The 140,890-nt window shown below is 51.0% G+C and overlaps 2 protein-coding genes and 1 non-coding gene across 7 annotated transcripts in view; 2 read left to right on the plus strand and 1 right to left on the minus strand.

Annotated features, from left to right (window-relative positions):
• The first annotated feature begins 19,880 nt into the window (after nt 1–19,880).
• On the plus strand, nt 19,881–110,554 carry Ube3c (ubiquitin protein ligase E3C). 2 transcript variants are annotated; one of them, XM_042671581.1, is made up of 23 exons: nt 19,882–19,998; nt 30,210–30,263; nt 32,408–32,482; nt 33,586–33,729; nt 40,545–40,660; nt 44,835–44,992; nt 50,383–50,536; nt 51,099–51,316; nt 52,350–52,501; nt 53,974–54,161; nt 60,769–60,855; nt 62,474–62,631; nt 62,735–62,967; nt 73,096–73,200; nt 74,558–74,645; nt 74,954–75,051; nt 76,612–76,744; nt 79,960–80,207; nt 93,782–93,994; nt 98,255–98,443; nt 98,543–98,609; nt 103,110–103,240; nt 109,130–110,554. In XM_042671581.1, the coding sequence occupies exons 1-23, from the start codon at nt 19,933–19,935 to the stop codon at nt 109,298–109,300; spliced, it is 3,246 nt and encodes a 1,081-aa protein (XP_042527515.1). In that variant the 5' UTR covers nt 19,882–19,932; the 3' UTR covers nt 109,301–110,554. The 2 variants fall into 2 exon arrangements, with proteins under 2 accessions (XP_042527516.1, XP_042527515.1); XM_042671582.1 differs by lacking the exon at nt 60,769–60,855 and having other exon boundaries at nt 19,881–19,998.
• On the minus strand, nt 45,400–45,469 carry Trnaa-ugc. The gene has a single exon. It is a non-coding gene; the product is annotated as a tRNA-Ala (tRNA).
• Nucleotides 110,555–132,836: 22,282 nt separating the features above from the next.
• Nucleotides 132,837–140,890, plus strand: part of Dnajb6 (DnaJ heat shock protein family (Hsp40) member B6) — a 58,426-nt gene continuing 50,372 nt past the window's right edge. For 2 of the 4 annotated variants that reach the window (XM_042671591.1, XM_042671593.1), the window contains exon 1: nt 132,837–132,971. The gene's annotated coding sequence lies outside the window, so the exon portion shown is untranslated. Of the gene's footprint in view, nt 132,972–134,287; nt 134,458–140,890 lie in introns of those variants that run through there. The other 2 variants (XM_042671594.1, XM_042671592.1) reach the window with 2 other exon arrangements.

Genomic DNA, 140,890 nt, shown 5'->3' on the forward strand with positions numbered 1-140,890 from the left:
GTGAGCTCTCACGCGTGTCACCGTGTGTGCTGTGCGCTCTCACGTGTGTCACCGTGTGTGCTGTGTGTGCTCTCACGCGTGTCACCGTGTGTGCTGTGTGTTCTCACGCGTGTCACCGTGTGTGCTGTGTGCACTCTCACGCGTGTCACCGTGTGTGTGCTGTGTGAGCTCTCACGCGTGTCACCGTGTGTGTGCTGTGTGTGCACTCACGCGTGTCACCATGTTTGTGCTGTGCGTGTTCTCACGCGTGTCACCGTGTGTGTGCTGTGTGCTGTCACGCGTGTCACCGTGTGTGCTGTGTGTTCTCACGCGTGTCACCGTGTGCTGTGTGCACTCTCATGCGTGTCACCGTGTGTGCTGTGTGAGCTCTCACGCGTGTCACCGTGTGTGCTGTGTGTTCTCACGCGTGTCACCGTGTGTGCTGTGTGTTCTCACGCGTGTCACCGTGTGTGTCCTGTGTGTGCTCTCACGCGTGTCACCGTGTGTGCTGTGTGTGCTCTCACGTGTGTCACCGTGTGTGCTGTGTGCTCTCACGCGTGTCACTGTGTGTGTGCTGTGTGAGCTCTCACGCGTGTCACTGTGTGTGTGCTGTGTGCTCTCACGCGTGTCACTGTGTGTGTGCTGTGTGTGCTCTCACGCGTGTCACCGTGTGTGCTGTGTGTTCTCACGCGTGTCACCGTGTGTGCTGTGTGTTCTCACGCGTGTCACCGTGTGCTATGTGCACTCTCATGCGTGTCACTGTGTGTGCTGTGTGTTCTCACGCGTGTCACCGTGTGTGCTGTGTGTGTTCTCACGCGTGTCACCGTGTGTGCTGTGTGTTCTCACGCGTGTCACCGTGTGTCTGCTGTGTGCACTCTCACGCGTGTCACCGTGTGTGCTGTGTGAGCTCTCACGCGTGTCACCGTGTGTGCTGTGCGCTCTCACGCGTGTCACCGTGTGTGCTGTGTGTGCTCTCACGCGTGTCACCGTGTGTGCTGTGTGTTCTCACGCGTGTCACCGTGTGTGTGCTGTGTGCTCTCACGCGTGTCACCGTGTGTGCTGTGTGTTCTCACGCGTGTCACCGTGTGTGCTGTGCGCTCTCACGCGTGTCACCGTGTGTGCTGTGTGTGCTCTCACGCGTGTCACCGTGTGTGCTGTGTGTTCTCACGCGTGTCACCGTGTGTGTGCTGTGTGCTCTCACGCGTGTCACCGTGTGTGCTGTGTGTTCTCACGCGTGTCACCGTGTGTGCTGTGTGAGCTCTCACGCGTGTCACCGTGTGTGCTGTGTGTGCTCTCACGCGTGTCACCGTGTGTGCTGTGTGTGCTCTCACGCGTGTCACCGTGTGTGCTGTGTGTTCTCACGCGTGTCACCGTGTGTGTGCTGTGTGCTCTCACGCGTGTCACCGTGTGTGCTGTGTGTTCTCACGCGTGTCACCGTGTGTGCTGTGCGCTCTCACGCGTGTCACCGTGTGTGCTGTGTGTGCTCTCACGCGTGTCACCGTGTGTGCTGTGTGTTCTCACGCGTGTCACCGTGTGTGTGCTGTGTGCTCTCACGCGTGTCACCGTGTGTGCTGTGTGTTCTCACGCGTGTCACCGTGTGTGCTGTGTGAGCTCTCACGCGTGTCACCGTGTGTGCTGTGTGTGCTCTCACGCGTGTCACCATGTTTGTGCTGTGCGTGTTCTCACGCGTGTCACCGTGTGTGTGCTGTGTGTTCTCACGCGTGTCACCGTGTGTGTGCTGTGTGCTCTCACGCGTGTCACCGTGTGTGCTGTGCGCTCTCACGCGTGTCACCGTGTGTGCTGTGTGTGCTCTCACGCGTGTCACCGTGTGTGCTGTGTGTTCTCACGCGTGTCACCGTGTGTGCTGTGCGTGTTCTCACGCGTGTCACCGTGTGTGCTGTGTGTTCTCACGCGTGTCACCGTGTGTGCTGTGTGCACTCTCACGCGTGTCACCGTGTGTGTGCTGTGTGTGCACTCACGCGTGTCACCGTGTTTGTGCTGTGCGTGTTCTCACGCGTGTCACCGTGTGTGTGCTGTGTGCTCTCACGCGTGTCACCGTGTGTGCTGTGTTCTCACGCGTGTCACCGTGTGTGTCCTGTGTGTGCTCTCACGCGTGTCACCGTGTGTGCTGTGTGTTCTCACGCGTGTCATCGTGTGTGCTGTGTGTTCTCACGCGTGTCATCGTGTGTGCTGTGTGTGCTCTCACGCGTGTCACCGTGTGTGCTGTGTGTTCTCACGCGTGTCACCGTGTGTGCTGTGTGTTCTCACGCGTGTCATCGTGTGTGCTGTGTGTGTTCTCACGCGTGTCACCGTGTGCTATGTGCACTCTCATGCGTGTCACTGTGTGTGCTGTGTGTTCTCACGCATGTCACTGTGTGTGTGCTGTGTGTTCTCACGCGTGTCACCGTGTGTGTGCTGTGTGAGCTCTCACGCGTGTCACCGTGTGTGCTGTGTGTTCTCACGCGTGTCACCGTGTGTGCTGTGTGCTCTCACGCGTGTCACCGTGTGTGTGCTGTGTGTTCTCACGCGTGTCACCGTGTGTGTGCTGTGTGAGCTCTCACGCGTGTCACCGTGTGTGCTGTGTGCTCTCACGCGTGTCACCGTGTGTGCTGTGTGTTCTCACGCGTGTCACCGTGTGTGCTGTGTGTGTTCTCACGCGTGTCACCGTGTGTGTCCTGTGTGTGCTCTCACGCGTGTCACCGTGTGTGCTGTGTGTTCTCACGCATGTCACCGTGTGTGCTGTGTGTTCTCACGCGTGTCACCGTGTGTGCTGTGTGTTCTCACGCGTGTCACCGTGTGTGCTGTGTGTTCTCACGCGTGTCACCGTGTGTGCTGTGTGTTCTCACGCGTGTCACCGTGTGTGCTGTGTGTTCTCACGCATGTCACCGTGTGTGCTGTGTGTTCTCACGCGTGTCACCGTGTGTGCTGTGTGCACTCTCACGCGTGTCACCGTGTGTGCTGTGTGTGTTCTCACGCGTGTCACCGTGTGTGCTGTGTGTTCTCACGCGTGTCACCGTGTGTGCTGTGTGTGTTCTCACGCGTGTCACCGTGTGTGCTGTGTGTTCTCACGCGTGTCACTGTGTGTGTGCTGTGTGTTCTCACGCGTGTCACCGTGTGTGCTGTGTGCTCTCACGCGTGTCACTGTGTGTGTGCTGTGTGTTCTCACGCGTGTCACCGTGTGTGCTGTGTGTGTTCTCACGCGTGTCACCGTGTGTGCTGTGTGTTCTCACGCGTGTCACCGTGTGTGTGCTGTGCGTGTTCTCACACGTGTCACCGTGTGTGCTGTGTTCTCACGCGTGTCACCGTGTGTGCTGTGTGTTCTCACGCGTGTCACCGTGTGTGCTGTGTGTTCTCACGCGTGTCACCGTGTGTGCTGTGTGTGCTCTCACGCGTGTCACCGTGTGTGCTGTGTGTTCTCACGCATGTCACCGTGTGTGCTGTGTGTTCTCACGCATGTCACCGTGTGTGCTGTGTGTTCTCACGCGTGTCACCGTGTGTGCTGTGTGTCTGTCCGCACTCCCTCTCCACGCAGATGCCGTCTCAGGCCCTCCTGTGTCCGTGTGACGCTTCCTGTGCTCTTTTGCTTCGCACAGCACCCATGGCACAGGCGTGCTGTCCTGGGGCCGTGCCCACGCGTGGGGTGTGCACGCCCCTGCACACGGTGTTCGCCCGCATGTCCTCCACCGTGGGCAGCCAGGTGCTCCCAGCGTGTGCGTGTGTGGCGGGTCCCCGTTGCTGCCCGGTGTCCCCCGTGTGCGGGCGTCGGCTCGGGCGCGCTCTGCTCCCGCTCTGTCTTCCGCGCCCTCCGCCCCTCCCCGCGCTCCCGGGGCAGGACGCAGCCGCCACGCACTCAGGAGGCACTGGGCGGCTGTGCAAAGTGCCAGCCCAGACTTCACATTGCGCCGTGCAGACGTGTTGGGAGACGGCCTGCAGGAGGCGCTCTCGGCCTCTGCCCTCTGCCGGCCTCCAGGGACGGTCCTCCCACACCTCCCTAGCTGGTTTCGCGCTCAGATGATGCCCACACCAGCCCCCGGCTCCCTCGTGCTCCCTACTCAGTGCAGTGGCCTCTCCAGCATTTGAAGTCAAACAGCCCTGCGGTGGGTGGCCCAGCGCGGCCGGGGACGCCCGCCTCCCGGTCCCCGGAACTTGTGACCCCGTGGCCTCGCCCAGCACAATGGGGCTCTGTAGGGCAGCGACACTGGCCCAGAGACATTGTCCTGACCATCCCCGGCCCGAGTGACCACAGGAGGAGGGAGGAGGGCGAATCCCAGGAGGACCAAGGACCCAGCAGAGGACAAGGGACACGGCTTCTGGGGACCGCTCGGCTGGGGAACATGGCTCTTCTAGAAGCTGCAAACACCAGATGACAGAGGGCCGAGCCTGGCAGCTGGGCTTCAGCTCAGTGAGCGCCCCCCCCCCCCCGCCCTCTGCTCCGTGCGCTGCAGTTTAAGAAGAAGGATCAGGCGCCGGTGGCACACGCCTGTAATCCTAGCTACTCAGGAGGCTGAGATCTGAGGATCAGGGTTCAAAGCCAGCCCGGGCAGGAAAGTCGATGAGACTCTTAACTCCAATAAACCACCAGAAAACTGGAAGTGGCGCTGTGCTCAAGTGGTAGAGCGCTCGCCTTGAGCTGAATTGCTCAAGAACAGTGCCCAGGCCCAGAATTCAAGCCCCACGACAGGAAGGCAATGGCCTTTGGGCTGTGACAAGATGAATCGGAGCAAAGTGAAGTGGGGATGAGGAGCCCATTTCCGCGTGGGCGTGGCGTGGCGAGCCTGCGGAGGGGTGGGGGGGGAAGCGGCCGGAGCTGCAGGGTGGAGGGGAGGTGCCTGGGGCTGCAGCCGGGCTGTCACTGGCCCGGGCTGGGGCTCAGCGGCAGGTCAGGCCTCCGGCTGCAGATTGAGTGCGTCCCCGCAGATTGGATTCCTCGCCCAGGCAGCGCACGTTTTATGGGTTTTCATGAAACCTGATTTATGCTTCGAGACGCTGGCAACTGCTTGTGGCTTTTAAAAATAATTCCTGAAAATGAATTTCTTCTTAGGGTCAGCGTGCCGATCTCCGAGCGTGGGCGGCGCAGGCCCGTCTACGCGCTTCGGGGCGTCCTCCTGTCCTCCAGCCGCTCCGCAGCAGCCGGCACCTCTCCCTGTCTTTTGCGCATTTGCACTGTTCACACTTACCCACGCGTGACCACTGTGAGAGGTTTGTGGACTGAACTGCTAGAGGAAGAGGGCTCCGGGTAGGGTAGACTGCAGGCCCCATGCCGGGGCTAGTTTGGTGTGAGGTGACGGCTAGTATGACAGTGTCAGGTGACAGCTGGTGTGACACCACGCCCTCCCTTGTGCTGGTCCCCGGAAAGCTGATTGGCTGAAAATGACACTGAAGCGGGCCACCGCTGTGCTGGAGGTGCCCCTCACCGCAGGCCACCGGGCCCCTGGAGGCCGTTGAGAACCAAGGCGCAGAGCTCTCTAGAAATCAGTTTCCTGAAACAAGTCTATTGTAGGACATGGTGCTGATAGTTAATGGCGATATAGTATCATCAAAAACATGCTGAGCCATGCTGGGCGCCGGTGGCTCAGGCCTGTAATCCTAGCTGCATGAGCCAGGCGCTGGGATCCGGGTCTGAAGCCAGCCCGAGCCTCCATCCTGACCAATGTCTGGATTGGCAGCCAGGCCCGAATTCCCAGCCGCAGGAGAAGCTCAGGGCGGGGCAAGGTGACAGCACAGGGCAGCACAGGAAAGCCCGGAGGGGGATGGCAGCCAGGCTGGCCCAGGAATGAAGCAGACATAACGAAGGCACACAGGGGCTGGAAGCTTGGCCTACAAGGTAGAATGCCTGACTAGCAAGAGCCAAGGTCCTGAGTTCAAATCCCATACTGCCAAAAAAAGGAGGGGCTGGGAAGGTGGCTCAAGTGGTAGTGCTAGCCTTGAGCCGAGGAGCTGAGGGACAGCGCCCAGGCCCGGAGTTCAGGCCCCACAACCAGACCCCCCCCCCCCCAAAAAAAGGAAAAAAGCTCTAAAATTCCAGTCATGTGATCCGGGCAGGTTCAAACCATGACTCTGTGCCTCAGATCTACAGACAGCACTGAAGACTGGGGAGAGAGACAAGACCAGAGGACAGGCCACGGCTGGTGTCTAACAGGAGCCAGGTCGGGGCAGGGTCCCACCAAGGCAGAGAGGCCAGGTCAGAGCCTGGGCCTGGGCGTGGCCGGCCTGGGGGTGGCCTGGGCGTGGCCTGCCTGGGCGTGGCCAGCCTGGGGGTGGCCTGGGCGTGGCCGGGCCTGGACATGGCCAGCCAGCCAAGGGCTCCCCCCACCTGAACGGTGATGTGGTGGACAGGCCCCTGGAAAGCAAGGAAATGGTTTGGGATCATAACCGGCTCGGCTGCGCTAACGAGAAGGTGGAGCTGGGACTCGCACTGCTTCGGTAATTTTCTTTGCCTTCTCTGAGTTCAGACGTTCTAATCTATAAAATGAAGGGGTTGGACAAGATCCACGTTATCAATCTTTGCTCTACATCACATGGATCTATTTCATATCTGCATGTCAGTCTTTGTGCCTCAAAAATACATAAAACTGTGTAAAGTAATCACATTTCATCAGGAAAAAATAGAATCACAAAGCTTACACACCAAATTTAATTGGAAAGAAGATTCACAGATGAATAAGGAGGCGTTTCTGCTGAGATGTCAGACAGCCCTGTGTGTATTTATGGTTCTGAACCAGGTTGATAATTGTTCTGTTTTCTGTGTAAAACCCCGATTCCAGGATGTGGCTCCGTGGTTGCTGTCTCTCACTGCTTTGGAGTTTGAGCTCAGAGCTTTGCCATTGCCAGCCTTGCCGCTTGACCTTTCCTGCTTTCGCTATTTTTCATTTTACCCACTAGCCTGAGCCACAATTCTGATTTCTTTCTCCCAAGGAACTAGGATTACAGGAGTATGCTACCAGTCTTGGCTTAACATTAAGTCTCTATGCATGTGAGTTCATTTCTATAATATGAATTTATACCAGTGTAGGACTTATGGTCTTAAACAGAAGGAAGGAAAGAAAACACCCATGCAGGGGAAGGAAGTCCGGGGGTTTGGATTTGGGCAGATCCGCACATGAAGGCTTGGTCCTCAGGGTAGTGCTGTTGGGAGCTGGTAGAATTTATGGGAGGTGGGAAGTGGGGCCTCCTGGGAAGAAGTCAGGTCATTGGGAGAGTGTCCTCAAAGAGAATAGTAGACCCCAGTTTGTCTCTGTGTGTGTGTGTGTGTGTGTGCACCAATCCCTTCCTTCCCCTAGCCAATTCTGGGCCCTGCACTCCCAACAAGAGCTAAGGAAGTCTTTTCTTCTCACTGTCGTTGCCTGGAGCTTCTGTGGTTCTGTGCAGCTGCTCTGGCAGAAGCTCACACTGGCCGCCTCAGGTTCCGCTGATGGCATCCTGTCTCAGGCGGGGAGCTGCACCTCAGCCTGAGCTTTCCCAGGGAGAGCGTGGAGGCTCCGAGTTCAAGCCCCAGGACTGGCACACACAGAAAGGAAGGACGGCAATTCAAAACAGACTACACATGGGTGACCCTTGAGCACATGGTGCAACGTGGAATATAGCAGACATGAGCAGATAGATTTGGCAGTCTGGTTCCTACCACAGGCAAGCTGCGGTGGACAGATTCATCGACACAGGGTTCCTGGCACAGGAAGGAGCCTGGGGAGTGAGTTTAGTGGCTCAAGTTTCAGTTTGGGAAGAGGGATGTTCTGGTATGTTCTGGCAGTAGTGATGGTCGCACACAGTGTGAGTATGTTTCACATCCCTGAACTGCACATTTACGTCTGGCTGAGATGCAGCCGGCTCTGGTGGTGTTCGCCACCGTGCCGGTTAGTCAGGAGGCTGAGCTCCGGGGTGTGGGACCGGCCGAGGCCACAGAGCTCAAACACACCAAGAAACAAACAGGCAGTGAGACGAAGCCAAGTGCTGGTGGTCTACACCAGTAATCCTTCCAACTCAGGATCTGGAAGACTGGGGTTCAAAACCAGCCCAGCTGAAAAGACTGCAAGACTCCATGTGCAGTGAGCTAGCATAAAGCTGGAGTTTGTGGAGTACCACAAACAAGCTGAGCAAGTGGGCTGCCTGAGTTCAAGCCCCAGACCGCCCCCCAAGCCGCATGTATGTTAAAATGGTCCTATTATGTTTTGCTACATTACATGGTTTTACCACGAGCAAAAAGGTTTCGCCATGTGAGAGGAACGTGGACCAGCAGGTGGTGATGGCTCCTGTCCAGGCTTTACAGCAGGAGCACAAGGGTCCCCAGCGAAGTCTCCATTTCTGTTCCTCGGGTTGGTGCTGGGCTTTGATTCTGTAGCTAGGCGTTCTGGTGCCTTCCATTAGCTTTATAAACTGTGTAGCAGTGTCTGGTGTTCAGAAGCCCAGAATCATTAAAATCCACTGTGTGGATCTTATCCTCTGACCCACCCTTACGAGAAGCGAGTCTTCTGTTTTGTGTGGTGTCACCGTGGCTTCACAGAGTAAGCTACCTAACCGCGGATTTTCCATCCTAAATGTCTCGCAGGAACACCCGAAGAGTGTGTGGCATGAGTTTTTTAACACGATGGCGCACAGCTCCAGTTCCGTATCCTGGCCCCCACCCCTGTCCCTGGGCTCTAAGCTCTGAGAAGCAGCAGGGTGTGGCTGTTGCTAGAATCAGAACGACTGGGTTTTGTCTCTGCACCAGCTGGGGTAGCTGAGGACGCTTCTCCAGGGCTCCAGGTTTGAGTTCCACCATCACAAGGACACCTGCAGGACACCTGGCCCCACTCTCAGGACTCACACGAGGTGTGGAAAGGCGTGATGCAGCGTGAGGGGGACCATGGCTGGCGCCCCAAAACCATCTGCAAAGCATTTGTCCACCTTTGGCCGGAAGTCAGCAAACAGCCTTCCCACCTCCCACTTGTGTGTTGAACTGTTACTCAAGGACTTTCCAGCTCTCTTGTTGTTCAAGGGCAGCGTTGTGGAGGAATTGGCACCCGAGCCACAGTGGGTCTTCCAGGAACGATTGCATGTAGCCATTTGAAAATTAAAGGGGAGGCTGAAACGAAGGCAAAGTGGTCATCAGAGGCGCTGAGCTGGGAGACAGCGCCCATCGCTGGGCACCGCCTTGCCGGGGCTGGGGCAGCTGGGCACCGCCTTGCCGGGGCTGGGGCAGCTGGGCACCGCCTTGCCGGGGCTGGGGCAGCTGGGCACCGCCTTGCCGGGGCTGGGGCAGCTGGGCACCGCCTTGCTGGGGCTGGGGCAGCTGGGCACCGCCTTGCCGGGGCTGGGGCAGCTGGGCACCGCCTTGCCGGGGCTGGGGCAGCTGGGCCTGGCACGTCAATATTGCTCGTTGGAATTCTGGTGGTCTGGTAGTCTGGTTTATTTTCAATTTGTAAGTTATGTTGCCTTTTACGGTGGCCCCATGGTTCACAGGTGTCTCGTGTTGGGTGACTGCAGGCTCAAGTCAATAGTCTTCATGGGGAGCACAGCTCCGCCGCTGTACTCCCGCCGACTGCCCCCTCTGTGCGGGGCCCAGCCAAAGAGGGGAAGGCAGGCGTCCCTCACCCCTCTAGGGTCTTACGATGGGCCAGGCCCTCGCCACTCACGGTGTGCCATCTCGCTCCCTGGCAGGATTTGTCTGCAGCAGTGCATGGTCCCGGGAAGGCGAGCTACCAGGAGCAGGGTGGCACTGCTACGCCAGCCACTGCTTGCTCCTCTGAAGGGCGTGGACCCTCATCTCATTCTGGATGTGAGTGTACTGCGGCAGCCGTGTGGCACACCCACCAGGGAGCGGCCAGGAGACGGGAGAGGGCACAGCCCGGTGCTGTGCTGGGTTCCCTCAGGGACCCCTGCCCTGCCCGGGCCTCGCCCGGCCAGCGGCAGGAGCTCCTGAGTCTCTTCTCAGCTTGTGACTTAAGGGCATACAGTAACAAGAGAGGTCTGCGGTTTGGATGCGCTGGCCTCTCTGTCAAGGCCTGGACTCCGGAGAGAGACCTTCCACCCCAGCAGGTGACCCCTGCAGGCAGCAGGGGCTCCTCACCACACAACGGAGCACCTGGGAGGATCCAGAGGCAGGAGAGAGCAAGCTCACGGGCAGGCGGATGCCATATGGTTCCCAATGGCCAGCCTGACCTTGGGATGTCCTTGGAAGTAACACCGGTCTTCCCGAGGCCTGTCCACAGAGGTAAGTCCAAGGCGCAGGGCACTGTAGGAGGGGGTGGGGCGGGTGACTTCCCATGGTGATTTTTAGGAGGAAATTGGTGCCTTGTATTTAGTGAGGAAAAGCCCCGTCACTAGCAAAGGACTTCCTAATTAACTCTATGAGCCGAGGGTGCATTTAATCAATAATGAATTCGTTTCCTGGCCTTAAAGAAAGGCTGGATGGGCGGACCGGAGGCATGTTAGGGATTAGAAGTCAACTTCATGAAGGAGGGACAGGGAAGAAAAACGTGATAACCCATAATATTTTGCATTTTCCTCACCGTGACTACTTCATAGATTCAATGAAGATGATTAAATAGGAAATTGCAGAGTAAAGAGAAAGACACAGATGACGGCATTTGGCATGCTACCGAGCTCTATGTAAATGCACCTGATTTTAAGATTCAAACCCCCGTATGTCCGAGCTACTTCAGGTTTTACTCTGCGGTGCTGGGAGCGGCTCCGGGGCTTAGGTGCGCTTTGTTGCTCAAGGCTGGCTCTCTACCACTTGAACAACACCTCCACTTCTGGCTTTTTGTTGCTTCATTGCAGATAAGAGTCTCTTTGTCTGCCTGGGTTGGTCCCCAGCCTAGGCCCTCAGGGTTTACCTCCTGAGTAGCTCAGGTTAGGGATGTAGCCGCAGCGCAGGGCTTCGGGTCCTTTGTGTGCATGTATGGAAATCGCGCAGTGAAAGGAGGGAGAGGCTGAGGAGAGGCTGGGCACGCTGGTGTTGAGGGAGCCTTGCAGTGGGTATGCAGACAGCCCCACTGGCCGGCGGGTCGCGAGCTCCATGCGGGGTGACTAGCAGAGCCCCCTTGTGGCTGCGGCGGGAAGGACGCCCTGTGGGCAGGGGACGCAATGGTCTGTTTTCAAAGTGGTTAGAGGGCACATCAGAACTTGGTCGTTTATCTTTTTAAATATTTGGTGTGTCCGAAGTAGTCCATCATGCATTTTTTAAAGGGGGGGGGCTGGGAAGGTGGCTTACAGTGCTTGCCTAGCACGCATGAGGCCCTGGGTTCGATTTCTCAGTATCACATACACAGAAAAAGCTGGAAGTGGTGCTGTGGCTCAAGTGGTCGAGTGTGAGCCTTGAGCAAAAGAAGCTCAGGGTCAGCGCCCAGGCCCTGAGTTCAAGCCCCCGGACTGGCTGGCGCATGTGTGCACACGCGCACAGGCACACACACACACACGCACAGGCACACAAACACACAGATTCCAGGTCTTGTTCTCTCCTTCACTCACGCACACTCTACGCTGTTGTTGCCCTCCGCGGGGCCCGCACGCTCACACACGCTCGCACACACGAAATGTTCTGAACAAGGCCTGGGAGCTTCTTGGATTTTCAGCTTGCTGCTGCCTCTGCCTTGGCTCTCCATGAACCCCGTGTATCAGAGGAGATTTACTACCTTAACTATTCTGTATCTCAGTTTAATGAAAATGTTAAGGATATTTGATGGTCTCTCGCCAGCGTAATTTTAAATAAAATGCCCTCATTCTTTGGCAGCATCTGTGGCCCCATGTTCAACTATCAGAAAGTACTTAAATGAAGTGCTCTTTGCAATACTGTCTTTACAACATCAGCGTGTTTTACAGCATTTTTTTCCTCAGAGTAAACAAAATGCGTTTGATGGGTGTCTTGGAGGACAAGCCACCTGGAAAAGTGAAGAGCGCGCCGCAGTCCTGGCCGCTCCACGTGCCAGCTGGGAAGCTCCTTGTGGGCCTGTCTTCCTCTCTCAGCTCTGGCCTCTGCACACCGTGGCCAATCATAACTCTCGGGGCTGCAGTGAGAGGTAGCCAAGGGAAGGTCTGCATTCAGTGCCTTCCTAGCAGGACACAGACTCACTGCTCAAGTGGCCGCTGCCGCTCTTCTTCCCCAGGGAGTGTTTATAAACTTCACCACTAATGACTTCTAGGTGACATTGAGCAGAAGCAGGCGTCTTCCCCAGGACACGGTGCCTTCCGGGGAGATGGCTCCGTCCGCTGGCTGAGCCCACGTGGAGCTTTGGAAATCCGGCTCCCTGCTTCCCTCAGGGGGAAAGGCTGCCAAACATGCTCTTCATTGCCTAACCTCTTAAAATAATTAAAATGATGGTGATGATGCATAAAATAGCAGCAGTGGTTGTTAATACATCTTATCAACATTTGGTCATTTTAATGCTGTTTATCATCACCCTTATGGCCCGTGTGAACTGAGCAAAATTCCCCTTGAGTGTAAACAGTTGGAGTTAATAAGCCCCGCCAGCCTCAACCAATCTGGCTAAGTCCATGTTCAAATCCAACCTGAGGCTCCTCAGAGCAGGCCTGGGTCAGGCCTGAGACCCTGCAGCTCAGGTTGCTGACTTACAGCAGGGCACCTGGGAGGAGGGGCAGAAAAAGCCTGGGACCTTTGGCCCCGCCTCCGGCTCATGTTTTAGTAGCAGAAAACACACATGCACGCACACACGCACACATGCACACACACACACACATGCAGGGCTCCTGGATGCTTCACAGCATGAATACAGTTTTGTGGAAGAATGAGGAGGCATTTACACAGCAAAACGATGAACTTCTATTTGCTTCTTTTGAGACAAAGTCTTACTCTCTAACCCAACTTGTCCTGGCACCAGCCATGAGTCCTGCTGGTCCTGAACTTGTGACTCCCCAGCCGCAGCCTCTCCCGTGCTCTGTTTCTAGGCGTGCAGCACAGCGGCTCTGGAAGGAGGGAGGGGTGGCGGGTGAGCCATTTTGTGTCAGACACAATTCAACTTTAGCAAAATACCTTACAGCCCCATGGCGAGCGGCGAGGAGGAGAGGAGGTGCGGCGGGCATGGGGGCAGTGGGCGCTGGGGAGGGAGGAGAGGAGGTGCAGCGGGCATGGGGGCAGTGGGCGCTGGGCAGGGAGAGGAGGTGCGGCGGGCATGGGGGCAGTGGGCGCTGGGGAGGAGAGGAGAGGAGGTGCGGCGGGCATGGAGGCAGTGGGCGGGAGGGAGAGGAGGTGCGGCGGGCATGGGGGCAGTGGGCGCTGGGCAGGGAGAGGAGGTGCGGCGGGCATGGGGGCAGTGGGCGCTGGGCAGGGAGAGGAGGTGCGGCGGGCATGGGGGCAGTGGGCGCTGGGGAGGAGAGGAGAGGAGGTGCAGCGGGCATGGAGGCAGTGGGCGGGAGGGAGAGGAGGTGCGGCGGGCATGGGGGCAGTGGGCGCTGGGCAGGGCAGTGCAGCGGGCATGGGGGCAGTGGGCGCTGTGCAGGGCAGTGCGGCGGGCATGGGGGCAGTGGGCGCTGGGCGGGGGGGGGGGAGAGGAGAGGAGGGGGGAGAGGAGAGGAGGTGCGGCGGGCATGGGGGCAGCGGGCGCTGGGCAGGGACCAGGCCCCAGGCCTCACGGGCCTGCCTCAGCCCTGGGCTTGCCTTCGTGGGGAGCTGGGGTGCATCCCTGGCCCCTCGCGGTGCCCATCCAGCATGTGCGGCCCCTCCCCCTCCAGCTCGCCACACTCAGATGACACACTCATTTCAGACACCAGAGCCGGAGCCAGGCTCACACTATAATCCTAGCAACTCAGGAGGCTGAAATCTGAGGATCATGGTTCCAAGCCAGCCCCAATAGGAAAGTCCATTTAAAATGACTCTTAGCTCCAGTTCATTATCAAAAAGCCAGAAATAGAGCCATGGCGTAAGTGGTAGTACACCAGTTGAGTAAAAAAGGTAAAAGACTGTCCCCAGGCCATGAGTTCAAACCCCAAAACCTGCATAAAGAAGAAAGAGGAGGAGGAGTGGGAGGAACGGGAGCTGGACACAGAGCTCTGGAGAGCAGTATTCATGCCGACAGAACAGGTGGCGCTCAGGCCTGGGCTGGTCAGGGCTTAGCGGCTTCTAGACGGCATGGGCCAGAGGCAGCCCTGTGTGCTTGATTATGATCATAAATGATGGCTTAGAAGCCAGGCGCCGGCGGCTCACACCTGTCATCCTAGCTAGTCAGGAGGCTGAGATCTGAGGATCATGGTTTGAAGCCAACTCAGGCAGGAAAGTCCATGAAACTCTTACCTCCAATAAACTACTCAGCAAAAGCTGGAAGTGGCGCTGTGGCTCAAGTGGTAGAGACCAGCCTTGAGCACAAAGAGGCTCAGGGACAGCGCAGAGTGTATATGTATATGTGCATATGTATATATATAAATATATCTATACATACTTTTTATGGCATAGATATGTGAAGGAACAGAGGCAGCCACTAAAATTTACACAGAAAATTCCCAAGTGCTGTAATAGAAGGGCATCTATGGGTATTTTGGTTTAAAAAAGGTTTATTACTTTTTGAAAAAGGGAGGGGTATGATTTCATTTTAAACAGGCAGTGTACCATGCAAACTAATGGCCCTACAAGGATGTCCACATCCGAATCCTTGGATTGAATTAAGGATCTTGGCAGGGAGGATTATCCTGCAGTATCCACAGGGGCCTAACTAATCACAGGTCCTCCCGAGAGGGAGGTAGGGCAGCCCAGGAGGAGGCCTGGACAGAGGCAGAGGTAGCCCTGCAGGGGGTGGGGTGATCCTGGAGGCTGAGAGCAGATTCTCAAGAGCCTCCAGAGTGGCAGCCAGACTCCTAGCCGGACTCCATGGGACCTTCAGCCTCCAGAAGTGTGGCGTGTCCTTTAAATATCTATGATTGTGGCACTTTGTTATGGAAGTGCTGGGAAACAGAGAGGGAAGGAGACAGAGGATGAATTATATGTAGATGATAGATAAATAGATGGTGCAGACACATTAAGAAGGCAGGGCAGAGGACGATTCACTTACCACTTATGTTGGTATTTGCAGATAATCGATGTATTACTACTACAAATAATACATCCTTAACATAAAAAGTGTAATCAGCCATGTCACATCTGTAATCCTAGCTATTCAGGAGGCTGAGAGCTGAGGATCATGGTTGAAAATCAGCCGGGGCAGGAAATCCCGAGAGGAAACTATCTCCAGTTAACCGACAAAAAACGTTGCACTATGGCTCACGTTTTCTCTCACATGCGAAAGTTAGATCTAAACTACACTACAACATGATAAGTTACACAGGACTCTGGCCATTCACACACAGCAAGACCAGAGGGGAGGAACGGAAAGGCGCAAGGCCTATGTGCCTCTGATCATATGAAATAATATTTATCAAAATGAACTCCAGGAAATGGAAACAAGAGGGTTTTTTTCCTTTGTTGCTATTTTTCTTTTCTTTTTGTCTTGTTGGTTTATCTGTCTTTGGGAGGGTAAGGGGACACAGACATGGAGAGACAAGGGGTGAACAAATGCAGCAGTGGTACTCACTAGACACTATGTGGAAAATGAACTACACACCTTTTGTGGGGAGATGGAAGGGGAACTAGAGAGAACCCAGGAAAGGGTGACATTGTTCCAAAGGGTATGTACTCATTACCTCACTTACGTAACTGGAGCCCCTCTGTGACATCACCTTTACTACAACAATACAAAGACAAGGAAAAAAAGACTAAAAAAATAGGGCTGCGGGTGTGGCTTATGTAAGGGTCCCGGCTGCAACAAGAAGCCAGTCAAGCTGGGAAATGGGACAGAGGGAAAGCATGAAAAACAAGGGCTCAAACCTTTCCTGACCAAGGTGCAAGAAAGAGACAGCAATCAACTTCCACAAACCAGGGAACAGCCATCAAAAGTAGCCTGTCCAAAAACATAGACCCCACTCCCAACCCTGTGCTGTGCAGCTGTGCCTCTTTGGGTGGCTACCTGCTCTCCATGTGTGTGTGTGTGTGTGTGTGTGTGTGTGTGAGTAGTGGGGGCTTGAACTCAGGGCCTGGACACTGTTCCTGAGCTCTTTCGCTCAAGGGTAATGCTCTACCACTTGGAGTCACACCTCTACTTCTGGGTTTCTGGTAGTTCATTGGAGATAAGAGTCTTATGGACTTTGCTGCCCGGGCTGGCTTTGAACCATGGTCCTCAGATCTCAACCTCCTGAGCAGCTAGGGTTACAGGCGTGAGCCATGCCAGCTCCAGTTATCTTTATATGCTCAGCATTTCAGTAAAGAATCTCACAGTGGGGCTGGGAAGGTGGCTCAGTGGTAGAGAGCTTGCCTCACATGCATGAGGCCCTGGGTTCGATTCCTCAGCACCACATAAGCAGAAAAAGAAAAAAGCCAGAAGTGGCGCTGTGGCTCAAGTGGTAGAGTGCTAGCCTTGAGCTGAAGAGCTGAGGGACAGTGTCCAGGCCCAGAGTTCAGGCCCCATGACTGACCCAAAAAAAAGTCTCATATTTTCTGCCCGGGCTGGCTTCGAACTGCAGTTCTCAGATCTCAGGCCCCTGAGCAGCTGGGGCTACAGCGGTGAGCCAGCGGCGCCTCTGCTCCAAATATACAAACAATCAAACAAAAACCTAACAACAGCCCAGACGGACAACACAACAACAGCCCAGACCGACAACACAACAACAGCCCAGACTGACCAGGCCACCACCGACAACACAACAACAGCCCAGACCGACCAGGCCACCACCGACAACACAACAACAGCCCAGACCGACCAGGCCACCACCGACAACACAACAACAGCCCAGACGGACCAGGCCACCAACAACAACACCACAACAGCCCAGACCGACAACACAACAACAGCCCAGACGGACCAGGCCACCACAACAACAGCCCAGACGGACCAGGCCACCACCGACAACACAACAACAGCCCAGACCGACCAGGTCACCACCGACAACACAACAACAGCCCAGACCGACCAGGTCACCACCGACAACACAACAACAGCCCAGACGGACCAGGCCACCACCGACAACACCACAACAGCCCAGACCGACAACACAACAACAGCCCAGACGGACCAGGCCACCACCGACAACACAACAACAGCCCAGACGGACCAGGCCACCACCGACAACACCACAACAGCCCAGACGGACCAGGCCACCACCGACAACACCACAACAGCCCAGACGGACCAGGCCACCACCGACAACACAACAACAGCCCAGACCCACCAGGCCACCACCGACAACACAACAACAGCCCAGACGGACCAGGTCACCACCGACAACACAACAACAGCCCAGACCGACCAGGCCAGAGCAGCTCACTGGTAAGGCCAGGACGGGGCGGCAGCACTGCGGGCCGGGGCGGGAGGTGCGGGGCGACTGGTGCGGGGCGGGGAGGGGCGGTGCGGTGCGGGGCGGTGCAGTGCGGTGCGGGGCGGTGCGGTGCAGGGCGGTGCGGGGCGGGGCGGGGCAGGCGGTGCGGGGCGATGCGGTGCAGTGCGGGGCGGTGCAGTGCGGGGCAGTGTCGGGCGGGGCGGTGCGGGGCGGGGCGGGGCAGTGCGGGGCGGTGCAGTGCGGGGCAGTGCCGGGCGGGGCGGGGCGGTGCGGGGCGGGGCGGGGCAGTGCCGGGCGGGGCGGTGCGGGGCGGTGCGGGGCGGGGCGGTGCAGGGCAGTGCCGGGCGGGGCGGTGCGGGGCGGGGCGGGGCAGTGCCGGGCGGGGCGGTGCGGGGCGGGGCGGTGCGGTGCGGGGCAGTGCCGGGCGGGGCGGTGCGGGGCGGTGCAGTGCGGGGCGGGGCGGGGCGGGGCGGGGCGGTGCGGGGCGGTGCAGTGCGGGGCGGTGCCGGGCGGGGCGGGGCGGGGCGGGGCGGGGCGGTGCAGTGCGGGGCGGTGCGGGGCGGTGCGGGGCGGGGCGGGGCAGTGCCGGGCGGGGCGGGGCGGGGCGGGACGGTGCAGGTGGGGCGGTGCAGTGCGGGGCGGTGCGGTGCAGTGCGGGGCAGTGCCGGGCGGGGCGGGGCGGGGCGGGGCGGTGCAGTGCGGGGCGGGGCGGTGCAGTGCGGGGCAGTGCCGGGCGGGGCGGGGCGGTGCAGTGCGGGGCGGGGCGGGGCAGTGCCGGGCGGGGCGGGGCGGGGCGGGGCGGGGCGGGGCGGGGCGGTGGCTAGTGCTCTACCACTTGAGCCACAGCGCCACTTCTGGCTCTTTCTGCTTATGTGGTGCTGAGGATTCGAACCCAGGGCCTCAGGCATGCGAGGCAAGCGCTCTCCCACGGAGCCACCCGCCCAGCCTGAGAACAAAGCCTTTGAAGGCTGTGAGCTTGGACGTCGGTCCCAGCGGGCTGGGGCCTCGCGCGTGGCCTGACGCCGCCGGGCGCGCGCGCTCTGCGGAGGGCCGTGTGCAGAGCCCCGTGTGCAGAGCCGTGGCGTGCGCGCGTCTCAGCCAGCCGGCCTCAGCTATTGCCCAGGGTGGGGACGGCGCGCTCCTTAGGCCTTCAGCGCTCGCCCAGCACGCACGGGGCCCTGGGTTCAATCCCTCAGCACCACACACGCAGAAAAGGCCGGAAGTGGCGCTGGGGCTCAGGGGCAGACGCTGGCCTTGGGCTGAAGCAGCTCAGGGACGGCGCCCAGGCCCCGAGTTCCAGCCCGGGACGGGCGGGGCTGGCGGGGAGACCGGAGGAGGCAGCGACGTGCTTCCGACCTCGCCCACCGGCTGCAAACGCGTGTAACAAAAGCGAGCCACAAACAAACGCGTTGGAGAGGCGCGGAGCGCGGTCACGCGCTGTCCGCGGGACACCCAGCGCATGCGCGGTGGGACTGACGGGCGCGCGCGCTGCGCTCGGGTACATGCTGCCTGCGCGTGCGCGCGGAGCGCCGCGGTTACGCGCTGACCGCGGGACACACAGCGCATGCGCGGTGGGACTGACGGGCGCGCGCTGCACACGGGTACATGCTGCCTGCGCGTGCGCGCGGAGCGCCGCGTTCACGCTGTCCGCGGGACACAGCGCACACGCGCTTTTGGAACTAACGTGTGCGCGCTGCACTCGGGTACATGCTGCCTGCGCGTGCGCGCGGAGCGCCGCGTTCACGCTGTCCGCGGGACACAGCGCACACGCGCGTTTGGAACTGATGTGTGCGCGCTGCACTCGGGTACATGCTGCCTGCGCGTGCGCGCGGTGGGGACGCCGCACCGGTGCACATGCCTGGGGCGTGGCCCGTTTGTGAGCGGCATGTTCAGAATCTACGTGTGGAGTCAGCTGTGTCGCGCGCGCGGGCTCGGTGCGCTGAGCGCGTTATCTCCACGCAGCCCGGGTCTGAGGTGGGGGCACGTCTGCGTGTGCCGCACACTCGGCCACGCAACCCGGCACGAGCTCGAACCTGCGCACACGGCGCCCGGCACTTGTGCGTGTGTCTGCGCGCGGGGCGCAGTCGGCTCCCGCGCCGCCTGGTCTCTTTCCCGAGCCGGCGGTGCGCACGCGCGCGGGGACGCGCACGCAGGCGGGCGCAGGGGGCGCCGTCCGAGCGCCCAGCCGCCCGCCGAGGCGCGCCGGGCTGCGTGCGCGGGGACCGCCGGGAAGAGCCCCGCGCCGTCGATAGCGGGGCCGCGCACGCAGGCGAGCGCCGTGAGGAGCGCCGCGCCTTCGATGGCGGGGGCGCGCGCGTTCTCGGGGCCGCGCACGGCGACACGACCGGCCGCCATCTTCCTTCCGCGGCGGCTGCGGTGCGGGCGCGGGGTCGGCGGCGCCCCTCGCTAGGTGGTGGCGGGGCGTGGAGCAGGCGGGCGCGGACCGGCCGCCCGCCAGCGTCGCCGCGCTCGCGCCCACCGGCCGGCCCCGGCGTGCCGGGCCCCCGGGCCGGCGGCGCAGCCCCTGCCCGCGCCCCGCGGGGCTCGAGCCCGGAGCGCCCTCCCGGCGCCGCCGCGCCCCGCGGCCCCGGAACCCCCGCGGCCCCGCCCCCGGGGCGCCCGCCCGCCCGCGCCCCGGCCGCGCCGATGGGATAGGCGGCGAAGATGTTCAGCTTCGAAGGCGAGTTCAAGACCAGGCCCAAGGTGTCCCTGGGCGGCGCCAGCCGGAAGGTGAGGGCGCGGCCGGCGGGCGCGGGGCGCGGGCCGAACCGCCCGCCCCGCCATCCCGGGGCGTTGGGGCCGCCGCTCGGCGTCGGCTTCGCGGCGCTGTCGGCCGCGGGCCCCGGCGGGCGGGCGCGGGGGAATCCCGGCGGGGGGGCTCCCGGCGGGGTCGGCGTCCGGGGACCGGGCTGCGGCCGTCGGAGGCGGTGGCAGCAGAAGGTGCTAGAGGTAGTTGGGGGATCCGTGCCGCCAGGTTCGAGGCCCCGCGCGGGGGCGCCGGGCCCGCCTCACCCCGCGGCGCGGCCTCAGGGCACGGAATCCCCGGCCCGCGCCGCCGACCTCCGGGCGCCCGCCCGGCCCAGCGCACGTTCCAGGCCCGCCTGGCCGCGGCCCCTGCTGGGGGCTGGGGCCGCGTTCCTCCCGGCGGGGCCTGCGGCCTGAGTGTCTTCGGTGGGCTCCGTCCTCCGAGAGCCTGGGGAGCACGCTTGGGCCTCTGACCGCGGGCTGAGGGAGGAGGCCAGGAGGAGGCTGCCGGCCGCTCCTGCGGCCCGGGCGGCCGGGGCTGGGGCCGGGGCCGGGGCCGGGGCCGGGGCCGGGGCCGAGGCCGGGGCCGAGGCTGGGGCCGGGGCCGAGTCTGGGGCCGGGGCCGAGTCTGGGGCCGGGGTCGGGGCCGGCGCAGGCGGACGGCTGGGCCACCGAGGGAGGACTTTAGGACGCTGTTTCCTGTCCCGCGTCCATCCTTCCCAGGAGTGGTCGTTAGCTCGGGCATCCCTGGCACCTGGTCCTTTGTGACTGTCTTCTCGGGCTCAGTTTGGATCTGACCAGGGTCCACCCACCTCTGTCACACTCCACTCTAGGGTCTTGGCGGGCCTGGTCCTGTGCCGGGCTACGAGGTTCCAAGTGCTCTGCTCTGGCCCGCCCCTGGCCCCTGGCCCTGTCCTTTTAACGCAGCAGTTCTGGTGGGATGTGGTTTCCTTGTGGTTTTGCTTTTGTTTACTGGTGCTAACGATGAGTTCATTTTCCTGTGATTCTACATAGGCCTTATTGAAAAACAAAAACAGGAAGAAATTATCTTTTTGTGTGTACCTTTTTTTTTTTTTCTGCTAGTCCTTGGGTTTGAACTCAGGGCCCGGGCACTGTCCCTGAGCTTCTTCTTGGTCAAGGCTAGTGGTCTACACAGTACCACTTCCAGCCTTTTTTTTTTTTCTGTGTATGTGGTACTGACTAATCAAACTCAGGGCTTCATGCATGCTGGGCAAGCACTGTACCCACTAAACCACATTCCCAGCCTTTGTGTGTGCCTTTTGTTAAAAAGCATTGACTCTTCTCATTTGGACCCATAAGTTAACTAAAAGAAGACGTAAAATGGGGCTGGGAAGGTGGCTCAGTGGTAGAGTGCATGCCTCCCATGCATGAGGCCCTGGGTTCAACTCCTCAGCACCACATATATAGAAAAAGCCTGCAGTGATGCAGTGCTCAAGTGGTAGAGCACTCGCCTTGAGCTGAAGAGCTGAGGAACAGCGTCCAGGCTCAGAGTTCACAGGCCCCATGACCTACCAAAAAAAAGAAGACTTAGAACTCAGCACACCGGTTCTGATTTATATCTCTCTTTTTGCTCTTAGCTATCCTCTCCTATAGTCATCTGGATTCCAGAAACTGATGGATGCTTATCTTGTCACAAGTTTTCCCGGCAGTCACTATACTGGGGATTGAACCCAGGACCTTGCTGGTGTAGACTAGCAAGTGTCTGCTATTGAACACTTTTTTTTTTTTTTTTAAGACAGGATCTCCCTGTATAACCAGTGCTGGGCCTGGTGACTGGCCTCCAACGCAGGATCTTCCTGCACAAGCCTCACAAGTGCTGGCATTGGTGGGCAAACCTAGCTAGCAAGACTTCCTTACCATGACAGAGCTCTTCATGCCAGTCCTGAGGTAATGATCAACCAGATCACCTCGCTAACCAAGGATTCTTAAGAGTATCTGCCTCTTGCCCCAGTGCATTTTTCTCTGTTTACACGTAATGTCAGTACTTAAAGGCAGATATACAGCCACTCAGGCCCTTGTTCTTTCTGTGGGGCCCTATTAAACAGATGCTTCTTGTCTGCCTTGTCGTTAGTCATCATTGCATTGAGCATACTGGGACCATGTTTCCAGTCCAGGGCTTTTTCTCTAGAATTCCAGTAACACATGTCTATTTTTTTGTTTTTCAAATTCAGTGAATATTTTTAGTGTTTATTTGTAAAAGCTCTATAGGAAAAGTCAAGGCTTGTTTATAATTTTGTCAGAGTATTAAGACTTCCACTGTGAGCAGTTAAGTATCCATAAACTAATGGCTAGCTCCTGATTCCCTTGGGGCTGGGTTGGCCCGTGTTCTGAAGGATGGGTCAGCCAGGCTGACGGGAGGCTGGGCACTGGGGAGTAAGGAGCTGCTGGACTCAGTTGGTTCAGATGTGCTGGGTTTTCTCAGCATTTCTGATGTTAGGGTGCATATGCATGGCAGTGTGTAGTTCAATTGGCAGCAATTACCCAGAGGAAAATCTTCCAGGGTTGACAAAAGTTCACGAAGCTAGCTAAAACAGGCACAAAACAAACAAAACCCCCATGTTTATGAGAGAAAGGATGTTATCTTCGAGAACGCAAAGGTCTGAATCCAGACACCAGGTTGTCTGTCAGTAGGAAAGTGTCTTGAGACAAGTCTCCTCTCGACTGTCCTGTGTGTTCCCTTCCCAGGGGGTGGTGGCTGCAGTTGACTTCTTTTGACCTTGGTTTGGGTGTTGGAGAGTCACTCTGCAGAGGGGGCTGTGGAGCCCCATCTGTGCTTTTGAATCTGAGGAGGATTGGATTCTGGTCTGTGAGGTGGAGAGGACTTGAGGGAGTGGGGCTGTGGGATGAGCGCTTGGCTGGTGGAGTGCAGATGTTGGGCTGTCAGTAGACTTTGTTCCTTGAGGAGAGCACATGCCGCTTGGGACAGGGAGGGATCCCACAGACTCAAACCCAGACCAGGGCAAAGTGGTGTCAGGGAGCTAGTCTGGGAGAGAGGCCTGGCCCACAGGGCCTGGACATGAGTGTGTCCCACAGCGTGGTAGGAGTTGGAAGTCAAGCCTGCCCCATGCCCAGAGGGGACATAAAATCAGGCGACTAGGAGAGAGAATTTGAGTATATTATTATTTGTGTGTGTGTATGTGTGTGTGTGTGTATGTGTATACCACCATCTTGGGGCTAGAACTCTGGGCCTAGGTGTTGTCGCTCAGCTTTTGTGCTCAGGGCTCTACCACTTGAGTCACAGCTCTGCTTCTGGTAGTTAATTGGAGATGAGAGTCTCAAGAGTGCTGGGAATGTGGCTCAGTGGTAGAGTGCTCGCCTAGCATGCACGAAGCCCTGGGTTCAATGCCTTAGCACCGCATACACAGAAAAGGCCATGAGTGGCACTGTGGCTCCAGTGGTAGAGTGCTAGCCTTGAGCAAAAGCTCAGGGACAGCGCCCAGACGCTGAGTTCCAGCCCCAGGACTGGCAAAAAAAAAAAATATATATATATATAAAATAAATAAAACTATCTGTGAAAATGGTATTTGTGGGATTGGAATTTGGCTATCTTTAATCTTTGGAAAAGATAAGATAGCTTCTAATGCTTGCAGAGCAAATAGACTGCTGCCATTTATTGATGTTTACAGTTTTCTTTTTTTCTGTTTTCTTTTTTCTCTCGATTTGAGGCTTGAACTCAGGCCTGGGAGCTGTCCTTGCTCTTTTGCTCAAGGCCTAGCCCTCTACCACTTTGAGCCACTGCTCCTGTTTCTTGAATGGTTAGCTGGAGATGAGTTTCATGGTCTCAGTCTCTTGGGTAGCTAGGGTTACAGGTGAGCACTTAGCCCCCAGCTAGTGTTTACCCTTGAGGGATGGTGGGTGTCTCAGCTGGGGACTCTGGGAGAGATTAGCATGAAGGGAAGAGGCTTTGGGAGAGTTCAATCCCTGAAAACACAGTGTGCTTTTGTGAAATGGCTATAACTGCTACTCAGAATCCCTAACTCTTCTAGACCTGCAGAATTTTAAAAGTACAGGATATCTTCAAATATGAGTAAAATAAATTAAAACTGATAACCTAGAGCTGCCACACAGGTTCCCCACCTCCACCCCTTGAATTCAACCTCAAATTTTTGCTTGACTTGTTTGCTCCTGGCTGGCATTCTGCCACTTGAGCTGAGCTGGTTTTGAACCTCAGTCCTCCACATTTTATTCTCTTGTAGCTAAGATAACAAGCATAAGCCCTGGACACCTGGCGCATAAACTCCAATTCTTTTTTGGTGTTGTTGGTCATGGGGCTTGAACTCTGGGCCTGGAGCTGTCCCTCAGCTCTAAGCAAGCGCTCTACCAATTGAGCTACAGCGCCACTTCCAGGTTTCTGGTGGTTTATTGGAGCTAAGAGTCTCATGGACTTTCCTGCCCAGGCTAGCTTTGAACCATGATTCTCAGATCTCAGCCTCCTGTGTAGCTAGGGTTACAAATGTGAGCCACTGGCTCCTGGCCTAGGCTCCAATTCTTAATAGTTAATATGCAGATTTTGGTTTGGATTTTACATAGGTGCTCAGAGTTGTATTCTGGGAGTATAATTATGTGTATTTTCCTTGTTTAAAACATAGGTCAGGGGCTGGGAAGGTGGCTCAGTGGTAGAGCGCTTGCCTTGCATGCCTGAGGCCCTGGGTTCGATTCCTCAGCACCGCATAAGCAAAAAGAAAAAAACCGGAAGTGGCGCTGTGGCTCAAGTGGTAGAGCGCTAGCCTTGAGCTGAAGAGCTGAGGGACGGCACCCAGACCCAGAGTTCAGGCCCCACGACCAGACCCAAAAAACAAAAAAAACACATAGGTCAGGGCATATTGAGCCCTGCTGTGCCTAATTCAAATATGTTGTTATCTGTGGGTTAGATTCCTGGAATGAATCTGTTAGGTCAGAGGCAGCTCACACTTTGAACTCATGGGTATTTCCAAACTACCTAGAGGAGGTTACGTTGGTGTGTGAAGGTAGTGGCAGTTCTGTGCCCTTCCTGAACATTGCTGTCTTTTCACGTTTGCCAAATCCGAGAAATAAGGTAAAGGCCTTATTTCAATGTTCTTAATGCATTCTCTTCTTTAAAACAATTTTTTTATGTGGTACTGAGGAAACAAACCCTGTGTCCCATGCATGCTAGGCAAGCACTCTACCACTGAGCCTCCTTCCCAGCCCTGCATCTTAAAATGAGTAAAGTTGACTTTTTTTTTTTTGGTCAACCATGGGGCTTGAACTCTGGGACTGGACACTGTTCCTGTGCTCTTCAGCTCAATGAGTGCTCCACCATTTGAGCCACAGTGCCACTTCCAGTTTTCTGGTGGGTAACTGGAGATGAGTCTCCCAGACTTTCCTGCGTGGGCTGGCTTTGAACTGAGATCCTCAGATCTCAGCCTCCTTAGTAGCTAGGATTACAAGTGTGAGCCACCAAGTGCCCAGTTAATTTGAAGTTCTTGGGTTGATACTCCTGTGCACTATTTATATCTTTTGCTTTTATTCTTTATCTTTTCATATTATTGTCTTATAAATAATTTTTTTGGGGGGGGTCGGTCATGGGGCTTGAACTCTTGGCCTGGGGGCTGTCCCTCAGCTCTTCAGCTCAAGGCTAGCACTCTACCACTTGAGCCATGGCGCCACTTCTGGCTTTTTTCTTTTTGCTTATGTGGTGCTGAGGAATCAAACCCAGGGCCTCAGGCATGCAAGGCAAGCGCTCTACCACTAAGCCACCTTCCCAGCTCTATGAATAATCATTTTTATTGTGTTATATTTGTTCCTGCTTTGTCTCTTGTCTTTGGTTGTATTATTTTTCTGTGTAGGATATTTGAATTTTTAGTCAAATTTACTGCTCTAAAATAATTGCATTCTTCTTGGGAAAGTTTTCTTCCACACTGACGTTTTAAAGAATTCAGTAACCAAAGTTTGCTAATAGGTCTGTAGTGTGTTATATTCTATTCTGTATTGCTGGTATGGGTTCTGTGGACTGAATTTCTTTTCTTTTTTTTTCGTCGGTCATGGGTCTTGAACAGCACCACTTCTGGCTTTTTCTGCTTATGTGGTGCTGAGGAATGGAACCCAGGGCCTCATGCATGTGAGGCAAGCACTCTACCACTGAGCCACCTTCCCAGCTCTATTTCCACTTAGGGGTGAGCCACCCCCACCCCCTAAGTTTGTTTTTTCACAGACTGATAGAGTCAGCCTGTCCCTTTGTGCCCCTAAATTCTAGGATTAAGCTATCTATGCATCCCACCTAAGGAAGAGCTGAGGTTAAACCCCGGGAGCAAGCAGCCAAGAGAGCCTGCCCAGCCACAGAAGGGGCGAAGCAGACGCCAGAGCCCATGTCTGAGCTGAGGCTGCTGTGTGGCCAAATGGGGACCACTGCTGGTGATGATCAGTGACCCTCAAACAAAGTGGTGGACTAATGACTTTGCTCATGGTCCATTTATTTATAGATGTAGGGTCAAATGGGTGGAGCAGCTGTTGTCCCGGGAGAACAGTGGGTCTGTTCTCCGGAACTGATTGCTGAATCCACTCGTGCTTTGGGTTTATGGCCGTGAGCTGGGTAACCTCGTCCGTAGCGGTAAGTGAGAGGAAGTCCTTTAAAATGTGTGGCTGACTTCACAGCCAGTGGGACGGGCTGGGCAGGCAGCGGTCTCGTGTGGGTTTGCTGCGGAGATTGCATCCGTGTCCGAGCTCTGGAAGCTTGGCGCAGGCCAGTCTCCTCCTCGGGTACAAAAGCAGTCTGGCAGTCCTGTGTGCACAGGGAAGCTAGGCTGTTGCCTCTGCCCTTGTGAGAAGCAAGCACAACCCAGCGAGTGGCTGGCTGTGTGAGCCAGTCCCCTTCTCCCTCAGGCCGCGAAAGCCTGTGTCCAGGGGTTGGGCATGGGCAGCCTTTCACCATGAGACACACCTCTACCTGGGGAAAGAATTGCGAACACATGGAAAGTGCGGGCTTACCAGACGGGCCTGTGAGAGTTTTCCTAAACCAGCTGGCAGTGGAGGCAAGAGGAACGTCCGCCCCTTGCCTCCTTGCGCGCACGCCACTGCAGAAAGGACACCGGCCAAAGAAGCTGCCTGCAGGGCTCCTGAGCAGAGGCCTGGGGCTGCCCAGACCCTCCTGCGGCTACTAGCACTGCTCCCCGGTCCTGCTGTAAACACCAGTTAGGCTCTCTGTTGGCTGATGGGAAGCTTAAGAAAGGCAGGGCTTGCTACTTGGGAAGCTGAGATCTGAGGACTGCGGTACAGAGCCAGCTTGAGTAGGAAAGTCTGTGAAGCTCTTATCTCTGATAAACCATCAGAAAACCAGAAGTAGCTCTGTGGCTCAAAGTGGTAGAGCATTAGCCTTGAGCTGAAGAGCTCAAGGACAGCACCCAGGCTCAGAGTTCAAGCCCCATGACGGGGAAAAGATGCAGGTCTTGATGTCATCTTCATAACCTAAGCCTTGAGGAACCTACGTTCAGATAGGGTATTTACCAATAAGTGTCTTGTAATTCAGTATTTTAATTTCAAATGTAATAGAGTGTTTGTTTATGACCAGCCTTCACAAATATAGAAGCTTCCCCTTGAAATACATACATTTACATTAAAAGGCATCTTTGGCAAGAGTACCAAAATGGTCTCCTGCCTCCTCTGTACTGTGTCGGGTGCCTCCTGACCTGTTGGTTGTGTTTGTGGGAAGGTTGCACTGATGGCTTGGTTGGTGACTGCAGGTTTCTCCTCTGTGAATTTACTTTCTCTTGGTAGCTGAAAAATACCTTGAGGGTGATACTTTGAGGCCAGGTAAATCCTGATTCTCCTTGAAGTGTTGCCCACCAGTTTTAGTATACTTCACAGGATCTCATCTACAACATTTAGTGCTATGGCTGTGGGTGGTTCTGGCCTTTTCCCTCTCCTGTATTTATATATTAACTGGGTTCAGCCAGGAGATTTTCCCCTTACTTATTCAGTTGTTTACGTACTTGTGTATGAAGCCATGGAGTTAGATATAAATGCTGTGGGTTCAAATATAGTACTGTTACTGTGTGATCATAATCATGAAAGAATGTGGAAAAATCCAAGTTGAGGGACACTCCCATGACACGAAAGTTAGAGGGAAACACTGTTAGAGCAGAAAGGCCAAGCACCAGGGACTCACACCTGTAACCTTGGCTACTTAAGAAGCTGAAATACAGAAGACGGTCATTTGAAGCCAGCCCAGGCAGAAAAGTCCACAAAATTGTATCTCCAATTAACTGGCAAAAAGCTAGGCTGGTGGTATTGCTCAAGTGATAGAGTACCAGCCAAGCAAGCAAAAATCCCTGAGTTCAAACTACTAAGAGATGGAAGAAGATGAGGCAGTAGTATCTAAGACTGTGTCTTACTATGTGGAATTCTAGAACTCATGCAGGCTGAGTTTCTAATAAAGTGGGTGGTGCATTTACTAATGCTGCTGATAATTGTATCTAGTTATGGAGGGAAAGAAAGACTTGTACAGGATTAGGGAACACATTATTATTATTTTTTTTTTGGTCCGGTTGTGGGGCCTGAACTCTGTGCCTGGGTGCTGTCCCTCAGCTCTTCAGCTCAAGGCTAGTGCCCTAGCACTTGAGCCACAGCACCACTTCTGGCTTTTTTCTTTTTGCTTATGTAGTGCTGAGGAATCGAACCCAGGGCCTCAGGCATGCAAGGCAAGCGCTCTATCACTGAGCTACCTTCCCAGCCCCGGGAACACATTATTTTTGTAGCTTTTCTTTGAACTATTTAAAAAGCCAATTTAAAGAGCAATATTTAGTAAATAATGAGGAATCTTTCATTGTGAAACAAGTTGGCTTTGGTTATGCTACAGTGGATGATTTTCTTTGGCTCTTCATGTTCACTAATAAGCTTTTGCTCATATTTTGCTTGGTTTACATGTCAGTGTGTAATTATAAATTGGCTAATTCTCTTTCATTGTCCTTTTGTTTTGTACTGGTCCTGGGGCTTGAATCTAGGACTTGGGCACTGTTCTTGAGCTACTACTTGAGCTGTACTTCCACTTCTGGCTTGTTTGGGTGGTTAATTAGGGATAAGTGGTTCACAGGCTTTGGGCTGGCTTCAAACCACGATCCTCAGATCTCAGCCTCCAGAGTAGCTAGGATTACAGGTGAGCCACCAGCACCCTGCTGGTGTGTCTATGAAATGGGTCTAACTGCCAGTGGGCTCAGGTATAGCTTAAAAATGATACTATTCCTTTTGGAGATGGATTCTCACATCTATCTCCAGGCGGACCTGGAGCTCATGAACCTCCTGCCTCAGCAAGAGTTCTGCGATTACGAATATGCACTGCGCATCTAGCTATGATCGGTGTATGCAGCATCTTGGACTCTTAAATTTACAAAAAAAGAAGTCTGGGGCTGGGAGTATGGCTTAGCGGTAGAGTACTTGCCTAGCATGCATGAAGCCCTGAGTTTGATTCCTCAGTACCAAATAAACAAAGCCAGAATGGTGCTGTGGCTCAAGGGGTAGAGTGCTAGTCTTGAGCCAAAAGGAAAGCTCAATAACAGTGCTCATGCCTTGAATTCAAGCCCCAGGACTGGTATTGTGCACGCGCACGTGCGCGCGCACACACACACACACACACACACACAAATTAGAAGTCTGTACTAAAGGTTGGACCAGTTTGGGGAGAAGAGGTGTGTCTTTTAGTATTTTTCCTTTATTTGTTTCAAAAATTTCCCTTTATTCATTTCTTTCTACAAAGTATGTTATTCAAAAATTTTGCTTATAGTGAACATTTTCTTCATTTACTACAAGCCATGGGTTTCCTTTCATTAAAATTCCCCTTGGGCAGCTGTGGGAGCCAGAGAGCACGCGTGTGCCGGCCCACCCTTCAGGGTGGTGGTTTGTAGAACTGTGGCGTGTTCATTGCATTGATGATTGGTCAGATCCCAGTTTTCCCTGTGCTCACGTGTGTGTGTGTGTGCGTGTGTGCGTGTGTGCGCGCGCACGCGTGCAATTCCCCATCAGCAGGTGTGCTTAGAGAGCTTCTGAGTGCTGTAAGTTAGACCTGGAGCACTCCCAGCCTGGGATATCTTGTCTGGTGCAGAGTTTGATTGGAGGGTCTGCAGAATCATTTGGGAGCCAGAACATTCTATAAACTTCGGTGGGAGTGTTTTCAAGTTTAGTATTACAGCCTTCCTTACATTTTTTTTTTCTTTTTTTGCATTTAGGAAGAAAAGGCTTCTCTTTTACATCGTACTCAGGAAGAAAGACGGAAAAGAGAGGTAACAACAGCTTTGTGATAATCGTGATAAATGATCATTTACATTTCAGCTGGGCGCTGGTGTCTCACACCTATAAACCTACCCGTTCATGAGATCTGAGTTTCAGTTTGAACTATGTAGGAGGGGGCAATCCTTAACTCTTTATCTCTCCCCCTCCCAAAAATAAAATAAAGCCAGAAGTGGAGACATGTTCATACAGTAGAGTGCTAGCCAGGAGGCCCTGGGTTCAAGACCCACTACTGCAGAAAAAGAAGTCTTGGCTTTGCTCTATCTATGTGTACCTTCACATATTGCTGGTGACATTGTATCTGTGTGTATGTACTTTCTAGCTTCTGCAACATTTCTGGATGTGACACCAAGTATATGTGCATGCAGTTAGAGTTTGCAACATTTGTAACATAATTGTGCACACATGGGTTTTGCAACATTTCCAGATGTGCTCAGTGTTAATTCTGTAACCCTCCAAGAAAAGATAGGCTTGAAGGGCTCAGTCCAGGTTACAGAAGATTATGGTTCTTGGTTGTGTTTCTTTCTAATAAGGTTTCTAGATAATCTAGTATAGTGTTCACATTTTATCAAGCAAGGTGTTACACGCTTGTCACCACAACTGAGAATGAAGAGAACTTCTTAGGGTCTGCTTTTCTAGATAAGAGTTAATGCTTTGTTATTCTAACAACTCACTCTTGGATTTAGCAGCTTTTTGAGAGCTTTACCTGTGTTGGGCAGACCAGAGTCCTGCTCTGAGGTGGGTGCGTTAGTGAGGTAGCTCTAAGCTGTGGCAGCACGGCGGCTCTGCTGGGAGCAGCCTTTGAGAAGGGCTCTGTGGACTCATGGAGGGTGAGCAGATGCCCTTTGAAGAGCATTCCTGACTGAAGGAGCTGCAGCAGGGTCAAAACTTGGCTCCCTCATCATGGTGGACGCATGGACCCTGAAGGTCCACTGTGGCCGGGGGCTGTCCTTGCCTGGAGGACACCTGGCCTCATCCCTAGATGCTGGCAGTACTTCTACCGGGCAAACCAAAATGGCAGCGCTCATCACTGTCTCCTGTATGGAAAAGTGGCCCTCAGTGAAGAGCCACTGCAAACCAGGGGCCTTGTACTTGCTAATGTTCCGCATCTGTTTTTGGAGCATTCTTGGCCATTCTCACTACCCTTCCAGTAGTGCTCTGCCCTGCTCTCCCTCCTCGCAACTCACTCTGAAAACATGTCTGGCCCTGGCCCTGCGCCCCATGCCTCTCAGGCTCCTTCCTTCCTCCCTTCCTTCCTCCCTTCCTTCCTCCCTCCCTTCCTCCCTCCCTTCCTTCCTTCCTCCCTTCCTCCCTCCCTTCCTTCCTGCCTTCCTTCCTCCCTTCCTTCCTTCCTTCCTTCCTTCCTCCCTCCCTCCCTCCCTCCCTCCCTCCCTCCCTTCCTTCCTCCCTCCCTTCCTTCCTCCCTCCCTCCCTCCCTCCCTCCCTCCCTCCCTCCCTTCCTTCCTTCCTTCCTTCCTTCCTTCCTTCCTTCCTTCCTTCCTTCCTTCCTTCCTTCTTTCCTTCCTTCCTTCCTATCCTTCCTTCCTTCTTTCCTTCCTTCCTTCCTTCCTTCCTTCCTTCCTTCCTTCCTTCCTTCCTTCCTATCCTTCCTTCCTTTCCTTCTTCCTTTCTTCTTCCCTCCCTTCACTCCCTTCCTCTTATTAAGCAGTTGTACAATTCCATAAGTCAGGTTATGAGTACAATGCTTCATGATCAGTGTCATTCCTTTTATTGTTCCATTTTTTTCCCCTCCCCTCCTTATCTTCAAGTTACGTAGTTCAGTTTTTACATAATGTACATTGAATATACTGACTGCTTTTTTTTGCTTACCCCTCTGGGCACATGCACAGAACAGGAACATCTATTGCACAAGAATTAGATTAATGGTGGCAAGTAGGGTACTGGTTGGCACAGGGTTTGGACAGGTGGGCGATGATGAAGAAATCCTGAAACTAAATTGTGATGCTGGTACATGACTTGGAATGTACTGAAAATAGATTCAGTGGATGGCATGCTTTATTGAATGAATTTTATGGTCTGAATTCTATAGCTAGGATTTTTTAAAACCTGACTAGCTGAAAATCATCTTCACTAATTCGGACCAATTAACTGCTTTCCTCCTTACTCCATTATTCAGGAGGAAAGGCGAAGATTGAAAAATGCAATAATTATCCAGTCATTCATTCGAGGCTACAGAGACAGAAAACAGCAAGTAAGTTTGTTTTTTATTAGTTTACATTAATTATGAGTGTGTATTTCACTGTTATATTTCCACACATTTGCAGTAGATGTGTGTGTGTACATGTCTATGAATATGCATATCTTTTAGGTCTAGCTTCCACATATGAGTGAAAACATAGAATATTTTGTTTTGGAGGCTTGTCTTGCTCAATGTGATATCCTCCAATTGCATCAGTTTTCCAGCAAATAACATCATTTTATCTTTTTTTTAAATAGCTGTGTTTAATACAGTTCTAAAGTTTTCTTATTTTTATTATACAAATGAAATACAGAGGGGATGCAGTTAGTTACATAAGTCAGGTAAAGAGTACATTTCTTTTTTTGGACAATCATAGTTTATCTTTAAAACTAAGAAAGAACTAGAAAGTCAACCCATTTTAAATATGGTAGTGTTCTTTTTTTTTTTTTTTTTTGTGGGGCCTGAACTCTGGGCCTGGGCGCTGTCCCTCAGCTCTTCAGCTCAAGGCTAGCGCTCTACCACTTGAGCCACAGCGCCACTTCCGGCTTTTTTCTTTTTGCTTATGTGGTGCTGAGGAATTGAACCCAGGGCCTCAGGCATGCAAGGCAAGCGCTCTACCACTGAGCCACCTTCCCAGCCCCTATGGTAGTGTTCTTATAAATGGCATCTGTTTTTCTTATATTTTGTATACCTGTTTAGTGAAAGTTTTCCCTGGTAAGTAATTTATATTTACATTAAGGTTTACACACAGATGAGTTTTTAGGTGATTTTAAAATCGTGAGATGGGGCTGGAATTTTCCATAATAAAGAAAATGAAGGCTGGGAAGGTGGCTCAGTGGTAGAGCACTTGCCTTGCATGCCAGAGGCCCTGGGTTCAATTCCTCAGCACCACATAAGCAAAAAAGAAAAAAACCCGGAAGTGGCGCTGTGGCCACAAAATTATGAGATATAAACACAGGCCAGACCACAGCTGATGGATAGCAAGAAGGGTAAAAGGTGCTGCTTAGTGAGTGTTAAGATCTTGTTCCCCAGCACGAATAAGGTTTGCTGAGGTTTATTTAGACCTGTCACTGTGTCCGAATTACACATTTACGTGTCCCTCCCTTTGCTTGCAGTACTCCATTCAGAGAAGTGCGTTTGACCGCTGTGCCAGCGCAGCCCAGGCTCGCGGCACCTCCATTGCAAGTGCTCCAAACCTTACCTTCCTGGTACGGCAGCTTCTGTTCTTTTATAAACAGAGTGAAGACTCAAAGCGCCTGGTGAGTGCTCACTCAGATTTTACTTGCTTTCTGTTGTTAGAAGACGCTGGGGGGAGGGGAACGAGGGAGAGAAATGAGGGGGAGGGGTAACAAGTTAGACTGTAGCCCCTCTGTACATCACCTTGACAATAAAATTTAAAAACAAGAAGAAGAAGCTGAGTGGCCCCTCCCTTTAAGTGTTTGTGAGCATTTCCTTTTCCTCAGCCAGCTGCAATAGGCCACCTCTGGGCTGGTGTGTTTTCTTTCATCTTAAAAGTGAGGTTTTCTTTTTCTTTTTCCTTTTTCTTTCTTCTTTTTCTTTTTTTTTTTGTCCTGGGGCTTGAACTCGGGACCTGGGCGCTGTTGCTGTCCCTGAGCTTCTTTTGCTCAAGGCTTATACTCTACCACTTGAGCCACAGAAGCTACTTCCAGCTTTTTCTGTTTATGTGGTGCTGAGGAATCGAACCCAGGGCTTCATGCATGCAAGGCAAGCACTCTACCACTGAGCCACCTTCCCAGCCTTCATTTTCTTTATTATGAAAAATTCCAACTGTTTATAAAAAGAGTGCAGGCCAAGTGCTGCAGGTGGCTCCTGCTGATACACCTGTAGGAGGCCAAGATGGGAAGGATCTCACTTGGAAGCCAGACCAGGTAGAAAAGTCTGAGTGATCATAAGTCCAGTTAACCAGCGAAGTCTGGACAAGTAGACTGGTGGAGGGCTCATTGTGAGCAAGATACCCAGGCAAGAGTGCAAATCTCTTGAGTTCAGGCCACAGTACTAGCACACAAAAAGCTTAAGTGAGCTGGCGCCTGTGGCTTATGCCTGTCATCCTAGCTTCTCAGCAGGCTGAGATCTGAGGATCGCAGTTCAAAGCCAGCCTGGGCAGAAAAGTCCCTGTGAGACTCCTATCTCCAGTTAATCACTCAAAGATCAGAAGTGGCTCAAGTGGTAGAGCTCTAGCCTTGAGCACAGAGAGGCTCAGGGACAACACCCAAGCCCTGAGTTCAAGTCCTACAACCCACCAAAAAAAAAGCTAAAGTGTGTGGTCGAATCCTTCCCTTGTGCACTTGGCAGTCTGCAGTCAGCCAGCACCACGTTCTTCTGCAAGCAGCCTCCACAGCTTTTAGATGGCTGAGAACTTCATCTAAATGTTACTTCAGGATCATTCTCCAAGCAGTGGGTCTCTTAACATCTGACACATATTTCTCTACAAATTTCATAGGCTTTTATCTTAGTGGAGCAGCCAGGACCATTAGTGGTGGCAGACACACAGTAAACTTGAACACAGAGCTCTTGCTAGCTCTAATAGCTGAGCCTCACCTCCAGTCAACAGTTTTGTTATTAATTGGAGATGCCGTCTCTTAGACTTTTCTGTCCAGGCTTGCTTTGAACTGAGATTTCAACCTCTTGAGTTGCTAGGATTACAAGCCTGGGCTACTGGTGCCTGGCTTGATAATAATAATTATATATATATATATATATTTTGCCAGTCTTGAGGCTTGAACTTGGGGCCTGAGCACTATCCCTGAGCTTCTTTTGTTCAGGGCTAGTGCTCTGCCTCTTGAGCCACAGTACCACTTCGGCCTTTTCTGTGTATATGGTACTGAGGAATCGAACCCAGGGCTTCATGCATGCTAGCCAAGCACCCTACCACTGAACCACCTTCCCAGCCCGGTAATAATTCTTTTTAACATGTAGTTTGTAAGCTGGGCACTGGTGTCTCCCACCTACAACGCTGGGTACTCTCCAGATACTTTCAATGCCAGCCTAAGTAGAAAAGCCCATTAGACTCCCTATCCAAAACAACTGGCACAAAAGAGATGGACGGGTGGGGTACCAGCGGAGCAAGCCAGCAGAGCCAGCCAGAGGCTGAGTTTACACCTTTTCCCTGAAAACAGAAGCTTGTTATCCTTTTTTTTCCAGGAAATATTATGAGACTACTGTGTAATTGTTAGATGAATTACATATTTGTAGATATATTTTTGGATAGACAAAAAGGGTAGAGAGGAAATCTTCCTGGCTACAAGCCATGCCCAGTAGAATAGTCTGCCGCACAGTATGTGCTACGCAGAGGACAGAGGGCCGCTTTTCTGCTGTCCAGTCCTACAGCTAAGCCCTGCTAGACTGGGATTTGGGAAGGGCTTTCTGAAACTGGAGCTGATCTAGAAGCATAGCCAATTCATTTCCCCTCAGTTTGGCCCATGGACAGCTCTTTCTAGGTTTCCTGTTTGAAATTCAGAAGAAAAAGAATTAGAAAGGCACAACAGCAAGCTGTCTGTCTTCGTGCCTTCTAACATTGCGATTGAAAGGTTTTTTTGTCCAAGAGCAGAAGCATGCCGGTGCTGTGGTGTCTTTGAAGCACCCATCTCAGTGTACAAGGGCTAGACTTGAATCTGATTTCTAAATTGGAGTTTAGACTTACTTCAGAAAATGGCAGTGAAAAGTTTGGAGGTAAATGTGTACTTTGGCTCTAGGCCTTAGGCACCTAAAAAGCAAAAGTGTTCACATGCAAATTCTGAAATTTTAAGTACAGCGTTTTAAATTTTAAGTAGATTCATTTAAGAAAAGTAGCTGGAGGCTGGTGGCTCACATCCGTCATCATCCTAGCCACTCAGGACACTAAACGATACGATACGATATGATACGATAACCGCGGTTCAAAGCCAGCTTAGGCAGACAAATGAAATGCAAGAGTTCCATGTCTTTGATTAACCAGCAGAAAGCTAGAAGTAGAGGTGTTGTGGCTCAAGTGCCAGCCTTGGAGCATGAGACCTTGAGCTCAAGTCCTTACAGTACTGGCACAGAAGAAAAGAAAGAAAAATGAACTCTATTCAGTTGGCTAACAAATGCAGGAGGGCTGGGAAGGTGGCTCAGTGGTAGAGCGCTTGCCTTGTATGCCTGATGCCCTGGGTTCGATTCCTCAGCACCACATAAGAAAACCAGAAATGGCGCTGTGGCTCAAGTGGTAGAGCACTAGCCTTGAGCTGAAGAGCTGAGGGACAGCGCCCAGGCTCAGAGTTCAGGCCCCATAACCGGACCCCCCCCCCCCCCCCAAAAAAAAAAAATGCAGGAGTAGTCATGCCAAGAAGTCCCCTGCCTACGGTCAGGTTCCCACTCAGAAGCAGCCATCATGTGACCCTTGATGGTTCTTCAAAGATACCCTGTGTAAAAATAATCACATGGGACCATGCGCTCTCACATGCAGCCTTTGTTTTCTTGTGATTATTTTAAGTACAGATCTGTTGCTCTTATTTCTTTCACATGTAGTTTGCCTTTCATTTTTCTGGAGTCAATCCTTGCCTCACTTTTTTACTTTTTATTTATCTATTATTTTGGGGAGTTATGGTCTTGAACTCGGCCTGGGCACTGCCCCTGAGCTCTCTTGCTCAAGGGTAGCAGCACTCTACCACTTTGAGCCACAATGCTACTTCCAGTGGTTAATTGGAGATAAGAGTCTCACAGGGACTTCAAACCACAATCCTCAGATATCAGCCTCCTGAGTTGGCTAGGATTACAGGTGTGAGCCACCGGCACGCAGCTAAATGGTTATTATTAAGGGGTTATAATTCCAAAGTCAGGTTATGAGTTTAGTTTCTCCATCCCCACCCACAGGTTGCATAGTGTACTTTAAATACAATGACTGTATCTGCTCCCCTTTCCTTCCTTCATTCTTGTGCTCTTCCTTTTCCCACCCCCAAGGCAGATCTCTATTTCCTGCTTTGATAAATAGTACTTGAGCTGTTGAGAGGAGTTAGGCCTTTGGATGCCTCTCCTGTGTGTACCTCCTTTAGTTCTGTTTGTGTATCAATGCTTAGAGCCCTGGGTATGTCATCATGCTTAGTTGTATTTTAGATCTGGCTTCCACGTGTGGGAGAAAACTTGGTCCATTTGTCTCTCTGGGATGGCTTAACACAATGTGTTCTAGGTCCACCCATCTCCCTGCAAATGATAGATTCTTTCTAATGGCTGTGTAGACTTCCACTGTGTACAGGTACCCCTTTTTTGGATCCACTCATCTATTGTAGAACATTTGTGCCTAGCTGTTGTGAGTAGTGTAGTACTGAGCCTAGACACGCAAATGTCTTTATGGTATCCTGGCTTGTGATGATCTGGGTGCCCAGCAGTGGTATGGCTGGATCATAGGGAAATTCTATGTTTAGGAATCCCCAGACTGCTCTCCACAGTGGTTAGACTAGCTCACATTCCCATCAACGGTGGCCACCTCTTCGCCAACATGTTATTGTTAGTTTTCTTGATAATGGCCATTTTAAGTGGGTAAGGCGGCATCTCAGTGTTGTTTTAATTTGCATTTCCTTTTTGGCCAGAGATATTGAGCACTTCTTTATGTGTTTATTTACCATTCTTTCTTTTTCTTCTGAGAAGTCTTTATTTACTCCTTTGCCCATTTCTTGATTGGATTATTGATTTTGGGGTGTGTGTGGAGAGTTTCTTGAGCTCCTTGTGTATTCTGTCAGATATAGTTGGTAATGATCTTCTCCTCTACTGTTGCTATCTTTCTAGTTTAGTAACTGTGTCCTTTGCTCTGCAGAAACTTTAGTTTGATGTGGTTTCATTTGTCAGCTCTCATTTGTTGTGCCCCTGGGATGCTCTTAAGAAGGTTCCTGCCTATGCCGATAACTTCTAATGGTTCTTGTACTTTCTTGTAGTACTTTCAGAGTTTCAGGCCTGAAATCTCCATTTTGAGTAGATATTGGTACAAGGTGACAAACAGGGATCCAATTTTAGTTTTCTACATACGGATGTCCAGTTTTCCCAACACCAATTATTGATGACTGCTTCATTTTTTTTTTTTTTTTTGGGTCCAGTCGTGGGGCCTGAACTCTGGGCCTGGGCGCTGTCCCTCAGCTCTTCAGCTCAAGGCTAGCGCTCTACCACTTGAGCCACAGCGCCACTTCCAGCTTTTTTCTTTTTGCTTATGTGGTGCTGCAGGGCCTCAGGCATGCGTGGCAAGCGCTCTACCACTGAGCCACCTTCCCAGCCCGACTGCCTCATTTTTAATGCATGGTTTCTTCCAGCAGCCCTGTCTCCATTCTCAGTGTACCTGTCCATGCTGTCCAGTGCTGTCTGTCCCCGCTTGTGTGTTCTTGCAGGCCTGCCATTATCCTGGGAAGCCTTAGCTTTTCTTCAGTTTCACACTCTCCTTTCCTGGCATCTCCCTGTTGTTGATTTCATTCTTTGTGTCTTTGATACGTGCACATCTTCAGTTGGGCATTGAGGCAGGGTGAGAGTGGCTGGGGGACGGGGAGTGCAGCTCAGTGATAGGAGGAGGAGTGGAGGAGCGTTGGCAGGGCGTGGCTCTGTCCTTGCAACTCCTTCCACTGGGCAACAGCAAAAAGTGAAGCAAAGCACAGGTTTAATGGCTGTAACTTTTTGGATGCTAATAGTGCACTGTCGTGATTATAAAATCTAGTAGGGTCCGATTCCAAGAGTTTGTCTTTAGCTTTTTTTTTTTTTTTTTTTTTTTCATTTTTTTTTATTTTGGGGATTGGATCAGGACACTGTACTTTCTAGGTGAGTGCTTTGCCACTGAGCTACGTCCCAGCCCTGTCCTTTGGCTTTTTGTGGTGTATTATCATTGTGCATCTTCCTCATTTGTTAATAAATAGTATAGACTTGAAGATGCACAATGTTTCATACATGTATTCATTTCATGTTGGTTCCAAGAAAATACAGGTCACTTCAGACATCTCAAAAAGATGGTGTACACAGGCAAGTTACGGATGTGTATAGCACATTTGTAACTATCTGTAGGAACGAGGATATCTTATATTCCCATCTTACTGGAAATGGGTCTCACAAAATTTTAAAACAATACCCGTCTGTTTTATAAAATAGAAAAAGCAGAAGAGAGTCCTTGTTTTGAGTTTTCAGATCCTTTTTTGGCAGACACATCCATACTACATAAAGTTAGGCCTCTTGAATACAAGAGATCTTACAAAACTCACCTGCTAGTCATCTGGGGAGAAGAGCCCTTGGCCAACCCGTCCATCTACTTGATCCTTCCTTGTGTTGAGGGTAGCGGAGCCACATGAATACCTTTCTTATCAAAGGTGTAGGGAGGAGCCTCAGATCCGAGGATTGCAGTTCTAAGCCAGCCCAGCAGAAAAGCCTTATTTCCACTTAAGCACCAAAAAGCCAAAATGGGGCCATGGTTCAAGCAGTAGAGTGCTAACCTTGAGCACAAAAGCTCAAGAAAATGTGCCCAGGGCCCTGAGTTCAAGCACCAGGACTGGCATCAAAACAAGAGTAAAAAACATGCAAGGGGTTAGAAATGAAAACACAGAAAGATGCTAGAGATGTGTGTATAGTCCACACATGTACGGAAGGAAGAAATCTACGTATTATATATTGCTGATTTTTTTGCAGGTGAACTTATTGCTTCAAGCTTTATGAAGCTTTGTTTTAGTACTCTATTTTAGTAACTAATGGTAAGGTTATTAAGATGGGGGAAAGTAATGCTAAGAAAATCTTGTTCTAGGAACTTTCTCTCTCTCTCTCTCTTTTTTTTTTTAAATTTTTGCCAGTGTTGGGGCTTGAACTCAGGGCAGACATTCTCTAAGTTGCTTTTTGCTCTCTATCACTTGAACCACAGCACCATTTCTGGCTTTTTGTGTTTATGTGATACTGAGGAATGGAACCCAGGGCTTCATGCATGCTAGGCGAGCACTCTACCTCTGAGCCACACTCCCAGCCCCTCAGGAACTTTCTTAGCAGATTTTGATTAGGCTTGCATGTAAGAGTCCACTTTGGATTCTTTAGTATTCTGTAAACTAGCAATGGGTTCAAAGTTGTATTTTTTGTTTTGCTGTTCCAGATATGGCTGTATCAGAACTTGATTAAACATAGCTCTCTGTATGTCAAGCAGTTGGATGGATCAGAAAGGCTGACATGCTTATTTCAGATAAAGAGGTTGATGAACCTCTGCTGCAGGTGAGTTTGCGCGGCTTATGGAATGTGCTGGTCATCTCTGGTGCCGGCAGAATTCATGTTTGGGAGATGAAAAAGGAGGAAAGGGAGATACAAGATTTGGGAGAAGGCTGACTGTGGAGAGGTCGGGGTGGAGGGAGGCTTGAACTCACCCTGGGGCACTGTTGCTGTTCCAGAGATTTTTCAGTCAAGGTGACCACGTGAGCCACAGCTCCACGTCCAGCTTTGCTGGTGATTAATTGGAGGAAGAGTCTTCCTACATGAGTTTGCTTCAAATTGCAACCCTCAAATCTCAGCCTTCTGAGTAGCTAGGATTGCAGAGGTGAGCCACTGGTACCTGGCTGTGGTTGCCTTTTTTTTTTTTTTTTTTTTTTTTTGTCGTTGGTCTTAGGGCTTGACCTTTGGGCCTGGGCACTGTCTCTCGGTTCTTCAGCTCAAGGTGAGTGATCTACCACTTGAGCCACAGTACCACTTCTGGTTTTCAGTGATTAATTGGAGATAAAGTCTCCTGCCTAAGCTGGCTTTGAACCATGATCCTTAGATCTCAGCCTCCTGAGTAGCTAGGATTATAGGCGTGAGCTGCCGGTGCCCACCTGTGGTTGACTTTTTTAAATGTGGCGGGCAGTCTTATGAGGTGGTGATGTGGGCAGGAACGACACAAACGGTTTGGTGCGCTGGCTCCGTCTGGGGTCAGAGCCTGCCTGGAGGGTAGTGGGAGTCACCATGCACCCTTTAGAGGATTCAGCTTTATTCTGAAGGGAACAAGGCAAAAATAGAGTTTGGAGTACAGTACTACAGCCTGAGTTTTCTTCCCCATCCTGTCAATTTTTAGTATGACAGGCTTAAGTACCACAGAAGAGAGTTGGCAGTTCCCCACATCGCTGACACTGCCCTTCCACGTTTGACATCACTCCCCAGGTACTTCTGTGTCCACCTCTCAAAGACGTGCTCCAGCCAGAGAGTGGGTGGCCTCTGAGAGTGCTCGAAGCTGGCATGCTTACAGTCCCAGCCACTCAGGTGGTGAGGTCTGAGGGTCATGGTTTGGAGCAGGCCTCGGAAGACAAGTCCTCAAAAATCCAGGACTAGAGGTGTGGCTCACGTGGTAGCGCTCCAGCTATGAGCAGGAAAAGCTGAGTGAGAGAGGAAGTCCTGAGTTCAGGTCTCAGTACAGGCATTTGCAAATAAAAAGTGGTATTCACTAACACCCGGAAGCTAGTGAGCAGATTGGCAGTCCCTGGGATGGAGGTGGGCTTGATTGAAGTTTCAGCCCATTTTCAGATTTCCCCGTTTTCTTCACAGTGTGTTCTATGCCTTGAACTTTGAGCTTTTGTGTTCAGCTAGCACCTGCCACAGCTCCACTTCTGGCTTTTTTGTGGTTAATTGGGGATAAGACTCTCACAGACTTTCTCGCCCAGGTGGCTTCAGATCTCAGCCTCCTGAGTAGCCAGTAGTACCTAGCTCACACAGTACATTTGATGTCTTAATTCCCCATCTAAAAGTGCCCTCCCCACACCTCCAGTTCAAGTGTCAGTGGACCCATCCTGTCTTGTGTACTGGACATGACCGTGAAGAAGGGAGAGCAGAGTCGGGCCAGTTAGGGACGAGGCCAGGCAGAGCCGGACAGGAAGTGAGGCCGCGGCTGGGAGCTCGGAGAGGCCAGGCCTGTGTGCACGCGAGTTCTCAGTTTGAACGCTGGAGTAATGTAGTCTTAGAGACTCGAAGGACCTAAAACTGGAAGGGCTGAGCAAGCTAGAGGGAAGACAACAGAAGCTGGGTCCCTAGGGACCTTTCTCTTCACCACGGAAGACATGTACAGAAAGGAGGACAGGACAGGACAGGCCCTGGCAGAGCTGACGGCCCAGGAGTGTAGTCAGCACAGATGCCTAGAGTGGAGTAAGCTGGCTAGGGCTCCGGAACCTAGGTGAAAGGTTTATTTATCATATTGTTCCAATGAAACACTACGATCTATTCAAATGAAGGTTTGCCTCGTGACAGCTGTATGCTCTTCTAGGCAGAAGCCTTTGGTTTCTGAGGAGCAGTAATAGCTTGTGTAATAGTACTGGGTGGGAACCCTAGGCTCCACTCAGCTTACTACATCCAGACACACCACTCTGTCTGTAGCACTGAGGTGGACCTGGCCTAGGCCTCTGGAGGCTCCCCTGAGCAGCCCTCTGGCCCCTTGGCGTAGGGGTGAGGCTGCTGCTTTCAGGGACCAGCAGGGAGATAGCATGGAGAGTTGAGAGCTGGTGCCCAGGAGGGCAGAGCAGTTGAAGGCAGTGGGGTAGAACTGCTCACAGCAGGCCTGAGGAGGGGCCTCGGCGGCTGGGGAGGAAGACATGCCAGATCAGAAGGAAGAGGGTAGGATGTGCCCCGAGAGATGGCAAAGCAAGGTAAAGGGGCTAACAACCCAGTTAAAAATGGGGCAACATGCCAGGCGCCGCTGGCTCTCGCCTGTGATCCTAGCCACTCGGAAGTCAGATCTGAGGATTGTGGTTCAAAGCCAGCTCAGGCGGGAAAGCTTGGGAGACACTCTTAACTCCAATAAACCACTCAGAAAAAGCTGGAAATGGCACTGTGGCTCAAGTGGTGGAGCGTATCCTTGAGTAAAAGAAGCTCAGGGACAGCACTCAGGCTCTGAGTTCAAGACCCAGAACTAGTACAAAACAAAAACAAAATTGGGCAGCATATACAGGCACTTAGTTTTGAAAAGGAAAACACTTGGGTGACTGTTGCACACTTAACATTTACGACCTGTAACCAAGGAAATAGACCATACCTGCAGGCCTACTAGAAGGCTAAATGTCTAAAACTTCATTACCAGGTGTCAGGTGGGGAGTAGCAGGGAGTCATTATGTTTCTTAGGAATGTGATGGTTTTGTGTAGCTATCCCCGCATGCATGGCTCTTCCACACTGAAGACACCGGTCCAACAGTGTAGGGGCTGTGGGGGCTTGGGGGTGTGGTACCTGTGAAGCTTCCTCACCGTGCCAGGGCAGGAGCCCTAGGGCGAGGGAGGGGCATGTGCTTATGCTTACACCTTGGGTGGCTGGTACGGTCTGTCAGTTGCAAGGGTATGGCCACTGGTTGGGTGCAGAGCATTCTGGTAACAGTCGTATGGTTACAGTTAAGAGAAGATACTCACTAGTGGCTCACTCCTGTGATCCTAGCTGTTCCAGAAGCTGACATCTAAGGATTGAAGTTCGAAGCTAGTCAGGCAGGAAAGTCTGTAAGACTCTTATCTCCAGTTTATCAATAAAAAGCAGGAACTGCCAGGGGTGGTGGCCCACGCCTGTAATCCTGCCTAATCAGGAGGTTGAGATGTGAGGATGCCAGATGCCTGTTCAAAGCCTGCTGGGGCTGGTAAGGCTGTGAGACTCTTATCTCTAATAAACCACTAGAAAACTGGAAGTGGTGCTGTGGCTCAAGTGGTAGAGCACTTGCCTGGAGCTGAAGAACTGAGGGACGGCACCCAGGCCCAGAGTTCAGGCACACATACACACGCACACCTAGCACTGGAACTGTTCTATACACACACACACACACACACACACACACACACACACACACACACACACACACACACACACACACACACACACACACACACACAACTGGAACTGTTCTTCCAGTGATAGAATGCTGGCCTTGAGCAAAAAAGTTCAGGGACAGCCCTAGGCCCTGAGTTCTAGCTTCATTACCAGAACAAAAAAAAGGTTTTGAATGATCCTCTGTAACACAAAAGAGTTCAAGCCCCAACATTCTCATTCTCTCTCTCTCTCTCTCTCTCTCTCTCTCTCTCTCTTTCTCTCTCTCTCTCTCTCCCTCTCTCCCTCTCCCTCTCCCCCTCCCCCTCCCCTAGCTTCATTACCACTACAAAAAAAAGGTATTGAATGATCCTCTGTAACACAAAAGACTAAACTAGTGATAGCAGAGCCTCTGCTGGCAGGAGCGAGTCTCTGCTCTAGGTGGAAGGCTGTGTTCCGTCTGTTTTGACATGGTAAACACTCTTAAGTCTAGAGGACATATTTGATCCCTTGGCCTTTGAGTTGTGCCTGTTGTCAGAGAAACTTGGCATTAAAAACCAGAATAGCTGAGATGCTGGGCTCGGTGACTAGGAGGAATTGGGGAATTCTGATAACTTTAGATATGCAGTAAGTATGGACTTTTCATTTTTACAGGCTGCTGCAAAACTGCAATGATGACAGTTTGAATGTTGCCCTTCCAATGAGAATGCTTGAGGTGTTTTCATCTGAGAATACTTACCTGCCTGTTTTGCAAGATACTAGCGATGTGGTGTCAGTGATCGAACAGATTTTGCACTACATGGTTCACAGTGGTAAGCGGGGGTGGGGCAGCTAGGTGGGCATCATCATGGCAGGGGTGGGGCCTGTGCTGCTGGAGCAGCTGCTCTGATCAGCACACCGAGGCCTTCGGAGCAGAAGCAAGTGTGTCCTGTGAGTCTCACTGCAGTCAGGAGCTCCGTTGCTCTGCAGCTGTGGAAATGGGTCGGCTCTATGAACATTAGGGTCTCTTAGCTTGCCAAGGAGGATGGTGGACTTGTGCTGACAGCTCGCTCCAGGCACTTGAGTGGAGGATTGCTTTTGGGGGGGGGGCGGGGGGGGGGGACCAGTCGTGGGGCCTGAACTCTGGGCCTGGGCGCTGTCCCTCAGCTCTTCAGCTCAAGGCTAGCGCTCTACCACTTGAGCCATAGCGCCACTTCCGGCTTTTTTTTTTCTTTTTGCTTATGTGATGCTGGGGAATCGAACCCAGGGCCTCATGCATGCAAGGCAAGCGCTCTACCACTGAGCCACCTTCCCAGCCCCCACATTTAATTTTAAGACCTCTAATGACCGGCTGGACACTAGCTCACAGGTAATCCCAGGCTGGAGGCTGATATGGGGAGGATCCTATCAAGGCTAGCCATGCAAAAAGTAAGATTCCATCTGAACAAAAATGTGGCATGCTCTTTATGCCTGTAGTCCCAGCCCAGGCCAAAAAACATGGCATTCTGAAAAAAAGAAAAAGGGAGGCTGGCGCTGGTGGCTCACCCTGCAGTCCTAGCTACTCAGGAGGCTGAGATCTGAGGATGGCAGTTCAAGGCCAGCCTGGGCAGGAAAGTCCGTGAGACTATCTCCAATTTACGACAAGAAAACCGGAAGTGGCGCTGTGGCTTAAAGTGGTAGAGCGCTAGCCTTCAGCAAAAGAGCTCAGGGACAGCGCCCAGGCCCTGAGTTCAAGGCCCGCGACCGACAACAAAGGGGAAGAGGAGTATAGAATGCCTGATGAATAAGCGTGAGCTCCAGGTTCAAACCCAGTACTTCAGAGAGAAAGAGAGTGGGGGAGCTCTCTACCACTTGAGCAACAGCACCACTTGCTTTTTCTGAGTAGTTTTTATTAGAAACAAGAGTCTCAAGGATTTTCCTGGCAGGCTGGCTGTAAACCTCAATTCACAGACCTCAGCCTCCTGAGTAGTGAGGATTATAGGCGGGAGCCAACGGAGCCTTTTGTGTTTGTTTTGATAAGTAGTGTTTTGAAGGTCAGTGGGGTCAGGCCTTTGGGTTCCTCACCTGAGGCTTGGCGTGCCCTCTTTGGCTGAGGGAGGCAGCTGTAGGGTTTGAGATTACTACAGGCAGATGCTCTGCCACTTGAGCCATGCCTCCAGCCGCAGAATGCTACTCTCCACTGAGTCTTAAAAACAATCAAAGCACACCACTGACAAAGAAAAATAAAGACTCTGGGCTGGGAAGGTGGCTCAGTGGTAGAGTGCTTGCCTTGCATGCCTGAGGCCCTGGGTTCAATTCCCCAGCACCACATAAGCAAAAAGAAAAAAAGCCGAAAGTGGCGCTGTGGCTCAAGTGGTAGAGCGCTAGCCTTGAGCTGAAGAGCTGAGGGACAGCGCCCAGGCCCAGAGTTCAGGCCCCACGATCGGACCCCCCCCCCAAAAAAAAAAAAAAAGAAAAAAAAGAAAAATAAAGAATCATAGCACACAACGTGAAATAACAATATGAACTATAATAAGGGATTTTCAAGCATTTTTATTTTCAGACATACTTCAAAAAACACATAGTTTTTAAAAAGTTATCTTCCTAATACAGTACTTGTTTCTAAAAGCAAACAGGAAAAGTAAATTTCTCATCAGATGGTTAATCTTAATGTTGTTATACACAAGACACCAATTCAAACAAGGAGTCACTTGTAGCCACGTGGTTAGATTTATTAAAATCCAAGCCAAAGTGACAATTCTTAGTTTCAGTTAGTCTAGGACTAAACAAAAAATTTCTTAGGCTTTTATCAGTAACTTAGGACATTCTAGGTTTCTAGGTATCCAAAGCTCCTGGCGTGACTCATCTATATTCTTTCTTTTCTTCATGCTTAGGGCCTGGAGTTCTCCTCCTGGAGCTTTTTCCCTCAAGGCCAGCGCTCCACCCCTGGAACCGTAGCTCCACTTCCTCTTTATAGTAAACAAGATAGTTAAAGGCTTAAGGACTTTTCTTGCTTGTGCTGACTTTGAACCATGATCCTCAGATCTCAGTCTCCTGAGTAACTAGAGTTGTAGGTTTGAGCCAACAGTGCTTGGCTACATTTTCTTTCTTTTTATCTAAGAACAGGACTTGAACTTTAAGTTTTGGGGTTTTGTTGTGAGCCCTGGCTGGCCTAAAGCAGTTCTGTGAAAGTCGTTCTATTAATGTAGCCCTGGGCTTCAGTGGTTGAGTAATAGCTCAAGTGCATGGCTTTGTAGGATTATTATCAAAATACTCCAGGCTCGGGGCGCCAGTGGCTCACGCCTGTCATCCTAGCTACTCAGGAGGCTGAGATCTGAGGATTGCGGTTCAAAGCTGGCCCAGGCAGGAAAGTCTGTGAGACATTTATCTCCAGTAAACCACTAGAAAACCAGAAGTGCCACTGTGGCTCAAGTGGTAGGTCGCTAGCCTTTAGCTGAAACACTGAGGGACAGCACCCAGGCCCAGAGTTCAAGCCCCATGACCGACAAAAAATAATAATAATAATCCTGGATTGTGCTGTCTAGAGAGTCTGGATGTCATTCTTACTGTTATATCAAACTGAGCAAATATTCCTAAGAGAAATGTGATTTGGGTCGTGGGTTTGCTATATATCCAAAAATCCCACCAGATGTTTAGGGAAGTTTACTTCCCTCCGCCCACCCTTTGTCCAGTCCTGGGCACTGTCCTTGAGCTCTTCTGCTCAAGGCTAGCACTCAGCCACTTCCAACTTTTTGTTCATATGGTACTGAGGATTGGAACCCAGGGCTTTGTGCATGCTAGGCAAGCCCTCCACCACTAGCCACCTTCCCAGCTACTGGTCACTTTTTTTTTTTTAAATATATTTTTTTATTGTGAAAATACTGTTCAGAGGGGTTACAATTACATGGACAAGATAAGGAGTACATTTCTTATCAAGCATTGTAGCCTTCTCCTTTGTTTCCCCTTCCCATCCCTTCCCATCCTCCCCCCATCCCCCCACCAAAGTTGTAAAGTTCGTTTTTTGACATAATGACTTGTACATCTCATTGTTGCAATGGGTCCCCTGTATCCCTGTTTTAACAATTTGTTTTTTCCCTTCCCCTCCACATATACCAACATCAAATACAGTGAAAGCAGGGGTTATACCATGTTACAAAGCAACAAAGACATAATCTTATAAATATGTTAGAAACAATCACATGAAAAATCTCTCTCTTTTTTTGTCAGTTGTGGGGCTTGAGCTCTAGGCCTGGGAGCTGTCCCTGAGCAATTCAGCCCAAGGCTCATGCTCTACCACTTGAGCCATAGCGCCACTTCTAGTTTTCTGGTGGTTTGCTTTTTTTTTTTTAATTGTGGTTAAGTGATTACATAATTTCCCAAATTTCACAGTATTGTGGGATAGTGATGCTCATTTAAAGTCACAAACTCATTCTAACTTTCCTGGAGCAAATTGTCTATCACAGTTTATAACATATAACAGCGTACACATATACATCATACATGTGATCAGCAGCATGGGGTTATTTAGTAGTGGTTCGACCAGATGAGTGGAAGTTCTTTGTTTCTTAAGTCCTGTTAGTTTTGTCATATCACCTAATATTTTGGATTTAACATCCACTTATCAGGGAGACCATGTACCGTTTGTCTCTTTGCTCTTGGCTTACCTCGCTCAACATGATTCCTTCTAGCTCCATCCATTTCCCTGCAAATGCCATTATTTTGTCATTTCTAAAGGCTGCATAATATTCCATTGTGTATAGGTACCACAATTTTTGGATCCATTCATCTGTGGTGGGGCATCTGGGTTGTTTCCATATCCTAGCTATTGTTAACAGTGCTGCAATAAACATGGAGGTGCACGTGTCCTTGTATATTGGTTCCTGTTGTTCAGGGTAGATGCCTAGAAGTGGCATGACTGGGTTGTAAGGGAGGTCAATCTTTAGCTTTCTGAGGACCCTCCAGACTGCTTTCCACGGGTCACTTTTAAATCAGTAATTTCCATAACACCCAGGATGTGGTTTCCACATGTTGTTCCCTCTGATGACAGACCACACTCAGAACAAGACATGAGACTTCATCCATTGTGTGGGGACACAGGGCTGGCGGTGGCCACTGGGCAGGGCGAAGACTTGTGAGGCGAGAGCTGAGTGTGTGAGGGATGTCAGAGTGTGGACCCAGGAGCTCAGTGTGATGCTCAAGAAGCTCTTGGCACGGATTGAGCTTGGTGCCTAGAGAGGTTCAGGGCACCGTGTGTGGGCCTCATGCTTGTTCAGTTACTAGCTGGAATAGACACTTGCTCCCTGGCTTGTGAGGTTCAGGGCAGTGTGTGGCCCTCATGCTGTTCAGTTACTAGCTGGAATAGACACTTGCTCACTGGGTGTGATAGAAGGAATTACTGTACGGGGGTATGTGTACCCATGTGGGCTCAGGTGCACACACACCAGTCCTGAGGTTTGAACTTGACCTGGCCACTGTCCCTGAGCTCTGTTACTCAAACCACCTGGGCTACAATTCACCTCTGGCTTTTTTTACTGGTTAATTGGAGAGCAAAGTCTCACGAGCTTTTCTTGCTTGGCTAGCTTTGAATAACAATTCTCAGAGCTCTGCCCAAGTAGCTAGGATTATAGACATGGGTATCCAGCTGATAATGATCTTTTTGAAAGATTCTGGCGGTTGGGAAGGTGGCTCAGTGGTAGAGTGCTTGCCTTGCATGCATGAGGCCCTGGGTTCCATTCCTCAGCACCACATAAGCAGAAAAAGCCAGAAGTAGCCCTGTAGCTCACGTGGTAGGGCGCTAGCCTTGAGCTGAAGAGCTGAGGGACAGAATTCAGGCCCCGTGACTGGTTTATGTGTCACTAGTTCTTTCTTTCTTTTTTTTTTTTTTTTGGTCGGTCATGGGGCTGGAACCCTGGGCCTGGGTACTGTCCTTCAGCTCAAGGCAAGCACTCTACCACTTGAGCCTCAGCGCCACTTCCGGTTTTTATTATACTTTCCTACCCTGGCTGGCTTTGAACTGCGATCCTCAAATCTCAGCCTCCTGAGTAGCTAGGATGGCAGGCGTGGGCTGCCAACGCCTGGCAGATCCTTAGTTTTTAGCATCCAGCTTTCCTTAGAGAAGAACCCACCCAAAGTTGGACCTAAAGAAGATTGTAAAAAAACTTAAATTGACTGGGGAGGATAGGCTTGTTTAAAAGAGTAAGAAAAAGCTGTAAAAACTTAAAAGGCATTTTCTTCTTCCTTTTAGGATATTATAGGTCTCTCTACTTGTTAATTAACAGCAAGCTTCCATCAAGTGTTGAATATTCTGATTTATCTCGAGTTCCTATCGCAAAAACATTGCTGGAGAATGTCCTCAAACCACTGCACTTTACGTACAACTCCTGTCCAGAAGGCACGAGGTGGGTGAGGGGGGACTGGCCAGCCTCAGATTTGCACCTCATTAGGTGGCTTCTTCATAGGAAAATCTGAATTTGTAATTCTAATGACGTGCTTTTATTATTTTTTGTTGATTGTCAAGATCCACCAATTTGGTATAACTGTCTTCTAGAAAAAGATAAAACTGAGATTTAATCATCAGACTAAATTGAGAGCACATTAAACTTGTTTCTAGTTGCTATAGTATATGTTAAATGGCAAAACCTTTAATTTATGGATGTAGATGATCTACTTAGAAGCATTGGGGGGGAGGCGGGGGACGGTGGAATGCAGTCCTGGGGTTTGAACTCAGGGCCTAAACACTGTCCCTGAGCTTCTTTTGCTGAAGGCTAGCCCTCTACTACTTGAGCCACAGCGCTCTTCCAGCTTTTTCTGAGTAGTTAATTGGAGAAAAGAGTCTGGTGGAGCTTTCTTGCCCCAGCTGTCTGCACCCTGAGCCTCCTGAGCAGCTGGGATGACAGGCGTGAGCCACCAGTGCCCCGCTGCATGATATGTTTTAATTCTTTTTTAACCTTTGTTTTCCAGGCAGCAAGTTTTCTCCGCCTTCACGGAAGAGTTTCTGACAGCACCTTTCACAGATCAGATTTTCCATTTTGTCATTCCGGCGTTAGCAGATGTACACACTGTTTTCCCCTATGAGCCCTTTCTGAGTGCACTGTTACTGGAGAGTAGATATTCAAAAAGGAGCAGTGGCGCACCATGGCTTTTCTATTTTGTCTTAACAGTTGGCGAAAATTATTTGGGTACGAACCTCAAGATAGAATTTGTCTATACTCCTACATAGGTAGCCTGAGCAGAGGAGCCCAGAGGAGGCCTGACGTGGCTGGTGGGCTGCGGGGTGCCTGTGGGAGGGTGTCTTTGCTGAAGGTCTGATTTGGGAGGCTGCAGGCAAGCAGCGAGGAAGGCTGCCAAAGGCCCAGGTTTTAGGATACAGTGAGCAAGCTAGCAGATTGAAACGGAGTCCTCTTCTGATGCAACGGGATATGTGCAGTGTGCCTCTTCCATAGTTTCCTCTTCCTGGAGGCTGTTTTAGCATGTGCAGACGTGAGCTCTAGGGGCAGCCAGGTTGTTTGCCTACTCTGCACTACCACCTCTGACCAGGGCGGTTTTTTCCCACTTGCAGCAGTTCAGCAGTGGGTACCACTGCGTGTCTTTGCTTAGTGCTTAGACTGGCTTTCTGGGAAGGGTCAGATCTCACAAGGCGTGAGACTTAGGTGCTGGCTGCATAGATTGTTACCTGTGCTTATCTGACCCAAGTACCAAACGTTGGAGTTCACACAGCCTCTGTGTTGGGCTCTGTGGTTCACCACGGTGATTCACAGAAACACTTAGGTTTACCGGTTTGTTCCGGAGGCCGTGGCTCCTGCAGCCAGGTGTGAGATGCCTCGGGATTCAGGGAGAGCCTGGGGCCCACGCACCTCTCTGGTGCTCAGCCACTCAGGGCCTTTGGGGCTTCTTTTCCTCCCTTCCTCAAAGACTGCAGAGTGTGCTCAAAGTTGAAGCCTGCTCGTCCTGGACGTTTTTGGGTAGCAGCCAGTCACCTCTAGCAAGAACCCTGGTGGGCATGTCAAGAATAGTCTTGAGACCCCTGCTTTCAGGATGTTCTAAGGCTTAGAGGTATTCCAGGCGAAGACCAAGTGCAGCGCGGAACACCACGGTCACACTGACAGGCAGTGTCCTCTGCTCACACGTGTGAACAGATAAAGAACATGAGACCTGGCTTCCACCTCTAAGGTAGCCTCTCCCTAACTGTGTCCTGCTGGTTGTCTCCCAAAGGGGTGCTCTCGGAAGACGGCCTGCTGGTGTACCTGCGTGTTCTCCAGACCTTCCTCTCCCAGCTCCCCGCCTCACCCACTGGTGCCAGCCACCGGGACTCGTCCAGCGACTCTGAGGATGAACAGGAGGAGGCGGACCACCGCACCAGCCCTGTAAGCAGAGATGCAGAGGCGGCCTGTCCATGCTCCGTCCTGGCTTGGCCAGGCCCCGAGCCCCTGCCGCACACCCCGTCCTCCTCTCTGCAGTGGACTGTATTCTTCTGCACCTTTCTTGACACTGTAGTATGAATGTGGAGATGCCTAGCTTTGTTTTTTATGTAGAATTGGGTCATACTGCATACTGATTTCATTATAATGAAATTATTAGCCCAGACAATTAAGTGCCTTCTTAACCTAGCCTGTTGAAATGAGTAATTGCTACTTTTTTTCCCTCCCTTTTCCTTCCTCTTCCTCCCTTTTCCTTTCCCTCCCTCCCCTTTCCCTTTCCCTCCCTCTTCTTTCCCTTTCCCTCCCTCCCTCCCTCCCCCTCCCTCTCTCTTTGATGGTGCTATAGTTTACACTGCATCTCACATGAAGCAAGTGCTCTACCACTTAAGCCAGACCCTAGTCCTTTTTTTCTGTCAATATTTTTCAGATAGGCCTGGGGCCAGCCTTGGACCACAATGCTCCCACCTATGTCTCCTGCATAGCTGGGATTACAGGTATGACCCACCACACTTAGCTTTTTGTGAGATGAGAGGGGCCTCACTGACTTTTTTTGGGGGGCCATCCTCAATCTCTGACCTTGCGGATGGCTACCTCCTTGGTAGCTGGATTACAGGCTTCCCCCGCAGTTTCTTCTACTTTTACAGAAGCTGAAGGTTAAAATTTACTTCGAAATACATCCTCAAATTATCCTTAAGTACACCTCCCTTTTTTCTGTTTTTTCTCTGCAGTGCTGGGATTGAACCCACGGCCTTGCACATGTTTGGCAGGTGCTTCTGCTCAGCTCCTCATTTCTTAATGTTATGAGTTTACTGCATACCTCAAGGAATTTAAAGAGCCCTTGCAGTTATGTACACATCAATTTATGTGTTTTGCTAAAGAGATACTGTTGTTGACCTTTTTCAATTATTTGGAATGACTTGAGGCATGGTTATCAGAGGTTGCTAACTGTCAGGGGTCTTTTTGTGTGCGCACCTGTGTGCGCTGGTACTGGAGTTTGAACTCCGTGTCTGCACTGGCTTGGCTTTTTCGTTCAAGGCTGTCATCCTTCTTGAGCTTCACTTCTGGTCTTTTGGTGGTTAAGTAGAGATAGGAGTCTCTTGGATTTGTCCGCCTAGGCTAGCTTCAAACTGGAATCCTCAGATCTCAGCCTCCTGAGTAGCTAGAATTACAGAAGTGATCAATAGTCCTTTCCATTGAGGTGAAAGGGTGGGTTGTACTGGGCAGCCGTGCACACGGCTTTCTTTGCAGCTTGATGGGCACCTGGGAGGGCACCTGGTGGACGTGTTAGGACAGGCTCTGCTGGAGCTGCTGGGATGTGAATAACCCTTACGTAAGCCCTGTAGTAGCCATGCTTGTTGAGTACAGGAGGATTGTAATAGAGCACTGTTTGCTCAGACTAGTTTTCTGGTGTGTTTTAGGAGGACGGCAGGGTCTCGACCCCATACATAACTGAGGAGTGTCTGAAGAAGCTGGACACAAAGCAGCAGACCAACACCCTGTTGAACCTAGTGTGGAGGGACTCGGCCAGTGAGGAAGTCTTCACCAGGATGGCCTCCATCTGCCACACGCTGATGGTGCAGCACCGCATGGTGGTGCCCAAAGTCAGGCAGGTCTCCTCCCTCTCCACGGCACAGACAGCACGGGCTCTTCCCCGCTCTGCACCGCACACTGAGAGTCTGAGATTGATGTACTTCATTTGTTATCTTTGAGAAGAACGCTTTTCTGGACCGCTAATGCTGTTAGAGTCAACGTGTTAGCAAATGAAGTTCATTTCCTTTTCCGTGATACCTTGCGTATGAGCGTGTAAGATACTACTACGCCCTTTTTAACAATCGGCATGCGTTGGGTACACAGGAAAGGGGGGATTTCATGGTGACAATCTCCACAGTGTCTGCAAAGGATTCCTCGAGTCTTGTCGTTTTCAAAATAGAGGTCTTTCACTTCCTTGGTTAAATTCATGCCTACGGACCTCATTGTTTTTGAGACCATTGTGAACGGAATTGTTTTCCGGATTTCATTCTCAGCCTGTTCGTTATGGGTGTATAGAAAAGCTAATGATACCCTGCTGTAAGTTTGTTTTTTTGTTTTTGTTTTTTTTTTTGCTGTCTATTTGTCTATCTATTGTTGGTCATGGGGCTTGAGCTCAATGCCTGGGCATTTCCCCTGAGCTCCTTGGCTGAAGGCTAGCACTCTACCTCTTTGAATCACAGCACCACTTTTGGTTTTCTGGTGTTTAATTGGAGATAAGAGTCTCACAGACTTTCCTGTCTGGGCTGGCTTTGAACTTTATTTATTTTTTTGGTCATGGGGCTTGAACTCTGGGCCTGGGCACTGTTCCTGAGCTCTTCAGCTCAAGGCAAGCGCTCTATTACTTGAGCCACAGCGTCACTTCTGGTTTTCTGGTGGTTACTTGGAGATAAGAGTCTCACAGACGTTCCTGCCTAGTCTGCCAGGCTGGCTTTGAACCGTGATTCTCAGATCTCAGTCTTCCTGAGTAGCCAGGATTATAAACATGAGCAACTGGCATCTGGCTTGCAATTTTATTATTATTATTATATTTTTAGTTGTTATGGGAAGTACATAAGCCAGGTAATTAGTACATTTCTTGGACAATGTCAGCCCTTTCTTTGCTCTCTTTCTCTTTCTATATATATTTGCTTCATTTCTTTAGGTATTTATCGTATGTAGAAGCGTCTGTTGAGTGTACGATTTATTTATAATCCGCAGATAAGGATAATTTGGCCTTTTCTTTCCTGTTTGAACCCCCTTATTTCTCTTGAGTGCCGCGGCTGGGATTCTAGCATGTTGAAGAGCGGGGGGGAGGCTGTTGTTGACTATATATGTAGCCTATATTAATTTTCGGGTGAATTCCCCCTATTCCTAGTTTCTTTAAGAGCTTTTCACATAAAAGGTTCTGAATTTTGCCCTCGGCCTTTTATGCTATCCATTGCAGTGCTCTTACATTTTTGTTGTGCAGCAGAATGGGACGTTGTACTTCATATGCAGTCTTGGATCCAGCCACCCATGTGTGGAAAGTAACTCTAGTTGGCAGTTTTTTTTCCCTAATCCTGGGGCTTGAACTCAAGGCCTGGGTGCTGTCCCTGAGCCTCTTTGTACTCAAGGTTAGTGCTCTATCACTTGAGCCACAGCGCCAGTTGTGGCTTTTTCTGTTTCTGTGGTACTGAGGAATCAAACCCAGGACTTCATGCATGCTAGGCAAGCGCTCTACCACTGAGCCACATTCCTAGCCCTTAGTTGGCAAATTTTTGTTTTTGAAAACTTTGAAATAAACTTCTCCTTGGGATGAAACAAGAAAATGTGCTAGCTTTCCAGTATGGCAGATTTGGGATTAGATCATTATGACAATGATCCTGAACTATTTTCTTTCCTTCTGTTTGGAGTATACTGCAGTGGTTTCTTGAACATTTAATAGGAAAACATTTAATTAAACACTGTGTGAACCATAAAATAGGAATTCTGGAACAAGGGCCTGGTGGTACAGAGTCAGACTGCACATGGTTGATGGGTCCTGCAGTTTCACGTGGACTGGAAGAGTAAGGAATGCACTACCAGCTGACGCTGCCTTGTAAACACAGTGTCCCCAGCTGCTCCGGGCCCCTGGGTGGTTGTTGCTCATGAGTGTGTGGTGGTGGCTGCTGGTAGCCCCATTTGGCTGCCAGCTCTCCATAGGCAGATGTGAGACAGCTGGCTGTGAGGCCTAGGCTCTGCAGCTGAGCCCGGATGTGTGATGCCTGCTTTCTGGCTGTGTGCACTGTGCCGAGGGTGGAGATTGCCGGACAGAAATGCACCAGTGCCCTGGCTGAGGGTTTACTGATGAGTGATTCCTAAAGGTGCTTAAAAGATAAAGGATTCTCCATGTAGCTCTATTTTTATGAGTATGGCTCCTGTATCCACCAAAAGAACTACTGGAGGGACTTTATGATTTAAATAGGTTTGAAAGTGGAGAGTGGTTTTCACAGCTTTTAAGACATTATGTAGAGTGTTGTTGTATTCTTACCTCAGTTTCTTTTCTTGTCTTTTCTTTTTTTTTTTTTTTTAGTCCGGTCGTGGGGCCTGAACTCTGGGCCTGGGCGCTATCCCTCAGCTCTTCAGCTCAAGGCTAGCGCTCTACCACTTGAGCCACAGCGCCACTTCCTGCTTTTTTCTTTTTGCTTATGTGGTGCTGAGGAATCAAACCCAGGAACTCAGGGTTGCAAGGCAAGCGCTCTACCACTGAGCCACCTTCCCAGCCCCCTCAGTTTATTTTCAAGCTGGTAAATTGTGTTAACTCTGCCAAGATTCATTCCTGAAATGCTCAGCCATTCCCTTTTTTATGTTCACATTTTTGGCTCTTCAGTTTTAATTTCTGTTTAGCATTGATTGTCAGAAGTTACCTAGTTTGGTGTTTTTTTTAAGGCAAGGGTAAAGGAGGTGTGTGGGAAGCTCCTGTGGATATGGTAGGTGTGGGGAGCAGTCTTTTCACCGTGCCTTTCCTGTGATGTTTGGATTAAGGAAATGAACTATTTATTTATTTTTGTCAGTCATGGGGCTTGAACTCTGGGCCTGGGCTCTGTTCCTCAGCTCTTGAGCTCAAGGCTAGTGCTCTTACCACTTGAGCCACAGCACCATTTCTGGTTTTCTGAGTGGTTTATTGGACATAAAAGTCTCATGGTCTTTCCTGCCCGGGCTGGCTTTGAACTGAGATCCTCAGATCTCAGCCTCCTGAGTAGCTATGATTATAGGCGTGAGCCACTGGCACCTGGTTGTTGTTTTTTTGTTTTTTGTTTTTTTTATTGTGAACATACTGTACAGAGGGGTTACAATTACATGGGCAACTGGCACCTGGTTTAATGAACAAAAATTTTAAGTTGTCACTTTTTTTTCCTCTCTTTTTTTTGGGGGGGGGGGGGGAGGGGGTCCAATCCTGGGGCCTGAACTCTGGGCCTGGGCGCTGTCCCTCAGCTCTTCAGCTCAAGGCTAGCGCTCTACCACTTGAGCCCCAGCACCACTTCTGGCTTTTTTCTTTTTGCTTATGTGGTGCTGAGGAATCAAACCCAGGGCCTCATGCATGCAAGGCAAGCGCTCTACCACTGAGCCACCTTCCCAGCCCTCTGTTTTTTTTTTTTTTTGGTTGGCCGTGGGGCCTGAACTCTGGGCCTGGGCGCTGTCCCTCAGCTCTTCAGCTCAAGGCTAGCGCTCTACCACTGAGCCACCTTCCCAGCCCTCTGTTTTTTGTTTTTTGGTCGGTCGTGGGGCCTGAACTCTGGGCCTGGGCGCTGTCCCTCAGCTCTTCAGCTCAAGGCTAGCGCTCTACCACTGAGCCACCTTCCCAGCCCTCTGTTTTTTGTTTTTTGGTCGGTCGTGGGGCCTGAACTCTGGGCCTGGGCGCTGTCCCTCAGCTCTTCAGCTCAAGGCAAGCGCTCTACCACTGAGCCACCTTCCCAGCCCTCTGTTTTTTTTTTTTGGTTGGTCGTGGGGCCTGAACTCTGGGCCTGGGCACTGTCCCTCAGCTCTTCAGCTCAAGGCTAGCGCACTACCACTTGAGCCCCAGCACCACTTCTGGCTTTTTTCTTTTTGCTTATGTGGTGCTGAGGAATCAAACCCAGGGCCTCATGCATGCAAGGCAAGCGCTCTACCACTGAGCCACCTTCCCAGCCCTCTCTGTTTTTTTTTTTTTTTGGTTGGTCGTGGGGCCTGAACTCTGGGCCTGGGCGCTGTCCCTCAGCTCTTCAGCTCAAGGCAAGCGCTCTACCACTGAGCCACCTTCCCAGCCCTCTGTTTTTTGTTTTTTGGTCGGTCGTGGGGCCTGAACTCTGGGCCTGGGCGCTGTCCCTCAGCTCTTCAGCTCAAGGCCAGCGCTCTACCACTGAGCCGCCTTCCCAGCCCTCTGTTTTTTGTTTTTTTGGTCGGTCATGGGTCTGAACTCTGGACCTGGGCGCTGTCCCTCAGCTCTTCAGCTCAAGGCCAGCGCCCTACCACTTTCAGCTTTTTCTGTGTATGTGGTGCTGAGGAATCGAACCCAGGGGTTCAGCACTCTACCACTGAGTCACCTTCTCAGCCCTGCTTTTTTTTTTTTTAAGTTGTCACTTTTTCTTACTTTTGGACTTGGAGATCTAGATTTGGCCTTTATGTTTTTCTTAGGTTAGGGGTATGTTTAGTGTGCTTGCCTGGCATGTGAGAGGCCTGAGTTCCATCCCCAGCCACACACCGTTGTACTATTTCTTCAGAAAAATGTGCTCACTATTTGAGCACATAAGCCCTAATCCGTTCCATTATAAACCAAGGCGTCAGTGCCATCCCTCTCTTGGGAGGTCTGGAGCTAAGGAGGCTCCCAGGTCATCTGCCTCGTGTCGTGTGCTATTGAATGGAGCCTGGCTGCAGTTGTGTGGTGCTTCGATAAGCTGCCCAGGCTGGCTTTGAACTGTGATCCTCAGATCTCAGCCTCCTGAGTCGCTAGGATGACCGATGTGAGCCACTGGTGCCTGGCTCCGGCTAGAATTTTTTCATGAAAAATGTATGGATTCTTTCCCCGGGGATTCAGATTGAATATAGGGCCTAGGGTATGCTAGGCTAGCACACTACTTGCAGAGGTGCTCTTACCCCATATCTTCTCTTACTCTATTTGCCTGTGGATGCTGGATATAGTTCTCAGCAAATAAAAACACACAAAAGCAAGGAAAAAAGGTGTGTTGGGTTTTTTTTATTTGTTTGTTTGAGGCAGAGCACCACAGTGGTCCGAGTCTGGCCTTAAACTCCCAATCCTCCTACCCCAGCCTCCTGAGCACTGGGATTATATGCATAAATCACCATGTCTAGTTTTAGAAAAACACTTATAGATACCGATACATAAACTTAGTTTCTATTAGTTAAGCATTTTAATATCTCAGGTATGTATTATTTTCTAATACAGCACCAGTTTCAACAGTACACATTTTTTTTCTATTTAGTAAGGATTCTTGCCCATGCACAAAAGTGAGACTCAGTGGGAAAAAGCATAAAGAGCTGACGGAGGTTAAACACAAGTCTCTGAGTCAACATTTGGTACCTTCGCCTCAACCTCCGAAGTATTGCAGATTTATTACAATGGCTGTCACGAGCACACCCCGTGACCAAGTGGGGTCATTACCACTCGAATTCCCAAGGGAAAGGGGGTGCCTGTCAGAATCAGCCTGGGAGCTCTGGATGGTACTGAGGAGAGCTTGGATCAAGCCCTCAAGTGTGCTGCCTTGCACAGATACGTGCTCTACACCCGCACTTCCTTCCTGCGGGGGCCCGGAAGACCTCTCCTCTGCTGCTCCCTGCTTTCACTCTCTTATATGAAAACCAAATTTCAGCTATTTTTCAGCTTTTTGTCCTTACTGGCCTCAAACCACAGTCCAGCCAGCAGCTGGGAACATAGGTGTATGTGCCACATGGGACCTGTGTGTGTGTGTGTGTGTGTGTGTGTGTGTGTGTGTGTGTGTGTAGCCAGCAGCTGGGAACATAGGTGTATGTGCCACATGGGACCTGTGTGTGTGTGTGTGTTACTGTCTTGCTAACATTTTTACCCAGATCTCAAACTATAACCCTCCTGTTTCCTGAATAGCTGAGAATGTAGGCAATGTTTTTTTTATATTTTGACTTTTTTTTTTTTTTGGGGTCGTGGGTCTTGAACTCTGAGCCTGGGCACTGTCCCTGTGCTCTTCAGCTCAAGGTGAGTGCTTAACCACTTGAGCCACAGTACCACTTCTGGTTTTCTAGTGGCTTTTTGGAGATAAGAATCTCATGGACCTTTCCTGCCTGGGCTGGCTTTGAACCGCGATCCTCAGATCTCAGCCTCCTGAGTAGCTAGGATGACAGGTGTGAGCCACTGGCGCCCTGCTTATTTTGACATTTTTGTGTTTAAGGGAACTGACATAAAATGCGTCTTGAGGATCTTAGATGTTGAGTGTTGTTGCTTGCCTCAAAAGTGTTACTTTTGAGTAGTGTTTTGATACGATATGCTGCCAGGAGAGAGCATGCTCAGCTTGTGGGGAAAAGCACCAGCACACCCTGTGTGGAGCGGTCTCAGAGCCTCCAGCATCTGTTGAAGGCTGTACTACACGTGCTCTTTGTAATACAAGTGACACTGTTTTAAGAGTGTGTGTTGTCTTCACGGCATTCGTTGTTGTGTTGGTTTTAAGACGTGTGTTAAATGGCCACTGGCTTACCTGTGTGTCCCCGTTTCTTTCCAGGCTCCTCTACAGCTTAGCCTTCAATGCCAGGTTTCTGAGGCACCTTTGGTTTCTCATCTCTTCCATGACAACGCAGATGATCACAGGGTATGTGTCACGCCGATTCCACGTTGAGCCAAGTGTATGGAAAGTCGCAACTAATGTAAAACCTTCTATGGAGTTTTTTAAGTACTACATAGGCTTATTGTGACATGTTAGAATAATTGTTTCCCTGTTGGCCAAAGAAATTACTGCCTCATTTTGCAGTTAACTTGTATGCACACATAATTAAGAGTATGAACTTTATCTGAAAGGAAATGGGCTTTTTAAATCCTGGTCATTTGGTTTGGGTTTGGGGGACAGGATCTCACTACTGTGTGGCCAGGCTGGCCTCACAGTTGCTGTTGGGCTTCAGCCCCCGAGCACTGGGGTTCTAGCTGCATCTCACCGTGCCTGGGAAAGCTTAATGATGGATGGGACTGTTCTTTTATGGATAGGATGACTGCCATGATTCTATTTAATCTCAGTGAAACTTAAGTAAGTGAAGGGAGCTTTTAACAAGTACCGCGGAAGCTGGTGAAACTCAGAAAGGTTGGGTCATTTTCCTTGAATCAGTACCGAGCGGCAGAGCAGAGATAGAGACAACTAGACTGCCGTCGCCTCTACAAAAGGAGAAAAGGTTTGGTCTTGAGTGTGTTCCATCACACTCTGGGTTTTGTTGTCCTTTACTGCCTCCTGTGGATGCCTGCCTTGGTTTTATGATCAGCACGTTTACTTGAGGTAAAGAGGTTGGTGATGGTTAGGGCAGGAAGTCACTGTTTACCCCAGCTTAGCAACAGAGGTGCTGCTGAGCCTCCTGACCATCGCTCATCTGTGCATGGCATTCGTCTGCGGAGAGGAGATGGAGGCATGAGGTGTGAAAGAAAGATGATGCTGTTGATTGCATTAAATTAATAACACTGCTTTGTGAGGAGATACGAATTTGGAAAACATTTCTTCAAAGGCAGTTGGAAATTTGAGTTCTGTCTAGTTTGTTAAACTCCTTCCAGAAACTTGAACAATGTATTAATTCCTAATATATGTTGCATTACACGATCATTGGGAATAAGTTTAAGATGAAATGTGGCATTTTCTGAAAGTGACAAATTTTATTCGGAGCTTCTTTAGCTGGGGGTGTGCTCCTGGTCGTCCTCGAGGCGGGGCACACAGGGCAAGCCCTGTCTGCGGTCCCACTGATTGTAAGTGACACAGCCAGCTTCCCTGGGTTTTAATGAATCATTCACGTTTCAGTAGATGCTGGGTTTTATTTCCCATAACTAGCTTGGACTGTTTGCAGCAGGACACTGGAGTCCTTGTTGATCGCAGGAGAGTGGCTACACAGTCCTCCATACGTTTCTGGCCCATCTCCCCAGTTCCACTTTCTGTTGTTAAGGTTGAAATGATTACTTTGCGTTCACCTCGTGCAGTTAAGGAACACAAATAGTAAGCAGGTTGGTTAGTTACCCATCTTTTCAGAGAGCTAGAATGCGTTGACTTGTTTTTTGTGTGCTGATGCGAGGGCTTGAACCTGGGGCGTTGTGGTCTTGCTTAGCTTTTTCATTCATAACTGGCAGAGTTGTTTTATTTTCACTAAAAATTTCTGGCATTGTTTCTTTTATCACTTCCCAAACTAAAACTGATCTTATTAAAATAACCCTTTGTGTTTTTTCTTGTTTCCCTCCTCAAGGTCCATGGTGCCGTTGCTGCAGGTGATCTCCAGGGGCTCCCCCATGTCTTTCGAAGATTCTGGGCGGATCATCCCCCTCTTTTACCTCTTCAGCTCCCTGTTCAGCCACTCGCTGATTTCTATCCATGACAATGAGTTCTTCGGTGACCCCATCGAAGGTGAGACCTAGGCGGTCATTTGCTGCTGCCCACGGGGCCTGTGGGTTTCCATAGATGGCGGGAAGTTGTACATCTTTTCACTCCAGCTTTTTCGCGTCTCCAGCTGTAGGCCAGAGACGGTCATCCATGATGCCTTTCTCTCTGGAGGAGCTTGTCCTGCTGTCCCGCTGTCTGCGCGACGCCTGTCTGGGCATCATCAAGCTGGCCTATCCTGAGACGAAGCCCGAGGTGCGTGAGGAGTACCTGGTGGCCTTTCAGAGCGTCGGGGTGAGCACCAGCTCTGAGATGCAGCAGTGCATACAGAGGGAGCAGAAGCGCTGGGTCCAGCTCTTCAAGGTAAGCAGGTGTGGTTGGGGCAGGGGTGCTGACTTGTTTGGGCTTGATTCATTTTTCTCTTTTTTAGAATTGTTATTATAAAGGTGATATACAGAGGGGTTTCAGTTACATTTGATTCATTTCATGTGAATCAATAAGGTTTGAGCCAGGCTCCAGTGGCTCATAGCTGTAACCTTAGCTACTAAGAAGGCTAAGATCAGGGAAGATTCAAAGCCAGCCCAGACAAAGAGGCTGTGAAATTCCTATCTCTAACCAGTGAAAAGTCCAAAGTGGAGGTGTGGCTCAAGTGGCAGAGAGTCAGCCCTTACTAGAAAAATCCAAGCAAAAACATGAGGCCCTGAGGTCAAGTACTAGTACCAGCATAAAAGGTTAACAAACAAAAAAGTCAAAGCAAGATTGCAAGGCCCTGAGTTCAAGGTCCAGTGTGTATAGATTCATTTCAGACATTGTTTTTAAGTTGTAAAACTTTTCAGAAAAGCGTCTTTGTTTTCGCATTCCCTGTTTTTATTGTTGGTGTGAAGGTGCTGCACAGAGGGAGGGGTCAGTTCCACCTCCTGACCGGAGGTGACCGAGCCGCCCCTTCGCTTTCCTCCAGCTTTCCCCGCCTGTCATCCTTGCTACTCAGGAGGCTGAGATCTGAGGATCGCGGTTCAAAGCCAGCCCAAGCAGGAAAGTCTGTGAGACTCTTATCTCCAATAAACCACTCAGAAAACCGGAAGTGGCGCTGAGGCTCAAGTGGTAGAGTGCTAGTAGGCTTGAGCTGAAGAGCTGAGGGACAGCACCCAGGCTCAGAGTTCAAGCTCCATGACCAACTTAGTTTGTTTTCCATGGAGTGTATACTGAGTACCATGCCTGCATTGCATTGTTCAGAATTGTTTGGTTTTAAAAGCCCTGTTTTTAACTTTTTTTTATGTATCCTTTATAAATTGCCCCAACCACTTTCTGTAAAGTATTGTAGGTGAAGCATAAATAATTTTCTTTTAAATAAGTGTGTGTGTGTGTGTGTGTGTGTGTGTGTGTGTGCACGCGCACGTGCATGCGCGCACACGCACCAGTCCCGGAGCTTGAAGTCAGGGCACTGTCCTTTAGCCTTTTTACTAAAGGCTGGTGCTCCAGTCCTTGAGCCACAGCCCCACTTTGGCTTTTTGATAGTTACTGTAATTGGAGAGAAGTTTCACTGACTTTATGTGCAGAGTGGCTTTAAACTGGGATCCTCAGATGAGACTTCTGAGTAAGTAGGATTATGAGCATGAGCTACCAGTGCCCAGCAAGTATACATTAACTATTTGGTGGCCGGTGGGGGTCATTGTGACAGTTGTACACATGTATTCCAATCAGTCTTTCTCCTAGAAGTCTCTCTCCCTTCCTCTACCCCTTCCTAAAACTGTTCCAGTAGATTTCATTGTTCTGTTTCCATCCATGGAAACAGTCTACCTCACTCATGTTTAATATTTTTCACTAAAAATTACATTACAGATTTTTTGAACCCTTTAAAAAGCAGATTAACAAAGGTAGGATGGTAATTTTTTAATAATAGGTTGTATATAAATTATTCTAAATTTGTTTATTTTTGGCCATGCAGAGAGAGGTTAAGAGTAACCATGGCAGTAAAATGCCACTGAGAATATAACTATTGAGGTTTGGAGAGAGAGAGAAGGAAAAGGGTGCTTGACTTCCCATGAAAACATATCTAGTCAGCTAAAATTGCTCATTAGCGGAGTGGGAGCAGGAGAAATGCATTTTCCAAATTGAATGCTAGATTTACAGTCCGTTTAGCACCGTGACCTTGCGCACACTGATGTTGAGTGCAAGTCATCAGCTGTCCCTTCAGGTCTTTTATCACTGCTTTTGTCAAGCTATCTATTTAATTGAAAGAAGCTAATTGAATGAAAATGATCAACTAAGCTTGTATTAATATTGCTAATGGAACTTTCTTCTTGGCCATGTTTGGAAAAAGATGTCAAGCCAGACTTTAGGAAAGGCCCATTAATGCTTGCACTTAACCTGATGGGCTAATTAAGGAATGCTTATTCATTCTACAAGTCCACCAGAGTCTCTCTCCAGCCCATTCTGCCTGATTTTACAACACATTTCACTTAGGAGCATGAGCATTAGCAGCAGTGAAAGTAACTGATAATGTTTTGATTGTGTGAATACAGGACTAATGCACCATTGAATTCATAATTTGTGCAGATTAATGTAATACATGTTTGCACAATTTATTTTAATTACCTATCTTTGTAATCCTAAGTAAACTTTAAAGTCATATGTTGAGTCCTTAGTATTTGCTTTCTTCAAGATTGACAATTGTGCAGTTTTTCTAAGTTAAAAATACACTATCAAGCCCATTGCTGGTGGCTCACACCTGTCATCCTAGCTACACAGGAAGCTGAGATCTGAGGAACGTGGTTAGAAGCCTGCCCAGGTTGGAAAGGTTGTGAGACTCTTAATCTCCAATAAACTACTCAGAAAAAGCTAGAAGTGGAGCTGTGAATAAAAGTCACATAGCCTTGAGTAACAGAAGCACAGGGACAGCACCCAGGCCCTGAGTTCAAGTCCCAGGACCAGCACACAAAAATAAAAGAAAAAGAAGCCATCACACCTATTAAGACCTGATTATGAGCCAGGCACCAGTGGCTCACGCCTGTAATCCTAGCTACTCAGGAGGCTGAGATCTGAGGATCAGGGTTCAAAGCCATCCTGGGCAAGGAAAGTCTGTGAGACTCTTATCTCCAATAAACCACTAGAAAACTGGAAGTGGCACTGGGGCTTAAGTGGTAGAGCTGTAGTTTTGAACTAAAGAGCTGAGGGACAACGCCCAGGCCCAGGACTTGACAGCAACAACAACAAAAAAGACTTGATTATGAGCTGGAGCCTGTGGCTCACACGTGTAATCCTACCTTCTCAGGAGGCTGAGATCCAAGGATTATGGTTCAAATCCAGTGCCCAAGCCTAAGTTCAAACCATCATAACTAGGGGGGGGGGGGGGACGGGACTGAGAGCGGGGAGAGAGGGGGCAGGGCAGATGACTTGATTATGGGAACATGTTTTCTTTTTGTAATGAATTAAATTCTGAGGTTTATGCTAGCAATGCTTCCTCATAAATATATGCTAACAGACTGCAGAGTTGTCTTTAAGCCCCCTAGAGTTGCATAATTTTCTGTGACAGGCTTGTTTGTCTTTAGGACATTAAAAATATCTGCATTGGTAATACTGCATAAGGTAATTTCCATACTGGTCCAGTTTTGTTTTGCTTACATGTGAAATGAAAATTCTGTGGTGCTAAGAGGAGTGAGACACCTCTAACCCCAGCATTGGGAATGCTGAGACAAGGCCAGTTTGAGCTACGTAGCATTCCTGCTTCAAAAAATGAAAAGAAGGGGAGTAGCCCTTGTATAGTAAGCTGCTTTCATGTGTGCCGGGGTGACTCACTGCACTATTAATCAATGAAGGCGTTAAGAATTAGGTAAAATGGCCGGGCGCTGGTGGCTCACGCCTTTAATCCTAGCTACTCAGGAGGCTGAGATCTGAGGATCGCAGTTCAAAGCCAGCCTGGGCAGGAAAGACCATGAGACTCCTATCTCCAATAAACCACCAGAAAACCGGAAGTGGCTGTAGCTCAAGTGGTAGAGCGCTGGCCTTGAGCTGAAGAGCTGAGGGACAGCGCCCAGGCCCAGAGTTCAGGCCCCACGACCAACCAAAAAAAAAAAAAAAGAATTAGGTAAAATGGGGGCTGGGAAGTTGGCTCCGTGGTAGAGCACTTGCCTTGCATGCATGAGGCCCTGGGTTCGATTCCTCAGCACCACATAAGCAGAAAAGGCCGGAAGTGGTGCAGGGCTCAAGTGGTAGAGCTCTAGCCTTGAGCTGAAGAGCTGAGGGACAGTGTCCAGGCCCAGAGTTCAGGCACCACAACTGACCAAAAAAAAAAAAAAAAAGAATTAGGTAACACACACATACACACACAGCTAGACCCCAATAATTCGAAGCCAGCCAAGACAGCAAAGTCCATAAGAACCTCAACTTCAACTCCACTTAGCCACCACAAAAGCTGTACATAGAGCTGGGCTTAAGGGGCCTAGCTGCTAGCCTAGCTAGCCTTGAGCAAAAAAGCTCAGGGACAATGCTCAGGCCTCGAGTTCAAGCCCCAGGACCAGCACAAAACACAACACACACCATATTACACCTTTTTTTTTTGTGGTCTTAGGGATTGAACCTTGGTCCTTGTGCATGTCAAGCAAATGCTGTGCCACTCAGCCACATCTCCAGCTCTGACAGTCTATTCATTTTGTTTAAGATTGATTGGTTTAGGTTTGAAATCATATTTTGTATAAAGACCTTTGAACTTAAAATAGACCTTTTTAAAGGATTCCTGTGGTTTGAGACATAACCCCATCCCAAACTATTTTATACATACCATTGAGTTGAATCCTAGAAATAATAAAAACCAAAGCATAATTGAGGATGAGCTGTTAGCAGAATTTCCTTTAAGAAAAAACATGATGTTTATTTGGGAAATGCTACTGGCTTACTCCATAGTGGCCCCTTGTAAGAGTGCTCCTTCATCCACCCAGACAGTGTTGTATTGCTTCTTCTGTCCCAAGATGGTGGAAACCCATGTGGTCCCTATTTATGGAGGAGGACAGCCATATCCCTCCTCTAGGAACTGCAAAATAAAATTATTTATTTTTTGTTGTTGTTGTGGGGCTTGAACTCAGGCCTGGGTGCTGTCCCTCAGCTCTTCAGCTCAAGGCTAGCACTCTACCACTTGAGCTACAGCGCCACTTCCAGTTTTCTAGTGGTTTATTGGAAATAGAGTCTCACGGACTTTCCTTGTCCAGGCTGGCTTTGAACCGTGATCCTCAGATCTCAGCCACCTCCTGAGTAGCTAGGATTACAGGTGTGAGCCACCGGCACCTGGCCAAAATAAAATTTATGAGCAGCTTTGTATATTACAGTGCCAAGTGTGAGTTGAAGCAATCAAGATAGAACCGACCAAAAAAGGTGAAAGCATTTTGCCAGTGGTTTCCTGCCTCCAGTTGACTTTGACAGAGTTGCAGGTGATGAGGCCTGACTCCTTCAGTACCGACTACTTTCATTTTCAGTCAGCGGTGGCTCTGCTGAACTCATTTGTGAGAGGCTCTGTTGGCTGGTCATAGAACATAGAATTGTAAGTGGATGGAGTCATCTTTCTTTGTCACCGTAGGAATTGAGGTCAGTTTCTGAGTCCTTCATGGACACGGCTAAAACAGTTTATGCATTTATCAAGTTTATAAACTCTCCCTGAAATGTAATTTGTATCTATAATTGCTTTTGCTCTGTGAGGCGACGGCAAGTCCTGCTTTGAGATGTCTTTGTATACAGGCCCAGATTTAGTAGGAGCTAGCTCACAGGCATGTGCTCTCTTGCCTGCCTGTCCAGTCACCACAGTGCGAGAACTCTCCTATGCCATTCTTCCTTTCTTTAGGGTTGATTTGTATTTTTCTTGTGAGGAGGGAAAACAAACCCTTGCTGGGTGCCGTTACCATGCCTATAATCCCAGTACTCGGGGTTCAGGACCCTTGGCAAGACCCAGTTTTGACACAAGGACAGGGTGTTGCACAGTGTTGGATACCTGCCATGTGTGAGACCCCAGCTTCTGCCCCTGACACTACTAAGGGAAGACTTCAACCTTAAAACCAGGAGGTGCAAAGCACTGTACCCGTGTTTCACTCAGCCTTTCCTGGGTTGGGCTTTTTGCTTGTCTGTTTGCCTGGATGTCTTTTGGTTGTTTCTTGTTTTGTTTTTTTTTAATGGGGTTTTGTTTTGTTTTTGGCAGAGGTGAGTATCCTTTCTTTTATAATTATTAAGATATGATAAACTGGGAGCCAGTAGCTCATGCCTGTAATCCTACCTACTCGGGAGGCTAATGTGAAGATCTCAATTGAACCCTGAGCAGAAAAGTTCATGAAACTCTTAACCTCCAATTAATCACAGAAAAAAACAGGAGTGACACTGTGGCTCAATTTGGTAGAGTGCTAGCCCTGAGCAAAAGGAGCTTAGGGACAGTGCTTAGGCCCTGAGTTCAAGACTCATGACCAGGAAAAAAAAATGGAAATAGGGGCTCATGGACTTTTCCTGCCCAGGCTGGCTCCAGACCATGTCTTCAGACATCAGCCTCCTGAATAGCTCAAATTACTGGTGTGAACCTCCAGTACAAGACTAAAAGTCAAATGTTTAAAAGCATTCTCCCAGCCGGGCGCCGGCGGCTCATGCCTCCCATCCTAGCTACTCAGGAGGCTGAGATCTGAGGATCACAGTTCAAAGCCAGCCCGGGCAGGAAAGTCCCTGAGACTCTTATCTCCAATAAACCACTAGAAAACTAGAAGTGCCACTGTGGCTCAAGCAGTAGAGCGCACGCCTTGAGCTGAAGAGCAGAGGGACAGCACCCAAGCCCAGAGTTCAAGCCCCATGACCGACAAAAAGTATTCTTCCCTCATGTACTTATCACATTCCCTACCTTAAAGACCCATGAATGACCCAGGTGTGTGTGTGTATGTGTGTTTATTACTTGTTTAGTACCAGTCCTGGAGTGAGCACTATCCCTGAGCACTGTCCCTGGGCTTTTTTGCTCGAGTGCTCTACTACTTTGTATCGACTTTTAAGTTACTGTGAAATTAAACATTGAAAAGCTTCAATACTTGCGTATTTTGATATCATATCTATAAGCTTTCCATATAATTTCAGATAAATATCAAATCTTGAATTCTAGAAAACCATAACTTTAAAAAAATATAAGTAGGCTTGGGAATTCATGACTTGCCTAGCATGCGTATGTGACCCTGGGTTCGATTCCTGGTACCACATAAACAGAAAAGAAAGAAAGAAAATTAATACAGCGAAAAAGAAAAAAAAAGCCGGGTGCCTTTTCACTTGCTTGCGTGATTTCCTACTGGTTCTTGTTTTCATGGTTATCATGTGAAGCATAATTATGTGTTTTTAGTTTTGCAATTTATATGAAGTTCCAGCTTATCTGACCAGACTCCATATTTTCATTTGCTAAATAAACAGGACAAGCCTATCTCCTAAACTTGGGGTTTAACCAACTTTCTTCCTTCCAAAGGCCATTAATAGCACATTGTGTTAGTGGTACTGCTTATGTTCTATGAAAAGTACTAGTTTTATTGAATTTCAGCTGTGCTTTGCATTTGCCTTGGTGGGACCAGACCAGATTACTTCACAGGCTTTGTAAGACCTGTGGGGAAGATACTTTCCCCCTTTGCCCTAAACCAATTCCAAGTAGTTTTGTTTTGCTTTGAAATGTCAAAGACCATACTTTAGAATTCAACTCAGGTGCTTTGTGTACAACTAAGATGCTTTAGCATTTTTCTTCATTATGTAAAGGAAAACACAAAATTTAATAATGAAAGTTTGACTGGGTTCATTTTGTGAAGTGAAAAGTAAACATGTTTATTTTTCTCAGATTCACTTTCAGTGTCAAAACTTAGTAGTAGAATACCTGCCTAGCAAGCTCAAGGTCCAAGTTCAAATACTAGTACTACCAAAAAAAACAAAACTTACCCACACTACAAATATATGAAAATGGAATGTCTGTGTAGATAAGCTTTAAAAATTATATATACTAGCCAGGCACTGGTGACTCACGCCTGTAATCGCAGCTACTCAGGAGGCTGACATCTGAGCATTGTGGTTCAAAGCCAGCCAAGATAGGAAAGTTCTTGAGACTCTTATCTCCAATAAACTACCAGAAAACTGGAAGTGGCGCTGTGGCTCAAGTGGTAGAGCGCTTGCCTTGAGCTGAAGAGCTGAGGGACAGCACCCAGGCCCAGAGTTCAGGCCCCATGACCGACAAGGAAAAAAAAAAGATTATGAGAACATTGGATGCCCGTGGCTGCCACCTGTCATCCTAGCTACTCAGGAGGCTGAGATCTGAGGATCACGGTTCAAAGGCAGCCCGGGCAGGAAAGGCTGTGAGACTCTTACTTCCAATTAACCACCGGAAAACTGGAAGTGGTGCTGTGGCTCAAGTGGTAGAGCACTAGCTTAAGCTGGAGGGCTGAGGGACAGTGCCCAGGCCCAAGTTCAAGCCCCACAACTGACCAACAAAAAAAAAAAAAAGATTATGAGAACATGAACAGCTGAAATCATAATTTTAAACTGGTGAGTGGATGGCTAGTTCTGAATATAGATACTAACTTTATCTTTGGTAAATTTTATCAAAGCTGGGTGCCAGTGGATCATACCTGTAATCCTAGCTACTCAGGAGGCTGAAATCTGAGGATCAAGGTTTATAGCCATCCCTGGGAGGAAAGTCTGAGATTCTCATTGCAAATTAGCCATCAAAAAAGCTACACGTGGAGCTATGCTCAATGGTAGAACACCAGCCTTGAACAAAAAGCTTAGGGACAGCACCCAAATCTTGAGTCAAGCCCCAGAATCTCCCTCCCCCCTCCCCCCCCCCCCCCCCACACATACACACAGAGTTAACATGGAAGTGAAGTTCAACTGGTAGAGAAGTCTACCTACCTAGTATTCAGAGTGCTGAATTCAAACCCCAGTATTACCTTCTACCCCTTCCCCCAACAAAAAACACAACACAACAACAAAACTGTTAGAAGCATAGAATTGAGTAGAAGCACAGAACATCACAGTTAATTCTTCAAGGGGCTGCTTATTCCGTACAAGACTCCACACAAAGAACACTTACATACAGGAGGGTAAAGGAGTAGCATTGGGGTGGGGACGCTTCACTTCCTGTAATTGGGCAGAGTGCCTCTTGTCTGCGACCGTGGTCGGGTTCAATATCTGTGGCAAGGCTTTGTCTCCTGGGTGGTAGTCTCACACAGATGGTCAGATTCTGTGGAGTAATACAACAAGCAAGAAACCTAACAGTTCCTAGAAAACATAGCCTTTGTTAACAGTGTGGCTCTGTGAACAGGTCACATTTCAACACAGTGGCTAATTATCTGAATGATTGATTGATTGACTGATTTTTGGTTGTGGGGCTTGGCAACTCTGTGCCTGGGTGCTGTCCTTGAGCTCTTCAGCTCAAGGCTAGCCCTCTACCACTTGAGCCACAGCACCACTTCCTAATTGTCTGATTTAAATATCTATTTACTGTGAAAATGGACAGAAGCCATGACATTTCAGTGAGGTTTTTCCCTAAACAGAACATGTCTGTACTATTCTAAGATCCAGTCTTTGGAAACTTAAAGCTAATTCTCAAGAACTAAGTATATTAGGTACCACTTAAACAGAAAGGGCCAGAAGTGGTACTGTGGCTCAAGTAGTAGAGTGCTAGCCGTGAGCAAAAGAATCTGCCCAGGGACAGTGCTGAGGCCCTGGGTTCAAGCCCTAGCTCTGGCCATAAAAATAAAAATTAGAAAAAAATGTCACAGTGGCATTTTAACCTCAGATGAGCTAATTCTAAGTTTTAAATATTTCAAAACTTGACCACCATCTCCTCTACAGGTAATAAAGACCATTATGTGTGTGTGCTGGAGTTCACTTTCCTTTCTTTGTTGGCAGGTAATTATTTTGTTCTTGCCGCACACTTGTGGTTGCGGAAGGCAGGGAGTGCTCATTTTGTGTGTGTGCTGCTCCTGGGGCCTGAACTCATCCCTTGGAAACTGTCCCTTTGCCCAAGGCTAGCTCTCTATCACTTGAGCCACAGCTCAACTTCTAGCTTTTTTGGTAGTTAATTAAAGATAACAGTGTCATGGACTTTCCTACCTAGGCTGGTTTTGAACCTTAGTCCTCATATCTCAGTTTCCTACGTAGCGGGGATAAGCTGGTGGTGCCTTGCTGTGAAGGTCTCTTACCTACCCTGGTTTGGGAACGCTTGAGCCCTTTTTTCTTTTTTCATTTTTAGTTGTTTTAATCAAGTAATATAGCTGTTTGAAACAAACTTAAGACAATATAGAACCTATAAAGAAAATCCTGCTTGTGTGACTTTGAATTCTACTGAAATTTGGCATCAGACTTAACACGGTCGAAGCCCAAACCCTTTCCTTAGAGGAGCATTGAAATTTCAGCCAACAGACTTTGAGGCCTGTTTCCTTGAGGCGTCTGAGTGGTGCTCCAGCTTCTGTGCACAGTGCTTCTGTGATATACACCCGCCCTTCTCTGCAGGTTATCACCAACCTGGTGAAAATGCTGAAGTCCAGAGACACAAGGAGAAGCTTCTGTCCTCCGAACCACTGGCTGTCAGAGCAAGAGGATATTAAAGCAGATAAGGTACTGCTAAACGACCCTTGTGGTGTGCTTCATTCAGAATGGTTTTTCAGCTCTCGACTTTCAGGAGAGTACATCCCTTGAAATTGTTTGAGTTATTACTCATTTTGTACCTCATTACTTTAGAAAAAAGCAGTGAACTTGTAGTGAACCCCTGTCACAGCCATTCAGAGTGGATTCTGTGCTTTTCTTTCGGTTACAGATGTGTTGTAGCTATGGCCCATCTCAGTCTGTGTACTTGAGTGAGGTCTGAGGCCCTCACAGTGGGTTGCTGACCTGAACTTAAGCTAGTCCCCAGGAAATGAGGGCTGGTGCCAGATAGAAATCATCCCCAGTTCATCCTTACTCTAGAAAGTTCACCACAGAAACCATGCACTGGTAGCTCACGCCTGTAATCCTAGCTACTCAGCAGGCTGGGATCTGAGGATCATGGTTCAAAGCCAGCCTTGGCAGGAAAGTCTGTGAGACTCTTACTCCAATTAACCACCAGAAAACTGGAAGTGGCACTGTGGCTCAAGTGATAGAGCACTCGCCTTGAGCTGAAGAGCTCAAGGACAGTGTCCATGCCCAGAGTTCAAGCCCCATTACTGAAAGAAAAAAGAAGAAAGAAAGCTCACCACAGAAGAGCATCAGTGACATAGTTCCCATAGTTATGCCATTTATAAGGATGCTCTCAGTATGGTTTGTTTTGTAAAGCCATTGTATTATTATGACTGTTTGCTATGCCCTGATACTGTTTATTCTTGAATAAAACAGTCATTGGGCTGGGAATGTGGCTTCGCATGCATGAAGCCCTGGGTTTGATTCCTCAGCACCACATACACAGAAAAAGCTGGAAGTGGCACTGTGGCTCAAGTGGTAGAGTGCTAGCCTTGAGCAAAAGAAGCTCAGGGAAAGCGCCCAGGCCCTGAGTTCAAGACCTAGGCCTGGCAAAATAAGGAAAAATAAAAGTTATCAATTCAGTTTAAAAATCGAATCAGCATGGGCTGGGAAGGTGGCTCAGTGGTAGAGCGCTTGCCTTGCATGCATGAGGCCCTGGGTTCCATTCCTCAGCGCCACATACGCAAAAAGAAAAAAAGCCGGAAGTAGTGCTGTGGTTCAAGTGGTAGAGCGCTAGCCTTGAGCTGAAGAGCTGAGGGACAGCACCCAGGCCCAGAGTTCAGGCCCCACGACCAGACCCAAAAAAAAAAAAAAGAGAGAGAATCGGCATAGGAGAAGCAAGCAAGTGCAGACTAGATAGGGCAGAGAGGGCCAGTTCATCAAAACAGAAGCAAGGCCCAGCCTGTCTCGCAGTAGAGGAAGCCCAGCCAGGGTCCTTGTGGGTCCAAAGGAAGTCCTGACACCAGTTTGGTCCCCTCAGGTCACCCAGCTCTACGTCCCTGCTTCCAGGCACGTTTGGAGGTTCCGGCGGATGGGCAGGATCGGCCCGCTGCAGTCTGCTCTGGAGGGTGAGCCCACCTTACCTCCCGGCGGCTTCCGGGAGCGCCTCTACACACTGTAGCTTCTGCACCTTTGAGCCTGCGCTTCCGCAGGGTTTGGTCTTGGAATACTACCCAAATTGGCCCCATGAGCTAGTCTCATCACCCACAAAAAAATGGCCTGCTGTCCTGCCCTTGCTGTTGTGGTACTGCTCACATGACCAGGAAGACTGAAAAAGGTTTCGGTTGGGTCTGGGGCGCTGGGGGTAGATAGCTGCGTTAGACTGCTGGGGCCTGTCTGACAGTGCGCGTGGACTAATGAGCTTCTAACACTGCAGTGGGCCTGGAGTCCCCGCCCCTGTCCGTGTCTGAGGAACGGCAGCTCGCCATTCTGACAGAACTGCCTTTCGTGGTTCCTTTTGAGGAGCGAGTGAAGGTACGTCAGTGATCACCTTATGTAAACAACTAATGCCCCAGACTGGGTATGGAGGGTTCTTCCTGTAGTCCTGGCTTAGTGGGAGGCAGTCCTCAGGAGGGTCCTGGCAAAAAGTGTGAGCAACCCCATTCCACCAGTAAATACAGAGTGATTCACATACTTGTCATCTCAGCTAAACTAAGCGTCTAAGTAGGCTTGCAGTTCCCGTCAGCCTTGCATAAATCCGAGACCCTGGGCCTGCCTAGCAAGTGTGAGGCCCTGAGTTCAAACCACACACACCACCCCCCTCAAAACACCAGCCAGCAGACCCCTGATGGTGTCTAATCTGTGTTCTCACTAGGTTGTAACAGCGTTCAGTAGTTGGTGAAACACAGCAGGTACCTCATGGCACAAACGGAAAGGTTTCCCTTAGTTACAGCTGGCTGAATGGCCTGTTAGATGAACAGATTTCTGATCATGAATTTGTTACTGAGAATGCCACTTTTTGTAAAGGTATGTTCCATTCATTCGAGTGGAAGTGGCATATCATGAACACTACTTTATACAAAATAAAAATGAGCAGATACTGTACCTCCCTGCCTGGTGATTTTCACCCACATACCAGAATTTGTTTGTATCTGTTCCCAAACATAATCTAATGTGTTCTATTTGCAACCACTTAACTATATGTAGTTTTTTTCTAGGAATTTTTCTAAGAATTTTTGGTGTTGGTTTCAAGAAGTATTGGTTAGGCCTCCTCACTCCTGGGCATTTGCTTTAGAAACTGTTGGCATTTTTTCTTCAAAAACTACAAATAGCAACTACTTCGAGTTCCCTATGCTTGATTTTCACAATCAATAACCTGTGAATTATGTCATTATGGAAGTATTCCCACTAGGTCTTGTAATAGGACTTTTACAATGAGCGGTTTTTGGTTTTTTTTTTTGGTCCGGTCGTGGGGCCTGAACTCTGGGCCTGGGCACTTGTCCCTCAGCTCTTCAGCTCAAGGGTAGGCAAGGCTCTACCACTTGAGCTACAGCGCCACTTCCGGCTTTTTTCTTTTTGCTTATGTGATGCTGAGGAATTGAACCCAGGGCCTCAGGCATACAAGGCAAGCGCTCTACCACTGAGCCACCTTCCCAGCCCCAAGAGCAGTTCCTCCTGAATTTTTATGAAAGATTTGTAATGAATATAGACTAAATAAAGCAATTGATTTTCAGAATCTGTTACAAAATGGAAGAAAACAGCCAACATTTGATACCATGACTATTAAATTTTATTTACTGAAGCCAGATACCTGTAACCCTAGCTACTCAAGACGCCGATACCTGAAGATTGTAGTTCGAAGCCAATCTAAACAGGAAAGTCCATGTGACACTTACCTCCAGTTAACCACCAAAAAAGCAGCAATGAAGCTTTGGCTCAAGCAGTAACCTTGAGCAATAGAAGCTCAGGGATAGTGCCCAGGTCCTGCGTTTAAGCGCCAGTTCTAGCACCCCACCCTCTACCCCCAGTTCTTTGGATTGCTTGTGTCTATAACAAGTTTGTTGTTTATAATAACCTTGTAACTTCCCTTGTCAGATCTTTCAAAGGTTAATTTATGCAGATAAGCAAGAAGTTCAAGGAGATGGTCCATTTCTAGATGGAATAAATGTCACAATAAGAAGGAACTATATTTATGAGGATGCTTATGACAAACTGTCCCCAGAAAATGGTATGTGTACTGCTCTTTATAGAGGTATATATGGCAGGGGAGGCTGGAAAATTATTTTAGGAGAGAATCATCAACAAAGTCCTCTGCTTGTTTGTTTTTGAAATACTAGGGGTCTAATGCAGAGCCTTCCACATACATACAGATGTTTTACCATTGAATTGCATCCTTGGCCCTTTGAAATGACATTTTTGTGGTGGTGACACTGATTTTGGTTTTTGGTTTTGTTTTGTTGGGGTGTTGGTGGTTTTTGGTGTGTATGTGTGCATGCGTGTGCGCAGACTCTTGCTTGGCTTTTTCTTCGCTCAGGGCTGGTGCTCTACAACTTGAGCCATACCTCTACTTCTGGTTTCTTGCTGGTTAGAGATAAGAGTCTCACAGACTCTTCTGCCCAAACTGGCTTCTAACTGCCATCCTCAGATCTCAGTCTCCTGAGTAGCTAGGATTGTAGGTGGGAGCCACCAGTGTCCTGCTGGACATTTCTAATTTATCCTTAGAAACAAGTGGTGTCAAGATACCTATAAGCCTAGATTTCCGGCAAGAGAAAAAGCAAAAGAAGCTCCGGGACTGCCCAGGCCCAGAGTTCAAGCCCCAGGTCTGGCCAAAACAAAAAACAAAAAAAACATATCATTGTTACTATCTGGCAGTTTTTGAAGTAATATATATATCAAGTAACTTCTTGTATTCGTTCTTAAAATTAGATATTCAGAAGCCAGATGCCAGTGGCTCACACCTACAATCTTAGCTACTGAAGAGGCTGAGATCTAAGGATCAATGTTCAAAGCCAACTGGGGTAGGAAAGTTCATGAAACTCTTACCTCTGGTAAACTACCAAAAATAGCAAAGTGGAGCTCTGGCTCAAGTACAGCACTAGCTTTAAGCAGAAGAAGCTCATGCCCCGCACTGGTGGCTCACGCCTGTAATCCTAGCTACTAACAAGGCTGAGATCTGAGGATCATGGTTGAAAACCAGACTTGCCTAAGTCTGTGAGACTCTTACCTCCAATAAAACACCAGAAAACCAGAAGTAGTGTTGTGGCTCAAGTGGTAGAGCACTAGCCTTGAGCTGAAGAGCTCAGTGACAGCACCAGGCCCAGAGTTCAAGCCCCATGACTGACCAAAAAAAAAAAGAAGAAGAAAAAGAAGCTCAGAGACAGTGCCTACACCTTGAGTTCAAACCCCTGGACTGGCACCAAAAAAAAAAAAAAAAAGATATTTGGAGCTGGAGGTATGGCTCATGTGCTAAAGTGCTTGCCTTCCAAACACAAAGCCCCGAGTTCAAGGCTGTCCATTAAGATTAGATGTTCAGGGGCTGGGAAGGTGGCTCAGTAGAGTGTTTGCTTTGCATGCATGAGGCCGTGGGTTCAATTCCTCAGCTTTATATAAGCAGAAAAGGCCAGAAGAGGTGCTGTGGCTCAAGTGGTAGAGCGCTAGCCTTGAGCTGAAGAGCTGAGGGACAGCGCCCAGGCCCAGAGTTCAGGCCCACGACCAACAAAAACAAAACAAAACAGATTAGATGTTCAGGTGACAGCTTGATATAAATGTGAAAATATGTTCTCTTTTCACTGTTTTGTGCCAGTACTAGAGTTTTAACTCAGGCCAACTTGGGCTGTAGTCACTGTCCCTGAGCGTCTTTGGCTTAAGGCTGGTATTCTATAAAAATCCCCTGGACTTTCTTACCCAGACTGGATTCATGCCATGATCCTCAGATCTCAATCTCTTGAGTAGCTAGGATTACAGCCATGAGCCATTCATGGCTGGAGCAAATACATTTTAGTGTTTTTGTTTCTGGTTAGCTGGCGAGATTTCTTTTTGGAAGTTTATCTGGAACTTAGTTTGAACATGTTTTGTAATTATATGAACCAAAATTGAGATGGGACTGTCAGTGAAAGGATGTTCTTTATCTTGATTATGATTCCAACTTTGAAAAAGTATGTTTAAGAATAGTACCTCAAACTGAGCACCAGTAGCTCATGGGGCTTGAACTCTGGACCTGGGCTCTGTCCCTCAGCTCTTCAGCTCAAGGCTAGCACTCTACCACTTGAGCTACAGCACCACTTCAGGTTTTCTGGTGGTTTATTGGAGATAAGGGTTTCGCAGACCTTTCCAGGCAGGGCTGGCTTTGAACCGCGATCCTCAGATCTCAGCCTCCTGAGTAGCTAGGATTACAGGCGTGAGCCGCCGGCACCTGGCTAGTGAGAAACTATTATCTCCAGTTAACCACCAGAAAACTGGAAGTGGTACTGTGCCTTGAGCTGAAGAGCTTAGGGACAGCACCCAGGCCCAGAGTTCAAGCCCCATAATCGACAAAAAAAAATGATGTGTCAGCTGGGGGTGGTTCATGTTTGCAGCTGTTGGAGTGTTAGTTTTGCTCAGTTTTGTCCTGCAGATGAGTGTGATTTTTAGCCTGGGCCTGTTAAGAGATTTCAGTAACATACAATCCCCAGCATATGTTCTAGCTGGGCATGATACAGTAGCTGTAGCCCCGAAGGTATAGGTGTTTGCCTGACTCCCACAGGGGCTATGGTCCCTGGTGTCGGGTCACATGGCTCTCCTCATTCTGGGCTCTGTAGTGTCACCTTTGGCAGTGTTCCTGATGATAACAGCTGCTCTAGTATCTTCTCATGTCCCTAGTTTTATTCCCCTCCTCTACAGGCATTTCAGTCTCCTCTGTCATGCAGTAGATGACACACTTTAACTTTCTCCTAAATGCTGCTCACACGGTGCCCGTCTGGAGAAGTCAACAGAAAGAGATTTGGTGCTGGGTGTGATGCTGCATTCCTGTAGCCTAGTTACTCTAGGGGCGCCGGCCTGGGGTCTCAACATTCAAGGCCAACCTGGATAAAGTTAGCCAAGAGCAAGTGAAGAAGCGAAGGGCTTGGGAGCGCGGCTCAGATGAAGGAAGGGCGCTTGTCTAGCACGCCAAAGCCTTGGGCTCCCTACTATTGCAAACCTTTTCCTGCAGACTCCAGAGAGGTTGTTTTTATTGTTTGCTAGCAAGCTGAAATGGGCACTTTGATGTACACAAGCTTCTGGTTTTGGACTATGTTTGCTTATTTGTATTTATGTGGATGCCATGGCATTGTCCCTTTAATATCATGGCTCTGCTGAGTCATACACGTCAGCACTCTGCTGTCTGACCTCCGCTGGTGCTTCCTGTATCACCCTTGCTCTCACTGCTTTTTTGACTGTTTAACACCCTTCCCTTTTCCTTAACAGAACCAGATTTGAAAAAGCGGATCCGTGTGCACTTGCTCAACGCCCATGGCTTGGATGAAGCTGGCATCGATGGTGGGGGTATTTTTCGAGAGTTTTTAAATGAACTACTAAAATCCGGATTTAACCCCAACCAGGGATTCTTTAAGACCACTAATGAAGGGCTTCTGTACCCGAACCCAGCTGCCCAGATGCTTGTGGGAGATTCTTTTGCCAGACATTACTACTTCTTAGGCAGGATGCTCGGAAAGGTAACACGATCTTTATATAAAAACACATCACAAAAGATGTCACTCGGTGCTTCTGTATAGTTTTGTTCTAAATTTCATTGATGAGTTTTATTCACAGTTGTTACTATTTTAGTATTAATTTACATAGAAGTTACATTTCGTCATTTTATATCTCATGTGCAGTAATTGAAAATAATTGGTGTCGTTCAGGAAACTTAGGAAGCATTGTAAGATTCTGTTGATAGCAGGCTCGCAGTGCTTCCTGCTGGCACAGATGTGTAGCCTGTGAACTGACCTCTTCACCTTCTCTCAGCTAGCTGCTTTGCCAGAATTGTTGAATGTGCTCTCAGTAGAAGACCACACTTGCTCTGCAAGGTTTGTGTGTGCTCTAAACCCTTTGACTGATGGTCTGCTGCTGATGCCCTAGCTGCCAGTGTGCTATACTTGATAACCTAGTGGTGCAGACTGGACAACACCTACCACCCATCATCCATACACACTACACAACACCTACCACCCATCATCCATACAGACTGGACAACACCTACCACCCATCATCCATACAGACTGCACAACACCTACCACCCATCATCCATACAGACTACACAACACCTACCACCCATCATCCATACACACTACACAACACCTACCACCCATCATCCATACACACTACACAACACCTACCACCCATCATCCATGCAGACTGGACAACACCTACCACCCATCATCCATACACACTACACAACACCTACCACCCATCATCCGTACAGACTACACAACACCTACCACCCATCATCCGTACAGACTACACAACACCTACCACCCATCATCCATACACACTACACAACACCTACCACCCATCATCCGTACAGACTACACAACACCTACCACCCATCATCCATACACACTACACAACACCTGCCACCCATCATCCGTACAGACTACACAACACCTACCACCCATCATCCATACACATTACACAACACCTACCACCCATCATCCGTACAGACTACACAACACCTACCACCCATCATCCGTGCAGACTACACAACACCTACCACCCATCATCCATACAGACTGGACAACACCTACCACCCATCATCCGTACAGACTACACAACACCTACCACCCATCATCCGTACAGACTACACAACACCTACCACCCATCATCCGTACAGACTACACAACACCTACCACCCATCATCCGTACAGACTACACAACACCTACCACCCATCATCCATACAGACTACACAACACCTACCACCCATCATCCATACACACTACACAACACCTACCACCCATCATCCATACAGACTACACAACACCTACCACCCATCAGCCATACAGACTGGACAACACCTACCACCCATCATCCGTACAGACTACACAACACCTACCACCCATCATCCATACAGACTACACAACACCTACCACCCATCATCCATACAGACTACACAACACCTACCACCCATCAGCCATACAGACTGGACAACACCTACCACCCATCATCCGTACAGACTACACAACACCTACCACCCATCATCCGTACAGACTACACAACACCTACCACCCATCAGCCATACAGACTGGACAACACCTACCACCCATCATCCGTACAGACTACACAACACCTACCACCCATCATCCGTACAGACTACACAACACCTACCACCCATCATCCATACAGACTACACAACACCTACCACCCATCATCCGTACAGACTACACAACACCTACCACCCATCATCCGTACAGACTACACAACACCTACCATCCATCATCCATACAGACTACACAACACCTACCACCCATCATCCGTACAGACTACACAACACCTGCCACCCATCATCCGTACAGACTGGACTAGCCTTCACAGAATGAAAGGGGAAGAGTTAGCTGTTTAACAAATGGAAACTTGAGAGATGTAGTGCTCCTCTTGAGTCAAATCTAGAGCAAAACAAGGGCACTTTGGCCCTACTATACTTAGCTCACTGGACTCCCTCCAGGGAGTCATGCAACTCTTAATGATGAAAAGTAGTAGTTACTAATGTTTTCATAGAAAACTTTTGCATCCAATTTTATATATGTAGCTAAACTTTATTTTGTTGCATTTTAAGTGAAACAGTTTACATTGCTATTTCCAGGATGTAGCTGGCAGTTACTCCAGTAAAATGAGCTACCTGTAAAGTGTCTTCAGAGAGGGCAGAATCACCTGAGCTGCTCTCATGGGGTGGGGCCAGCTCTGAGAATATATCCAAGGGTTCCCAGCACCAGGCTCTGATTCCCAGTGCTCATGGGAACGCTTTAACCCTGAGCCCTTGGTCAGAGTCAGAGTCCTGTTAAAGGTGACTCAGTGCAGAGTGCAGGAGGCTCACCGCACCCAGCACTGCTGCTCCTAGGAGCGAGTCTCGCTTTCAGACATATGCCCTAGCTTGTTTTCATCTGGGGAAATGTTTCTTGACATGTAGAAGAAAAATGGAACTTGATGCATAAAGCATCATTGTATAGTGCACACAACGTACTGACTAGTGAGCAGTTGTGTAGTGCACACAACGTACTGACTAGTGAGCGGTTGTATAGTGCACACAACGTACCGACTAGTGAACGGTTGTGTAGTGCACACAACGTACCAACTAGTGAGCGGTTGTGTAGTGCACACAACGTACGGACTAGTGAGCGGTTGTGTAGTGCACACAGCGTACTGACTAGGGAGCAGTTGCGTAGTACATACAATGTACTGACTAGTGAGCAGTTGTGTAGTACACACAATGTACCAACTAGTGAGCGGTTGTGTAGTGCACACAACGTACCGACTAGTGAGCGGTTGTGTAGTGCACACAACGTACCGACTAGTGAGCGGTTGTATAGTGCACACAACGTACCGACTAGTGAGCGGTTGTGTAGTGCACACAACGTACCGACTAGTGAGCGGTTGTGTACTACACACAGTGTTCTGACTACTGAGCAGTGCTATCCATGAATCTTCAGTAAATGTATTTCATATTTGGTGAAATTCATTAGGGTGTTTTCAATAACCTGGAAATGCCTTTTACTTTGTGCCAGTCCTGGATGGGACTTAAAGTCAGGGCCTGGGTGCTGTCACTGAGAGTTTTTTGCTCAAGGCTAGTGTTCTACCACTTGAGCCACAGCTCTACTTCTGACTTTTGTTGTTGTGGTTGTTGTTTTGTTTGTTGGTCTGTGGGGCTTGAACTGGGCTGGGCATGTCCCAGGACCTCTTCTTTGTGTTCAAAGCTAGCGCTGTATCACTTAAGTCATGGCAGCACTTCTGGTTTTTCAGGTTAATTGGAGATAGTAGACTGGCAGGAACTTCCCTGCCTGGGCTGGGTTCGAATTGCGAGCCTCAGCTCAGCCTTCTGAGTTGCTAGGCTTTGCGGGGATGAGCCACTGGGGCCTGGCCACCTTGCCTCCTTGGTGGTTCAGGGGAGATAAGAGTATTGACGAGTGTTTGTGTGACTCGGGGGGTAAAGCATTGCCCTAGAGCTGAAAAAGCTCAGGGACAGCACCCAGGCCCTGAGCTCAAGCCCAGGCCCCGGGCTGGAGTTGGGGAGGGGAAGGGTCGTTGGAGCAGGAGAGACCCCGAGTTTGATCCATACTGATCCACATAGTGAGGCTGTTTCAAAAAGAAAAGGCAGAGAAGCTGGGTGCAGCCACAGGTTGTGCAAATCCAGTTTAGTGAGCGCGTGACTAGGACGGTCATTCCTAGTACTGCATTTCTAGGTGAGGTGAGCGGGCTTCCCTGAAGGGGTCCCAAGTACAAAAGTTGAGGTGTGGTCTCTTGAGTGAGGTGTAGCTGAGGGCAGACGGGGTCAGGCCTGTCCAGTAGGCCCAGCAGCGTCTGGCTTGTTAGGAACATCTTCTCACAACTCCTGAGGAACCACCATCCCCCGCACCTCCCCCAGCCGGCACCAACACCTCCGTGGACTCTGTCTCTAGAGCTCTACTGCCCACCGATAGTCCACTCAGCCGGTGCGGGCACCTCAGTGCATTCTGCAAGTTGGCCTCTTCCAGCCATTATAGTATCATAGAATCATATGGTATATGGCCTTTTCTTCTCTCTTCTATTCTTTTTTTTTTGTTTGTTTGTTTTGGTCAGTCGTAGGGCTTGAACTCTGGGCCTGGGCGCTGTCCCTCAGGTATTCAGCTCAAGGCGAGTGCTCTACCACTTGAGCTACAGCACTACTTCCGGTTTTCTGGTGGTTTATTGGAGATAGGAGTCTCACAGTCTTTCCTGCCCAGGCTGGCTTTGAACTGCGATCCTCAGATCTCAGCCTCCTGAGTAGCTAGGGTTACAGGCATGAGCCACTAGTGCCCAACTTTCTCTTCTCTTTTCTTTTCTTTCCTCTTCTTTTCTCTTCTTGGTCAGTTGTGGGGCTTGAACTCTGGGCCTGGGCGCTGTCCCTCAGCTCTTCAGCTCAAGGCAAGCGCCCTACCACTTGAGCCACAGTACCACTTCTGGCTTTCTGTGTGTATGTGGTGCTGAGGAATCAAACCCAGGGCCTCGTGCATACGAGGCAAGCACTCTACCACTGAACCACCTTCCCAGCCCCAACGCGTACTTTTGTAGATACTTTGTAAGATCAGTATGTTTAGTGGTTCAAGGACACAGCACCAGCATTGACTGGCTCCTATGAAGACTTCGTGGCAGAAGGAATCGTGGTGGGAGCATGCGCCGGAGGCCAGCAAGAAAGGCCAGGCATGCAGGTGGTCCTTCCCCAAGTCCCCACCACAGGAACCGCCAGAAGACCACCGGCAAACCATAGTGGACCTCCTCTCTGGTCAGGGACAGCACTGGCTGTGGCCCGTGTGTCAGGTGGCAGCTGCTTGGTGGACACGTTATTACAGCCTGCTTTAGCCTCCTCTGGAAGGTCAACTTGGAAGCCTCAGTTCATGAAATCGTTACAACATCTTGCCAGGCACCAGTGGCTCATGCCTATAAATCTTAGTTACTCAGGAGGCTGAGATCTGAGGATTAAGGTTCAAAGCCAGCCCAGGAGATCTGAGAGATTCCTATCTCCAATGAACCAGCAAAAAGCCAGAACTGGAGATGTGGTGCAAGTGGTAGAGCTTCAGCCCTAAGCAAAATAACTGCGTGAGAGCATGAGACACAGAATTCAAGCCCACCAGTACTACACTAACAAAAAGGAAAAGGACACTTTTGTTCTTTGAATCAAATACAAGCCCCAAGGGCCTTTAGAATTAATGATAATAAAATAATGAATACAAGTAAAGATAAGCCTTTATTTTGGCCACACTAACCTGAAATGTACTCTAAGCCTAAATTTTCTCATCCAGTGCAATAATAGTTTTGTCTTAAATGAAAGTACAGTGGTGCACTTCTATTCCCTGCACTCCAGCCAAGTAGAGCACTCTGCTGAGGCAGGAGAGTCGTAAGTTCAATGCCAGCCTGAACTGTATAGCAAGACCCTGTCTCAAAAGCCAGGGATTGGGGCTGGGAAGGTGGCTCAGTGGTAAAGTGCTTGCCTTGTATGCATGAGGCCCTGGGTTCAATTTCTCAATACCACATTACACAGGAAAAGCCAGAAGCGGCACTGTGGCTCAAGTACTCACCTTGAGCTGAAGAACTGAGGGACAGCGCCCAGGCCCAGAGTTCAAGCCCCACGACCAACAACAAAGAAAAAAAAGCCAAGGACTGGTGCTGTCGCTTAGTGATAGAGTGCTTGGCTGGTGGTGTGAACTTCTGGGCTCCATCTCCAGAGCCAATGTATTAACTAGTTTCACGTTCCTAAAAACAAGTCATTGCAGCATGTTAGTTAATTTAGCTCCCCATATTTAAGATCCTCCTCAGAGTTTTCTGTGTGGAAATTCCTAAGGGAGTACTAGTAGCTAAAACATACATTATTATCCTCTGATTATATACGGTTAGCTCTGTACCAACATGCTAAAAATTGCCTTTGTCTAAATAAATGTAATAGTATGGCACTAATACTGAGGTGTGTGGGCCTTAAATCTTTAAGAGAAGAAAACTGTATACAGATTGATGATGGTATTTATTGGGTCATAATGTATTTAAATTTTCTTTAATGCACATGTTAGTGATTGTTTACTGTGATGAAGAGCAAGAGGGCCTCCTGTGGAGGCGGAGAGCCTCACGGCACTGCTCGCCTCCCAGCTAAGAGCTCCATTAGCAGATGGCTCCTACCCGTGGAACGGGTCACAGTGACACTTTATCGCCTGTAAATCAGGCCCCAGACAGGGCTGGATAAACAGCCCAGGATGCGGTCATGGCATGTTGGGTGGTTTTACACATGGAAGCACCTAGTCCACTTAAGCCAATTAAGTTCAGAATATTTATTGAAGCAAGTCTTCCGTCATATCTGAATTTCATTTGAAAGGACCTTTTTTCATGCTTCAGGATATTGATCTGATTGGACCAGAATTCCCATTAATCAGGTTATTTGGTAATCTCTTGGACAGTTATTTGAAATCTTTAGGAGTCTGTGTAACGTCAGCATGGTCTCTAGTTGTGCATTTCACTAGACTTCAGTGTGCTTTGAACATCTCATAAAAGGAGGCACTCAGCTGATCCCCAACCCTTATGAAAGTCGGGAGAATTTATTTGTGCCTTCGGAATACGCTCACTCCGTCCTGTGAAGGCTTTAACCCTGCAGAGATGGAGGTGATGCTGGTCACCTTCTGGGTCTCCTCCTGGTGTCCTCCTTGCTGCTCATCATGGACTCCGGCTGGTGGCTGACCCAAGGTCTCGAGGGTGGGCAGTCTCTAGGGGTAATTGTGGTTCTTCTGAGTGCCCTGCCTCGGCAGTGGCCACTTCCTTAAGAATCTGGTCCTGTTGACCATCTCTTCTTCTGGAAGCAGGGAATTCAAAGATAATCAGTTTGCAAATTATTTGAATTTTATTTCTTCTGAGAACTGGACTTGATTCCATTTATTTCTTTAGTTTGTTCTTTTCCCCCTCTCTCCTCTTACCCCTCTCCCCTTCTCCCCCAATTTCTCTCCCACTCCCTCCCTCTCCCACTCTCTCCCTCTCCTTTCCTCTCTTCTTCTCTCCTTCCTTTTCTCCCTCTTCCCCTTCTCTCCCTCCCTCTCCCTCCCTCTTGTTCACTGTACTAGGTTTGATCTCAGGGCCTGAGCAGTGTCCCTTAGCTTTTTCATTCAAGGCTGGCACTTGAATCTCACAGCTCCACTTGGTGGGTAGTTCGAGATAGGAGTCTTAAGGACTTTCTATCCAGAGCTTGCTTCAAACTTCCCTCTTCAAATTTCGTCTCCTAAGTAGCTCGGATTATAGATGTGGCCCAGCTAGCCAGCAGTATTTGCAAATGTGCGAACACCCTTCTTACCAACTGAGGTCAAGGTTTTGTGTTGATTCATTTCATTTCTTGAGAAACCATAAAACCAGAAGTGGTTTCAATTGCACCATAAAAGTAACAGGTCTGAGGCTGGGAAGGTGGCTCAGTGGTAGAGTGCTTGCCTTGCATACATGAGGCTTGGGTTCGATTCCTCAGCACCACAGAAGCAGAAAAAGCCAGAAGTGGTGCCGTGGCTCAAGTGGTAGAGCGCTGGCATTGAGCTGAAGAGCTGAGGGACAGTGCTCAGAGTTCAGGCCCCACAACCAACAGAAAAAAAGGAACAGGTCTATTGAGAATTCACCTGTGTTTCATGCCTTAGAGTTCTTGTAACTTAAGCTACTCCAAGACATTCAAAAAGTGCTTTCTAACTACTATGTTATGCATTTGCACTTTTAAGAACTAAAGCAGTGGAGAGGAGAATGAAAGAGTCAGTGTTAGGTGGAGACCATATTCCCGTTTCTATGCCATTGTGGGTGTTGGATGCACTCTCTCCCTGGACCTACTTGAAGGCTGCTGTTTTAAAGAAACAGGCCCAGGGACACCCTTCAACATTAATAAACCTCAGAAATAATAAGTCTCTCTGCTGGGCACTGGTGGCTCACACCTGTAATCGTAGCTACTCAGGAAGCTGAGATCTGAGAATCACGGTTCAAAGCCAGCCTGAGCAGGAAAGTCCGTGAAACTCTTATCTCCAATAAACCACTTGAAAACTGGAAGTGGTGCTGTGGCTCAAGCGGTAGAGCGCTCACCTTGAGCTGAAGAAGGCAAGGACAGTGCCCAAGCTGTAGTGATGTCAGGGTGGCAGGGATGTTGATGACAGGTGTAGTGATGTCAGGGTGACAGGGATGTTGATGACAGGTGTAGTGATGTCAGGGTGACAGGGATGTTGATGACAGGTGTAGTGATGTCAGGGTGACAGGGATGTTGATGACAGGCGTAGTGATGTCAGGGTGACAGGGATGTTGATGACAGGCGTAGTGATGTCAGGATCGCAGGGATGTTGATGACAGGTGTAGTGATGTCAGGGTGACAGGGATGTTGATGACAGGCGTAGTGATGTCAGGGTGACAGGGATGTTGATGACAGGCGTAGTGATGTCAGGGTGACAGGGATGTTGATGACAGGTGTAGTGATGTCAGGGTGACAGGGATGTTGATGACAGGCGTGATGTCAGGGTGGCAGGGATGTTGATGACAGGTGTAGTGATGTCAGGGTGACAGGGATGTTGATGACAGGCGTAGTGATGTCAGGGTGGCAGGGATGTTGATGACAGGTGTAGTGATGTCAGGGTGACAGGGATGTTGATGACAGGCGTAGTGATGTCAGGGTGACAGGGATGTTGATGACAGGAGTAGTGATGTCAGGGTGACAGGGATGTTGATGACAGGCGTAGTGATGTCAGGGTGACAGGGATGTTGATGACAGGCGTAGTGATGTCAGGGTGACAGGGATGTTGATGACAGGTGTAGTGATGTCAGGGTGACAGGGATGTTGATGACAGGCGTAGTGATGTCAGGGTGACAGGGATGTTGATGACAGGTGTAGTGATGTCAGGGTGACAGGGATGTTGATGACAGGTGTAGTGATGTCAGGGTGACAGGGATGTTGATGACAGGTGTAGTGATGTCAGGGTGACAGGGATGTTGATGACAGGTGTAGTGATGTCAGGGTGACAGGGATGTTGATGACAGGTGTAGTGATGTCAGGGTGACAGGGATCTTGATGACAGGCGTAGTCATGTCAGGGTGACAGGGATGTTGATGACAGGCGTAGTGATGTCAGGATCGCAGGGATGTTGATGACAGGAGTAGTGATGTCAGGGTGACAGGGATGTTGATGACAGGTGTAGTGATGTCAGGGTGACAGGGATGTTGATGACAGGAGTAGTGATGTCAGGGTGACAGGGATGTTGATGACAGGCGTAGTGATGTCAGGGTGACAGGGATGTTGATGACAGGCGTAGTGATGTCAGGATGGCAGGGATGTTGATGACAGGAGTAGTGATGTCAGGGTGACAGGGATGTTGATGACAGGCGTAGTGATGTCAGGGTGACAGGGATGTTGATGACAGGCGTAGTGATGTCAGGGTGACAGGGATGTTGATGACAGGAGTAGTGATGTCAGGGTGACAGGGATGTTGATGACATCCATAGTCATGCAGCATAATTGGGAAGAGAAAGAACGATGCTCTTTGCAGATAAATGGGTGAGTGTATCAAACGACACTCAATAAATATGTGGACATCTGTGTAAAGACCTGCTAAGCAGAGCAAGGTGATGTCTGCAGGGCGAGGTCAGGGACTGTTGGCTTCCATTACGGGTCTCAGCCGCACTGCACAGCCTGCTTCTCTCAGTACACACACCTCCTTATCTGACATTTCCCTTTGGTTTTTTTGTTTGTTTGTTTGTTTGTTTGTTTTAAGCAGTGTAGTTTGAATGATTAGAAATAATTAAAGTTATTATCTGCTTGCTCAATTAGGATGGCTTTCAAGCAAGACATCGTCTCATATAGTTTTTAGATTAAGTTATAAATGTTCACTTTAGAACTTCCTGAAGATTGATAGAGATGCATTTGAAAAGCATTATTTTTTTTATTGATTCTTAATGTAGTAAATTACTGAAGTTACTTGGCAGCAAACAGAAGTGGTCTGTAGTGTGGCTCACATTTATTCTCCTGATAGAGCCACAATTTGCATTAATTACATTGCAACTGCACTTACTTATATTAAAAGGCTTCTACCATAATTAATCCTTTTTATTTCAAATCATTTTGGCACAATTTCTAGCCATAAACACTCATAAAGGACAGACAGTTGAAAAATACGTTACAGGATTTTTCCATATACCTAGTGCTATTTTTTTCCTGACAGGTAGTTATTGATAAGCTTGAAGGAACAAGTGTAGCACAAGTGGCTGGAAAAATGCTAAGTGGATTATTTTGCATAAAAAATAGGCCATTTTGAAGTTGTATAATTAACCTGTTTAGAAAATACCTTGATTTATGCTTACATTTGTATCTCGGTCGCATACATTATGGAAATTTAATTTATAATCCATTTAGCTGATGCAATCATAGTTTTTAGTGCTATCATTTATTAGTGCTTGTATATTAAACACTCCAAAGGTTTAAACCTGCCTTATGTAAAAAATTATACCTATGCATTTACATTTTATGAGTCACAGTGGGATTTCTGTTTAAAATTCAGGTGGCTCTGATACATTTAAGGAATTTCTCTGGATTATTGTTACTAATGCGGAAATGGCAAACAATGACCTTACGTATTGAACACCAGTGATTTACACCTCCAGCTTACGTTTAAAGTCACGGTGCAGATGAACACCTGGGATCAATCAAGTAGCTGGATGCAGAGTGTTCTACCAGGCTTGGAGCTCATCATTCACTTGGAAGTGATGGTGCCCATAAGTGCTCCAGGCTAATAGTATTAACCATTCCTAACTTAAGCAAATTGTGGCTTGTTGGAACAAGTCTTTATTTACATTATCAGCAGATACTAAGTGCTAGTTGTCATTATCTTACCCAGTTTCTCTTTAAGAAGTTCTTTTTTTTTTTTTTTTGTCGGTTGTGGGGCTTGAACTCTGGGCCTGGGCGCTGTCCCTCAGCTCTTCAGCTCAAGGCGAGCGCTCTACCACTTGAGCTACAGCGCCACTTCCGGTTTTCTGGTGGTTTATTGGAGATAGGAGTCTCACGGTCTCTCCTGCCCGGGCTGGCTTTGAACCGCGATCCTCAGATCTCAGCCTCCTGAGTAGCTAGGATTACAGGCGTGAGCCACCAGCGCCCAGCTTCTTTAAGAAGTTCTTGAATGCCATTCTTTCAGATTAATTAAGAAATCATTGGTCTTCACATCACAAATAAAGCGCAAGGACACAGTACTGAGCCTTCTGGCTGAGGCTGCCACGGTCCAGAGAGAATGCTGTCTGTGCTGCCTTGGGACTACTGCAAGTGAACAAGACACCAGTTTATTTGGTGTTTATTTGGGAGACTGTATTACCGGCTGTTTTCTAGCGTCCTCCTGTCATTTACAGAGGGCGAGACCAGGGGATCGGAGGCCGCGTTGGCGGGGTGTATAGATGGATGGCAGTGAGATCAGGTACAGCCGGCCAGTAGAAGTTGGGAGATGGATCCGTGCCCCAGAGCAGCGTAGACCTGGTGCAGGCCCGTCCAGCTTGCTCTAGCTTTTCAACTCCCCTGCCTCAGTTTACCCAGACCTGTGTGCCTGGACAGTCCGGTCTTGCCCTGGTGTGTATGATGTGGTCTGGTAGTAGGTTTCCAGTGGGAAGAGAATCCTAACCACCCTGGAGATGATGTTTGGATTGTGTCTGGACGTGGCGTGTGTCATGCTAAACTGTGGGGCAGAGGGACCTGGCAGTGCCTGGGCCGCGCTCCCACAGCCTGGCTCAGTGCAGCACTTAGAAGGTGGGCCGCGGCCGCTGGGCCGGGCGTGGGGGTGGGCCGGGCGTGGGCGGGGGGCTCTCTTTTTGTCTGTCTCTGCCTCTGTGGTTGATTTTCCACAATCCTGGGCAGCAGTCCCAGTTCTCCATCTCTAACGTGAGAAAGAGGCCCCTCCCCTCTTCTGGAAAAGGGGGTTCTCGCCGACCAAGCAGGGTGCTCGCACCCTGTCCTTTGACCACCAGCAGGGGTGGGAGTTCTTACATACCCTATGTAACAGGAACCTGCTCATGCCCAGTCATGTAAAGGTCTGATACTGATGCCAGGCCGTGCAGCAGGGTTTGCCTGAGGGCCTAGGGCCTTCTGTGAGGGAGGGAGGCCCGAGGCCCGACCTCCACAGCCCTGGCCCAGGACTGCCAAGTGAGAGGGTGACCTCTGTGGCCTGTCACTGCAGGTTACAGGAAGTGTGAGTGGGTGTGGCATTGTTAGGTCATCATGCATCCGAATGCTTGGATAGCAAGGAAAAAGTAACTTGAAGTAATGCAGGTACCCGTGGCTCACCCCTGTGATCCTAGCTAGTCGAGGCTGAGATCTGAAGATCAAAATCGGAAGCCAGCTTGGGAGAAGTCCATGAGACTCTAAGTAACCACCACCCAAAAAAAAGCTGGAAGTAGAGCTGTGGCTCAGGTGGTAGAGTGGCAACCTTGAAAATTTTAAGGGGGCTGGGAAGGTGGCTCAGTGGTAGAGCACTTGCCTTGTATGCATGAGGCCCGGGGTTCAATTCTTCAGCACCACATAAACCAAAAGCAAAAAGCCGGAAGTGGCACTGTGGCTCAAGTAGTAGAGAGCTAGCCTTCTGCTGAAGAGCTGAGGGACACCACCTAGGCCCAGAGTTCAAGCCCCACGACCGGCCCCCCCCCCCCCCAAAAAAAATTTAAGGGACAGCTGGGTGCCAAAGGCACACCCCTGTCATTCTAGCTACTCAGAAGGATGAAATCTGAGGATCGAGGTCTGAAGCCAGCCTGGGCTGGAAGCTCCTTGAGAGTGTTCTCTCCCATTAGCCACCAAAAAGTTGGACGTGGAGCTGTAGTTCAAATAGTAGATCACAAGATCAAGTGGTAGATCACACAAAAGTTTAGGGACATCATCCAGGCCCCGAGTTCAAGCTCCGGAACTGGCACCAAAAAGAAAAGACCCTCCAGCCTCAGCCTTCCAAGTGCTGAGAAGAAGCATTTCCTAACATGTAAAGCTCATGTGTATTGCACACGCTGTCACTGCAGAGCTGGTAACTGGGAAAGATGGCCTGGCCCGTGTCGAGGCCCCAGCATACCCAAGAGTGAATACAACTGTCACTGGGAAATGAAATCCTTACAGATTTGGAGGAAGGATTCCAAAATCCAGTGACCAGACTGCTTGTGAGGGAGAGGAGAGAAGCCGCACAAAGCAGATTCACAGTAGAGTAATGAAGCTGAAGCTAAGAACAAGAATGACCGAACCCTAGTGCTGGAAAGGCTGGTGAAGAGCCCTTTATTTTAGCCTTCAGAGGCAGCCCTGTCCCTCCGTACCTTTGTGTTGCAATGAGTCTGCCATTCGTGATGACTCGGTACAACAGCCCAGAACACTTGCAAGCTTAAAACATTTAAGGAAGACACTTGCTGGTCTCTGTTGCCGCCTGAAAGGGCCCATCTTGCGTTCACATCCTGTGGCCTGTCCCCGGCTGCCACAGGGCTGTCTGCATGCAGAAGGCATGGGCAGCCTGGCTGTGGCAAGCCCCGGTGTCTGTCTGCAGGAAGCAGAAGGAAGCTTGCGCGTGCTAACCCCTGTCCGCTCTCTGTTTAAAGGCGCTTTATGAAAACATGCTCGTGGAGCTGCCCTTCGCAGGCTTTTTCCTGTCCAAGCTGCTGGGGACCAGTGCCGACGTGGACATCCATCACCTGGCCTCCTTGGACCCCGAGGTGTACAGGAACCTTCTGTTTCTCAAGAGCTACGAGGAGGATGTGGAAGAGCTGGGGCTGAACTTCACTGTGGTGAACAACGACCTGGGGGAGGCCCAGGTGAGTCCCAGACCCCAGGCTTGCGCCCACTCCCGTCCTCACCAGCCCTGAGCCTGTGCCTGCCGCCTGCCCTCCCCTCCTCCGCCGGAGCCCCGCCTCCTCCAGCCTCCCACCCACCCGCCTGGCCCCTCCCACCCTGACGGGAGCCTGCTAACCAGCCCTCCTCCTTGTCCCGTGCCTTCTGGGCCCTCCCGCTGCCTGTGAGGATTTCTGTTCTTTTCTTTTTCTTTCTTTTTGTTTTGCACAACTCTATTGGAGTTTCAAACTTTTCTTTTTTGAGAAGAGATATCTATATGTAACCCAGGCTGGCATCAAACTCAATCTTGACTGCCTCCCAAGTGCTGGGATTACAGGGGTGAACCACCACAACCTGTCTCCAACCTAATTTGCTGGGTGTGGGTGGATGTGGGTGGGTGTGTGTTGGTCGTGGGGCCTGAACTCTGGGCCTGGGCGCTGTCCCTCAGCTCTTCAGCTCAAGGCTAGCACTCCACCACTTGAGCCACAGCACCACTTCCAGCTTTTTCTGCTTATGTGGTGCTGAGGAATCGAACCCAGGGCCTCATGCATGCAAGGCAAGCACTCTACCACTGAGCCACCTTCCCAGCCCTAATTTTCTTAATAGCAGCTTTATTGCAATTGAATTCACACGCCACAAAGCGTACCTGCTCTGAGTGTAAAGATCGGTGCTTTTAGTATGCAAGAATATATAATACAGCTGATAGAGCTATGAGCCATCGCCACAGCTAAATGTAGAATATGACATTTCTATCCTAGACCTCCTCAGCACCCCTGCACAGCGTCCTGTCAGCTTACTCTGTGGTTAAAAGGCCTACCACTTGCAAAGCCCTGAGAAATACAGAGGCTGGACACGTGGGATGTCTCACTGCCTCCAGCTGCACAGTTACGTGGCCATTACCCAATTTCACTTCAGAAATTGCTGTTTGCACCTGACTGCCTCATTTTCAATCCCACCAGCAAGGCAGGAGGCCCCCGTTTTCCCAATACTTCCTCCTTCCTCCTCCTCCTCTTCCCCCCCCATCCCCCCACTCCAAGAGAGGACAGTCCTGCCAATACTGGTAGAACTGAGGCAGTAACCTGAGTGTTGCTCTGAGTCTCCCGTTGCACAGATCTGGTTCAGCACTGTGCTCTGTATGTGTGCATGCACACAGTACTCAAGGTCTGCATCCCCTGCCCTGCTGTCTCTGGGGTGGCATCGGCACAGGGCACAGCCTCTCTGGTTAGACCGTAGGCTCTGAAGCACAGAGGGCTGTGGCTGTGAGTGTTGCTCAGTGCACTGTCATGTGTTTTCTGTGCACAAGTCCCGGATGTCCATCTCCATCAAACCCACACTCCCCCACCCCCAGCCAAGAATACACACGCATGCGCGTGTACACACACACACATTTGAATATGCAGATGTCTAAATCTTCTGGTTATGGCTTTAAAATGATCCTCTTTTAGAACGTGAGTTTTCAGTCTGTTTCTCAGCCTTTAAACTCACCTATTACAGAAATAGGCTTGGATTAAATCCTAGGTTGGAGTAAGGAATATCAACACTGCTTGAGCAGTGTTATTTGAACTGACAACAGTGTCATGAATCAGGACTGAGAGAGGCGGGGCTGAGTTTAACTTAGTTGCAGCTTGGTTGTGTTTGGTTCAGTGTGTTGTCGGAAGTGTAAAACTAGCCGTAAGTTGAAGTGGGACTGGAAGGCAAACGTCGTTGTCCTGTAGACAGTGCTGTGTGCTGCTGGTGCCCTGTACCTCCTGGAGGGATGCTAGAAAGCGGAATAGCATTCTAGAGCAGGTCACAGCAGTTTTAATGTGTAGCACTTCCCAGCAGGCTTCAAGCCACCAGCCTCCTGAATAGCTAGGATTACAGGCCTGAGCTACCTGCACTCAGCTAGGATTTCAAATTAAAAGTAGGATTTTAAATTAACAGTGGCTCACACCTGTAATCCTAGCTACTCAGGAGACTGATCAGGTTCAAAGCCAAAGCCAGCCCCAGCAGGAAAGGCCATGAAACATTTATCTCTTAATTAACCACCAAAATCCTGCAACTACAGTTAGGGCTCAAGTGGTAGAGCTCTAGCCTAAAGGAATAAACCTGAGGGCTAGGGTCCAGGCACTGAGTACAAGACCAGTCCCCTCCCCACCAAAAAAAATTTTTTTTAATCCAACCGTTTTAAAGTTATTAGAAATATTCATTGTTTCTGATTAGCCAAGGTAATTGGAGCTTTCAGAATTCCGTAAACTGAAAACTTCACTGGTCCTGTGCCTTCCAAGTCACACCAGCACGCCATCATTTATTACCTGCCTTAATCCACTTAAAGGACGGATGTTGTTTTTATGTATGGAAGTCTAATAGCTAGCCTCAGGAGACCTAGTAACAGATGGACTGTCCCCGAGTGCTGGCAGAGGAATTAAGGTGATGAACTGTCTGTACTCAGCCCAGAGACAATTGTTTGAAAGCCCATTGTTAGATTAGATGGTTCCAAAATTTAAAAGCGTAAATTAGTAAAGAAGACCAAATTATCATTAAAAAGGTGAAGCCATTCAGGAGACTGAGATTGGAGGATCAATTCAAAGCCAACCTAGGCAGGAAAGTCCTTGAGCCTCTGATTTCCAGTTAAACACACACAGAGTCAGAAGGGGAGCTGTATTCCTAAGCAAAAAGGTTCATGGACTGCACCTGGGTCAGGAATAGAGGGAGGGAGACAGAACCAAAAACACTTGTGAAAACTACAATCTAGTTCTTGATGTCTCTGGTGCACGCTGGCACTGCTGCGCTCCTTGTGTTTCCCAACCCTCTGTACACTTACAGGTTCTAAGTGTGGTTGTGTCCTGCTTTCTCTCGTTTGGTTATTTTTGAGATAAGGTCTTACTGTATAGTCCAATCTAGCCTTGACCTTGAGATGTTCCTGCCTTTCTTCCCAACTGCCCAGCTTTGGTTTTGAGGTAGGGTCTCATACCTTTTTGCTCAGGCAAGCCTTGAATTCTAATCCTCCCTTTCTCTAACACCCAAGTTAATGGAATTACAGGTGAGCTCCACCGTCTGCTGTCTCTATAGAAATAGAAGTGTGAGGGGCTGGGAAGGTGGCTCAGTGGTAGAGCGCTTGCCTTGCATGCATGAGGCCCTGGGTTCGATTCCTCAGCACCACATAAGCGAAAAGAAAAAAGCTGGAAGTGGCGCTGTGGCTCAAGTGGTAGAGCGCTAGCCTTGAGCTGAAGAGCTGAGGGACAGCACCCAGGCCCAGAGTTCAAACCCCATGACCGGACCAAAAAAAAATTTATTTTTTTTTTAAATAAAAAAAGAAGTAGAAGTGTGAGGAGCCAGGCACTGGTGGCTCACACCTGTAATCGTAGCTGAGATCTGAGGGTCACCATCCAAAGCCAGCCCGGGCAGGAAAGTCCATGAGACTCTTATCTCCAGCTAACCACCAGAAAACAGGAAAGTGGCACTGCGGCTCATAATGGTAGAGTGCTAGCTTTGAGCAAAAGAGCTCAGGGACAGTGTCCAGGCCATGAGTTCAGGCCCGACAACTGATGACAAAAAAAAGTCTGAGCCATACAGTAACTGAGTTACTGTTTTTCCACAGCCTCAACGCTTTCAGTTACATTTTCTCCAGAGTGAAGTCTTTATTCTCTCCTGGCTTAAGCTCATTTGTTTAGAGTATTGTCTTTTCCATGTGCCAGTGGTTCATATCTGTGATCATAGTTACTTAGGAGGCGGTGATCTGAGGTTGTGGTTCAAAACCAGCCCAAGCTGGAAAGTCCATGAGACTCTTTAAGTGACCAGCACAAAGCCAGAAGTAAGGTATAGCCTAAATGGTAAAGCACCAGCCTTGAGCAGTAAAAGCTAAGGGACTGTGCCCAGAAATAGTACTGGCACAAAGAAAAAAGTTTCTTTTTAATAAATTTGCTATTGTTGGGTGGTGTGTTGTTTTTTTGCTACTTGAACTCAGTGCCATGCATTCTTCATTGTTTGCTTATTACTGGTGCTTTGCCCCTTGAGCCACACCTTCAACTGGCTTTTTATTAATTTAGTTGGAGACACAGTCTCAAGGACTTTCGCTTGCTTCCAACTGTGATCTTCCAGTTTTCTTGAGAAGTTGAGTTTACAGTGTAAACTCGGAGTGCCTGCCTTGGGAGTCATCTTTGAACCTGCAGTGTTGTATCCTGGTTGTACTGTTTTGTATTAGTTTCTTTGTTTCCTATTATCATACTCTGGACCTTTGGTTGTCCTGTGCTTCATCCTCTAAGGTAGTTGAGCTAAAGCTTGGTGGGAAGGATATTCCTGTCACGGGTGCCAATCGCATTGCGTACATCCACCTAGTAGCTGACTACCGGCTGAACAAGCAGATCCGCCCACACTGCCTGGCTTTCCGACAGGGCTTGGCCAACGTCGTCAGCCTGGAGTGGCTCCGGATGTTTGATCAGCAGGAAATTCAGGTACACTCTCTCCTGACCATTGGGGATACATTGTTTCAGGAAATGGAAAGCTTCCTTTAAAATAAAACCTGCCTCCCATTTTACAACTTTATTTTTTAGGTATTAATTTCTGGTGCACAAGTTCCTATAAGTCTAGAGGACCTAAAATCCTTCACCAACTATTCAGGTATGTCATAGCCTAACTGAATATGATTCCTGAGATGTTATAGGCAGTCAGGTCTCCAAATCAGCTTCTAGTGGAATCTTTATGTGTGTAATTAATGTTGCTTAAGAACCAGAATGCAAGCCGGGTGCCAGTGGCTCACGCCTGTAATCCTAGCTACTCAGGAAGCTGAGATCTGTGGATCATGGTTCAAAGCCACCCTGGGCAGGAAAGTCCAATTAACCACCAGAAAACCAGAAATGGCGCTGTGGCTCAAGTTGTAAAGCGCTTGCCTTGAGCTGAAGAGCTGAGGGACAGCGCCCAGGCCCAGAGTTCAAGTTCCACAACCAACAAAAAAAAAACGAACCAGAATTCTAGAGGAGGCAAAAGCAGTGATGCATGGGTGTGTGGATGGATGGACGGACGGACGGACGGACGGACAGACAGACAGACAGGTAAGTAGATACATGAATGCATGGATTCATGGATGCCTGCTTGAAGCCACTATTCTCTGTGTCCTGGAAGGTTTCCTCTTTTCTCCAATAAAGTCAGCCTTGAGCTGAAGAGCTGAGGGACAGTTACCAGGGTCAAAGTTCAAACCCCACAACCGACCAAAAATAAACTTTTTGGGGGGGGGGGGGTCCAGTCGTGGGGCTTGAACTCTGGACCTGGGCGCTGTCCCTCAGCTCTTCAGCTCAAGGCTAGCGCTCTACCACTTGAGCCACAGCGCCACTTCTGGCTTTTTTCTTTTTGCTTATGTGATGCTGAGGAATTGAACCCAGGGCCTCATGCATGCAAGGCAAGCGCTCTATCACTGAGCCACCTTCCCAGCCCATAAATAATATTTTTTTTTTTAATTTGTTACTGCCGGGCGCCGGTGGCTCACGCCTGTAATCCTAGCTACTCAGGAGCCTGAGATCTGAGGATCATGGTTCAAAGCCAGCTCGGGCAGGAAAGTCCGTGATACTCCTATCTCCAATAAACCACTAGAAAGCCGGAAGTGGCGCTGTGGCTCAAGCGGTAGAGTGCTAGCCTTCAGCTGAAGAGTGCAGGGACAGAGCCCAGGCCCAGAGTTCTGTTTTTGGTCTGTAGTGGGGCTTGAACTCGGCCTGGGTACTGTCCCTGAGTACTTTGGCTCAAGGCGAGCGCTCTGCCACTTTGAGCCATCACCTTTCCCTTGTTCTCTACCAGTTTTAAAATAATTTTAAGTATTCTGGGCTGGAAGCATTGATATATATTTATAATCCCAGAACTTGGAGACAAAGGTAGTAAAATCACAAGTTCAAGGCCAGCCTGTGCTGTATAGTGTAGTGAGACCTTATCTCAATAGGCAGGTAGGCAGCCGGGTTTGGCAACACCTGTCTGTCATTCCAGCCATCAGGAGGCTTGTGAGTTGGGAGTCCAGCCTGGTCAACATGGATAGACCACCAGGAGGAAAGTGAAAGGACAAACCACAGATTAGGAGAAAACAGCATACATAATGATGAATTTGTATTTAGGTCTATGAAAACTCTTGCTATGGGGCTGGGAAGGTGGCTCCGTGGTAAAGTGCTTGCCTTGCCTGCATGAGGCCCTGGGTTCCATTCCTCAGCACCATATAAGCAGAAAAAGCCAGAAGTGGCGCTGTGGCTCAAGTGGTAGAGCGCTAGCCTTAAGCTGAAGAGCTAAAGGACAGCGCCCAGGCCCAGAGATCAGGCCCCACGACCGACAACAACAAAAAACAAAACAAACAAAAAGAAAGACTCTTGCATTAGAAATAGGGGCAAAATACTTAAAAGGACATTTTTAAGTATCTTTAGTGGCCAGTAAGCCATTTCGTTTCAAATTAAGCCCACCCTAAACTGGCTGTAGATAAGAAGGAAGTCAGTTTCCAGTGTGAGCCAGTCTGTGGAGACATTAGCAGGCAGTAGAGACTCGAGCTTCTCTGGTGGAAGTATAGAGGTATCTATATAGTTGAATGTGGAGTTAACTGAGTGTTGGTCTTTACACCCCAGCTCCCACACAGACCAGTATGACTTGATAGATCACTAGCCTTCCCAGAAGAGTTCGTGAAATCACAGCCTAGAGCCAGTGGCTGGCACATACCTGAAATCCAAGATGCTCAGGAGACTGAGATCTAATGATCACAGTTAAAGCCAGCCCCAACAGGAAAGCCACCAAAATACTGGAAGTAGAGCTGTTTCTCAAGTGGTAGAGCATCAGTCAGCTTTGAGTAGAAAAAGCTCTAAGGGACAGTACAGAGGCCCTGAATCCAAGCCTCCCCCAAAAAAGAGAGGGATAACTGGGTGCCAGTGGCTCACGCCTGTAATCCTAGTTACTCAGGAGGCTGAGATATACAGATCACGGTTCAAAACCAGCTTGGGCAGGAAAGCCCATGAGACTCTTCACTCTAGTTAACCACCAGAAAGCCAAAGTGGATCTGTGGCTCAAGTAGCAGAGCACTAGCCTTGAGGAAAAAACAACTCTGGGACAGCACCCAAGATCAGCACCCAAAAAACCCACTATTAGAACTTACCTCACACTCATTAGGATAGCCATTACTAAAGAAAAATCAGAAAATAGAAGGTGTTGAATAGAATGTGCAATATAAAATAGCTCAACTGTTCTGGAAGAGGATCTGACTAGTTCTCCAAAGAATGGAGCATATGCTAGGGGTTGGAACTCAATGAAAGAGTGCCAGCCAGCCGGGCGCCGGTGGCTCACGCCTGTCATCCTAGCTACTCAGGAGGCTGAGATCTGAGGATCACGGTTCAAAGCCAGCCGGGCAGGAAAGTCTGTGAGACTCCTATCTCCAATAAACCACTAGAAAGCCCAAAGTGGTGCTGTGGCTCACGCGGTAGAGTGCTAGCCTTGAGCTGAAGAGCACAGGGACAGCGCCCAAGCCCAGAGTTCAAGCCCTACGACCGACCAAAAAAAAAAAAAAAAGTGCCAGCCCTTGAACAAAATAGCCAAGTGAGGTGGGGCACTGGTGGCTCACACCTTAATCCTCGGAAATCAGGAGCCTGAGATCTGAGGATTGCAGTTCAAAGCCAGCCTGGGCAAGAAAGTCTGTGAGACCCTTACCTCCAGTTGACTGCTATTAGAGCTAGAAGTGAAGCTAGTAGAGCTGACCAGTCCTTGAATTCAAGCCCCAGTACCAGGGTGCACACGTACACATAGGAAACTGGTTATGCTGATCATTGTGAATTACAACCCTGAATTGGTGTTTTGAACTGTTTTAGAATTGAACTCAAATCTTTATATATACAGGCAAACAATACCTAACGTCACACTCAAGTCCCCATACTAAAGTCTTAAGTTTGAGGAAATGGAATCAGTCTGACCTTTACTTTGCCAAGAAATGGACCTGATTATTTGCATGACCCAATTTGCACTGAAGGCTTACACCTTTAATGATCTTAGCTATTCCCGTAAATAGGCTTACTTAAGATATTATCATAGTCATTTCGCCTCCAATTAGTGCACTTCAGATATTTTATTGATGTTATTTCTACAGTGTATTAACAATGAGGGAACAATATATAGCTATTATTTTAGTTTTAGGGAGCATTTAAAGAAATTAAAAGCTATAAGTAGCAGATAGTACATTTTAGAATAACGGTCTAGTCACATGCAGGCCTGGTTGTTGGCCATGCTCTGCACTTTATTATCAGAAGGAGAGGTGATAAATTAACATAGATACCAAGATCTCGTTGGCCAAATTCCTGGCTCTATTAAAATAAAAGTCCCGGTGTCTTCCCTTCTCCAGCCGTACGGTCATGTGTGCGGACACCTCAGTGTCTGCTTGGGGATGGTGACTTTGGGGTGCTTCTGGCCAGGCTCAGGGGGCACACGCTCATCTAGCTGGCTACTCCAGAGGCGAGAGCTGAGGATCATCGTGGCACAAGGCCAGCCTGGGCAGGAAAGTTCATGAGGCTGGAAATGGTGCCGTGGCTTAAAGTAATAGAAGCACTAGCTTTGAGCACAAAAGCCCAGGGACAGCGCCCAAGTCATGAGTTTGAGCCTCAGGACCAGCACACACAGAGAAAAAGAACTCAGACTTTGTGAAGGACCTGCCAGCACCCCCTTCTGACTCTCCATGCCTTCTTTGCAAAGTAGCCGGGCATCGGGGCTCTTACCTGTCATCCTAGCTACTCAGGAGGCTGAGATCTGAGGATTGGGGGTCAAAGCCAGCCCAGGCAGGAAAGACTGTGAGATTCTTATCATCAATAGCAGAAGTGGTGCTGTGGCTTAAGTGGTAGAGCACTAGCCTTGAGCTGAAGAGCTCAGTCAGGGACAGCGCCCAGGCCCAGAGTTCAAGACCCACAACTGACCAAAAAAACCTTCAAAACTAGCAAGGGCAGGAGAGACCTGAGAACCCTCATCTCCAAATAAGGGTGGAGCTGGGGAGATAGCTCTAGAGCTCCCCCCTCCTGTGACAGGTAAGGGGAAACGTGGGAGTCGTTCCCCGAGTTTGGGGCCTGGTGCTTTTCAGAGAATCCTCTTCGATATTGTTTGTAATGCAGTTTGTGCATTTTGTCCTAGGAGGCTATTCTGCCGATCATCCCGTCATTAAAATCTTTTGGAGAGTTGTAGAAGGCTTCACTGATGAAGAAAAGCGCAAACTGCTCAAGTTTGTGACCAGCTGCTCTAGACCGCCTCTCTTGGGATTTAAGGTACATAGCTTTGATGCAGTTTGCTTCCTACCAAGCTCAGTCGTGCTTGGTAGTTGGTACCTGTATCTCTCCTTGGGTTTGCTGTGTGCCACAGCACTGACCCAGGCATGTGGTTGAACACACCTGTGTTGGGATAGAGTCTGGTCTCCTGAATCCACCATGCTTTTACTTATGAACTGAAGAAATCTCAGTCTGCAAATGTTGGTCTGGTGTATATGAGCAGAAGTAAATTGTTATTCTAATTGTCTCTATTATGTTCTGTGACATAACCTTATTTTGTTGCTTCTCGAAATTAATGCTGATCTCATATAGCTTGGTGTACAATTATAATTGCTTGAGGAATAATATTTCTTAGTTATGAAATAAGATTAAGGGCTGGGAAGGTGGCTCAGTGGTAGAGCACTTGCCTTGCATGCATGAGGCCCTGGGTTCGATTCCTCAGCACCACATAAGCAAAAAGAAAAAAGCCGGAAGTGGCGCTGTGGCTCAAGTAGTAGTGCACTAGACTTGAGCTGAAGAGCTGAGGGGACAGTGCCCAGGCCCAGAGTTCAGGCCCCACGACCGGACCCAAAAATAAATAAATAAAAAGAAATAAGATTAAATGAAGTCTCCATACTTGAGTACACAGTGGTGGGTGGTATGATACAGAATAATACTGAATTGGAAAAGCCTTTTGTATTACTTACATTACTTTATCTATGAAACATTTACAGTTCTGAGTGAAGTTGCTTCTTAACCTTTGCTTTAGATTTATCTTAAATGGTCAGGTGCTGGAGGCTCAGACTTATAATCCTACCTAGGATTACAGGAGCCTGAGATCTGAGGTCGAGGTTCAAAGCCAGCCTAGGCAGGAAAGTCTGTGATACTGTCATGTCTAGTTAACCACCAAAAAGCGGTAAATCACCAGCCTTGAGCTATAAAGCTAACAGTTCCCAGGCCCTGAGCTCAAGCCCTAGGACCATTATGTATGCTGTTTTCTCCTAATCTGTGGTTTGTCCTTTCACTTTCATTGGTGGCAGGTGGATGCTCTCCACCTCTTAGTTTACGGTGTGAGCAGCAGCTCCGCTGCCCCTGGCAGGTTAGAAGTGGACCTTCTGGGTGTCTGCAGCTCTGACCATGATTTGGGCAGTAAGATGGTCGCCTGCCCTCCATGCTCTGGAGCATGCTGACTTGCCACCACCCGTCCCCTGCCGTTGTATGGAGCGCCCCTGCCTTCCCTGGGTGCAGCCCTTGACGGTGCCACGGGTACAGCAAGTTCTCCTGGGAATTAGCCCCCCCACACACACACACACACCCCGCCCTGCCATCGAGAGTGTGCTGGGGCAGGTCACTCCTGCCCCCGGCACCCACCTGCCTGTGGGGAGCTGCATTCTTCTCAGGGCCCCAGGCTGGAGCCAGGCCAGACAGGTGACAGCCGATGATGGACTTCCACACACAGCACAGCAAGCACCAGCAAAGAACCATGGCACCAGTGGAAGAAGGGAGACACCACTCGGTCTAACGTGTCTGAAGTGCAGAAGAGCGAGTCTGTAGCTTTTTTGGTTTGGTTTGAGTTTTTTGTTTTTTGGGGGTTTTTTTTGGCCAGTTCTGGGGCTTGAACTCTGGCCCTGATGCTGTCCCTGAGCTCTTCAGCTCAAGGCTAGTGCTCTACCACTTGAGCCACAGTGCCACTTGTGGCTTTTTCTGCATATATGGTGCTGAGGAATCGAGCCCAGGGTCTCATACATGCGAGGCAAGCACTCGACCACTGAACCACCTTCCCAGCCTGCTTCTGTAGCTTTTGGAGGATGTAGAAATGTTCCAAAACTGGTTTGTGCAGATGATTGTATTCATCTACAGATGCGTTGGAATTACTGAAATTACAGCCAGGTGCCAGTGGCTCACACCTGTCATCCTAGCAACTCAGGAGGCTGAGATCCGAGGATCACAGTTCAAAGCCAACCCTGGCAAGGAAGGCCATGAACCACTCATCTTTAATTAACCACCCAAAAGCTGGAAACAGAGCTGTGGCCCAAGTGGTAAAAGCACCATTCTTGAGTGGAAAAGCTAAGGGTTAATGCCCAGGCCTAATTTCAAGCCCCAGGAGTAAAATAGAAAAACTAAGAGGGGGCCTGGGGGTTTAGCCAGCGGAAGGGCTCCCGCCTGGCGTGCACAAGGCCCTGGGTTCGGTCCTCAGCCGGGGGGGGGGGGGGGCAGGGGGGACTAAGAGGGAGCAAAAGCAAAGCTGTGGGTGTGGGTGTGTTTCGGTTTTGGGGTTTGAACTCTGTACTTGAGTGCTGTCCCGGGGGGGGGGGGGGGGGGTTGTGTGTGTGTGTGTGTGTTTCGGTTTTGGGGCTTGAACTCTGGGCCTGGGTGCTGTCCCTAAGGTGTGTGCGTGTGTGTGTGTGTGTGTGTGTGTGTGTGTGTGTGTGTGTTTCAGTTTTGGGGCTTGAACTCTGGGCCTGGCGCTGTCCCTCAGCTCTTCAGCTCATGGCTAGGGCTCTACCACTTGAGCCACAGAACCACTTCTGACTTTTTCTGCTTATGTGGTGCTGAGGAATTGAACCCAGGGCCTCATGCATGCAGAGCAAGCCCTCTACCACTGAGCCACCTTCCCAGCCCGATAATTTGGAAATAAATAAAATAGAAAGGAAGAAAAGCAAGGGAAGGCAAGATGGGAGGTGTGGTTCTTTTTTTTTGCCGATTATGGGGTTTGAACTCGGCCTGGCGCTGTCCCCCAGCTCTTCATCTGCACACCAGTGCTCTACCACCTGAGTCTCAGCCCCACTTGCAACTTTTTCTGCTTATGTGGTACTGAGGAATGGAACCGAGGGCCTCACACATGCAAGGCAAACGCTCTACCACTGAGCCACCTTCCCAGCCCAGGAGGCATGGTTCTTTAAAGCAGAAAGACTTTGAAGCTTGGCCCTGTTGGTAGTGACAGTGGCTCCTGGCCCAGTGTGTGGCTCCTCTCCTCTCCTTTCCTCTCCTCTCCCCTTCTTCTCTCTCTCCTCTCCTCTCCCCCCTCCTCTCTTCTCTCTCTCCCCCTCCTCTCCTCCTCTCGTCTCCCCCCCCCAGCTGCAGTGCTGCAGAGGGCAGAGCAGGTGAGGCAGTACGCAGCTGCAGTGCTTGGCTGCAGAAGCACAGCGTACGACGCAGATTACAGGTTAACATGTTTAATGAACGTGATTGTTACAGACCAAAAAAGTGCCATGGAGAATTGTTCAATTCCATCAGGCCATGCAATAAATAAATGGATGGTTTTTCTCCTTCTGAATTAATGCAGGTTCCCGTTCTATATTTAATTATGCACGAAATGGTGCCTGTGACTCAGATTTCAGTGAAGAACTTCATCTCACTTTAAAGATTTTTAAGTAGGAAATTCAATTAGCATTATTAAAAAAAAAGTGGAGTTTCACTAAACAAACCTTCTCAAGCGTTGGGGTGGCTCAGCGGCTTGGCAGGCCTCCCCGCAGTCAGAGCCTTTCTCTCCCTCAAAAGAGCATGCTTCCTGCCCGTATTGGGGTTTGAACTTGGGCCTCCTGCATGGTCCTGGGGAAACGTGCCCCTGGCCCACCACATGTGTGTCTTATATTTAACAAAGACAGTCGGAAAATAAGAAGTCTTAACTGTGTTATCTGTGGTTTATGCGTGTGAGCATGCATTGAGATGCAAACACATAACTGAGTGTCCAGCCCTAGGGCTGTGCTCAGTCCTGCGCTCCTGGGTTTTGCTTTTTCATTCAAGGCTGGCAGTGCACTGTTTAAGCACACCTCCACTTCTGATTTTTGGCTGGCTAATTGGAGATAGGAGCGTTTGGATTTGTCTGCCCAGCTGGCTTCAAACCATAATACTCAGATCTCAGCCCTGTGAGTACCTAGATGAATTTTGTAACTTTTTTTGTGTGTTCATGCTGTCAGGGGCTCGAACTCAGGTCTTAGTGCTGTCTCTAAGCTTTTTTTGCTCAAGGCTACTGCTCTACTTCTGCCTCTTGGGTAATTTCTTGGAGATAAAGAGTCTCAAGTACTTTTCCGCCTGGTCTGGCTTTGCACTGTGGTCCCCCTGAGTGGCTAGGATTACAGGTGAGAGTGACAAGCTCAGGCTTAGGAAGTTTTTCTGTTCGTTGGTTAATTTGGGGGACTTTGCACTTGCAAGCTAAATGAGCCACACCCACGGCCCTTTGATTGGTTGTTTTTGTTTTCCATTTATGCATTTTTGTTTGTTTTGGGGGGGGGTTGTAGGGCTTTAACTCTAGGCCTGGCGCTGTCCCTCAGCTCTTCAGCTCAGCGCAAGCACTCTTAGTGGCACTTCCGGATTTCTGGTAGTTTATTGGAGATAAGAGTCTCATGGAAAAAACATAAAATAAAAGAAAATGAAAAGAAAAAAGAGTCTCATGGAGGGCTGGGAAGGTGGCTCAGTGGTAGAGCACTTGCCTTGCATGCATGAGGCCCTGGGTTCAATTCCTCAGCACCACATCAGCAGATAAAGCTGGAAGTGGTGCTGGGCGCTGGTGGCTCACGCCTGTAATCCTAGCTACTCAGGAGGCTGAGATATGAGGATCGCGGTTCAAAGCCAGCCCGGGCAGGAGAGACCATGAGACTCCGATCTCCAATAAACCACCAAAAAACCGGAAGTGGCGCTGTGGCTCAAGTGGTAGAACGCTTGCCTTGAGCTGAAGAGCTGAGGGACAGCGCCCAGACCCAGAGTTCAGGCCTCGTGACCGACCAAAAAAAAAAGTCTCATGGACTTTCTTGCTCAAGCTGGCTTTGAACCTTGATCTCAGCCTCCTGAGTTGCTACAATTATAGGTGTGAGCCACCAGCACCCAGCTATTCTATGCATTTTTGTTGGTAACATAAAGGGGATGGACAAGAGGGGTTAGTTTCATAATAAGTGTCACTCCTTCCCTCACCGGTCCACAGTGAGGTGTAGAGTTCATTCTCAACATGGTGTCTAGTGAGTCCCACTGCTGCCTTTGCTCACCCTCTGTCCCTCCATTTCTGCACCCTCCCCTCTGCAGTAGTACCGAAGGGTACAGGGGTGAGGCTGTGAGTGCCGTGCATCTTGGTCAACATCGCCTCCTCCTCCTCCTGCATCTGATGTGCGTGGTTCCGTTTTGAGCCAGAGTCTTAGAGCTGCCCGGGCTGGCCTCAGCTTTGACCTCCCACCCCTGCGTCCTGAGCAGTGGAGCGGTCCTGCACCACCACACAGACGAAAGCTGTTTGTTTTCAGATGAAAAGGGCACGTTTATGCCCGCAGAAGATACCACCGGGTCTTGAACTCATGGCTTGGGTGCTGTCCCTGAGCTTTTGTGCTCGAAGCTAGTGCTCTACCACGTTGAGCCACAGGGCTATTTCGGACTTTTTAAGAGTCTCATGGACTTTTCTGCCCTGTGTGTTCTGAACAGAGATCCTCAGAACTCAGCCTCCTTAAATCTCAGCTAAGATTACAGGTGTGAGCCACCAGTGCCCAGCTTTCATGTCAGTTTCTTGAGTATAAGATACAAAACCTGCCGGGCGCTGGTGGCTCACGCCTGTAATCCTAGCTACTCTGGAGGCTGAGATCTGAGGATCGCGGTTCAAAGCCAGCCCGGGCAGGAGAGATCGTGAGACTCCTATCTCCAATAAACCACCAGAAAACCGGAAGTGGCGCTGTATCTCAAGTGGTAGAGCGCTCGGCTTGAGCTGAAGAGCTGAGGGACAGCGCCCAGGACCAGAGTTTCAAGCCCCACGACCGACAAAAAAAAGATACAAAACCCTTCCAAGCCCCTAATCATGGACAGTACTGGTTGGCATGGACTGAAGTCAGTGCCTTGCCACAGCCCGAGTGTGGCGGCCTCATGGTGCAGGGAGAGGCCGGTGTGGTGAACTTGACGCCAGTCAGTAACCGCGCCCTGCGCCCTGTCTTGCAGGAGCTGTACCCTGCCTTCTGCATTCACAACGGAGGCTCGGACCTGGAGCGGCTCCCTACAGCCAGCACCTGCATGAACCTGCTCAAGCTCCCGGAGTTCCACGACGCGTCCCTTCTGCGAAGCAAGCTGCTCTACGCCATCGAGTGTGCTGCCGGCTTCGAGCTAAGCTGAGCTGGTTGGGCCAGGCCGGGCCGGGCCTGGCTGAGCTGGAGCGAGCCTGGGCTGACCCCCGCAGCCAGCACTGCCAGACCCTGGAGTGGGGTGCCCAGGCCAGGCTGTGCTCTCCTGCGTCTCCCTCTGGCATTTCTCCCCTCCATTTTTAGATCCTTTTTATTACAACATGGCCACTGAACTAGTTGGACATTGCTTTTCAGATAACTTGAAATCTCCATTGTTATGTGCCATGTGGCTTCATAATTTTGCCAAGAAGAGCACAGATTTTAGACTAGAGGCAACTCAGTGAAATGAACCAAAGATGACACTTTGGCCTTGCCGACCTTCAGCATGTGTCCTGAGCTGCCGCCGGGCCTGGGCCCCGCAGACCCCGTGGTCTGCAGAGAGGGAGAGGGGGCTGCGGGGCGGAGCCGCGGCCACCGCTTCACCGCTTCCGTGTGGTTGAGTGTTTACAAGCCTAATTGTCACAACTAAAGGCATTATTTCCTGCTGCCTTTTCCCAAAGTGGTTAGGTTTGGAAAATAGAAAAAATAGTATTATTTTTATTTTATTTGTGCTTTTCAAGCCATTCTCCCCCAGGCGGGACTCGCATGCTCGTGGTTACCCCTGACCCGCGCCGTGCGGTCAGTCGGGCGGTTGGTGTGTGGCTGTGCGGTGAGTTCTCTGCTGTTGCTGTCTGCTTTGGGCTTGGAGAGCTGTCGAGGAGGAGGAGGAGCACGCTCCCCAGGCCGGTGTGTCGCCTGCACCAAGGGGCGGGTGAGGAGCGTGGGAACTGCAGCTTCTATTAAAGCCGTTTGAACCAAAGTGGTGGGCTGCGTCTCTCCGCGACCCCCGGCCCCGCCCCGCCGCCGCCAGCCTGGGCGTCCTGGGCACCGTCCAGCTCGGCACCCTCTGCTGCTGCTTGGCACATGCGGGCTTCCCCAGCACGTGTCAGAGAAGATCCGGGTGGGTCTCATGTCGGCACTTTATCGGAGCCTGGGAGCGCTTGCCAGGGACCGCGTCCTCCGCCAGCCAGCGGCGTTGCGCAGGGCGAGCCGCACGCAGGTGCAGGCGCAGCCGTCGAGGCCTGGCGTGGCAGCGCCGAGAAGCGCGCAACTCCAGCCCCGCTGGGCTCACGGAGCTGGCGGACCGCAGCTAGCAATACACTTTTAAATGTGGGAAAACTGAATGACACTTTGAAGATAATGACCATTATCAAAACAAAATGTATAATTTCTTAATTTGAGTAATAAATTAAGTGTTTAAATGCTATTTGTAGCATTCATATACGGAGATGGCATTTCTTGGGTTTTCTTTTCTCTTTGGGGTTGATTACATTGAATGTTCTAAGTCTTCGTAGGTTTGTTTTTGTGTCTTCCACTGAGCTGCCTCCCCAGCCCTGTTTCTGTATCTTACAAGTGGTTTTTAAATGGAGTGTGAGACACAAAAGACAAACTTGGAATTATCCTTGCTTGTTCTTCCCCTCCGCTCTCCTAGCTTCTTTACTTAGGTGTGTGTGCTAATGGCTGAATGCTTGTATTAAACTTTCCCCAAAGACGACGTGGCCCAGGTCGGTCTGGCGGTTTATTCCGTAGTAGAGCACCGCCACACAGCCACCCTGCGGCCCCGGCCTGGCGCAGCCGGCGCCTGGTCTTGGCATTCCCCGTCAGCCGACAGTGCCCAGACCTCCCTGTGGAGACGTCTCCCTGCTCCGGGCCTGGGCGCTGTCCCTCAGCCCTTCAGCTCAAGGCGAGCGCACTACCACTTGAGCCATAGCGCCACTTCAGGCTTTTTCTGCCTAAGTGTTGCTGAGGAATTGAATCAGGGCCTCATGCATGCGAGGCAAGCGCTCTACCTCTGAGCCAGCTTCCCAGCCCACCCTTGCCTTTCTCAGTCGTGCTTGTTTTGGTGGCGGGCTGGTGCTCAGTCCTCACGGCCGTCACTGCTCGGAGACGGAAGCTCTCCAGTGCTCTGGGGCTTGCAGAGCTGCTGCTGGGCAGCCACAGTGCACCCCAGCCGGGGGCTTCCCTTCCCCACAGTCCACACAGTTCTCCCGCGCAGGCCCACCGCGCCGGCCACGTCAGCCCAGGTGTGGCGCTGCTGATAACCCTGCTCAGAAACCTGAGGAGATGGTGGTGAGCTTGGATTGATAGGCTGTGCTTCAAAGTGAAATGAAGAGGGGCTGGGAAGTTGGCACAGTGGTAGAGCGCTTGCCTTGCATGCATGAGGCCCTGGGTTCCAGTCCTCAGCACCACATAAGCAGAAAAAGCCGGAAGTGGTGCTGTGGCTCAGGTGGTAGAGCGCTAGCCTTGAGCTGAAGAGCTGAGGGACAGCGCCCAGGCCCAGAGTTCAGGCCCCATGACTGATAACAAAGAGAGAAATGAGCAATCTGAGAGGAACACTGTGGGCCACACCACGTTGCGTGTTTCCACTGTGTGGGACCCAACCCCACACAGGGCGGCGCCGCGGGGAGCGCCTGGCGGGCCTCCGGTCTCGGGTGCTGAGTGGGAGAAGCTGCCTGAGGAGGCCTGTGCCACAGGAGCCCCCGCCGATGCCCCCCGCCCCGCGGCCGGGCGCCTGACGCACTGCCCCCCCCCCCGCCCCGCGGCCGGGCGCCTGACGCACTGCCCCCCCCCCCCCCAGCCCCACGGCCGGGCGCCTGACGCACTGCCCACAGCCAGGGCACTGCCCGCAGCCAGGCTCGCTGGGGCCCGGCCAGATGAGAGCCCCCGCCACCCCCGTTGTCCTGGGAATCCCAGGTATGTGAGCTTGTTCCACGCCGCGCGGCCTTCCTCTGTCTCTCCTGGGCAGGCCGGGCTAAGCCAGAAAACAGCCCCAGAGTGGCCCAGTTGGTACGCCTGGTATAGCCTCCAAGTCTCCCAATGACAAAAGCTCTTCACTTCTGATCAGAAATTAGAAACGGCTGGTTTTGTAGCTCAATGGTAGAGTGCTTTTCTGGCATTTCTGAGAACCTAGATTTGGGTTTTGTTCTGCAGAAAGCGGCCAGGAAAGGGGGAGAGAAGCTAAGCAAAGCAGGCCTGTGAGCCGGCCTCGGCCCGGGCACGTGCCCTCCCCACCCCTGCCCACATGAAGGCGGGAGGGGAGGGGATGCTGCAGGCTCCTGGGGTTGGAGGAAAGGAGTCTGCACTGTCTCCGGTGCAGAGGGAAGCAGCCATCGTCACTGAGATAGCGTTGCAGTTCAAAGCCAGCTCAAGCAGCAAAGTCTGAAATACTTAACTCCATTTAACCACAAAAGGGCTGAAGTAGAGCTCTGACTCAAATGGGCCTCCTAACTAGCCTTGGACAAAAAGCTCAGAGACAGCACCAGGCAGTTGGTTCAAGCCCTATCACTGGCACTCAAAAACGCCACTCTAGGATGACTCTTGTGCCTGTGGTCCCAGCTGCTCAAGAGGCTGTGAGGGGGAAGATCTCTTGGGTGCAGAAGTTCAAGGTCAGCCTGGGCTTCACAGCTAGACTCGTACCTCAAATCAAACAGCCCACAGCTGCTGTGCCCCCAAACCTCCCTCTTCGCTCATCTGCATCTGCATAACCAGTTCCCCTAGGGAGACCCTGCGGTTTGCCAGGTGTTTGCCCTCTTTCTACTGTAAGCTTTGTTGGGGAGATGTCAGTCCTGGGGAGAAGTGAACGTTGCTGAGTATCCAGAACCTACTATGATACCTAGCACACAGTAGGGCGGCCACAATGACAAAACATACCCCTGACCCACTGGGAATCCTCCACGTCTGGCTGGGGAGTGGGCGCCCCCTACCAGGTCGGGTGAGGATCTGCAGCCTGGCCTGCGCAGCTCCAGGGCTGCCCGCCGTTCCCTATCTGGATGGCAACCAGTGCCCATGGTGACATTTTCTATCTGTTCCCAGGGTCAGCAGCATCCTGTGTGTCCCTTCTGGACAGTGCTGCACAGTGGAAGGTCAGAGCAGCTCACTGCACTGCCAACGCAGAGCAGCCTTCTGGCCAGCAGCCCTCCACACAGCGCCCCTGCATGCAGCCCACAGAAGTGTGCCCACAGAGGCGTCCGTCCTTCCCAGCCAGGAGACGGAGCCTGGACGTGTGCCCTGGAGCAGGAGCCAGCCGCGTGGTGTGTGTGCCCACAGCACGAATGTGTGCCCTGGAGCAGGAGCCAGCGGTATGGTGTGTGTGCCCACGGCACGGACATGTGCCCTGGAGCAGGAGCCAGCAGCGTGGTGCGTGTGCGTGTGTGCTCACAGCACAGACATGTGCCCTAGGAACAGGAGCCAGCAGCGTGGTGCATGTGTGCCCTGGAGCAGGAGCCAGCAGCGTGGTGCGTGTGTGTGTGTGCTCACAGCACGGACGTGTGCCCTGGGAACAGGAGCCAGCGGCGTGGTGCATGTGCCCACAGCACATGGCCTGTAACGAGGAAGCATGGTAAGGACCCCACAAGGCTCTGGGCTCCCAGCTGGGGTGCGCAGGACAGACGTCGATGCTGCTACATGACCGTGCAGAAGGAGCCAGGCCTGGGCCAGCCGGGCGCACGGTTACCGGCTTTGGGGACATTTGGTGAGGCTGTTCTGGAATTTAGGTAGTGTTGAGGGTTATTGTGCAATCTTGTAAATACACTTTGCAAAAGCACTGTGAGCCAGGCACCAGTGGCTCAAGCCTGTAATCCTAGCTACTCAGGAGGCTGAGATCTGAGGATTGAGGTTCAAAGCCAGCCCGGGCAGGAAAGTCTGTGAGACTCTTATCTCCAATAAACCACTCAGAAAACCAAAAGTGGCACTGTGGCCACTTTGCCTTGAGCCAAAGAGCTGAGGCACAGCGCCCAGACCCAGAGTTCAAGCCCCACACCAGACAAAAAAAAAAGTCTTGGGGCTGGGAAGGTGGCTCAGTGGTAGAGCGCTTGCCTTGCATGCCTGAGGCCCTGGGTTCGATTCCTCAGCACCACATAAACAAAAAGAAAAAAGCCGGAAGTGGCGCTGTGGCTCAAGTGGTAGAGCGCTAGCCTTGAGCTGAAGAGCTGAGGGACAGCGCCCAGGCCCAGAGTTCAGGCCCCACGACTGGACCAAAAAAAAAAAGTCTCACAGACCTTCCTGCCCAAGCTGGCTTTGAACCTCGATCCTCAGCTCTCAGCCTCCTTGAGTCTCTAGGATGACAGGCGCAGTGCTGATGGCTCTGGAGGCCCAGCCAGCCACGCCCAGCTGTGGAGCTGGCATCATGCTGTGCTGTCCAAGGCCAGGGTTGGTCGCCTTTGTGACATGTGTGGTAGGAAATGGTCAACGGGAGCGGAAGATGTTCGCCACAGCACAAGGCCAAGGCTGGACAAGACCCAGGCATCACAGGGTCACACTGGTGGCAAGGGCACAGGCTGCACCCCCCACCCCCCACCTCCGCAACCCCGGGGACCAAGACCACAGCCTCGCCCTCCCCCACGCCAGCCCCCCCCACGCCAGCCCCACACCGGCCCCCCCCATGCCAGCCCCCCCCACGCCAGCCCCACACCGGCCCCCCCACACGCCAGCCCCCCCCACGCCAGCCCCCCCACGCCAGCCTCCCCCCACGCCAGCCTCCCCCCACGCCAGCCCCCCCACGCCAGCCCCCCCCCACGCCAGCCCCCCCACGCCAGCCCCCCCCACGCCAGCCCCGCCCCACGCCAGCCCCCCCCACACCAGCCCGCCCCCACGCCAGCCCCCCGCACGCCAGCCCCCCCCCACGCCAGCCCCCCCCACGCCAGCCCCCCGCACGCCAGCCCCCCCCACGCCAGCCTCCCGCACGCCAGCCCCCCCCCACGCCAGCCCCCCCCACGCCAGCCCCCCCACGCCAGCCCCCCCCACGCCAGCCCCCCCCGCACGCCAGCCCCCCGCACGCCATCCCCCCGCACGCCAGTCCCCCCCTCCCGCACGCCAGCCCCCCCCACGCCAGCCGCCCCCCACGCCAGCCCCCCCCGCACGCCAGCCCCCCCCCCCGCACGCCAGCCCCCCCCCCGCACGCCAGCCCCCCCCCGCACGCCAGCCCCCCCCTGCACGCCAGCCCCCCCCCACGCCAGCCCCCCCCCCGCACGCCAGCCCCCCCCACGCCAGCCTCCCGCACGCCAGCAGGTGGCAGCAGCAGCCTGAAAATGCCTCCAAACTGCTCTGAATGAATTTTTTTTTTTTTTTTGGTCTTTTTTTTGGGGGTCCGGTCGTGGGGTTTGAACTCTGGGCCTGGGCGCTGTCCCTCAGCTCTTCAGCTCAAGGCTAGCGCTCTACCACTTGAGCCACAGCCCCACTTCTGGCTTTTTTCTTTTTGCTTACGTGGTGCTGAGGAATCGAACCCAGGGCCTCAAGCATGCAAGGCAAGTGCTCTACCACTGAGCCAACTTCCCAGCCCTGAATGAATTTTTTTTAAGTTTTGGTTTTTTGGTTTTTGCTTTTTTTCAGCCGTGGGGCCTGAACTCTGGGCCTGGGCGCTGTCCCGCAGCTCTTCAGCTCAGCTTAAGCACTCTACCACCCACAGCTCTACTTCTGGCTCTTAAAATTTTTAACCTTTAAGAAAGATTCGGTGTCCTGGGGCTGGGAATGAGGCTTAGTGGCAGAGTGCTTGTCTTGCATCCATGTCCGTAGCCTGTGTTCAATTCCTTAGAACCACATAAATAGGAAAAGCTGTAAGAAAGCCAGGCGCCGCAGTGGTTCACGCCTGTAATCCTAGCTCAGGAGGCTGAGATCTGAGGATGGTGGTTCAAAGCCAGCCTGTGTAGGATAATCTATGAACCACCAAAAAACCAGATGTGGCGCTGTGGCTCAAGTGGTAGAGCACTTGCCTTGAGCTGAAGAGCTGAGGAATGGCACCCAAGCCCAGAATTCAAGCCCCACAAGTGACAAAGAAAAAGGAAAAACCCATAAATGGGGCTGTGTCTCAAGTGGTAGAGCACTAACCTTGAGCAAAAGAAGTTCAAGGATAGTACTCAGGTCCTGAGTTCAAGCCTTAGGACTGGCAAAAAACAAGAAACAACTGTGGGCTGGGAAGGTGGCTCAGTGGTAGAGCGCTTGCCTTGCATGCCTGAGGCCCTGGGTTCGATTCCTCAGCACCACATAAGCAAAAAAAAGCCGGAAGTGGCGCTGTGGCTCAAGTGGTAGAGCGCTAGCCTTGAGCTGAAGAGCTGAGGGACAGCGCCCAGGCCCAGAGTTCAAGCCCCACGACCAGACCCCCCTCCCCAAAAAAAGGTTCTCATGTTGTTAAATTAAATTCACGTGTGTGTGTAAGCGTGCGCGCGCACGTGCGTGCGTGCGTGCGTGCGTGTGCGTGTGTGTGTGTGTGTGTGTGTGTGTGTGTGTGTAGCTGGGATGGAACCCTGGGCAGGAAAGTCCGTGAGACTCCTATCTCCAATTAATCACTGAAAAAGCCAGAAGTGGAGCTGTGGCACAAGTGGTAGAGTGCTCCCCTGAGCAAAAGGAGCTCAGGGGCAGGGCCCAGAGTTCAAGTCCCAGGATGGTTTAAAAAAAGAAAAGAAAAAGAATTAAGGCTGCAGGTGCCTCTTTCTGCCGGGGAGGGGGCCGCGCGGGGGCTGCGTGCATGCTGTGAGGAGGATGAGTTTGTCTTTCTCGTCTCAGGGTCGGGTGCCTCTGCCCAGCACACCTCCACCAGGTGGTCAGCTGGACTGTTACTGGAGCACAGGCAGATGAATTAGTGTCCATTTATTCAGAAAGGCAGCCACAGGCAGCTTTACTTTTTTATTTATGTGTTCTAGTACAGAGGCTTGAACTGTAGGCTTGGCTTTTGCACAAGGCTGGTGCTCTACCACTTGAGCCACAGCTCTACTTTTGCATTTTTGCTGGTTAATTGGAGATAAGAATCTCATGGACTTTTCTACCCAGGTGGGCCTTGAACCATGATCCTCAGTTCTCAGCCTCCTGAGTAGCTAGGATTTAGGCATGATCATCTGGCTGCTACTAGCAACATTTTTCTGTGTGTGGGTCATGGGGCTTGAACTCAGGGCTTAGGTGCTGTCCCTGAGTGCTTTTATCAAGGCCAGCGCTCTACCATTATAGAGCTACAGCACCACTTCCGAGTTTTGAGTGGTTAATTGGAGATAAGAGTCTTGAGGACTTTCTTGCCCAGGATGTTTTTGAACTATGACCCTCAGACCACAACCTTCTGAGCAGCTAGGATTACAGGCGTGAGCCACCGGCGCCCGCTACTAGCATGATAGCTCTTTTCACCGTTTATGGTTCCTCTGGTTTCACCCATGGTGTGTGTGGGGGGGGGGGGGGGAAGGGCTCATGTTTTCACCCACGGTGGCGGGGGGGGGGGGAGGGCGGGGGCTCAAGTCCTAACAACCCCCCCTGCAGCCACTTGGTCACTGTTACCCAAATCCTGGCTCGAGGAGGCCGGAGGGAGCTGTGTTGTCCCCCGTACTGTGTGCACCGGCCGCTGCCTGGTCCTGAGGCGGTGCGCACCGTGTGGTGAGCCGGGTCTGTGCCAGCTTCCAGGGCAGAGACCCACGGTGCCAGGAACCCGGCGTTGGCCGCCCATGGGCTGGGCCACAAAGCCTGGCTGCGTCTCTGGGGCAGGAGGCGCACAGGCCTGCGGGCCTTGTGCTGCACCCGCCTGCCCAGTCCGCCCGGGCCGGGAAACCAGGCCTTCGGGCTCACCGTGCCTGCCTCACTGGCTTGGGAGTGTGGGGTGCTCCCAGCTGGCCCCACCGGGGAGCAGGGAGAGCCAGGCCCGACCCCCAGCCGCGTCCTCCCCACCGCAGCCGGTGCACCTGACTGGATCGTGGGGTATTTAATAGGCTGGAAGGGGAGGGAGGACGGTGGGGCTGGGGAGGGGCGCGGCGGGAGGTCCTGCCCTCACCCCTCGGCCAGCAGCCCAGTGCCCCTGGCTTCCAGCAGCTCCGGTGAGTGGAAGCTGCTGTCACCTGAGGCCTTTGCAGCCGCCGCGGCAGCCACCAGCCCTCACCAGCCCTCACCAGCCCTCACCAGCCCTCACCAGCCCTCACCGCGGCCGGCAAACAATGGAACCCTTGTGACTCCCCCTCCCTGGATGAGCCACCACAGCCTCGCTCCAGACTCCAGTTCCCACCGCTTCCCTCTAGGGAAAAGTACCGGGTTAGGGACAAGGGGAGGGTTAGGGACACGGGGACGGTCCCTGCGTCCGCCTCCCTCCCGGGCTGCCCGCGTCACAATTCCTGTCTGTTCCAGCAGGTCTGCTCCTTGGGCCTGTGGTTTCCCCGAACCGCAGGTCAGATGCGCCAGGGCAGCCAGGCAGAGTCTCAGCTGCTCCCGGAGCTGACGACGGCCAAGGGCGCGGTGGAGAGTGCGGGGGGGGGGGGGGGGGGGTAGTGGGGGGGGGTGACAGACTCCACGTAACAGCCGGAGTGCCCGGCCTCCTCCGCACTTTTTAAAATGGGTGCCAGTTCCAGGGCTTGAACTGTGGGCCTGGGCGCTGTCCCTCAGCTCTTCAGCTCCAGGTGAGCGCTCTACCACTTGAGCCACAGCACCACTTCCAGTTTCCTGATAGGTTTACTGGAGATAAGAGTTTCACGGGGACTTTCCTGCCCAGGCTGGCTTTGAACCGCACACAATCCTCAGATCTCAGCCTCCTGAATAGTTAGGATGACAAGTGTGAGCCACCGGCGCCCTGCTGAGACTCCCCTTTTTGTGAGATACCTTATAATACTTTTCAAGAATGTTTCTTGAGGGCTGGGAAGGTGGCTCAGTGGTAGAGCGCTTGCCTTGCATGCCTGAGGCCCTGGGTTTGATTCCCCAGCACCACATAAGCAAAAAAGCCAGAAGTGGCGCTGTGGCTCAAGTGGTAGAGTGCTCGCCTTGAGCTGAAGAGCTGAGGGACAGCGCCCAGGCCCAGAGTTCAGGCCTCACGACCGGACCCCCCCAAAAAATGTTTCTTGAGATTTGCGTGGATTCTGGGGGCTGAGCCTGGATATAAGGCTCAGAGTGGAGCCAATACTGAGCCTGAGGTTCAATCCCTAGTACATACATGCACACACAATCATGTGTGCACACACACACACACCTTCTTGGAAGTCCTTCCTTGGAGCAATTCTCAGAAGCCTCACCTGTCCAAATGTAAGCCTGGCTCTCGGGGGAAACTTTTGTCTCCGCTGCCTGATCTGACTTCTTTGTCTGACTGATCTTAAACCAGGACCCCACTCTGCCTCCCCTCCCATCTGTCTCCCACCTGCTCCCCGCTGCCCAGAGGCCCCTCCTCAGTGGTGATTGTAAGGGATATGAAATAGGTTAGCCGATGAGGAGAACGCCACATGCTAATCAGGCAGGAAAAGAAGTTTATTTACTGAACTGCTGCCCCCACCACGCATGGTGGAGAGTCATGGCTGAAAAGGCAAGGGAGGGGGGAAAGAGAGGTGACCAGCCCCTGGGCCAGGGACGGGAAGAGGCGTGGCCAGGTGGGGGAAAGGTGTGGCCAGGGACAGGAAGAGGTGTGGCCAGGTGGGGGAAAGGTGTGGCCAGGGACAGGAAGAGGTGTGGCCACAGTGGATGTGGATGTGACCTCGGGGTCTGAGACCCTCCTAAGGTCAGATGGGAGGCGAGTGATCAGAAGTGGCCCAGGATGTGACCTAGCAGGAGAAGGTGACTGCTTCCAGGTCAGCCATTTACCTAGGTAACAGATACTGGGTAGAAACTTAGCCAAGAGGGAGGGAGGTGTCCCTGTGCGGACCTTACAGTGTTCCTGACCTCATCTGTTGAGGTCTCTGCCTTCTTCCTTTCCTTCTGATCTTTCCTGACAACACACACAAAGAATGCAGACCAAGCCAAGCGCTGCTGGCTCAAGCCTGTCATCCTAGCTACTCTCGAGGCTGAGATCTGAGGATCATGGTTCAAAGCCAGCCCGGGCAGGAAAGACCGTGAGACTCCTATCTCCAATAAACCACTAGAAAACTGGAAGTGGTGCTGTGGCTCAAGTGGTAGAGCGCTTGCCTTGACCTGAAGAGTACAGGGACAGCGCCAAGGCCCAGAGTTCAAACCCCATGACCGACACACACACACACACACACACACACAAAAGAATGCAGACCAAGCGTGTGGCCTCCTGCCAGCCCCACCCTGCTCTTGCCCGAAATCCCAACTGGGGTTCCCCCTGCCCCAGCCCTGGACTTCCTCTTCCAGCAGCTTCCTCCTCCTCCCTGCACCCATGGAACTTGGCGAGCTGGATTGGGGGGGAGGGGAGGGGGTGGAATGTTACCAGCCCAGACATCACCTGCACTTTAGGTCCTTCAATAGCCTCCTATCTGATTGAACATTCTCCAACCAATAAAGAAACTTCCCAGGGCCTATCTGTGAGCTTCAGCGTCTCCTGCCTCCCCCAAAGCCAGTGCTCAGATAAGATCTGAAACTACTCTGGAGATTCCTGGCTTTCCTGATAAACTTCCTGACTTTGGACTTTCTCTTCTTTTAAATTCACTTTACCTTGTACCAGGAACACTGGCTACTTGAGAGGCTGAGATCTAGAGGACCGAGGCTGGTGGGGCGGGGGGCGGGGGGGGGGGGGGCTGTTAGAGTATATTAGACTTTGCCAGAAAACCACGCAGACCTCCAGTACAGAGAACAAAGAAAGCCTTATTGCAAGACCCCTTTCCCCAAGAGAGGAATGAGAAGCACCGGCCACGTCTGAGGTGACCTATATAACCTAGGAGGGGCTGGAAGGGTCTAGAAAGCAGAGACCCTGGTGTGGACGTGCGGGCCAGGGGCTTCATCATGGCAGACTAGGATGGCTGGCTGGTGTCCGAGTAGCAGATAAGGGTCCTGCAGCTGCCCAGGCCTGAAGGCCACTCTCAGGGACTCCTGCTGCCTTCTATGGTGGCAGCTGCCCCAGAGGAGTGCCATCCCAAGGTAGAGGGGCTGGAGGCAGATTCTTTACTGCCTTTACTACAGGGGCCTGGTGCTGCCTAGGAAGGGAGCTGCTGAGCCGGGGAAGGGGAAGGCGTGCACTACGCTGTGGGAAGGGAGCTCACTGGGCTAACGGCCGCTGGAGGGGATCTGGGGAGACACAGCAAACTCATAACCCAATTGAAACCTCTTCTCAAGTACTGAGTGGATGGTGGCCTGGCCCACGCAGGCCCGAGGACACCTCCCTCCCTCAGGGCTAAGTCTCCACCCAGTACCTGTTACCGAGGTAACCGGCAGACCAGCCACCTCCCCTAGCTAGGTCACACCCTGGGCCACCTCTGGTCACAGGCCTCCCAGCTGACCTTCCAGGGTCCCAAACCCTGGGGTCACATCCGGATCCAGTGCGGCCACACCTCTTGCTGTCCCCAGCGTAGATGCGTCCTGGCCCAGGGGTGGGCCGCCCCTTCCTTTTCAGCCATGCCCAGCGTGGGCTGCAGTTCGGTCAATAAACTTCTGTCTGAAAAGCTGTGGTGTTTTCGTGGGCTACCTACGTAATAAGCCTCACACGTGGTAATGAAAGAGGACGGGGAGGGCTGAGAGACGGGGCCTTCAGACCCCAGGCTCAAGTCCTGGAGTCTCCAAGTTAGGTCTGGCCCCACCCCCCGCCCTGTGCCACTTAAAGGTTACAGGGTGGAGAGGTTTATTCTGTCCACGGGAGTGTAGCACTGCAGGGCTGCTTCTGCTGTCTGTGGGCTGAGACACTGGCTTCAGGCTAGGTAGGGAGAAATGGGGTCCTGCAGAGTTGGATGGACACAGGTGTGTCCCCGTTTGTTTTTTTTGTCAGTCATGGGGTCTGAACTCTGGCCTAGGTGCTGTCCCTCAGCTCTTCAGCTCAATGCCAGTGCTCTACTACTTGAGCCACAGCGCCATTTCCAGCTTCCATTTTTGTTTGTTTTTGGGTGTGTGTCGCAGTTGACCGTGAGCTCAGGCTGTCCTTGGAGGAGATCTGGAGAATTGTTCTCACTTCACCATTGAAATGGGAACAAACTGCCCAGCCACGGTCTCCCAATCTTTCTTTTTGTGCTGGTAGTGGGACTTGAATTTAGGGCCCCACACTATTTCTTAGTCCCCCGCCTCCACCCCCCCCCCCCCCCGCCCCCCAAGCTGGCCACTGGAGCCCTACCTCCACTTCAGTTAACTGGAGATCCAAGTCCTTTGGATTTGTCTTCTTTGGCTTGCTGCTAATGGAGACCCTCAGACTGCAGCCTCCTGAGCACTGGGATTGCAGGCCCGAACTGCTCAGGCCCAGCTTCTGGCTTCTTTAAGAAGTGTAAGTTTTAGGGCTGGGAAGGTGGCTCAGTGGTAGAGCGCTTGCCTTGCATGCTTGAGGCCCTGGGTTCCATTCCTCAGCACCACATAAGCAAAAAAAAAAAAAGAAGAAACCCAGAAGTGGTGCTATGACTCAAGTGGTAGAGCGCTAGCCTTGAGCTGAAGAGCTGAGGGACACCCAGACCCAGAGTTCAAGCCCCACGACCGGACCAAAAAAAAAAGTAAGTTTTGTCAAAAGGAGACTACCATGTGGTTCAGGCAGAAAAGAGCAAACTGCAGGCTAGTCCCGAGTGCAGGGTCTGCGGGAGAGGGTGGAGGCTGGAGGTGGAAGGTCTATTGGAGAGGGTTGGAGTCAGGTAGAGGGGGTAGGGGGAGTGGGGCCCCTGGGGATGCCGGGTCTGAGAGGTGTGCTGCTCACCTGGGTAAAGCAGGTGCTGGGCAGGTTGGGGTGTGAGTTCTGGAGAAGAGCAAGAAATCCTGTTTGGAAAGCAAAGGGGAGCCAACGTCCACGTGCAGACAGGCTGGTCCTTTCCTAGGCAGGCCTACCCAGACGCTTTGCCGCTTGAGTCTCTTCTCTTTCCTGGAGGCCAAGGCGATTGCAAAGGGACCACAGTAGAGAACAGCTCCGACAGGGGCACAGGAGGCTGGGAGCTCAGTCTACCCCAGTGTCTCGGCAGAAAGGTTAGTGAGCTCCCGCTCAGCAAGGAGCTGGACCACTGGCAGTGTAGGCCTACCAGCAGACCCTAGTTCAAAAGCAGCTGTCACTGCACCAAGGTCAGGTTTGGCCCCTTTGTTAGAGTAAATTGGACTCAGCCGGAAAGCACGCAGACCTCCAGGTAGGAAGGACTAAGGCAAGGTTTAGCCCAGAAAGGGGACGGGCAACACCCCGTCTCAGCAGGCGAGAGGAAGTGAGAAGAGCCGGCCATTGTCTCTGGTGACCTTTTAGAACCTCCCGGGCTTTGGGGGCGGGGTGGGGATCTTGCGGCCTTCTGTGGTCACTGCTCGCCCTACTGGGGGCTCTCTCAGGGAAAGGGGGGAGGGGCCGATCTTGTTCTGCTTTACTACTCCGGCCTAGTGTTGCCTAGGGGAAGAGCACGCTAAGCCCTGCGGGGGGAGGCTTCTGGGTTAACGCCCTTAAATATAGAAACCCTCCACTTAGCGTCCTTGACCTTGGCTGCAGAATAAGAATTTCTGGACAAGTCACCACAGTAAGAAGCTTTGGCAGGGCTGAGAAGGTGGCTCAGTGGTAGAGTGCTTGCATTGCGTGCATAAGGCCCTGGGTTCGATTCCTCAGTACCACATAAGCTGAAAAAGCCAGAAGTGGCGCTGTGGCTCAAGTGGTAGAGCACTAACCTTGAGCCGAAGAGCTGAGGGACAGCGCCCAGGCCCAGAGTTCAGACCCTGCAACCGGAAAAAAAAAAAGACTTGGCAGAGCTTTATTGAGTAAGTAAACAAGCTGGCAAGCAGACAGATAGACAAAAAAGCAAAGCAGACAAACAGAAGGGCAGGGCACAAACACGCAGAGAGACAGACCCAAAGAGATAGACAAATTCACATACTAGGAGACCCTCAAGAGAGACTCAAAGTTCCTTGGGTTGTTGGGGTATTTATAGGGTAAAGGGGGGTCTTGGCTTTAGAGTTATGCAAAGCTAGATGCTTTGTCTTTGCTCTAACCACACCTGGTGTTATTCTCTGAGTTTCCAGGTAAGAATGCATCCTGCCATCAAACAAACAAAGAGGTGCCCTACTGTCTGCGTGTTGGGGCATCCTGTCGTGTGGCTGTTAATCCTTGGGTGAGAAATGCATCCCTCAGGAATGAAAGCATCCTGTTGACTTTCTTTGAAACAAAATGGCACTACTATGTTTCTAAATACCGTATTTCTGAGTAGCCTTCACCAGGCCTCAGTTTCCTTAAGTTACCCTGCTTCATAACCAGCAAAAGCCAGGGCTGGTTCCCCTGTCCTCACTTGCTAGGAGCATTCTGGTCCCCCGGGGATGCCCTGGCCCGGCTCAGCCTCCTCACCGGGCTGACTGTCGCATCCCGTGGCCCTCCCCTGTCCTGCCGTCCTGCCGTCCACAGTGGCTGACTGGCTGCGCAGAGCGGGGCTTACGGCAGACACACAGTGGAGGCTGGGCTGCTGCTGCGCAGAGCGGGGCTTACGGCAGACACACAGTGGAGGCTGAGCTGCTGCGCTTCTCTCTCCCTTCACCTGTTGCAAATGCGGCTTCAGCAGACAGGAAGCAGATGGTTCGTGGGGTAGGAGGCGGGTTTGAGTACTGAGATTGCCCGCAGCTTCCCATCCCCGGCTGGTCTGCAGAGCCCAGGTCCCCAGGGAGGCAGGGAGTGGATTAGGGTACTCCCCAGGGCCCTGTGATCTCCTTCACCTCGTTTCCTTTGCACCCTGCCCTCCAGGGTCAGCTGCTGTGCTCACCTCACCAGGGGAGGCTGAGACCAGCGGGGCACACGTGTGTCACACACCTGCTTGTCTTGGGGGAAGTCATCACAGTCAAAGGAGTGTGGAGCAAGCCGCTCTGCAGACGGCCTTGTCTTTGCTGGGATTCGCGCGTGAGGATGCCCGTTCTATACAGCAGGGCAAGCGCCGCAGGCTGTGGCGGTGGTGGGAACGGTGGAGACAGCTCACTGGTTCACACCAGACACCTCCAGGGCTTCCGAGCGTGGACGCGGAGGGGAGCGTGGCCTGACAGGTGGCGTGGAGTCCCTGGTTGTTATGGGATTTGTTTCTCTGAAGTTCTGGTTTGATTTTATGGCATTTAGTAGGAGGAATTCCATCCCGGCTGGCTCTGGGCAGTGGGGTCCGGTGCAGAGTGCGCCAAGCAACCTCCCCAAGTGTTGCCTAACAGGAAAAACAGCACTGATCTCCTTGGAGGGAAATTTCCTTTCTCTTAGCGCCACAGGATAAAATGCTTACAGGTATGGTATCTGTGCTCTCTGTCCCTCGCTGTCTGTCTGTCCATCTCTCTCTCAGGCTGGGATTGAACTCAGGATCCGTGCTTGCTAGTCAGACCTCTACACGACCTTCACCTCCTGCCCCTCAGCCCAGTGTGCCCTCCTTTCCCTGATTCAGTGAAGAGGGAGAGCAGTGGGAGCTGGATCAGGTGGTGGGTGGAGGGGGAGGATTTACATTGCTGGTTTCAGTGGTTTCCTCCCCCCCCCCCCCCCCCCCCCCCGCTTTTCTTTTTTCTTTTTGCCAGTCCTGGGCTTGAACTCAGGGCCTGGGCACTGTCTCTGAGATTCTTTTGTTCAAGGCTAGCACTCTACCACTTGAGCCACACCACGATTTCTGGCTTTTTCTGTGTATGTGGTGCTGAGGAATGGAACCCAGGGCTTTGTGCACACTAGGCAAGCCCTCTACCACTGGGCCACCTTCCCGGCCCTCAGTGGTTTCCTTTCACGCTTTCTGCAGGCTGACTGGTTGGATAATTGAACCGTGGTCCCATAAAATAGCAGACCTGGTAACCCACTGCTGGCGGGGGGAGATTACCTACCGTGTTCCGTGGGGGGGGGGCTGGGTGTTCCGTGGGGGTGAGGGGGGGTGGGCTGGGTGTTTCCTAGGGCTGCACATTGCCTGCCTCTGGTGACGCCTCCCATCATAAATGCAGAGAGAGCCTGTCAGACGTGTTCCCCTCTCTGGTGCCTGGGTTTGAGCTCAGAGCCTTGCACGTGGTCAGCTTGCTTGCTCAGGCTGTACTGTCAGCCTGGCTTTTTGCGGGTTATTTTGGAAATGGAGTTTCAGCCCAGACTTTTCTGCCAGGGCTGGCTAGGATTATAGGCAGGAGCTCTGGCCCCCCGGCTAGAGGGTCTATTTTGAATTAGAATTTGTTGTTCCGACGTAAACTAGTAATAATAACAGCAGCTGAGGTGGTGACCTGCAGTGTGACACACACACACACTCACGTACAAATATGGACGCACGTGTGCTGTACTCTCACACAAGCTCCACCTGCCTGGAGGCACAGCTCCTGCACCTGCTGGTGGCTGTGCAGATGGGTGTGTGTGGGGTGTGTGGTGTGTGGGTGGGATGTGTGGTGTGTGGGGGAGTGTGTGTGGAGATGGGTGTGTATGGCAGCTCCTGCACCTGCTGGTGGCTGTGGAGATGGGTGTGTATGGGGTGTGTGGTGTGTGGGTGGGATGTGTGGTGTGTGGGGGAGTGTGTGTGGAGATGGGTGTGTATGGCAGCTCCTGCACCTGCTGGTGGCTGTGGAGATGGGTGTGTATGGGGTGTGTGGTGTGTGGGTGGGATGTGTGGTGTGTGGGGGAGTGTGTGTGGAGATGGGTGTGTATGGCAGCTCCTGCACCTGCTGGTGGCTGTGGAGATGGGTGTGTATGGCAGGGGGGTGTGTGGTGTGTGGGTGGGATGTGTGGTGTGTGGGGGAGTGTGTGTGGGTGCCATCTTAACCACCTTGCCCGATGTCTGCAGGTTTGATTTTGATCTTGGACATATGGCTAAAAGCTCATTAGAAAGGAGAACTTCTCAGATTCCAAACTTAGACAAGGAGAAATATGAGGGGTTCTGATGGCTGATTACAGAGAGCAGCACATCACAGTCCTGTGCAGCTCTGGGCCTGAGATCAGGGAGGTGGTCTGGGGCTTCTCTGTCCCTGTTGCCATCAGGATGCAAGGGCGCAGCGCGGTGCAGGGCACAGGCTTTCTCAGGAGGGACGGGGGGCCTGAGATCAGGGAGGTGGTCTGGGGGCTTCTCTGCCCCTGTTGCCATCAGGATGCAAGGGCGCAGTGCAGGGCACAGGCTTTTTCAGGCCTGCAGCTGTGCACTGCAACGTTGGCTGGCTGTCTGATCAAAGCTCGCCTCCTCCTTGGGTGGCATGCTGTGGCCTAGGCCTCTTCCACCCCTTTCCTTTCTTTTTTATTGGTCGTGGGGCCTGAACTCAGCCAGGGCGCTGTCCCTCAGCTTTTCAGTCAAGGCCAGGGCTCTACCACTTGAGCCAAAGCTCCACTTCTGGTTTTCTGGTGGTGGTTTATTGAAGAGTAGAGTCTCACGGGCCTGGCATGGTTGCTCAGGCCTGTAATCCTAGCTACTCAGGAGGCTGAGATTTGAGAATCTCTGTTCAGAGCCAATGCCAGGCAGGAAAGTCTGTGCGACTCTTATCTCCAATAAACCACTCAGAAAACCAGAAGTGGTGGGGCTTGAACGTTGAGCCTGTCCACTGTCCCTGAACTTTGGCTCAAGGCTAGTGCTCTTCCACAGAATTACTTCTAGGGTTTTTTGTTGTTGTTGTTGTTGTTGTTTTTGTTGGCCGCGGAGCCTGAACTCTGGGCCTGGGCACTGTCCCTCAGCTCTTCAGCTCAAGGCTAGCGCTCTACCACTTGAGCCACAGCTCCACTTCCGGCTTTTTCTACTTCTGTGGTACTGAGGAAACGAACCCAGGGCCTCATGCATGCAAGGCAAGCGCTCCACCACTGAGCCACCTTCCCAGCCTTCACTTCTGGTTTTCTGGTGGTTAATTGACTGTCCTGTCCAGGCTGGTTTCAAACCACTCTGCAGATCTTAGCCTCCTGAGTAGCTAGCCTTACAGAGGTGAGCCACCCTGCAGCCCCTGGCTCCTGCTTCTATTCTTCAGCCTAGATTGTATTTCAAAGGAAGGATGTACAGTCATCTGCAAACTTTTATCTTGTTTCTTCCCTCAGTATTCATTGACTTGCAACTTTTTATCAGTGTTAACTGTTGGACCAAAGATCAATTTCCCTGGAGACTTTTGCCTGAGTTCTTCCTCTTGAGGGTTGTGTGCATGCCTGTGTGCTGGTGTATTGCTTGAGCGTGTGTGTGTGTGTGTGTGTGTGTGTACACGTGTGCACTTGCCCTCTTCTGCCACTTTTGAAGAGCTCTGCTCCTTCATGCAGCGCCCATTCTGTGCCTTTTGCCTCTTCTTCTATCCAACTCTTGTTTCTTCATCTCTGAAGTCTCTCTGGTATTCTTCCTCTGAGGTATTCTTCCTCTGAGCTGGCATTCGAAGAGCTCTGCTAGGGGCTTGGGAGAAACTTTGTGTGCTAGTCCTGGGGCTTGACTCTGGGCCTGGGCGCTGTCCCTGAGCCTGTCTCTTTGTGCTCAAGGCTAGCACTCTACCACTTGAGCCACAGCACCACTTTCAGCTTTTTCTGTTTATGTGGTACTGAGGAACTGAACCCAGGGCTTCATGCATGCTAAGCAAGCACTCTGCCACTAAGCCACATTCCCAACCCTCTCAATCTTCTTGAATGGAGCTCTGCTTCTCCCAGAACTGCTTAAGACACCCTGACCCTACTGCATGCTCAGTGGTTCATGCCAGTTGTACTGTGGATTCTTGCTTTTGGACTGGTGTGTCTCAAGATGCAGCTCATCGCAGCGGAAGATGTTCATGTGTACATAAATGTTTTCACACATACTCTAATTTTTTAGATGGTGAAGAGAAGCTATTTGTGGCTATCCTGCCACTTGCTATTTAAAATTCATGTGTCCCCACTTCAAGATTAGCTCACAATGCCTTTAGAGACTTTCCTGAATGTGTAATGTCACATGATAGCACTGTCAACATACCAGAATGGAAACAAAGCTCCACCAACCTGCTGCAGATAGTTACAAGTGACTTGTCAAGCTGGAGTGTATCTGAATGAAATTCCAGTCTTTGCTCAGATTATGCTAGGTTTTTGTTATGAAAGACACATCCCACGGTAAATCCAAATATTGTGTTGTTTCCTTTTGACTATAATCTAATTTAGAGAAAATAAAGAATTGAAGCTCAGTGTCTGTGGTTCACTTCTGTAATCCTAGGTACTCAGGAGGCTGCGGTCCAGAGGACTGAAACCAATCTAGGCAGAAGAAGTCCATGAGACTTCATCTCCAAAATAACTAGCAAAATACTGGGCTAGAGGCATAGCTTAAGTAGTAGAGTGCTAGCCAAGCAAGAAAGTTGAGCAAGCATGGTCTTGAGTTGAAACTCTAATATCAGAAAAAAAAAAGGAAAAAAGAATTGAGTCAGACTTTCTTTTTCTAATCTCAGTGGTAAACCACTCACTTGGCATTCACAGCACTCTGGGCTGGGTCTCCAGTACAGAAAATGTAAATGCTTTGGTGGACACTGTGTAGTAGTTTATAACCCTAGCACTCATGGTGCTGAGACAAGAGGGTGGATCCATGACACTGTGAGACCTTGCTCCACAAGGGCCCAAACCAAACCAAACCAGCAACAAAAACCACACTCCAGATCGTACTATCCTAGGTCTGGAGTGCACTGCCATCCCTGGTAGTTTAAACACACACACACGCACACACACATTTATTTCCCCCCACCCCTGAGGAAAATGTTTCATTGGCTACCATTTAAAAAAATTAGTAGCTGGGCTGGGTGCTGGTGGCTCACGCCTGTAATCCTAGCTACTCAGGAGGCTGAGATCTGAGGATCGCAGTTCAAAGCCAGCCCGGGCAGGGCAGGAGAGACCATGAGACTCCAATCTCCAATAAACCAGCAGAAAACTGGAAGTGGTGCTGTAGCTCAAGTGGTAGAGTGCTTGCCTTGAGCTGAAGAGCTGAGGGACAGTGCCCAGGCCCAGAGTTCAAGCCCCACGACCGACCAAAAAAAAAAAAAAAAAATTAGTAGCTGGGCACTGGTAGCTCATACCTGTAATTCTAGATACTAAGAAGGCTGAAATCTGAGGATTGTGGTTCAAAGCCAGCCTGGGCAGGGAAGTCAGTGAGACTCATCGCCAATTAATCACAGAAAAAGCTGGAAGTGGCACTGTGGTAGAGCTGTAGCCTTGAGCAAAAGGAGCTCACTCAGAGACAGTGCCCATGCTCAGAGTTCAAGACCCAGGACTGGCAAAAAAAAAAAAATAAAAAGTTCGATATTATTTTTGATTCTAGAATTGGGCAACTTTGTGTGTGTGTGTGTCATGAGGCCTGAACTCTGAGCCTGGGCACTGTCCCTCAGCTCTTCATTTTATTCAATAAAATAGACTTTCATAGGGGCTGGGAAGGTGGCTCAGTGGTAGGCATGCATGAGGCCCTGGGTTCAATTCCTCAGCACCACATAAGCAGAAAAAGCAGAAGTGGCACTGTGGTTCAAGTGTAGAGCTCTAGCCTTGAGCTGAAGAGCTGAGGGGCAGTGCCCAGGCCCAGTCATGGGCCCAGGCCCATGACCCACAGACCCCCCCCAAAACAAACAAACAACTTTCATACTGAGCAGAAGAGGCTGGATTTCTCTTTTTTTTGTTGTTGTTGTGGGGCTTGAACTCTGGGCCTAGGTGCTGCCCCTCAGCTCTTCAGTGCAAGGCTAGCACTCTACCACTTTGTTTTTCTGTGGTTAATTACAGATCAGTCTCACAGACTTTACTGCCCGGGTTGGCTTTGAACTGTGTTGGTCAGATCTCACATCCAGAATTGCTAGGATTACAGGTGTGAGCCTGGAGTCCAGATTTGTTTGTTTTGTCAGTCAAGGGGCCTGAACTCTGAGCCTGGGCGCTGTCTCTCAGCTCTTCAGCTTGAGGCTTAAGCGCTCTACCACTTGAACCAAAGAGCCACTTCTGGCTTTTTCTGCTTATGTGGTGCTTAGGAATCGAACCCAGGGCCTCATGTAGGCAAGGCAAGTGCTCTACCACTGAGCCACCTTCCCAGCCCCAAGTCTGGATTTTTTTTTTGTCGGTTGTGGGGCTTGAACTCTGGGCATGGGCACTGTCCCTCAGCTCTTCAGCTCAAGGCCAGCGCACTACCACTTGAGCCAAAGCGCCACTTCCGTTTTCGAGTGGTTTATTGGAGATAAGAGTTTCATGGACTTTTCTGCCTGGGCTGGCTTTGAACCGTGATCCTCAGATTTCAGCCTCCTGAGTAGCTAGGATGACAGGCATGAGCCACTAGCGCGGGGCTCCAAGTCTATATTTCTTTCTTTGTTTTAAGGCTGGTGCTCTACTTCTTGAACAAGTAGTAATTGGATTACTTTTAGTGATTAATTGGAGTCTTCAGGACTGGTCTGCTCAGGCTCGCTTTACTCTGATTTTAACAGAGATTAAGATTGAGGTAATTTTGCAATTGCTTTTCTTGTAAGGCCGGATTGGAAGACTCACACAAAAGCACTGAAGTCGTTAAGGCAAGGTCACACTAAGTCTTATCATCTAAGGACTCGGTTCTGGGAACTCCCTGACCCAGCAGAGTGGTAGGCCTGTTAGGGCATCAAGTCCTAGTCAGTCCAGGCGGTGCTGGCCCAGGGGAGGTTGGGGCAGGCGCGGGGGCCGGGGCTGGCGGGGAGCCGGGGCTGGCGGGGGCCCGCGGGGCCGGGGCCGGCGGGGGCCAGGGGGCCGGGGCCGGCGGGGGGCCGAGGGGCCGGGGCAGGCGGGGGGGCCGAGGGGCCGGGGCAAGCGGGGGGGGGGGGGGCTGGCGGGGGGCCGGCGGGGGGCCGGGGCCGGCGGGGGGGCCGAGGGGCCGGGGCCGGCGGGGGCCAGGGCAGGCGGGGGGGGAGGGGGGAAGCCGGGGCCGGCGGGGGGCCGAGGGGCCGGGGCCGGGGGGGGGGGGGGGGGGAGCCGGGGCCGGCGGGGGCCGGGGCCGGCGGGAGGCCGAGGGGCCGGGGCCGGCGGGGGGGGGGGGCCGGGGCCAGCGGGAGGCCGAGGGGCCGGCGGGGGGGGGGGGGCCGGGGCCAGCGGGAGGCCGAGGGGCCGGCGGGGGGGGGGGGCCGGGGCCGGCGGGAGGCCGAGGGGCCGGGGCCGGCGGGAGGCCGAGGGGCCGGGGCCGGCGGGGGCCGGGGCCGGCGGGAGGCCGAGGGGCCGGGGCCGGTGGGGGGGGGGGGGGCCGGGGCCGGCGGGGGGGGGGGGCCGGGGCCGGCGGGGGGGGGGGGCCGGGGCCGGCGGGGGCCGGGGGCCCGCGGGGCCGGCCTGTCCGCGGGGCCGCGGGCCCGTCCCCCGCCGGCTGCGGCCGGCCTTCCCGGGCGGCCCGGGCGGGTGGCGCTGCGAGGCCCGGGCGGGCGGCCGCCGTGCGCAGCGCCGGGCCCCCGTCCCGCCGCCCCCGCCGCGGCCCCGCGTCTCCTAGGAACGGCGAGGTGACGGCGAAGGGCGGGACGTCCTTGGGCCGGCTCCCGCGCGGCGGCTCGGCTCCGGCCCCGCCGGCGGACTTTGGGCGTGCGCTTCCTCGCCGGGCCGGGCTCCACGCCAAGGCGCGGGCCGGCGGGCCGCGACCGGCTCCGGGGGCCGCTCGCAGCGGGGCGGCGGGCCGGACCGGCGGAGGACCCGTGACGGGCCCGGCGCCCCCGGAACCCCGGAGCCCGCGGCCGCGCCTCCCGGGCGCTTCCGGAGAGCGGGAGTCGGGCGCCGCCGAACCCGGCCCGCGGCGCGGGCAGCCACGGCGGCGCATGCGCGGCGTCACGTCCGGGCGGAAGTCGACGTCATCGCGCCGCCGCCGCGTGACGCACTTCCTGTTTGTTGTTGGAGAAAAGGAGAGAAAGGAAAGCGCGAGGAGCCGCCGCCACCGCCGCCGCCAGCGCCGCCGAGCCGGAGCCGCGAGGAGATCGGCCGCCTCCCCCCTTCTTCTCGCCGGCCGTCCGCGTCCTCGGTGAGGGGCCGCCGGGGGCCGGGGCGGGCCGGGCGCTGCGCGGGGCCGCCGGCGTCAGGCGCGACCCGACCCGGCGCCGGCCACGGCGTGCGCTGCCTGGGGTCGCGCCGGGCCGCGGCCCGGGCGCCCGGGGGAGGCCTGGCCGGCGGGGGGCGCCGGCCGGACCGGGACAGTGCCGGCCTCCTGCCGGACCCGCGGCTCTTATTTCCGCCCGTCCTCGGAGCCGCCGTCGGGGTCGGGCCCGGCCCCCTCCCCCCGGCCGGCGGCGGCGGTTGGGCCGGACCCGCGCGGGGGGCGGCGCGGCGCGGCCGGGGACGGCGAGGCCGGGGGGCGGCGAGCGAGTTCGGAGGCCGGGGGGCGGCGAGGCCGGGGACGGCGAGGCCGGGACTGTGAGGCCGGGGACGGCGAGGCCGGCGGGCGGCGAGGCCGGCGGGCGGCGAGGCCGGGACTGTGAGGCCGGGGACGGCGAGGCCGGGACTGTGAGGCCGGGGGGCGGCGAGGCCGGCGGGCGGCGAGGCCGGGACTGTGAGGCCGGGGGGCGGCGAGGCCGGGACTGTGAGGCCGGGGGGCGGCGAGGCCGGCGGGCGGCGAGGCCGGGACTGTGAGGCCGGGGGGCGGCGAGGCCGGGACTGTGAGGCCGGCGGGCGGCGAGGCCGGGGAGCGGCGAGCTAGTTCGGAGGCCGGGGGGCGGCGAGGCCGGGACTGTGAGGCCGGCGGGCGGCGAGGCCGGCGCGGCCGATCCCGCAGCCCGCGCAGTGAACACAGACGGCTCGGGCTCGGACCCTTGTGCAAGGGAGGCCCGAGCTGCTGACGGGACCGGGGCCGTGGCCCTGAACAGGTTCTAGAACCGCCCAGGGACTGCTGGAAGTTTTGGTCGGTGGCGTGGACTCCATGGCCGGGAGGCGGCGTGGGGTTTCCCTTGACGACTGTGTTGCCGGGTTTATGTAACCCGGTTTACGTAACGAAGTGTGCCCTCGGGCCGGCCGCGGGGAGCCGGGGCGGCTGGGCGCGGGGAGCGGGGAGGCTGAGCGCGGGGAGTCGGGGCGCCTGGGCGCGGGGCGGCTGGGCGCGGGGAGCCGGGGCTCCTGGGCGCGGGGAGCCGGGGCGCCTGGGCGCGGGGCTCCTGGGCGCGGGGAGCCGGGGCGCCTGGGCGCGGGGAGCCGGGGCTCCTGGGCGCGGGGAGCCGGGGCTCCTGGGCGCGGGGAGCCGGGGCGCCTGGGCGCGGGGCCGCTGGGCGCGGGGAGCCGGGGCGCGGGGCGTCCTCGGTGGTTTCCAGTTTCCGTTTGTGCCGTGGATTGGCGGTGCCAGGGCTGCATGGCCTAAGCTCGGATCCAGTGCTGGAGAAGCGCTCACGCCCGAGCTGCAGCCCAACCGTTTCAAGACCACCAGTTTTCTGGAAAAGTTAGAGCAAGAGGGGAGAAGAAAAGAAAGAAACTAGCCAAGTGGCTCGGTTGTCGCCTCAGCGTGGGCTCTACCGGCTCTTCAGGTTTACCTCGTTTTCTCTGATTGCGAATTTCCCAGCGTGTGAAAGTCATGAGAAATCTCTCTCCCCTTGGTGTTGCTCCTCTAGGCTGTGTTTGTTTCAGCACCAAGAAACTTTAGCTCCCTTTGGTTAGGGATGCCTTTTACATGTCTTTGCTCTCATAAAACGGTGAGTTCCATTTACACTTAGGCTATGCAGGCTTTTTGGACTATGTAGAAGGTGAAATTCGGGGAGCTGCCTTCGGTGTAGCCCTTGTAGATGTGGATGGTTTAATTGGAAGTGGGAGAATGATGCGCTTAAATTTTACTTTTTTGGAGGCATTGGAGTTTTAGCTCAGGGCCTCATCTGCCTCCAACTCTGCTTTTTGATGATTATTGAGACATCTCAATGGGCTTTATTTATTTTAATTTTTTGGGGGGGGGCATCCGGTCGTGGGGCCTGAACTTTGAGCCTGGGCGCTGTCCCTCCGCTCTTCAGCTCAAGGCTAGCGCTCTACCACTTGAGCCACAGCACCACTTCCAGCTTTTTTCTTTTTTGCTTATGTAGTGTTGAGGAATCGAACCCAGGGCCTCAGGCATACAAGGCAAGCGCTCTACACTGAGCCACCTTCCCAGCCCTGGACTTTTTTTTTTAATCCAGGCTATATTTGAACCAGAGATTCTCTGTATCTCAGCCTCCTGTAGGATTACAGGTGTGAGCCAGAAGTCACCAGCTTCGATGATAATAGTAATAATGTGTGCCAGTACTGAGCCTTGAACTGTCTCTGAGCTTTTTTGGCTCAGGCCTAGCACCCTGTCACTTGAACCACAGCTCTACTTTTGGCTTTTTGGTGGTTAATTGGGAATATTCCAGACCTTTCTGCCTGGGTTGGCTTTGAACTGTGATCTTCGGGTTCTACCATTCATATGACAGGCATGAACCCCAGCATCTGGCTGTTGTTTTTTTTTTTTTTTTTTTTTCCTTTTTGTTTTTTAAGTTTTCTTATAGAGGTGTTAGACAGAAGGGTTACATTTACATACATCAGGTAATAAGTACATTTCCTTTTTTTTTTTTTAATTTTTTTGGCCATCATGGGGCTTGGACTCCTGGCCTGGGCGCTGTCCCTCAGCTCAAGGTTATCATGCTACCACTTGAGCCACAGCGCCACTTCCGGTTTTCTGCTGGTTAATCTGAGGTAAGAGTCTCGACTTTCCTGCCCAGGCTGGTTTTGAAATGCGATCCTCAGATCTCAGCCTCCTGAGTAGCTAGGATGACAGGCCGGAGCCACCAGTGCCCAGCTTACATTTACTTTCCTACAGTGCCATCTCTTCTCTCCCCCATTCTCTCCCTCCCATCTCCACCCATGAGTTGCATAGTTCACTTTGATCCATGTCCAGTGTGCTCCACTGCTTTGCCCCCCCCAAGTTCTGTGTGTGTGTGTGTGTGTGTGTGTGTGTGTGTGTGTGTGTGTTTGTCTGTGTTTGTCTGCCTGCCTGCCTGCCTGCCTGCCTGCCTGCCTCTCTGCCTCTGCCTCTGTCTCTGTCTCTGTCTGTCTTGTGGGCTTGAACTCGGCCTGGGCTCTATCCCTCAGCTCTTCAGATTAAGGTTAGTGCTCTGCCACTTGAGTCACGGTGCCACATCTTATGTGGTACGGAGGAATTGAACCCAGGACCTCATGTATGCTAGGTAAGCATTCTACTGCTAGGCTACATTCCCAACCCTAAAATTTTTTTTAGTTAAAAACATAGCCGGGGGCTGGCTCAGTGGTAGATTGCTTGCCCTGCATGCTTGAGGCCCTGGGTTCGATTCCTCAGCACCACATAAACAGAAAAGAAGTGGCACTATGGCTCAAGTGGCTGCGTACTAGTGTTGAGCAAAAGAAGCTCAGGGCCCAGTACCTGAGTTCAAGCTCCAGGACTGGCAAAAAAAAAAAAAAAAAATCTGGGTGCCAGTGGTTCACCTCTGTAATCTGAGGATCACAGTTCAAGGTCAGCTATGGCAGGAAAGCCTCAAGAGACTCTTATCTACAACAGACTACACCAAAAAAGCCAGAAGTGGTGTTGTGGCTCAAGCGGTAGAGCAAAATGAAGCTCAGGGATAGACCTTAAGGTCTGAGTTCAAGTCCCAGTACTGGCAAAAACAAAACAAAACAAAAAAAAAAACTTAAGCCAGCTCTGGTGATGCATGCTTGTAATTCTAGATACTCAGAGACGGATTTCAGGATTGCAGTTCAAAGCCAGCCCAGGCAGGTCCCTGAGACTCTATCTCCAGTGAACCACCAGAAAACTGGAAGTAGAGCTGTGGCTAAGAATGTTAGAAAGCTCAGGGACAGGGCCCAGGCCGTGAGTTGAAGCACGGTAGCTGGGGGTGGGAATTCTGGTGATGTCCCTATGTAATCCCAGAGAGCGTCAAGCTCTGCTCTTCCTGCCTCAGTCTCCTGTGTGATAACTCGGTGTTTTGTGGGGTTGAGGGAGATGAGTGATGGGAATGAAGAATACTGAGAGCCTTCAAAGAAATTTGATGGGTTTGAGCATTGTCTTCAAAGCTTATTTTAGAACTTATTTTGTTCTGCACTGACCTGTTAGATACAGTAGTTGTCGAATAATTCTGATTGTGATTTTTGCAAACTCTTACTTTTTAAGAAGCCTCCTCTTCTCCCCCACTCTTCCTGAGAACAGGCCAGGTTGGTTTCCTTCTGTTCTTCCCTCAGCTTTGTGGGTGCTGGGGTTGTATTCTAGGTGGATGGAGACATTGGTTCATCCCCTTATATTAACTGGTAAAGCTGTTTTCCCTGTTTCTCTATCTTTAACAGTTTCAAGCAAATATCCCATTGTTCTCATAACCACTGTTCATGGCTTTCAATCTAGCAAATTAAAAACCCAGGTTTTTGGGGGGATGGGTGGGGCTTGAAATCAGGGAGGGGCACTGTCCCTGAGCTCTTTCACTCAAGGCTAGCACTCTACCATTTTGAGCCATAGCTCCACTTAAAAACTCATCTTCAGGCTGGGAAGGTGGCTCAGTGGTAGAGTGCTTGTCTTGCATGCATGAGGCCCTGGGTTCGATTCCCCAGCACCACATAAGCAGAAAAAGCCAGAAGTGGCGCTGTGGCTCAAGTGGTAGAGCAGAGCCTTGAGCTGAAGAGCTGAACAGTGCCCAGGCCCAGAGTTCAGGCCTCACCGACTGACAAAAAGATAAACAATCCAGTTTCGTGGGTGTGTGGTTTACTCTTGTAATCCTAGCTACTCACTGAGACCTGAGGATTGGGGTTTAAAACCAATCTTGGCAGGAAAGTCCGGGAGAATCTTATCTCCACTTAACCACCAAAAAAGGAGAAAGGGGGTTCAGGTAGAGGGGCTAGCCTTGAGCACAAAAGCTAAGGGACAGCACAAGGCCTAGAGTTCAGACCCCAGAACAAGACCATAAAACAGTTTTGTGATGGGTTGGTCCATTTGCATGCTTTGCAGTTTTAGTTACCTTTTTTTTTTTTTTCAGTCATGGGCCTGAACTCTGGGTCTGGGCACTATCCTTCAGCTCAAGGCTAGCGCTCCACCACTTCAGCCACAGCGCCACTTCTGGCTCTTTCTGCTTATGTGGTGCTGAGGAATTGAACCCAGGGCCTCATGCATGCAAGGCAAGCACTCTACCACTGAGCTACCTTCCCAGCCCCATGCTTTGCCATTTTAATAAAGAGGAAACCTCAACTGTTGCCAGTCACTGTCCACCTGAATGTCAGTGCATGAGTATGCACCAGCCCTGTTTGTTGAGAGGTCACTCATATTGGTTAATGTTTTTCTAAAGATGCACATTTTTTTAATACTGTCCTGGGGCTTGAACTTGGGGCTGGTTCTGTCCCTGAGCTTTTTTTCTTTTTCCTTAATTAAGGCTAGAGTTCTATCACTTGGCCACACTTTTGTTGTGTTTTGCTGAGTAATTGTAGATAAGGAAGCCTCTTGATTAGATTAGCTAGGTGAGTGGGCCTGGACTGTAGCATTCTTAGATGCCAGTTGAGTGATTACAATCTGGCTTGCTACTTGCTGTCATGTGATCAAACATTTTTTTTTCTTCCACTTTGCTTAGAAGTGATAATTCTGTGTTAATTCATCTAGGACACCATCTAGTGGTGGAATGCTGCTACCTTTGGGCTCATAAAGAAGTGAAATCTGAGTGGCAAGATTGAATGCTGTAGTTTCCTTTTGTGAATAGAAGAGAACCTTAGAAAAGAAAATGAGGGTAATGAATGAGCTGGGCTTCTTAGAGGCATGCTAGTATTTGAAGGGAGGCTAACGCAGGAGGACAGACAAAAACCCATGTCATTGAGAAGCAAAGTAGCGGTCATGAGAACAGCACAGCAGGAACAGTCCTGTGGGGATGGAGTGGTGGGGAGGCCTGGAGGCGCACTTACAGTGCTTGGATAAGCTAGCTAGTAAAATTGGACATTTGGGCTGGGAAGGTGGCTCAGTGGTAGAGTGCATGCATGAGGCCCTGGGTTCGATTCCTCAGCACCACATGAGCAGAAAAAGCCAGAAGTGGCACTATAGCTCAAGTGGTAGAGCGCTCGCCTGAGCTGAAGAGCTGAGGGACAGTGCCAAGGCCACGACCAAAAAAAAAAAAAAAGAATTGGATATTTTTATCAGTTATTAATACACATAAGGTATCCCTGACTGTGGGGTGGACATGCAGAATCACACATTCCCTTTGTGTTAACCTACCTGAAAAGTACTTTGACTCCAAAAACTTTTTTTTGTCGGTTGTGGGGACTTGAACTCTGGTCCTGGGCACTGTCCCTCAGCTCTTGAGCCCAAGGTGAGTGCCCTACCACTTGAGCCACCTTTGGAGTTAAGGAGAATACACTAACGTGGTAGAGAAATAGATATTTGGGTATTTGAATTACCAGCCTTCTCCCTGACGTAGCACCTGTGTATGCAACGTGTTCAATGCCCATGTTAAATACCTTAGTTCCAAAACAATGAAAGTGGATGAGCAGGCCCTACTTGTGAGGGTTGGAAATGGGAGACTGTAAATAATTTATACACTGAGGTCTTTAGTAGTCAGTTGAATTGCAAGAACAGATCTTTCTAGTAGTTTTTCCTTCACCTAAAAGGTTATTTCTAGGATTGGCAGGACTAAATAGAACTTCAATAAAGTGAAAGTGGCTTGGGAGCTTTTTTCTGTCTTTCATGGTGGTTTGGATCATGGTACAGGCGTCTAGTTACGAGGCCTTGAGCACAGGACTTTCCTTGGTAGGTCTAGGGTCAAATAGGATGAAACTCATTCCCTTTATAGTACCTCACATATATTTGGCATAAAATAACATTTTCTCTGGGTGCAAGTGACTCAAGCCTGTAATTCTAACTACTCACGAGGCAGAGATCTGAAGATTGTGCACGGTCCAAAGCCAGCTTGAGCAGGAAAGTCCAAGAGACTATCATCTCCAGTTACCCACCAGAAAAAGCCAGAAGTGGTGCTGTGGCTCAAGTGGTAGAGCTCTAGCCTTGAGCAAAAATAGCTCAGGGAGGGGCTGGGAAGGTGGCTCAGTGGTAGAGCGCTTGCCTTGCATGCATGAGGCCCTGGGTTCGATTCCTCAGCACCACATAAGCAAAAAGAAAAAAAGCCGGAAGTGGCGCTGTGGCTCAAGTGGTAGAGCGCTAGCCTTGAGCTGAAGAGCTGAGGGACGGTGCCCAGGCCCAGACTTCAGGCCCCATGACTGGACCAAAAAAAAAAAAAAGCTCAGGGACAGCGCCCAGTCCTTGATAAAAGCCCATGAGTGACTTAAAAATTAGTATTTTGCTAATTTGGCCTGACTAATTTCTATTTTTATTTCTGATTTTACACTAGTTTTCTTACACTTTCAGCACATTGTTGGCTGCCTGTTTTCTCCTTGTCTGGGAGCAGTTGAGGGTTTTCACTGCTGTTTCAGTGGCACCATCAACCTAACCCCTATTTAGTGTCTTCTGCTAGGTGGGCATTCTGGTTGAAAGAATGGAATGGAAACATTAAGAGATGTTCCAGCATTGGGGTGGTGGTTGGCTTGTTCCGCTTGCTTGCTCACGGCTAGAGCCAACTTACAGCTGGGATTTTGCTAAGTAACTGGAGATGGACTTTCAGGGACTTTCTGCTCAGGTTGCTTCAAACTGTGAGGATCAAGGTCTCAGCTTTCTGTGTAGTTAGGATTACCTGTGCGAGTTAGAGGCACCCGGCTCAAAAACAAATTAAGAGTGGGAAAGTGGGCAAAGGATGTAGGCAAAAGTTCATAGGAAGCAGGTGGGGCGGGTGGAGTGTCACTCGGGGAGGGGAGGGAGGGCTTGGCGTCCGAGGACTGGAAAGCCTGCAATTGATGATAATACGGGTTGGCGTTGGTCTATAACAGGTGTGTGGTTGAACCAAGCCTCCGGGATGGTGGTCTGTACTCTTAACCTACTATCTTTTTGTCATTAAAAATATTTCTACTGATAGACAC

The sequence above is a fragment of the Dipodomys spectabilis genome, unplaced genomic scaffold, assembly GCF_019054845.1.
Source record: "Dipodomys spectabilis isolate Male_0828 unplaced genomic scaffold, ASM1905484v1 ptg000646l, whole genome shotgun sequence".
Lineage (NCBI taxonomy): Eukaryota > Metazoa > Chordata > Mammalia > Rodentia > Heteromyidae > Dipodomys > Dipodomys spectabilis.

Bases quoted from the DNA above. Each gene is read 5' to 3' on its own strand.
- Ube3c (XM_042671581.1), top strand. From the start codon at position 19,933: ATGTTCAGCTTCGAAGGCGAGTTCAAGACCAGGCCCAAGGTGTCCCTG. The intron at 76,745-79,959 runs GTATGTGTACTG...TTTCCTTAACAG, and splicing joins CAAACTGTCCCCAGAAAATG to AACCAGATTTGAAAAAGCGG. The intron at 93,995-98,254 runs GTGAGTCCCAGA...TCATCCTCTAAG, and splicing joins ACGACCTGGGGGAGGCCCAG to GTAGTTGAGCTAAAGCTTGG.